At 35.0% G+C, this 144179-nt stretch overlaps 1 protein-coding gene across 1 annotated transcript; it reads right to left on the reverse strand.

The window, feature by feature from the left end:
• Positions 1-5298: 5298 nt before the first annotated feature.
• Positions 5299-60189, reverse strand: LOC149787802 (uncharacterized). The gene is made up of 3 exons (XM_089975670.1): positions 59769-60189; positions 29675-29841; positions 5299-7322 (listed from the first exon to the last, which is right to left on the reverse strand). The coding sequence occupies exons 1-3, from the start codon at positions 59921-59923 to the stop codon at positions 7246-7248; spliced, it is 399 nt and encodes a 132-aa protein (XP_089831796.1). The 5' UTR covers positions 59924-60189; the 3' UTR covers positions 5299-7245.
• Between the last annotated feature and the right edge of the window lie 83990 nt (positions 60190-144179).

A 144179-nucleotide genomic window follows, 5' to 3' on the forward strand; every position in this document is an offset into this window, starting at 1 on the left:
GTTTTGGTAATTGATCACGCATAAAAACACTTCAGAATTTTTTATATTAATTTTATTTAGCAGCATGAAGTAAATCAAAATTTGACATTGGAAGAATTAACAAACTGTGTCTGGAGGTCTCAGCTTTTCCGTATCGATGAGGAATTCCTGGAAATCTTATATTCCTTCCTGTTTTAAAAAAAATCCTTGTTCTGTTGCTTTCGTTAATGCCATCTCAGCAGCAGTTCCAACAGCACCAAGTGCGGCTGCTTTTGCAACAGCGGGGGCTGAAGCAGCTATTAACGTCGGTGTAGCTGCAAGAAGTGGAATTTTACCGGCTATTTTAATTGAATCTTTAACCGCACCAGCAGAACGATTGAGTTTAACGCCTGTTTTTGATTGTTTGGCGCTGTTGAAATGCCTGAATTAACGTTCTAACAATGATAGTCTATTTAGATCACCTTTGACCTGATCTTTTTTTACTTATATTTTTATTCTACAGTTCTTCATTGAATTTAAGCTTTTTAACCTGACCAGGAGTCAGAATGACACTAACATGATGATATGACATTATAAATATTGAGAGCGATTTAATTACATGTTTTCAACTGGAACATCAATAAGTCTCATTCATCCACCAACACCTTCAAGTAACATTGCTTTGTCTGAGAGTATAACAGCGATTGCTCTGTAACTATCAGCAGGCAGTCGAGATACACGGGCTCGAGAATGCATATCAACGACAGACTGACTGAATAAATCTAAATGTTCCAACGAAAAGTAATAGGTTGGATATAATGTTGTGAAATCCCGCTGAGATATATGTTAACCAGTGTCAGCATTTTGTTCATGCCCCATAAATGTCATCAACTGATGATAAGCACGTGCAACATTATTTTGTTCAAAATTTAACAAAACTTCTTCAGAATGTTCTTCATGTCCATTTATCATCAAAGCAACTTCAGAAACTCTAAGTGTCTCAAATACCATTGGATTTTGTCCCTGTAACTCTTTTCTAGCATTTTCCTAAAGTCTGTTGAATATATGTCGTGGTACAGAAACTCCTTGCTGTGATGCTATCTGCCATGTGAATAAGCGAACCGAATTACTTCGAACGCTATCTATAGTCATTTTCAACCACGATAACAATGATTTACTACCTGAATTCATAAAAGCAAGTAGTTTTTCTTCTTCAGCAAGCGATGTAGTCATCACCGGCATCCACAGGGACAGTTTTGTTAGTATCAATTTACCAACATCAACTGCGTTGGGTCGCCATACTGCATCATTATCGGTGGCTTTTCTGACAAGTACCACTCTGTGTTTAGCTCGAAATATAACTTTTCCAACATTTCTAAAAATATCCAAAGATATGTGATAAGGGAATCTCCCATGAAAAATTTCCATCTCCATTTAAAATTGATCTGTGTGCTGTGAATCCCAAGTTGAAATTTTCATGCATCGATGCAACTTCAGTTTGAGCTGCATATAGTCTAACGTTGCTACTCTCGGGTTGATCAGTGGTATCCTTTGTAAACATCATTGATGGACCATCTGACCTCGAGTGATCATCGCTGTATCTTGCCAGATCCAATATCGTCGTAGCAATATCAATATTTTTGAGACATGATTCAATATTTTTTCGTTCAATCATATATATATATATCACTGTTAAATAATGCGATGATACCATTATTAACAAAACCAACTTGATCACCAATTCTGATATGCTACACGTGCGTCATAAGAATAATAATAATAATTGCGTATAAATTCATCTTTAAGAACCGGTGCGTCTATATCAAACGCTTAATCCGATACGCCTTTGAATATTTTATTGTAATTATTATCGTCTAACACAAAGACCACTTCCTGCTATTAAACTTGCTGTTATATTTTTTTGTTTTTTGTTTTTCTGACTGGGGTATATTAGCCGACTTTGTTAGTTTTTGATTTGCAGCCTGATTTATTATTTTACTAACATTCTCAGGCATTATTTTAGGTACTGGTTAATTTTACTTGCTGAGGATTTCTTCGTACTTATCGAGCTAATCTTTCTATGATTGATGAAAATACTTTACCCACAACATTACCAACAGCACCAATAACGTTATCAGGAATAGCGCAAATAGATTTAATTCCTAATTGTTTTGCAATAGGAATTGCTTTCTTTTGGAGCTATTCTCTTAAATAAAACTTGAACAGCATCACCAAGTCCATCTACATAAATCGCTTTGTACGTTGGCAATCGTGAGTTTACTACCCTAACTTTTCACCGTTACGGATCACTGCCATCTCACCTCTGTCTGCGTGGGTTCGAGTCTCGGATTCGGCCAATGTGGATATGTGAGAAAGCTTGCCAGTAGCTTCTCGAGGGTCGGTGGTTCTTTCCGGGGATTTCCCGGTTTCTTCCTCCACCATTAATACTGGCCGCCATGTATAGCCTATCGCGTGCTGAAAAATGGCGTTAAACCCTACAACAACAACAACAACCCTAACTTTTAAAGGCCCACGTTGAACATTGTGTATACTCATTTTTTCAATGACATACTGATTAATTAATTGTTTTCAGTCCCTGTAATAATCATCAATTTCATTCATGAGATAGTTATAAATATTACGATCCATAACGCCGCCTTTAAATAATCTTCGGCAAATATCAGATATTTCATTAAAAATTTATGGAGATTTATTTCCTACACGTTTTCCTCCGATCAGAACTTCTAAGCGATCAACACTGGCAAGAGCACTGCTGTCAGAACAAGTTCCTTGAGTAACAAAACCACTTCCAGTTGCTTCTTCTACATCTTTCTTACCTGGCGAAGAACGTAATTCACACACTTGTCTAATTCTCTTAAATTCCGGGTCGTTTTCATTGTCCTTTTCTTGTTCTCTCTCCCGCTTAGCTTCTTTGTTTGTTCTCTTTTTTGTTCAGCTTCTTCATCCTTTATTGTTGGAGATGGTTGCTCTTGTACTGCTAATAGTTGTTGTGATTCTTGTCATTGTAACTTTCTAATATAGTTATTTACTCCATCAATAAAATGATTATATTTTGCATCTTTTTCTATCGAACCTTATCAATTTTACGGTGTACGTTATATACCCAATCCTGCTAGGTTTCGCTTTTTTACATATTTATTAAAATACTCAGGTTTTAGAAATTATTTTCTATCATTATAACTATCTAGGCAAATATAGGTAAATCGACCTCTTTAATAATCCTTATGTCGAGAATACTATCATCGCTAAATTTACCATTTGCATCAACTATTTCTTGTTTTGATACATCACCCTTCATTTCATCCTTTCTAATACGAGCTTGTTCAATATCTTCAAGTACTTCTCTATCTATGCCAATAATCTGGGCATCATCTACGTTAATAGGCTGAGCGGCATCTACTTCATCTGAAATATATTTTAAATCTTTTTTGTTTGTTTAGTTTTTCTTGCTATATTTTCAGTTTGACCTGCAGTTTGTTTTAACGTTTGAAGAAGGCCTCCAGTAGCTTCTGTAACTCTTTCAGAAACCTTTGTAACAGGTTTAAATAATTTTTCTGTGTATATCTTGTCATTCCTGTAGGTTTTCTTTAAGAGCATCATGAAAAGGAACATATCTTCTAATTGCTTCTAATCTTTCTCTAGCTAATCTACTAGTGTAAGATTCCATTATTGATATAATAATGATTTACTTACTCAATCATTTATAGCAACAGAGGAGGTGACTCCTCAATGAAACGTCCGGTGGGTAAACGAGCGCACTTACAAAGTTTGAAAACACAAACGACAAAAAAATAAAGTAACAAAGAAAACAAACTAACTCAATTAGACAAACTCTCGGTAAGTTAGAGGCTTCGTTTGGTGTCATTGACCTGAATTTTTCATTTTTCTTAGGAATCGTTATTTCTTCAAAAATGACGTTCCAGCAAAAAGTCTGTCCACCTCCTCTGCTGCTATTCTGCCTCATATATTGTGCATTATTTTGTACTATTTCATCATTTAAACATTTCCTCAGCATGTTTTAGTCAATATTGTGTTAAAAGTTACTCTAATGCCACCAACAAACAAAAATATTTTCTCAAACCCATTACATATTTAATTAAAACAATACTCAATATACCTCTCTTTTGAAACACTTCTAATACGAATTACATAGGGTAAAAAACCATTGGCCTTGAAAAACCCAAACAAACCTGTTAATTACAATTGCAATTTGTATGAAAGCCATATAATTTCGTGAACCACAAATTAAACCTTCGTATTTACATTTAACTGTAAAAAATCCGTAATGACTTTCCTTATAAGCAAAGCATTATGATATCATGCTCTCTTATTTTGTTGCAAAGCAAAACATAGTTCATGACTTAGCATCTCCATGTTCTTCGCATGGATGTATGCCATGGTTCCACACTATCGACCTGGCCAGTACACCGCGTACTTTCTTATAGCATGGATTTAATTATAGATTCAATACTATTATTTAAATTGTGTTTAAGTTTTACTATTTAAATTATTTCACGTAATTAGAACCAATTGAAATATAATTTCATCTGAATAAATACCATATTTGAGAGTTTATATCTGCTGTTGTGACGCAACCGTTTTGTAACATTACTTATCGTAGGAATCTCTCACGTATATTGCGGCTCACTTGTATGGAGACCGTGTTAAAGATGACTTCTATACACGCATCTCATTCCTAATCTACGTTTCCTTTTCTGAATACAGTGTGGCAAAACAGATTGGTCAACTAAGTTCAGAGTCCATATCGGAAACACTTGAATGAACACGTCATTTTCAATGGCAAACAATTATGTTAGGCATGTGCCTGATAAATGTTTTTAAGAAGGCACGCATATTTTCAGATTATCATAAACGAAACATGTATATGCTGATTGTTGACAGTATTAAACACCCTAGCAAAATCTAAATTTGTTTTTGATCTAGAAGGAATGTTTAATAAAGTTGCACATATCATCATGTGTAAAATCTCGTTCGAGCGAAGTTAAAATCCTGCAATGACTGTTAGGTAGCTATTAGTGTACTATTAATAGTGTTTGTTGTCATTAGTCCCTTTATCTTAGACCCTCTGTCAATCTAACCTATTCTTGGTAGGTAGATTGAAGAAGGAAAAGAGGCAAACACACACACACACACACACACACACACACACACACATGCAGAAAACAGCTGTACATTGAAGATGAAGCTATAGATTATAGTTAGGCCGATATTCTAGAGAGAGAGAGAGAGAGAGAGAGAGGGAAGGAGAGAGAGAATACCAAAATTTCTGGTCATGTGTAATGATAACAAATAAGTATACATATTTCCATTTTATTGCTCAACTTTGTAGTTAATGATACATCAAACCTGGACTAATGAAAAATACATATATAATTGTTACTCATTCAGTGTGTATCAAAGGTAATTTAAATAACAAACGGAAGCAGAACGTTCATGTAGATTTCAGACTAATAAACCATATAATGAGAAGACAGGATGTAGGACTAACTAAAAGTAGAACCTACATTTAATGATAAATGTTTAATGAGCTGTTGGTGGAACCACGCTGGTAAAAAAGATTAAAAACATTGCTGGAACCACTATGGCCAGAAAGATTAAGATTTGACGGAACCACTCTGGCAAGAAAGATTAAACGTCGATGGAACCACTCTGGCAACAGAGATTAAATATTGATTCAACAACTCTTTCAAGAAAGATTTAATGTTGATTCAACCACTCTGGCAAGAAAGAATAAATGTTGATGGAACCACTATATCTTCGCTAGCCAAGGTTCCGATATGATAACCCCTATCTACACCTTGTCGTATCGAGCAGATATTTCTGTGCTTCGGATATGTGAATTTCATTCGATGCGGCGGTAGTTTGTACAATAATTTATAATTGGTTTTGAACAGTTTTCATTGTGACAACTTTGAATTGTAAGTGATCAAGAGTTAGACAATTCAGACATATCATGACTAGTTTCTATAACAACATCGACAGAAGGAATCAGCAGGAACGTAGAATGCGACATTTCCTAGAAGTTTTGTATACCGGTTTAAGTCGGTATTTGTTTTCGGTATTTTCTCATTGTACCGGTTCTTGGGTTAACAACATACTATTTGTGTACAAACCAACAGTACTCTTACAAATACATTTATACTTATGATCCTTTAATCACACATTTGACGCTTGTTACGTATGACACAAGTGGACAATTGGGATGGTGCGAATGGTACGAACGATATTCTAGACAAATCCTAATTTGGACAAATTTTGCATTAAAATATATTTATTTAGTTATTTACTAACGAATGGTAACGTGTTAAGACTGCGAATGATATTAAGATTTTCAAGAGAGCTGTTGTATTTTGTTTGACCTTTACGTCTTTCTGAAGTCCACTAAATATTTTCTCGTTTTTCTTAGTAAGTCTGTTTTGTGTTTACTGACCCTATCTGATAAATATCTTGCTCGAATGTTATCACCCCTTTCCAAGTTTTTTTTTTTTTTTTTTTTTTTTTTGCGTATTATATCAATAGTGTAGTTAGTTAATTGCAGGCTTCATATTTCAATCGACAAACACCGTAATGTCAGCAAGATGCCTTTCACAGGGTGGTGTCAGCTGATAGTGAAAGCATAATCTTATTTTAGATTACAACTTATACAACAATTAACATATACTTAGCAAATGTATCAACCATAAGGTACAAAGGGAGATGGAGTGATGCAGTTTTATTTTGAGCTTAGCTATTTTCTTTTCTTTTATCTGAAGTTTAATTATTTATTCTTTCAAATAATATAATGGATATAATATGGTGTTTTATTTTGCTGTAACTCAGAACAAAACGTTATTTGCAACTATTGATAGACAGACTTTTGGAGAAAAAAATGGCAGACCTATGCCCCAGAGGAATACATTGTCGGTCCCTACGGTGGTACGTATAGCTGTATGCTCTGATATATCTCATTATACACGGTACGAAATTTTTCGTGGTTTTCATATTGATTTTAGTGGAACAATATATCCGCTTGAATTACAATTGATACACTTTCTCTCCAAGTAAATTTTAAGATTCTGAACTTCAGATTTGTATCTCGAAAAGGGCTAGTGCAAGCGAGAATTTAAAAGAACTATTTCAGGAAAATTAAGATGCAATACAAATGACATTTCGAATGCACTATTCTAGTCCAGGATCAACAAACAAACAGTGTTGCATTATGGTCCAGTTAATGCCTTCTCTCTTGGTATTGAGTGGGACATCACACTAAGCCTGTACAATGTTCATCTGGGGTAATACACGAAGGAAAGTTACTTGGCTCAGGCTTCTTTTTCTCCTTTTTCCTGAAATTAAAACATAAAAATGACGTCTTTTTCTTAAATTAATATTTGCTACTATAACATGCACCACTTTATTCGTTTGTACATAGGCATATATTTACACAGGGATCAGTGTACATGTTTCACTGACTTGCTCCTGAAACAGAATAGTAAACACGGGGCACGAAAGAATGTATCGATCGAGAAGTGGTTAAAAATATCAGCGTGATACAATGCATTAAAAAGTATTGGTGTGATACAGTGTAGTAAAAAATGACGGTGTGATGCAGTGTAGTAAACGATATTAGTGTGATACAGTGTAGTACAAATATATCGGTGTGATGCATTGTAGTAAATGATAGCTATCGGTGTTTTACAATGTAGTAAAGGATACCGGTGTGAGACAGTGTAGTAATATATATAAGTGTGATGCATTGTGGTAATGAGGAATTATAAACAATTTTTACAGGTGAAAATACAGAAACAAACGATGCTACTGAAATTGGATTCATAAACAAGAAAAAGTGTTGTTACACGGTGATAAGTCTGAGACTACACCTCTGAAATGATCTAACATTTGTAGACGTAACTATGCTTCATCATATATTATGTGAACACAACTAATACACACAATACAAACACTCAGGATTATATACAATACTCGTATTTCAACTAGTTGATAATTGTCCATTATGTCTAGATTTTTCCATTGGCTTAGGATTTAATAACCAACTCGTTGCTTATTTATTTTGACTTCAAAAAAGACCCTAACATGATATGCATGTTAAGAAAAACGAGTATGTGCAAGAGAAACCATGCATTTGATAATTGAATAGAAATACAAGGAATGACCTCTTCAATCTATATGTAATATAAATACTTGGTAGCAGCATGAAAAAGTTTTACCATGGAGTATTGGTAATGATTGGAAGAGAAGTATCAAACGGTCTATCATTTGAATGAGGTATTTATTCGGACTACGTATTCCTGATGATGATAAAGAAGCGAACATTGAACGGGATGAATCAATTATGTTTTCAAAAGTGCATTGGAAACTGCAGAGGTTAATGACAACAGAGCAGACACTCTAGACAAACTGAACTAAAGCTGAGAGAACACAAATTGGTTCCTCAGTACTTAAGAAACTTGGTGACTCTTGTATAACCAACCTTGCGATAAGCAGGTAAATTATTTATTGTAGTTGTTGTAGGTATTAGACTTTTTCCTGCTCGCAAGGTTCTTAAATGCTTTACTTGTATTTATAGAAATTCAGAGCAAATATGAAAACATATAAATGTTGGTTTGACTTCGCTTGCTTATATTTAGGAAAGGGGATGTCCACTTCTATTCCGCGCGCGCTGGTGGCTGAAGAGCCAAATACTTGACAGGCACGTCCGTCTACAGAGGCTGCAGGGAAATGTCTGGCTTGTGGTGGATGCTGTCAATGGTTCCCGGTATTTTCTTCGCCGTCATGTTTCCTCCAAGCTTGACCTTCTGTTTTGTTCAAATGTGGCAGTGGCCCGGTGAACTGTATGTCTCCAGCTTTCACGGTCAGTAGCTTGTGATGCCCATTGATGGTGATCGATGCCACAGGAGGTGAGAGTCTTTTTCAAGGAGTCTTTATATCACTAGCCAGGTGCCCCTCTATCACGGTGGCCACTGGACAGCTCACCATACAGTGCAGTCTTTGTTAGGCGATGATCCTCCATCCTGGACACGTGCCCTGCCCAGCGTAGCTGTATCTTCATGAGCGTGGCCTCAACGCTGGTGATCACCGCACGTTTGAGGACTTCAATGTTGGCGATGAAGTCACTCCAAAAAATGGATGTTGAGGATGGTGCGGAGGCAGCGCTGATTGAAGCGTTCATGGAGGCGGAGGTGGCGGCTGTAGGTGACCCAAGATTGGCCTCCTTACAGGAGGGTGGTCATTACGACAGCTCTGTAGACGCTGATCTTTGTATCTCTCTTGAGACTTGCGTTGTACCAAACTCGTTTATAGAGGTTGTCGAAGGAGAAGTTTGCCTTGGCCAGTCTGTTGTCTATTTCTTTGTCTATCTTGGCATCAGAGGATATCCCACAACCCAGGTAGCTGAGCTGACGGACTATATTCAGCTCTGTCTGGTCAATGAAGATACTTGGTGGCCGGTACTCTTCCTTGGGAGCAGGCTGGTGAAGTACCTCAGTTTTCTTTAGGATGACCTCAAGTCCAAAAAGCTGGCAAGTTTCTTCAAAGCAGGATGTTAGGCGCTGTAAGGCGGCTTCCGAGTGGGCAACAAGGACGGCATCATCTGCAAAGAGAAGTTCTCTAATCAATTTTTCCAAGGTCTTGGTGTGGGTCATGAAGGCGCTTTAAGTTGAAGAGGTTTCCATCAGTGCGAAATCTGATACAGATGCCATCTTCGTCATGAAAGTCTTATGTTGTATTTTGGAGCATCATGTTGAAGAATATTGAGAACAGTGTGGGGGCTAAAACACAGCCCTCAGTCACGCCGTTTACAATGGGGAAGGTCTGTGACAGGTCGTTATTGTTTCTAACCTGACCAAGCTGGTCTTCATATATCTGTATGACCATGGTAAGGAACAGCCAAGCTTTTCAAGGATTTTCCACAGTCCAGTTCTGCTCACCGTGTCAAATGCCTTCGTCAGGTCCACACATGTTTTTGACATTTCTACTGGATCTGTCTCATATCATAAATAAATAAGTGGAAAAGAGCAAGATAAAAATGTGACACAGGACATTAAACATCTGAATCAAGCACAACATTCTCTTACATATATTCCATTAGTAATATGACTGACCAGACACTGCAAGTTGTAATGTCCTGGTTTGGGACTAATGTCAGGACTTTATGTGGTAATTGTTTTGCATGAAATTATGCATAAGTGAAAAATTGCTAACAACTCAATTGCTAATAATTTAGGTGGAAGTCAGGTTAAGTGCATAATCATTTGTTTTGGCAACGATGCTGTTTCAAACGATTTGACTACACATTTTGAAGACGAATGAAGAACGTAAGTTAATTATGTCTATTATAATAACATAAACATTGAGAACCTTGAGAGAGATCGAGGTTGGAGTTGGTACAAGGCACTGGTATGCAAGCTGTACATGTTACACCTAGAAAAGAATTTTAGAGTACCACATTACATCCGGACACCGACGGCTTATTGTCATTAATACCCATTTTGCTCTTCGGTAAGATTTTATGTTAATTATTACATTAGAAAAGGAGTCTGAAGATGTGAAAGGTAGTAACCCTGACCATAATGGACTATTGTGTATGACTGTATTTGACTATTGTATATAACTGTAATAGACTATTGTGTATGACTGTATTGGACTATTGTTTATGTCTGTATTTGACTATTGTATATGACTCTAATGGACTCTTGTATATGACTGTAATGGACTATTTATGAATGTATTTGATTATTGTATTTGACTGTATTTTACTATTGTGTATGATAGTAAAGTTCCTCTCCCTATTCTTCAAAAATGTTCTTGATACCCTAAACGAACTTACTGCTACTAAAAATGAAATTAAATATACTAATAATTGTATTTCTGGTAACATGGACACTGGGCTTGATGGCGTAAGTCATAGAATGAATAAAGTCGTCATTGAAACAATGCCAGCACCACTAGCAATGCTTTTTAATCAATCAATGAAGGACAAGATAAATATCCAGATATATGGAAACTTGCACACGTTCTTCCCATTCATAAACAAGATGATCCATACGAGGTAGCTATTTATCGACTAATCTCTCTACTTGGCCTTGTCGCAAAAATCTTTGAAAGATCAATGTTTAAACAAGTATTTAATTACTTTTATAAAAACCTCTCTTTTATATGTATAAATCAGGATTCCTTCATGGTCACTCCACTTTTTTCTCCACCTTATGTTAATGTATCATAATATTGTGTTTTGTGATCTATAAAACGTTTGATCGGGTCTGGCACAGAGGCTTATTATTTAAATTGTTTCATGTAATTGGTATTATTAATTCTAGTACAGAAAGGTAATAACATTAATGTTGCAAATGTGTTGGAACCTTTAAAGCTCTTGTAAAATACCACCCATTAATTCATAATCATTCCAAGACATTACTTTGCCTTTCATTAGATTGTTTTGTTGATTGGTTGCCCACGAAAAGAAAACACTTCGTGAATAAGATTTTGTCGTTTTATCGATCATCTGAAAACAAATCTTCATAAAAATTATGAATGTTCGCTTTTTTTTGCAGCAATTTTTATTAACAAGTTATCATCAGCCAGGCATTGCATAATTGTATTTCTTGTTAAAATCTTCTATTGTACAAATTGCTGATCTGACCCGTACTATGATGCGTAATTTGAACTAGCATATGTTCATATCTATTATGAATTAACAGAACTCTTCACAGATTAAAGCTGACTTGCATAGCAATTTCATGTAAGCTTTGAGTAGGCCATATATCTATATTCTGTTGACAACATTGAAGTAATTTCTTTCTAATATACCAAAGAGAAAACTGATTATATATACCTATGCGAGCGTGGATTTAAGGGTAAAATAAAGGAAACATGACTTACTTTAATACAGAAAATAAACCCTTTAAATCACTCGTTGGGAATAATGGTAAAATCCAGACAATGATTCCCCAATATTAGACAATCAATCAAGTTTCCGCCCACGGAAGATTGTAAAACTTTCGTTAGTTTGCAGCCTTCCAATTTGTAGTGAAGCCATTTGTTGTTAATGTCAGTACTTGAGGACTTTTGTAAGTACTGATTCGATTGATTAAAACGCTAATTCATGCTAAGCTTTCATGTTTTGTCATTGGTCCTGGAGTGATGACGGATATACAGACCCAAGTAGTTAAAAGCAAGAAATTTCTAGCCTGTTTATCCTATTTATTATGTGGGGTAACATAATTCTAGGAGAAGTAATTGTTTGCACCAACAATTCGTTTACAGATATGACAACACTAAACAAAAATAATTTAATGTGTTTTATGACTCAGGCATATCCGCTTCGATTGTAACACCATTTCGCATTTGTAACTCATTGGTTCCAAGTGTATAAAATATATCAATGTACTAGTCTTAGTGACGTATTCAACTTGCATAATCTGTATCAATGCGGAATTTTATCAGATAATTACAAAAGGAATATAGATGATTTTTGAAGTTCAACAAAATTAAATTATTTACTATTTGTATGTAAAGTGAATAAAACAACATTTGCTGTCAATTGTATAGAATTCAAGAGTTGAATTTCGTAATGCACCGAAAAGAAAACTGTTTCGTATGAAGAGATACTCCCAAGGTTGTAACACCTTTGAGGTTGACATATATTTCTACGGTGCATAGTTTTGATTAATGCAACAGCTTTTTATATTTGTGCATCGACTATTTTTAAGACAAAATCTAACTTAATAGCGACATCGCCAAAGAGAAACCGATTTACTTGAAAATCACTCGTGCATCGACATAACGCTCAAATGTGTGTGTGATTTGGATTTTTAACGTAGCATTAACAATTTTTCAGTCATATCGCTAATATGTCTGCACTGTGATGTCTTGCATCAGTTTCAAAAATAATTGTCGTGTTGGTCTACTTAAAACTGAAATTTAGAGTCATATTGTGAATGAATGTCCATTAAATCAACTTATCCATTTTGTCTGGAATGAATGGATTTTTGTATTGTTGTCGATTTTACTAAATTTCGTGATTATGGACTGGATTTATCTTTGCCAATTCCACATGAAGTACATCTGGTTTGAGCAGCGAGGAGGTGTCCTGACTAATCTGCACGTGTATTTGTGTACTGTCATTGAATGTTTGGAATCACAGTGTAGGAATAGTATGCCCTCTTTCAATTGTAATTATGAAAAAGACGCTATGGAATATAATGTTCATTTGATTTTGATTGCAGTAAGAAGGATGTTATTGCACTTGGAATGTAGTCGAAATTACAGTACAATTTCGAATTGTATAATCAAGCTTTAGAACCCATGACATAGTTCATGTAATTCGGACTTAGAGTACTAAGAAAGTACATTTTGAGGAAATTCAAGATGCAAAAATGAAATAATATTTTATTGCCGTTCTTATTACCAGCTAAAGAAGACATTTTTATGCCAGGTCGCTTGCATGCTTTCCTAGCTATTTATGACCTGTATCATGTATGGTGTTTATCGCCCGCCTAAATTCGAAATATTGTATCGACAAAAGTTAACGCGCGACTTTCAGTTGCATTTCTACCCTCGAATTTAATACTTTCACGTATAAAGTTGTACGAACATTTTTCCTAAATAACTGTTTAAATTATCAAATGGTATTTTTAATGTTACTTATCTCACGTTTGTTGTGGACAATGCGAATATCACGTTCATTAATTTACTTTTTTGGAAGTTTCATTGGTTAGAAAACTCGTCGACATCGTTTATTTTATCATCTATACTTTCAAACAGACGAAACAGCTGTTTTAGTTCATCCACAAACAAATCTAATAGAACTGAAAGTTAAAGACTCTGACATGAGTGTACATGGTTTGTTTACAAAGTAATTCCTAATACACTATACTATTATTATTTACACGTGTCGTGCACCTGCTTTCAATATCAATTTGTTCAGTATATAATAATAAACCATATTTGGTAGACCTTCTAAACACACTAAGATATCTTATACTGACTGAATCACGTTCTCCGTATTTTTGCACAATATAAAACACCATTTCAGCTAATTAATGGGAGAATCAAGCCTATTCAGCAGTTATATATATTTATATAATATTTTAACGCAATATTACTTACATCCATTTATGTGTTCGATTAAGTATTCAGTGTACGAAACTTTCATTTATTTTTTAAACTATTAACGCAACCTCTTAATGACTGAAATTTTGTTCTCGCACGGGTTTTCTTGTTTCTAATTCACCAATGCTACCCTAAATTGCACGGATGTTATTAACAACTTTTAGATGAACACGATCTTTTACATCTAATTTAGATTGTTCAGCTTCAGTAACGTGCATTTTATCGTTCTGCTCGAATCATTTAAATATGTGGTACATAAGGTGTCAGTTGTTGCATTGATTTTATCGCACTTTAATTAGCGTTTATATTGTCTTTGTAACTTTTACTGTATTTTGCTCTTTCGGTTAAATAAACCTTCTTCTGCAACGCTGACAGCGTATCTTAATGTTATTATTTTATTGTGTAAGTCAGTGGTTTTTGCTGTATGATAACCATCTTGCATACTCTCAAGAAATAATTGTTCTAGTTGACAAGTAATTCAGATTTTATTAAAGACTCCGTTCGATTTGATGTTAATATTCTTCCATATTCCCCTGCTGATTCTCTTACCGCTTGCAAGGTTTGAATGACATTTAACAAGCGTTAGAGAATGTGTGGAATAATTGTTTAACTGGTTAAAAGAGTTTGGAGCATAAAAGTTCATTTTATTCGTCAATCTGTTGGCCCAGATCTACATTTTATTAGCTCATTAATTACCACTCTCTTTTATTTAGATTTCAGTATTTTGTTTATTGTTCCATCCAGGTTTTGATTTCTTTGCAATTATTAGCTTCCAGAGTCTTTCAAATCTTGGTATCAACACAACATTGTGCGAACCAAACATTAGCTGCATGAGTTTATTTAATAGCATCAGGTAAATTTGTAATAGAGTTAACTGCTCTAGAGTGAGATTTTTCTCTACTTTTTTGATGAAACATTGGACTTTAAGCTAAGAGTTACAAGCATCTCCTAAAAATATCGACATTTCAGTTGTCATTTATTGTGCTCAGAATGTCATAATAGTTATTGTTCTTGCAAAACATCGTATCATTTATCACGTTTTCGTCATTTCTGTTGATATTCAGTCTGTCAGTACTTCCCTTCTGCAGTTGCTTGCAAAATTGTATGGCCACTAGAATGGATGAAGCAAAGACATACAACATATTTTGAAGACCTATAATAAAGTATAATGTGTAATCATGAACAACTTTTGTGCCGTTGATTGTAAGAAGATAAATGTATAAATTGTTAGGCTTCAAACATCTTAAGACTCAGATTCAGTTAATGTTTGTATCATCTTATAGTTATTGAATCCTAAAAAGTTAGCATTGTACTTGGTGATATGAACGAAATAAGATGAGTAACCTAGTTAGATTTAAAAAATTCCGTATCAGTTCTTTTTCGTTATCACCATGTACAGTAAATTCTTCTCTGACTTTATTCAAGAATATCTCAAGGTTGTAGAAACCACCAGGGCTTAAAGCAGTGATTCTTTCTATTTATATAGAAAAAGATATTATCTTTGAATTCGTCAGAACTAAATTGGCATTTTTTTCTGTTTTGTTTCGACTCTTTAAGTAACTTTCCTGTTTCTCGTGCATTTATTTCTCATTTAATTTCTTCCTGTCTTTAATCATGTTTTCCCTTTAATTTCTGTATGTCTTGAATCACTATTATATTTCTTTCTTTCCTTATTGTTATATTCGTTATGATTAAAATAAACTCGCCAAGACTAATTTCGTTTTCACAGATAACTTACGACATAATCGATAATGTGCATTGTCCTGAATGCAAATGTTACTATTTGATAATGTTTTTATACTTTGTATTAATACATTGTTATTGACTGCTTTTCCACAGCAATAACTACCATTTTTGTTGTACAAACACAAGCAAAAGCTCAAGGAAAATCCGTGCTGTAATTATTCCAACTAAACATAAACTTTCTGCAGAAACACACATTCCTTCTGGCACACATAACGTGTTTAATATTTCCGATTAATTCATTTTTCCTTTTTTTTAATAGATTTTATTAGTCTAATCCTGATTACACTGTCGATTGTCAGTCACGGACTGTACCATATATATACTTCTGGCGACAGAGCACTTAGTGTATTTTCATATGTGTCTTTTACATTTTTGTTAGGCTGGATTTTTATCATTTGATCCATATATACTCACTTATTGAGCCTAAAAAGATTTACTATTGCACACGTCTTTATTGAGTAACAGCTTTGTTAGGTAAAAGTATTGTTGCTACTAGGTAGGCAATTAAGAACTGACTAAAAGGAAGCCGAAGTTTTAGATTTACAAACGTACGATGCAGGCAACAGCAGGAGCAGAGTTTGAAAATGAGTGATAAATTGTGCTTGTATTTCAGTTAGCGGATTGCGTATTAAGTGAAAATGAAATAATTTGTTTTGGAATAGAGTTAATTGCAAGAAATGTTTCAGTGTGACTTTTAGCAGTGAAAAATACTCAGAAGTCTTTGTGCACAAATTAAATAAATCAATTTCATGACATGTCCTATATGTAGAAAAGAGAAATACGTAGCTGACTTAGGCGGTTATTATTGCAAACCATGCATAAGGACATATTTGAAGGTCAATAGCTAAATGGAAACAAATAGCACATGTAGAAAAGAAACAAAATAAAAAGCACAATGAACTATACCGGAAAAATGACAAAGAGCACGAAACAAAATATATCACAGTGATGCAAATGTTAAGTCAATTCAATCAAGGAAAGTTAGAATTTAATAGTAATTATATTATAGTTGTAGAACTTATATTTTGTAGAGCTCGGTCAATAAAACAAGTCAATAACGAACATGTAGCTGGACAGTTCTGATATAGATACAGATCATTTCGTCCCTGGTTAATGATATATATTTAGCAATAGTTGTTAAAGGCAACGATTAGACATTTTAAAATGATAACCATTACAGATGCTGAAAGCGATCAGTACACACATTTTTCAATCATGCCTTTTTGCCCAGTATTGTGATTTTGCAGCTTTATTTTCTGTATTTGTTTTAAAAATTGAACGCTTCGGGGAGAAAGCCCTTTCTTCGAAACAACAAGATGGGTGAATGTTGTCAAACTACCGCCCAATGCAGATACAAGTAATCTCAATGTAAACAATAAACCTCCAATTAAGTATCCTATACCATTTCAAAGTCATGTAGTTTATTGTTTTAATTCATTCTGCAGACAAAATTATTCATCTGTTAATCAATGACATCACTACCTAAATTACAACATCTGACGGCCATTTATAAAGGAAGCATAGGTGTTCTTGATTTCGTTTTCATTCATCCTTTCCAAATTGTGTTTAGGATTAAGATTTACCGGTTATCTCCCCTGTGTTGAAGTTGTAATAATTTTATCTCCTCTGTGTTGAAGTTGTAATAACTTTATCTCCTCTGTGTTGAAGTTGTAATAACTATGTTCAATTTCCGTTTTTTATTCAGTTTCTGAACAAATGGAGTTAGATATATCTTTGTTGTTGGTAAATCCCTTTCCTTATACATTTGAAACTCCATTGAATGAAAATGATGTAACCGCTGTACAAGCAGATATTGTGTCTTATGAGTGATTTTTCAAAGCATAGTATAGGACTTTGTGAAAATGTTACTCCCAGCGGATATATACTTTTTCACGCCATGTCCTCTACTTGTACAATTAGGATGTAAAAAAGGCATCTAAATTACAATATAATTCGGAAAAAATAACATTTTAAAAAATGAACCCCTTTAATGGTAAGACATTTAAACATCGATGAAAGGTAGCATCAAATCAAAGTCATCACACATCATTACAAACATTGATGAAAGGTAGTATCAAATCAAAGCCATCACACATCATTACAAACATCGATGAAAGGTAGCATCGAATCAAAACGATCACACATCATTACAGACATCCAGACCAAAAATGAGTTATTGATTACAATAGGTTGAACAAAAGAAGGCGATAAATGTTGGTAAAAGTCAAAAGATATTGCTCCCTCAGGATGGTGATATGCAAACAATATACATAAATATCCAATTTAATGATAATGTAAAATAATATGGTATTGTAATTGAGGAATAGCACTGAATCGTTATGAGGTAAGAGCAGTGACAAGATGATTAGGGACCTATGTAAATGCTGTTGAACTTGTAAGTTAAAAATAATGTATTTACAGCTTATTATGAAATTTATGAAAAAACAGTTTGAAGAATTCAAAAGACATTATCAAAAATAGACGGTAACATAAAAACTGTGTATCACGAACAGAAGGAAATATTTGAAAGCATAAAAGCGCAACTAACATCACGAGAGAGAGAGAGAGAGAGAGAGAGAGAGCTGCCAGTAAAACCATTAAAATCCTAGGGAATATTAAGTCTTATTCTATTGGAAATGTAGGGATTTACAGTTAACCTTTAAAAAGAAGTCAATTCAAGGTTTGGAGTTTTGTACTATGTGGATGATATGTAAACATATGACCCTAACTCATAAAGGTACGATGGAAATAATGTTTGTGAAAATTGAAACGTCCCCAAAATACCAGTCAAGTAATGTTGACATCAAAATACCAGTCAAGTAATGTTGACATCAAAATACCAGTCAAATAATCTCGATATCATCCTCAGCCATTGGCAACTCTTAATTAATTACTTTGGCTTACGCCAACTATTGGAGCGAAAACTGTAATAATTACAACAGGTGACACCGGAATCCAACAAGATACATCAAATCTAATTTCCTCACGTGACAAAAGTTTAATTTCTCATCAACCTTGGGAATTTATCATGTTTGCAAGTTGAATGAACTCCAGCATTAAAATATAACAATGCCAGACACTGTGTCCTTTACCGGCGACAAATGTTATATAAGAGCAATGCCAGGATGTTACTTGATCGTAATTGTGAATAAAAGTCGAAAATTCAATAGTTTTTCCACCATTAACAATCACTGAGAAAACAAACAGTGAGAGTTTGAAAGTTCTTCAGCCTAGCAAGGGAAGGTTGTTCTACGCTTCGGCCTTATAGCGATAACTTCAACTTATAATCAGTTAATGCATGGCAGATTATTGTCACGTGCGTTTATTTTTGTTAAATTTGCAAGTAGTAAGTCTTTCATTATATTTGCAATCAATAAGTATATCATTATACTCGCAGTCAATAGTCTTTCATATTACTCGTAGTCAATAGTTTTTCAGTATATTCGCAATCAAGAGTCTTTCATTATATTCACAGTCTTTCATTATATTTTCAATCAGTCTTTCATTATATTCGCAGTCAGGTCTTTCATTATATTAGCAATCAATCTTTTTTCATTATATTCGCAAACAATAGTCTTTCATTATATCCGCAATCAATAGGCCTTCATAAGTCCTTCTTTATACTCGCAAATAAATAAGTATTTTATTATATTCGCAATCAATAGTCTTTCATTATATTCGCAATCTATAGTCTTTCATTATATTCGCAGCCAATAGTCTTTAATTATACTCGCAATCAATAGTCTTTCATTATATTCGCAATCAATAGTCTTTCATTATATTCGCAGTCAGTAAGTCTTCCGCAATAATAAGACACCTTCGAAAATATTTACTGATTATCACTTAATTATAACTCTCCCACTGAAAGCTGCAAGAAATGAGGACAATGCAAGAAATGTCCTTAGATCGGAAGCACGAAAAGCACCCTCTGTACATTACAACTTGCCAAGAATCACGTGACTTAGGGCTCGCATTCACCACTGAGTACGGCATAATCAAAACGTGAAGGATCTGTTTTGTTGACTAATTGAAGTATTTAATTGACCCTAAATCCGCTCTCTGACAACTAATAAACGCTTCTAATGGTTTTATGATAGGACACAAAAGATCAAGATCTTTGGAGGAAATTTTAATTCATCTGACTCTCTTTTCTGATGAAAGTCTAGCACCACTTTGCCATCGGCAAATACCAATATCTGGGCTTTTTCCTAAAAGCAATTAGTTAATATTAGATATCAGTGTACTCTGGAAGTATTGTACTCTGGACGTGTACAGCAATTTATGCTTTCAGACGCATCATCCAACCTAAATCTCGATACGTACCCCGGTGCAACATGTGCCCCGATACAATGTGAACCCTAGTAAGATAATACCCCGATATTGTAATGAGCCTCTTTTCGTGAAATCAATGTGATATTTTTCATTCATCATCACAATTTAAAACAGCCATATTATTTCTTAAAATTGAAACATATGAATACATCTTTAGAGAATTTCATTATCAAAAGTACGACCTAATCTTACATCGTCACAAATATAAATGTTTTTCGATCACTGGTGCCGTATTGTTACATCTCAGATAACTATTGGTATTAAAGGTGTTTCCATACTCAGCAATGAAAAATCTAAGTTCCGAATGCAAAAGTGACAAATCTCTGAGATATCCACGCCTACTCTTTGAAATAACGTTATAAAAAATCAAGGAGTTTTGTAATTATAATACCTGACGCTGTATGAGTATAGTATCTAACAATCCAATTAGTCAAGTCAGGATGTACTTATCATTAGATATCTGATGCTGTGGGACAAAAACAATTAGGAAAATTACTGTTCGCAGTAAAAACAAATGTAACGGCATCTAAATCAATCGAACAGATTACCAAATAATATTAGAGAAAGCGTCCGAAAATGAGAGCAAAGCAGATTTATATGCATGGTTACATATATGGCGAATGCAGCTATAAATTTTATGAGTGTCCAGTAGTATCACTTGATTTCTAAACAAGAACAGTTCAGATTCACTTATGGGCATTCAAACGACATCTTCACAAGTACCACTGTGCTTATTTCTGACTTAATTGAATACGCTGCTTCTGGCGCCAAAGACTTCTAAATCAGGGCAAACTATGCAAATTCCACCAAAAATAACGTGATTTAGAGTCACTGGCAGGAAATTCTGTGAAATGGGCACATATGCAATGTGAATGATTCGATCATCTTTTGTATGGTCTGCTGGGTGCTCAATTTTTTAGATAGACGTAAATATGTCGGTTCTAATCTCCAACTGAACTAGATGGCATGAGTGGACTGTGAATTTATAGAATGGTTCTATGTTTCACAAAGGGAATTTTTAGTTGTTGAGATTACATCTGAAGGATGTTTACGGGGAAAAATTCTAAAATCATTACTGATGGAAGAAGTCAGATTGTTTTTATTATCCAAAAATATATAGTTCCTTCAAATATATATTTTCATTCTCAAAAACAGAGTTCTAATATGTTAGATGCCTCTATTTGTCTTAAAAAGTCAATCGCCTAAAATGTACATATAAGATATCAAATTCACAATTTCTTTTAAAATACTCCCTAATATCATAAAAACCTACTTTAGTACCATGTTCATTGTAAGTCTGAGTGTACGAAGAGTGTCAAATGTGTGCCTTGAAGAAAAATGTTTTTATTTCTTTTTTCAAATTATTTACTCTATTTCATTGCATGTTATATCTTTTATATCTTCTTAAATGATGAAGGCTGTTTGATTTTAAGGCCGTTTTCTCAGACTGCCTCTTTTTCTGATTTTTCTTCTTAAGTCTGAATTGTATCAAACTTGGTCCCCTGGTCTAATTGTAACGACTTGAGAGGGAATGCATTGTTGCTATAGCGTAAGTTCCAACAAGCCCTTGCCAAACCTCCGCTCACAACTACGGTGATTGGTCGGCTATGGCACAAATATGCTTACAGTTTATTTTCTAAGAACAAAATGTGCTACAGAAGACGGAATATTTTAGCCACTTTGAATGACTATATTAGTTTAAGTCTTTATTGGGGGACTTTGTGTAGAAAATATGGCACGAATGAACTTTTATAGAGAATAATCCAATTTTAATGAGTGGTAGCGATATATAGAGAAATGTTTCACAAATTGATTGAGATAATTCGTGTCTGGTCTAAATTTCTATACTCTTTGATATGCATGCTATACAATGATAGGGATACATAATACCGTTCTGACAAACGTCCTTCCTACACATCCCGTATACTACAGACGTCCTCCCAACCCTGCCCTAAGTTACTACTCTATTCCATTATAGCCCAAGTACTCGTTAACACAAATGGGATTTATTGCATACTTTCAAGAAAGTAGTTATTAAAACATGAAGTAAAACAAAAGAGGACTCAAAAGTCTATTAATCGATAACATGACAACATTTATGGAATATTCGCTGTCACGGAAAAGGTAACATTGAATATTTGCACCAGTAAGGTCACCATCATTATCATGATGATTTGTTTAAACACAAAATGTATAGCACTATTATAATGTGAAATAAATTGTAAAAATGTAAATTCCCATTTGCCCAACAAATGGTCCAAACTGCAAATTCCCATTATGCCAGAGAAAAGGTACAATGTGTAATTCTCCTTGATACTATATTGCACAAATTGCCATGATGTTGTTGTGGTGTCAACGTTTCGTCAGAAAGAACGTCACATTATACGATGACTTTGAATCTGTATTATTGATCTCACTTCTAAATTTTTTCTTTTTCTTTTGAGCTCATTTGTTATAATTTTTCGATTTAGAACTATCCAGCAAGTATTTCCTCTAGGAGATAAACAAGTAATATTCTTCCGTTTAATAGGTTCTTTTACAGTGTGATTCTCTTGAGAAATGCAAATAAGATTAAAATTAAAGTGGTTACATGATTTCAGGATATTCATGAAGGCAATAATTTACATTGGAACGTAAAAGAGCACATTTCACCGCTAATCGCCATGACACGATTCCCGCTATAACACTTTACCAGCAATTGTCTAATTTGTTCAGCAAGAGCACAGTTGAGCTTTGCTGTCTCTGTTTAAAACCATGCACAGACAATATGCAGAAAACAGCTGTACATTGAAGATGAAGTACAGATTATAGTTAGGCCGATATGAGAGAGAGAGAGAGAGAGAGAGGGAAGTAATTGTTGTTTTCCTGAGAAAATAAGGAATTAACTTTAGCTCTCTAATTTAAGTTTTGTGATGATATGACCGACTGTGGGTTGATTTTGGATCACAGATTAGTAGGAATGGCTAGATATTTGTATTCTATTTACACTGATGAGAGAATGGTACTATAAGGAATATACGAATCTGTCAGAACAAAGATCTAGTGCAGGAGTGAGACAATCTACGGCACGTGTGCCACAAGATGGCGCGTCAAGAAGTTTTGTAAGGCACGCGAAGGGCAGCCAAAAATCTCTATTTAACAGTATTACTTTCTTACTGGTTTCACGCGCTCGTTCGTTTTGTAAGTAATCCAGAAAAAAGTGGCACGCTATGTAAAATAGGTTGCCGACCCCGGATCTATTGTTAGGTATGTTTGTAGCGCGAAAAGAAACAATCCGTATTCTATTTTGTAATCAGATATAAATTGTAATATAAGAAATATAGTTTATCAAAGTTAGATGGACCTTTCTATCATAATCAACCAGTCTACAACATTTCGCAAAATTCAAAGAATACAAAAGTAATTTTCGGGATGTTGCTCATGTTTGTAACCAGTGAGATGTAACTATGAAAGATGGATTCCAGATTTAAAAACAATGAACATGGGGTTTGGCTGGGCATTTAGACATTGACCTTGTATTTCAAACAGAACATTATCCGGAAAATTGCTCTCCTCACCTCCCCCCCCCAATTATCCAATACTGAGAATATATTAAACTTCCTATAGCACACTGGACATTCATGGTCTGAAAGTACTTCGGAAAATGTACTTTATAAAAAATTGCCAAATTCTAAAGGTAATACTAAAATTCCAAAACTCATACCGACTTTAGGGGAAACTAAGAAAAAATTTCCAGAAAAATTTAGAATATGGTCGAGGATAAATAAATATTAAAATTTCTAAACTAATTCAGAAATTTGAGGAGATTGAAACGAAATTTCCTAAAACGTAAAACTTATAAAACGAAAATTTACAAATCGTCATTTTAAAGGTGAACAATTTAGAAATTTATATTTTTTTCTAAATTAAGGAATACATAATTATACTGATTTTAACGAAGACTGAACAATGTAAAAACCTCTTTTTTGCCATATCTTCGTGTGGTGTATTGTGACATTTGAGTTTGCAGCAAGGAGGTAAACAATTATGGACAATGTTACTCAGCTGTTGTTTATTTTTTTCTCCGTCCTTCATTAAAATATACATTCAGTAACAACAAGAACAGATTTTTCCAACGCCGGTAATAACAAAAACTCTTCCAATCACTATATCAGCGCTTGTCTGGAATCCATTTTGGAAAATTCGTTCACCTTTGACATCGAATGACTCCTCGGAAACCAGAAACATCAACCTGTGAATAAGCAATGTTACTTTATATGGCCGAGTAACAGTTATATGGATGTGTTTGTTTCAGAACAAGACATTATCTTGTTTCACAGCCAAGCTACATCAAGCCAAACAATTCAATCAGCAATCTCAGTGAGAAGTAGCTTTGGTAGAAATCATTATTCCAACTCAAGTAAAAAATGTGATTGGAGATCAAACCACTTCATTCGTGGAAAATGCTAAATAAAACTTGCCGAAGTGTCCTGATCGAGTACCATAAAATTGCTTATAGTCTTAAAAGTTCTTTTTCTGAACTATCAGATTTTCTGCTGATTTATTTGCTATTCTGGGTGAAAACACGATTTCAGTACCGCATTCTAAAGACATCTACAACAAAGACCAATTCTTCCAGTATTTTCGTTGGCATACCGAATAGAACAAAACACTAAATTTGATGTTTATGTATTCTGATGTCGTCGAGTATATGCTTGTAGGAAAACACAGCTGCTCCTTTGCTGAGAGTCATTCCTTTGAAAGTGGCTTCCTTTCACAGCTGCTTACGAAACACGTACCATGTTCACTAGGAATTTGTACATGTTCTTTATCTTCATGTTAGGAAAGTGTATTTTGACAGTGTCAATAAAAATAAAGATCTGGGACAATGTATAATATCTTCAAAAGAAAAGTTACTGTGAAAGAAAATTCTTTGAAACTATTTTACTAGTGTAGAAGCATGCATCATGTGTACCGAATAATCGTTCAACAACGAGGACATGGTTTATGAGATATGTTAAAATCAACGTTTGTTATGGTAGTATCCATTTGAAAACCTTTGGTCACTCAAGGATTGAATGTGTTCAAAATACATCTTTGACGCAAAAATGAAAGGAATTTCCAAAAACGTTTTCATTGACTATCGAAGAACTAAATAAAGATGGCTAGATAGTAAAATATGTTGATCCAATTAGAAAAGACCTCAAAGAACCAAGGCACCACCATACGGTCGAATGACGCTTTTGGCTAAGGTATTACGTCGTGTTTCACATCACAGCAATGACATGTCAGAAAGAAGTCAAAAACATGTTAAGACATCATAAACACGTTAAGAAAAAAAGAAAATAAGAACAATGGGCAGAGGTTTGTTTACTAACTGCAAAACAAACAGACAAAATGATGCACCGAGGTTCAGCGAATGTTCCAAGTCTGACCTCGATCTGTCTGCCATACCAGTAACGATTACGAAAATGCAGGAATATCAGTGGGTAGAATTTCATTGGTGTCGCCATTGACCAATTCAGCCCTATTGTATTTGAAATGCAAGAACAAACCAACAATTACATCTATCTGAATAACAGTCGTTTGCTCAAGAAAATCAATGTTCTCAAGGTGAACAACAGTAAAGAGGAACATGATAGGCCCCATCATATAGGTGAACTAGGCGCTCTCCTAGGTCGCCATGCATTAAGAGGCAAATATTGATACGGTTGTGAATTTGTTCTTGTCGGACGGGGGTGGGGGGTGGGGGCACCAACGTTCATTGTTCGGCAATGACGTCAAAACGTTTGGGCAGGCCTAGTAGGGGAAGATGCCCAGGATAGCTCCAGTCAAGAATTTTTTGCATTCGTTGTTCAGCGAAATGGATTTGTAATTGGATAAGAAACTAGCCTGCATCAGTTTGGATACTTACCCCTATCGAGTGAATATGGCAAACCTCGTGACATACGAAGACGAAACCAAGAACACATATGTGGACGCTTGTGTGGTATAGAAACCTGACACTTTATTAAGTTCAACAATACATATTTGACAGGAGCCGACGAAAGTCAAAATGTTGAATTTTATGTCCGACCTAAAGAAAATTAAACAAAGACTCATTTTAAAAATGATGGATCGTTTGCATTTGGGAAACAACATCAGTCGAACACTAAGCAGAGCGATATCTATGTATCCTTTGACCAGGTGGAAGTGAAAAACTTTACCATTGACTCTGAAGTCCAATTCAAGATAGAAGATACTGTTTTGCATAGGTAGCTACGAAAGCGTTTGCTCCTTGGCATAGTCAGCAAAGATTATTTCAGTTTCTTGCAGCTAATCAATTGAAATTTTGTCAAGTTCCTACACTTCAAAGTGTCCATGATAGCTATCACTCGAGATGGCAAGATGATGTGTATCAGACCTTTTGAACCTAAGTTTGCACAAATAAATTATTTGAGGTCTTGCTTGACACTATCAGTAACCACAGGACAGTTCTGTTCCAAAAGCAAGAAGAGTATTTTTTGACGACGATTATGTAGGATATACTTCTGGGGACTTGATTTCATTCAGGACCAAAGCAGCGACGAATGACATTTTCAGCATGTAAAACTTCGCGCAAAGCCTTCTAACACAAGCTCTGAATTGCACTAGCTCTGACTTTGTGTGCAGAATTTGATAAAACGATGAATATCAACAGTTGATAGAAGTGATCCCAGACTTTTAGAAAAGATGGAAATTGTAGGACCTATGAATGTGGCGATAATGATGCATTTTTTAAATCCAGAACAAGGAGGTAAAAATACAATTATTTAGTCTCCTGTTCTGCTACTGACATGAGTGAAATAATAACCAACCCGACCAGAAAACATTGATCTGGATGTCAGATTAATCATTCTAGTCAGAAACAACATGACAATTGTTTGTTGAAGAGTCAAGAAGAATATTGGAAGGGTATATGCAATAAACATGCCTTCTTATGTCAGAGGAGATGATTTTAAGAATTTGGTATAAAGACGTGTGTGGCCATTCCATACCTATATTGAGTTCTCTGGAGACTTATCGCATCAAAACTATCTTGCAACAGCGTACTGAAACTACCAGTTGTTTATCGACTTACTTGACATAACATTTCAAGGAAAAATATCAGGTATGAAATAGTGAATTATCTTTACCTGTAAAAGATAACAAAAATCAAATAAAAGTGAAATACCTGGGCTGACTCATAGTTAGTATAAAGCTTCTTGGAAATGTAAGATGTGTTATAAAGATTTACTCCCACATAAAAACGAAAAGGCTTTCAATTCTATGTCATAAACACGATCAGGAACCCACTGGGTAGACGACTACTTTCCCAACGACTGCAGTTATGGATTACATCTTCTGGAAGTTGACATCATTGACTTTAAGAGAAGAAATGTTGCATCTACTAATTTCGATAATGTGAGCTTGCTATGGTCATATTCCTCAGTGTGCAGAAAACACTGTCTTTTCTTCATTAACGAATTCTTGGATTTCCCTTGGAACATTTAGTGACTTGTTCTGATCGCGACTACTCAGAAATGATGATAAAATAGAAGGACTGCTTTGTGTACATTAAGGCCATCTCTTTTCTTTCTCTCAGAAACGAAGTGTGCATCAATGGCAAAATGACAGTGTATTAGATCATAAGAGGCCCTGTCTGAATCAACATTATCAGAGTTGTAAGTACGTTCATGTCTAATGCTTTTGGCAGTTGCAAATAATGAGGAAGAAACGAGACCTAGTCTTCCTCGTCATTGTTGACGTTTCGGTTACCGGGTTTATTAAAAGGTGTTGATTTATAAAAATGGCGCTGTCTTGTTTGTTAAACATACTCATTTTGAAACATCCACATTCACCTTATTTCTATCGATATTGGTAAACACACAGTAGCTTCTTTCACAGCCACGTACCAATTAAGATGTGTTTCCTTCACGACATAGTACTTGATTAAAGCTTTGATGTGGTGTGATACAGTAGTATGTTTGTGTAAATTCATACCCCGTCTTTTACATCGCACCCTTTTTGCTGGATGTTGGATTTTTTTTACACACTGCAGGAGGCATCTCAGATATTATGTACGGGATTCTTTATAGTACTAAAACGGTGAGCATTGGAAGGTAATCAAAATTTGGTTGTGTGATAGCAAGTTTGTCTGATTTCAACCCACTTCTTTAACTATCATTTTCGTCGGATATGTAGGAATATAGACACTACACAAACCCTTTTGTGTAGTATGTATGGGGTATTGGATAGCACTCAAAAGTGGGTGTTTGATTGCATTCAAAAAGCGGGTGATTAATATGAGTGCTGTGTGTTAGATTGTAATACAAAAGTAACTGTTAAATGATATATTTGTTTGATTTCAGGAGATTAGTTTATGTTGTTTGTTTTTCGTCCTTGAGTATATGAGTTTTTCTATACACTACATAAGGCGTTTTGGATAGTATTTATAGGGTATAGGTTGGTTAGTATTCAAAACGTGGGTGCTGGCCTTGCTCAAAAAGCGGGTGCTGGATAGTACATTTATGTGACTTTATTCTTCTTCTTCGACATTAGTCCCCTCTTGTGTGATAGTATGTTGTAAACGTGATAGGTTGCAGTGATATGGTATAGGGTTTTGTTTGTTTAATGTATTCGAATGCTAATAAAAATCGTATGTTGATTGTATATGTAGTGTGATGAATTGTCAAAAAATAGTGGCTGCTTGATAGCAAGGTTTTGTGTTTGGATGGTAATCAAAAACTGGTCTTTGGATTGCATATGTGGTTTGCTGGGTTGGAGATAAAAATGTAACATTATATTTTCATGTCCCTACAAGTATTCAGCTCCTTTCTCATTAACAGTTTTAATATTACATTTTCTCTTGTCCCTATTGACACTCTTGTCCCTATCAATACTGTTATCACTATAAGCTCTTCTGTCGACAGAATACCATCCCCAAGGATAATTTTAAAATAGGATTTCCCAAGTACCTCTCCATGTATCTTATGAGCTAATGTCTCATTCTCCCCCAAATGCAACACATAACTTACTAAGTACCTTTTCACAATCATAAATCAAGTCGATTGTAACACAGTAATCATCATATTGGAACTTATATCAATCACACGATTAAAACATGGCTGCAAGCAAAGTAGGACGCATATTGTTTAAAATTTGTTGGTGGGAAATGCCTGCGAATGCCTGCGATATTACAATAGTGCTATAATAGCTCTGTAAGTCAAGTTACCGAATACTTGCAAAATGTTAATAACAATACCAGCTTTTACATTCGATGGTTTAATTTCATCCAATTAAGATGCGTTAACTAAGACTGTATGTAAGATTTATTTAAAAGTATATCAGGTATCTCATAAAGTATGCAATATATATATTATAAACTATTATAATATATTTTTTAAAGTTATCTTAATAATATAAAAATAGTATGTGCAGGTTACAATATACACTGAATCTTTTATAAGACGTCCCACGAAGTTTATCAGATGGCAAATGGTTGATACTTTACCTGGATCACATGAAGAGCTCCTCATGCAGTCACTGATGAGACTGTACAAGGTTCTGTCGCGCTCCGCATGCCCTGCTTTGCTGGCTATGTGGTTGTACATGCATGGGAAACCGTCGCATCTCTTCTTTAGTGCATCACCATCTTCAGTTTCTATTTTCTGTAGGGGCCTGTACGAGAAATATGAGATAGAGACGTAACATTTTTGTTAGTAAGTAAAATCCTAGCATAAATGTATAGGTATTTGAAGTTTTGTTTGACTTCGTAATAAATGGGTATATTTATTTTTGGATAACTTTTAACCTAAATGTACAGCCTTTTGAGTCATTTCAATTTTGTTCAATCAATTTCCATGTTGATCTCTGTAGTTTGATAGGACAGACGTCGCAAAAACACTGAAAATGTTTTAAGTCTATTCAAAAATAGATATTTATTTTCTGAATATTTCGCCTATTTCATCAAACGGTGTACTTTCTATTTTATATAAGCACGGATAAATCTTTGTCCATGTATTTAAACACTTCGCCAGTTCAAATGCTGATGTTCCGTGAAATACTATGTAGTTTGCACGTTCTTCTACATCGCTTTTGAAACTCTGAACCATTTTGGGGAGTGGAATATGATACAAAACCTATCGATGACTGGTAGATAGTTTGAAATGTAGGTCTTGTAATTTGTTACCATTACCTGTAACACGCCAGTATTATTGGTTAGTTGTCGGTCAAGAGATTCATCCATATCTTTCTTTATTTCATTCCAGCAGTAAGCTCATCTATACGACTTTGATATGCCTGATCTTTAATAATATCGTGCTTTCATTAACATTTTCTTTGCTCTTTTGTCAATTTGTTTTCAAACTATAACAAAGTACCAGTATTAGCAGTGATATATCTATTCAAGTTAGTGCTAAAAATCAGTCACTTTTAAATATATTTGTCATTTTATTTTATTTGGTTGTATATGCCATCCTGTAATTCTTTTTAAATGAGATAGTAGAGGGCCTTAGTCGTAAAGATTTATTTTATTTCTCCATGTCGCTAATGCATCTATCTTTAATTACGTGTAATCGAGAGTATGTGGCATTTAACTCTCTTACATATTGCAATGTTTTGTACAGAGTAAGATCAAATATTAATCATTTTTCAAAAAACACACGTGCACCTAAGATCTTGTTTTCGTTTTGTCATCACAATGTTGCTTGCTCTTTCACTAGCCATTCTCTACGATATATCCTGCTGTATTGTCGGCATATTCTCTTCATGTTTATGTAATATTGGTTCATTATCCTCCAGAGTCTAACATATTATTGACTGGAAGCTGGATTAATTTGATTGTACTGAATCAACTACACTTTGAATACTGTAGGTATTTAAGTTGAAATCATTGTTTATGAGTTGACCCAACATTATACCTTTTATCTTTTATCAATGGAGTTAAAAGTAAAATAATTTTCCAATTTACTTTACGTAGAAACACTTTGGTGATGGCGTATTATATATATTATATTGATGCTTTCATCGTTAATGTATCTTTCTTATAGCTCTTTTCAGCTGCTTGTAATGACTATTAATATTGCAGGAAACAAAGTCACCATGAAAATCATAGCAAACAAAAGATATTAGAGTAATATTTGCTGCTATTGACTTGATTGAGGGAAACGTATGCATATTTAGGTTTCCAAACTCACAAACTATATTCGATTTAGCGAATGTCTGCATTAAGCTATGCCTATTCAGTTCGAACAATTTACGACTATAGTTGTTAGATACAATGTTTTTATTGTCCTAAGTAAAGACTATTTTAGAGTTGTGCTTTAAACATCAGATCCATTGCTTTATATGCTGTCATACTTTCTTATAGTTTGGTCGTGTACAAAGATATAGAAAGCATTTAGGATCAAAACATTCATGAGTCATTTGTGTCGTTGATATAATAGAACTGGCTCTTACACACACACACACACACACACACACACACACACACACACATATATATATGGGGGTGATGGTGGGGGTGAAATCTCAACATAATCATCTCATCTGAGAAAATGCCTATTCTCGCTTGGAATTATCTCTCCATTTGATGATATCTTGAAAACGTGAACTATACTGTGCAATTGATATTCTGTTTTGAACTTGAAAATCTAAAATACAGGTCACGTAAGACCTGATAATCTGATTTAATATTTCTATTCCACCTTCGTCGGTATGTTGTTATATTCCACAAAAAATAAGTTCAGCCTATGTTCAAATCCACAGTAATCATCTTATTGTAAACGTCATTCAACTTTTTAACCTGATATTTTTTATGAATTACATTTAATCTCTTGTACCCATTTCTCTCATCACTTGCTTATTGGAACCAGTAATCACTGTCATCATATCATTGAACCCATTTAGTTTTGTCTTCATATCATGGAGCCCAATTAGGTATTATTGTCATCATATCATGGAACCCAGTAATACTGTCATCATACCATGGACCCCAGTAAGTACTGTCATCATATCATGGAACCCAGTAAGCATTGTCATCGTATCATGGAACCCAGTAAGTATTGTCATCATATCATGGAACCCAGTAATACTGTCATCATACCATGGAACCCAGTAAGTACTGTCATTATATCATGGAACAAAGCAAGCATTGTCATCGTATCATGGAACCCAGTAAGTATTGTCATCGTATCATAGAACCCAGTAAGTATTGTCATTATATCCATCCTGGAACCCAGTAAGCATTGTCATCGTATCATGAAACCCAGTAAGTATTGTCATCGTATCGTGGAACCCAGTAATACTGTCATCATACCATGGAACCCAGTAAGTATTGTCATCATATCATGGAACCAAGCAAGCATTGTCATCGTATCATGGAACCCAGTAAGTATTGTCATCGTATCATAGAACCCAGTAAGTATTGTCATTATATCCATCCTGGAACCCATTAAGTATTGTCATCTTGTCCTGGAACCCAACATGTATTGTCATCGTGTCCTTTAACCCAGTAAGTATTGTTATCATATCACGAAGCCCAGTAAGTACTGCTATTATATTATGGAACCCAGTAAGTTTTGTCATCATATCATGGAACCCAGTGAGTATTGTCATCGAATCGTGGAACCCAGTAACTATTGTTATTATACAATACCAATCTATTTTTGCCGATTGTTTTTCGTTAATCAGAACTTTATGAAATATTAAAGTTATTACTTATTATATTAAATTGTTTTAGAATTATTTTATTATTATTCTATTTAATTGCCTTTTCAAATATATAATTGTTTAGCTCAACAATAAAACAATAAATGTCGTATTTGACAGTAGATATCAAACTTATATCTGGTGTAACTATCTCTTGAATACTTTTGATGCTTGAACCTGATGTAGTTCAGTTTCAAGCTGATGATCTCTCTTGCTTTCGTTCTTATTTTAACCACATTTATTTCACAAATTTAACTGGTTATCGTAATCATTTCTACTACTGGCTCAAACAATAGTCTTTATTCAGCTAATATATATCTATATCTATATATCTATATCTATATATCTATATATATATATATATATATATATATATATATATATATATATATATATATATATATCGTGCTTTTATATTTTTTGAGAATTGAGAGGTTTTTATTTTATAGGTGATATAATGTTTTAACTCTGTATGCTTCTAGACGTTTGAAAGATATTGCACTTTTTCTCTTGGTGGACAGTTAACTATAAACTTTGTCTCTGGCCAGTAAATAATGTTTCCACTAAATCTGCCAAATATATTTCTTAATGAAACTGATGAACTACCGGAAAGAAGTTCCATTATCCGCTTCAAGAATGAACGCAGACTGTTAATATGTCGAATTATAAGTAGACAAATGTAACTTATCAATGCTTTGAGAAGAAAATATTAGCGGAGTTAAATGAAAGAAAGTACAATAAATTTTTTTATATCCTACTCAATATGTAATATGCGATTACTTGCTTTTACCTTCTACTTTGGTAAGTCTAGGGAACCAAAATGCAATTCGACTGACGCGATTCTATGAACTTTAAAATGGCCCTTGACTAATTATTCCATTTCTGTTAGACAGCGCCATCCATCAAAGGTGTCTCATTTATCACACTAATGACCACTAGAAGACATTATGCAGAGGACAGTCTAATTTACACACGTATCAGGTCTTCATCATCCTTAGACTCACTCTTGTTTTCAATTCTGTTTCCAATAACATGGGAACTTGGCTTTTATTATAGGCACTACTGTTATTAGAAATTGATTACAGTCGACATATTATTCAACATCTTGTTTATTTTCTTCACGTTCTTCATGCTATCGTCAAGTCTATTATCATGAAATTCAATAATCGTAATAAAGATGGGAATGGGGATTCATTCCGTCTAAGCCTTTTGACTTTTAGAACTCAGGATCAAACTGCTTTTGTGTAAATTGACTCGTACAGGTGTCGCATGATTTCGAGCTCAGGTGAAAATAATGTTAAGTCAGTGTGAGAAACAAATCACCGAAGTTTTTAAAATAAAGGAAGCATATCTTCTTGCATATTTATAATATGCATTGTTAATTGCTTTCTTGTCCTTAAGGTTTAGTTACGGCTTTGATTATTTCTTCAGAACATTTAATAAGTCAAAACTAATACCAACTTGTACTCTTTGAGACTGAAGGGATTTTTCTTTCTTAAGTTATTTTATAAAAATTACATATGTTTTTCTAAATTGCAGATAAAGTTATATTTCCTGCTTTTTCCAAACCAATTGGTGCTGCGGGATTTCTTGTCACCATCATGCATTCGTAGTACAAACTGACGTTTAACCTATTACTCGTCATTCAGAAAAACGCACATTAAATCAGTGCCACCTATTGAAGATCTTTAGTATGTTTGCAAGAAATAGATTATTAGTCGATTGTATGTTTGCATTCTACTGCAGGTTCGAGGTTGTAGAAAAGGCCAGACGCATCATCACTGAATCTCGTACGAGACGACATTGTACAGGCAAGCTGTTTGCCGTTGGTTACATCTCTTGTTGTTGGTCTTACCACTGTCTTTGGAATATAAATAAAACGTAATGCAAACTGCAGGAGTTTAACAGTGCTGTTCTTACATTTAACATCTCAAGAATACCAAACATAGTAAAAGTTGGAATATTTCTAGTGTTAAAATAATGGTACACCACAAAGACAAATGTCAAAGAACCCTGTGTGTGGCCGCTCTGCTGCCATTTCTTATGACGACCCTGATTGTTCTGAAACACTGCATTGCATCAACTGTGGAACAAACCACCATGCAAACTCCAAAGATTTTGACGCACGGAAACAAGATAATGAAAATTCAAATATCTTCTTTTCTGAGACCAAACAGTTAGCAAAAACAAGAATGACATTGTCAAACGTGGTAGTAAAATGATTACGTCCAATGAAGATCAAAATAACGTTTTCCTGACTAAGCACAATCTTCTAAAATTGGTTCTTTAAACAGCCAGAGACGGCTATTTCAAGTTATCTGATTATATGTCACTCGCTTGTTTGGTATTTAATCTGGTACAAAAAGTACCTTTATCCAGTGGAATTGTCGGGGACTTAAGATCAAAATAATTATATTCTTCAGCCACTAAATGAGTATGAACCTGCAGTACTATAATATAGGAAACATTCCTAAGATGTATAGATAAGTTATAGTTAAGAATTATTCGGCTCTTAACAAGTTTGTTCAAAATATGGGCTCTTTTATCTTTAACAACAGAGCTCCACTCAACCGCATTGCTTTAAATACAAGTTTAAACGCTCTTTGCTGTGTCATTCATTATTCAGTGATTATGTTGTGTTCCATCTATATCCCACATAGCTACAAATGTTCTAGTCAACTTCAACGACAATCACCATCTCCTTTCACTATGCCAGGAAAGTTTAATTGTCATAATAATATAAGTGGTAAAAGCCATATAAATGATAAAGGCAAAAATATGGAAGATTTCAGTTCGACATGTAACTTGTGCATACTTAACAACAAGTCTCTCATATTTAGACGGGGACAACTTTTATACTTGCATTGGTCTAGTTTTTGTCTTTCCATTCTCTACTGTTAGATTATGATTGGAAAGTTGCTCATTACCTGTACGTTAATGGTCATTTTTCAAATTGTTTGGAAACATTGGTTCCACCATAGGCAAACCAATTTCATATAGAAAATTAAACAAAAGCAAGAGAGAAAAGTTCCAAATAATTTCAAATAGCAGAATTCACAGTGATATGGCCATGTTAAACTGTTTTCAAATATTTTACATAAAGTTGCAAAAGAATCAATTCCAAAGCTCTAACACAGTTAGAAACGGTTCAAAGAGCAGATGTTCACTGAAAGTTGCAACGTAGACATCACGTAATGCATTCAACACTGTGACATTTATATAACCGACCCACGCACGAAAATTTTGAACATTTTTATCAGGCTGAGTTAGACGCCGATTTACAGACTAAGAAGAAATCTTGGAGAAATAACGTCTCCATTTTAAATTTTCATTTCTCTATTACGAAAGTATGGGACACTGTAAACAAAGTTAATTGTTAGGGAAACCCGAAATCTTTTCGTCAGTAAAAAGTAAATAAGATTAATATTATCTATAACCAGTACACTGCTATTGAACACGCTGACACTTTTATAAACATTCTTCAGTTACTAACAGTTCATCGGAATTTCAAAATCGAATATGAAGAATAGAAGAAACTTGAAAATTCGCCTCTTATAGTTCTGAAGACTATGCACTACAGTTTTCACTTTCGGGATTTACTCATGCTTCATTATGCCCATAACACAGCTGAAGGGCCCCGATTCATACATTACCAACTTAAAAAAAATACCTAACAGAAATTTATCTAAATGATCTTTTATAAATTTGAAAGTACCATCTCGTGGCCTTGACGAGTTGTATTTGTTTAACATTGGACGAATTAATCAATACAAGAATTGTATGCGTCATGGAGTCTAGCAATCTCATGTACGCTTTTTAAAGTGGCTTCAGATACGGACGCAGTATGAGTTATCACCAGGTCAGAAGGATCGTTTTGTAGCAGTCTTCTTTGACCTGTATAAGGCCCAGGACATAATATGGAATAAAGGAATAATGAGATCTCAAAGGCCCTCTATCTATTTTTGATTCTTTCTTTCATATAGAGAATTTAAAGTACGAGTGAGTTTTACCTTTGCTCATATGCACGAACAGGAGATGGCTGTACCTCGGGGCCACATTTTGTCAGATATACATTTTAATATCAATATTCATAATACAACGAAACGCTTAAATCCAGCTGATGATCACTCTAAACATGTAAATGATTTTCTTCTATGTTATCGATCCAAACATAATCATACAATTGAACGACAGTTGCAACACTGCTGTATAAATATTGTCAATAATTGACAACTGAGAACGGCTTTAGATTTCATGATCCAAAACATCTTAAATGCCTGTGGGTTACATAACTAAATAACATCACGAACCTAGAATCATGTTTGATCAAACACCAGTTCCGATGATGGAGGAAACTGGGGTTTTATATATTCTTTTTAACAGACAACTCATCCTCATTCCTCACATTAAACAATTAAAGGCTAAATGATTAAAAGCCATTGACCTATAAAATGTGAGTAGCACATACTACCTGAGGTGCACATCGGAAAGGATGTTCTTCATCTTACATAATTCTTATTAGATACAAACTCGACTATGGGTGTATTATTTATGGCTCAACCAGAAGGTCCTACTAAAGCATACTTGATTCAGTTCACCACCAGGGAATATGGCAGCCATGGAAGCCTTTAATAGGTCACCAACTGAAAGTATTTACGATGATGAATCATCCATATAATCTCGCAAAGTAACGTTATCCCCGCAATAGGCCAGGCAATTCAGATCAAATCATTCCAATCATGCCTACATATCAGACATTATGAAACCAAATGAATGCTATCCCAAATTTTGAACTAAGACTATCACCATATCTTGACAATACAGAGATTTATTTTTCAAGATTTGAAGAAGTTTTTGTCTATAAAAGAACACCATGGCGTATAAAACAACACAGAGTGCTGATTTCTTTGCATCAATGGACAACATAAAAACAACTCGTTCCTATTTTAATGTTTCTTACAATGAACTCCTCTCAGAATATGAACTGTACAAAAAGACATTTTTTCTGATAGTTAGACAGCGGGTGAAATGCTGCTGCAGCCTTTTTTATTGGTAATTACACTATACAATATCGTTTACCATCTGGTGCATCGATTCTTTTCGACTGAGATCAAAACAGTCGATATTTGACTTGAACTATATCAAAAGCAAACCAATTCAAAACTTCAATTGTTTTTACCATTCTGCAAAAACACTTTATAAGAAACGTTCATATCAAATAGAAGAACTATCATCAAGATGGAATGATGGTTTATTTAACGAGCTTCACTCGGTAATGGCTCGTTTAGGCGTATGGTCTCATCTTATAGACTAGTCAGTAAGGATGAATAGGTTGCTACGCGTCTTATTACTGGATACAATCGGTTAACTCAGTTCTTCAGTTTAAAAGGTGATGTCCCACCTGAGTAAGTTTCTAGCAATGGCCCCTTTACCGCCAGTCATATTTTGATTAACTGTATCGACCTCCAACCATTACGCAATCGATTCTATCGTGTTAAAAATATCAAATAACTTTTTGAAACGACGAGCGTATCTCAGATTTTAGATTTCTTGAACTAAGAAAATATTTATAATAACAACAGCTTGTTGATTTGTCTGAGTACATCATGACTTATAGGTTTGAAATGTGACATTTGTACCGTCTAGAATGTTTCATCTGGTTACCTCGTCCGGTGACTGGGATTCTTGACACATGTTCTATTCCATTTCTTTAATAGGTACGTTTAAGCCATTTACTTTCATTATTACGGATTTACCTGCGCTATGTTGCCTTATTGTGCTAAGGCACCGTAAAGCTAATAACGTATCGTCATCACTATGAGTCTGCATATTCATATTGTCATCCCTAGCTTGTTTCATTTTACGATTTCCGCAAAACACGTTATTCGATAACTGGAACGTTTAAAAACCTAAGTAACACAATATTAAAGAAATTGGATCCTTTGAAACTCGAGACAAATCGACAATAACAGTTTGACATAATCTTTTCTTTGGAACTTGAATCAATAAAGTTGAATAATTAGCTCGAATGTTACGTTACTGTTATGTGATATTTTCTAATGCAAAAGCAGTTTTGCTCCATTGTTAAACAGCTGATTAGTTAACTACTGTTGAGGTATTTGATTTGTTTAACCAAGTAGAAATGAAGCCAAGTAGTATTTCATTTGTAAAATCTAATACACATCACGAAATTGGTACTGTCTATATTTTGGTGTTATGAAAAGTGTAGAAAAATAATGAAATGTACAACTCTTGAATTGATGAGACTTGACCTCTTCCAAAGTTTTATTAAACTCGCTTTACGCATACATATCAATAGCGGCAATCTGAAAAGTCTCGGTACTCGTAAAGCCCATACATAAATATGTATTTGAAAGGCCTCGGTACTCGCAATGCCCAAACATAAATATGTGTTTGAAAGACCTCGGTACTCGCAATACCCATACATAAATATATATTTGAAAGGCATTGATACCCGCAATGCCCATACATAATATGAATTTGACATGCCGCAATACCCGCAATGCAAATACATTAATATGTTTTTGAAAGGCCTCAATACCCGTAATGCCCAAACAGACATATGTATTTAAAAAGCCTTGATATTCGTAATAACGATGCATAAATATCTATTTTTTAAATACTTTCTTAACTATAAGAGATGCAGGGGAAATTGATACATACTTTCTTGGACAAAATTGGTATAAAAAAGGTACTAAAACATTTTTGTTCTAAATGTATAAACTGAACTTCCCCTTTTCTAGCTGTATGCTACATTTCAGAGAAAACAGTAATTTCTTCTATTGCAGATTCATCCAGTTACGAACTGCTTACAATAACTTGATCAGAATTGTCAAAATCAATCTCATGTGAAATACCTAATCATCTGTTATTGTTTTTGTCGAAAATGAATGAATCGTTTTTAATTAGGTCAAAAATCATCAGGCTTAAAAATCAATTTAATTAAACCTGTTTTCAACCGTATCTAATTTAGTATCCGTACATAAACGTTTTCTGCTGCGTTGAAATGATGCAGTTTGCAAACGGCGTTCATTCATTTTCAAAGTTTTCTCATAGAACAGAACATCCATCCGCCCACCAGCAAACCTACCCACCCACCCATCAATCCATCCATCTATCTATCTGCCTGTCTATTTCCATCCATCTATCTGCCCACCCTCCCACCCACACACCCATCTATCCATTAATCCAAACATCCATCCATCTATCCATCTATCTATCTATGGATATACTTACCTTAACATAAATAGATATGCATGTATGTATGTATGTATATTCGTACATACGTCTGTCTGTCTGTCTGTATGTATGTATGTACGAACGTACATATATTCATACCAACATATATAAGCAACGAAGCTGGATATATATATATATATATATATATATATATATATATATATATATATATATATATATATATCAGTCGATGTCCTCTATGATGGTCAAAGTTATTCTTTAAAATCATATTTGTATGGCTGTATCTGTAAAGGTTTCTGCCCAAATCAACGTGGAGTGTATACGCTATGTGTTTCTACTGTATTTTAGGCATTCAGTTTTTATGATTAAAGCGTGATGGGTATGGAGAAAGTAGATAGATTCTGAAAAAAAATAAAAGGATAAAGTTTAACTAACACAGTTTAATTTGCTCTCAATTACAGGTATTCATATTTTCTCTTCCATTTGCCGTCCCTGTCGAATTTTTTTTTTCAACAGTAGGTTCAACTCTGCGGAAGCGATTTGATATATTAAGAGGATTTCCAAGGACACTACCCGAACTGAGTGTTGAGATATGGGGCGCTTTGATTGAGCCGGAAATAGGGTTTCTTATACACAATAACTCAGTACCAATCATATATATTTTTCCGTGTTCACACACTGAAGAAGTCGGCATAATTTAGGAAATTAACCCTCGGCAAGGTTGATAAATAATATTTTATTGAAGCAATTCGTTGGAGAAAAATTGGCCATATTCATTTGAAATATCTCGAAGAAGAATAGACCTTTTTTGTTCAAATTAACAGCTTGTTTTCTCAGAAAACTCTTCTTTCAAATATCCATTACTATAGCTGTTTTAAGATAGCTACTGGAAGAGCCTCTTCCAAATATCTCGTGAAAGAGGAATGCTGAAGACAGAAATAGTACGGCGTCAACATACCGATTGACCCAGATGGAAGACTCTTTCTCCTACGTACTCACCCCCCCCCCCCTTAGATCAAAGGAAGAGGAAAGCAGCACTGTATTTGCAGAAGATACAAGAATTCATTGGTGTAAATTATTTGAAGGTCTTGAGCAAGATATTTTTAACATTTTAGTTGAAATGAGAATGTTTGACATTTTACAAAATTTAAAATTGATCTAAGGTATAATTCTTTTGTACACGACTTTACAATTTAGTATGTGTGATAAAAAGTAAATCTTAGAGCCTTTGACACGATGCATATTGAAAGAGGCATTACTGATATCTGTTTATCAGAAATGAAGTAAATTGCATATTTTTTTTATACAAACCAGAAACCAGCAGAAATTTTATTAAATTAAAATTTATTAAAATACAGCAATGAAATCAAAACTTTAAATCGTCCTTAATATTCATGTTGACTATTCACTCCATCCCCGTGAGGACCCAATCGAATTTTGGATATCTAATAAAATAACAATTACTAAGGTGAGCATTTGCTCACATTTAAAAAATATACAAAATTGTCTTCATATTTCGTTAACCAAATTAAATATTTATTATTGTTTATTCTAATTTTTTGGGGACAGGTAATTGAGATATCGAAATCAATAGTTGTTAGCCTGAGCAATTTACTTCTGTAACCGGCAATATTCTATTAGAATAAAAGGTTTTCACACAATAGTATGTACAATCCAAGCTGTCTCATTCCTCACAAAGGACACCAGCTTAGAAAGGACAATATCTATGAAGTCCCTATCTTAAAGATGTTTACTTTTTGGAAAATCAAAGTCTACTGCGTAGACCGAAACGACAAGGTCATTACATTATGACATCATTAATTTGACGACACTTGTAACCGCTGCATATAGCATGGCTGTTGACTTTGTGAATGGATGCATGTGCAATGACGAGCTTACGACTTCTCTCTGTCATTTAAATTGTTAATGCAATGACTAGTACCATGCTGATCCCGGTGGCTGGGACGGTCTTGCCATACAGTTTATTCAAGATTTACCTTTCCTAAGGCATTCTTGGCATGTAAATTATGAGATTTAACTGAAACTTCAATAGAGATAAATTTGCAACAGTGAAATATAAATAAGCAGATCATTATATGGAAAGAAGGATTTAACAAGGAATGATTTTTCACAAAGCGTTTTGTTAATTATCATTTCCTGGTCTTGAATACAGGTGCACATTTTCTTACATTTGTTTACATGGAGATATGACCATTTTGCCCCTTTGTTACATCAACTGGTTTCTACGTAATAAATATACCCATTATAAATTTATTACATGATTTAAGAGTTTTAAGCAATCTGATTCGTTAAATCGGCACCTGTTTTTTTCCCCAAAACATTGACTGACTAAAGGATGTTTAGGATGGTATGCAATTTCCTTTGGATATGGGATGCTATGCTTGACCTCAGGAATGATACATATTCTGCCAGGTTCTATCGTCAAGCGAAGATGTTAGTTTTCGTCACAGGACGTAATGTGATGTACTAAAATTATTACAACCTTCAATTTTCTCCCAACCAAACAAAACCATAAGATACCAGATAACCGATTCTCAGTGAAGAAGGCAATAATATAATAATAACACATTCACGTACATTTGTAAGGTGTTATAAGATTCCAACGGCTCACCTGACATCTAATCGTCAGTGCAGTCATTCAGAGTAAGCAATTCTGCTCAAGTGTATATCTTGCATTATTAATCATTGACGGTGGATATTTACCAACTATCTGTTAGCATGTTCTTCCTTCTGCCCTTCCCACCTTTCGTTTGTCCTGACTTGCACTCGAAAGGAAATTTTAAAAACTACAATTAAGCGGGAAAAAGTAAATATACTTTTTAAACGTTTACTGGTTCTTTCGTTTAATAATTATTGAAAAGTGATTTACGAAACTATTTTAGAAACCCATTTCTTGCTGCACTTTTGCTGTATTGTGTTTGTTTCTTAATTATTAAAAAAATATTAATTGCAATCCCGTTGTCATGAAAGCATAAGAATGTCAGAAAGGTCAAAGCGAGTTAAGAAAATAATTTATTGACTATGACTTCAGTTGCTATCAGACTTTATGTATCTCAAATAAATTATATGGACCTCTGAGAGACAGAATCGCATCCAGTGACCCCGATCTGGTTTGTATTTTTTATTCTCTTATAAGAGATTATGCATATACTGCCTTTTAATAACAGACATTTGTACAAAATAAGAAACAGTGGGTGGACACACAATGCGGACGACCGTATGAGACTAAATTAAAACAAAAAAGGAGATGACTTGCACGATGATGTTTGAGCGAAAACCCCGAAATATAACATTTTGAGGTTAAAACTGAGTTTTACAACAGAAGTATTAGGGCTTTTATTGGAAACGTAAAACTATTAATACATTTCAACTTTCTCTGATAAAAAGCTATCCTAAATTGAAGAATCTAACATAACCCTTAAGACTAGAATGTTGAAGTATTTGACACAAGTTGAAATTTAAAATTGGGTTGATGTTTTACCAGAACTTAGTTGGCGGATACATTGACTTTCATCCCTGTTGTTGCAAAAAGAAAAGATAAAAATACTGAGAAACCTATTTGTTTACTTGACAAATAATACATTCGGAACTCTGACATTTAAAATCACTGAGAAATGAAAATCAGAATACAAAACAATTTTACAAAAAAAGGTGTCTTCGTAGCTTTACTGAAGGTATATCTCAAATCAAGCAAGTGATTTTGTAGACATGGAGACTTAAGGGGGAGGGACACAGAGGGTATGTTATCAACACAGGAGTTATCTCTTTACACAAACAAGATGACACATATAATGTTAACACATTTTGACGACAGAAAGAATGAATGGCAACATTATATTGTTGTTGAACTGAACATATATTACAAAACGTTGCTGATGTTACAATCCAACAAGAAGAACTTTTAGAGCAAATTAAAAGTGTAATGCAAGTAGCCAGAAATGCAAGGAATGTGTATAATCAACGAGATTGAAATGGTATTACAGGGAAGGAAATGAAAGATTCCAAAGATAAATCAACAAAGTACTACGTGCAAATTTGCACAACCACTAAACGGAGACTGAATCGATACAAATGTGCAAAACCACTAAACGGAGACTGAATCGATACAAATGTGCAAAACCACTAAACGGAGACTGAATCGATACAAATGTGCAAAACCACTAAATGTAGACTAAATCGATACGAATGTTCAAAACCACTAAACGGAGACTGAATCGATACAAATGTGCAAAACCACTAAATGTAGGCCGAGTCTGCAAAATTGTGCAAAACCAGCGAATGGAGACCGAATATGCATAAATGTGCAAAATCATTAAATGGAGATTAAATCTAATTAGATGTGCAACACCAGTAAATAGAGACTGAATCTATTCAAATGTGAAAAACCATTAAATGGAGACTGAATAAACTCAAGAAGAAAAATCGCTTCTATATTAATCTCAAAACAGTTTTTTCAACATTAATTTTCAAAATTATCGATATATATATATATATATATATATATATATATATATATATATATATATATATATATATATATATATATATATATATATATATATGTGTGTGTGTGTGTGTGTGTGTGACTATTTCCATTTCTATATGTATTTACAGCATATATTGGTTATCAAAAACAAGCAGGATTTACAGTATAAAGTTACTTATTTGTTCAGTGTGTTATTGTAGTATCGTGTATGATTGTTAAATCCTTTCATTTCTAAATCTGCTCCACTTCATGCCATTTATTGTGTTTAAAAGTAAAAAAATATTTATTGAACAACCTGAATAGTAAAGATATCGATATTTTAGATTTCTAAAAAGAACTATGAAACTGGGGGAACAATTCATATAAAAATTATAAATGGGATAGCGTTAAGCAAAGCGGATACTTTTTCACTCGGTCAATAGATAAATATTTATAAATATTGTACTGACAACTGAATATATGTATAAACAGAAAAGAAGATCTCTCTCTCTACTGAATTACCTATGAGGCTTTTGAATGATCCTGAGCACTGAAAGAATGGTATCTTCATAATTAACAAAGGACGTTAAATTGAATTTCAGTCCAATTTACGAGATATGTAAATACCAACACTGGTGCGCATTTAAACTGTACAAGACATAAGATAAACTATCTCCAGTGAAGTTCATTAATGCAATGGTCGGCTACTGCAGCCTTCCTTCTTCCTAATTAACCCAAATATTATGATTCGTGTTAGAATTGCTACTACATTTTGACTGAACGAATTTAACCGTTCAAAGCAACAACAGCTTGTCTTGCATACACTACAGCGATCCGGTCATTTTAATGTCCGATCTCACCAATATGTATTTTACTTTTATTTTAGACCTCTGAGTTAATCGTAACTATTATGACAGGCTTAACTATTATTAAACATTATTTTTAAATGCTAAATTTACAATAAATTCCACGTTTAAGATTTCCTGGTCCAAAAGCTGCTTCTATAAAACATTCGTGCTGATTCGGAAAGCTATTGTTTTGATGGAACTACAATCTGGAACAAGTCTAATAGTCGTAGCCTCATATAATACGATTGCAGGAGACATCTTCTGTTTCCAATCTACTAGTAACTCTAATTTATTGATCTCTTTTGGGGCTCAGATGGCACCTATAATTATTTTATAATGGGCCAGATCTGTAAAAAGTCGCCCAGTCCATATCGGAGACGAAACAACCAATCCGTCACAGAGCTAGTATACTACTTCTAAATGTCCCAGTCAGTCGGAAATCCTTTGCATTAAAAGTGGAATTAAGATAAAAGAAAAGGAAAACCACTACGGGTGTACGAAAAGAAATGATTTCCCCAACCAGGCAGAAAAAGTAACACGAATCGCAAGATGTACATACGCACAGTGTATAGTTTTCTGACAGGTGTTTGTAAAAGGTTAAGTAGTTCCGACTAGGGCTGAGGTGTTAAGAGTGGTTACTATAATCACATTTAGAATACCACCTAACGTTTCGACCAAAATCAATTTTCGAAATGCTTCAATAGCGTAAAAATCGTAAAAAGGATAAAATTGACCGAAAATATCCGAGAACTCAGTCATACTCAGAGGCAGGAAAATGGGAATGCTTCGGCCAAGAATTCATTTCAGTCGAGTCGCTGTAATGAATGACACAATGACGTGTGATGTGCACGTGACTCCAAGTTGTTTTTCTGATTTTTGACTCAAGAGCTCGAGCGTATTATTTTTGCCATGATTAATATCTGTGGTCTCGATATGCGAAATATATCCGAGGTACTTTATAATCGTATGACGACTTATGAGTGTCTATAATGTGGTAATTAAGTGTTATTGTAGGACTATATTCATAACACTTTAACGACACGAACCCAAGGTATTGTGTGTGTGCGCGTGCGAGCGCGCGCGTTTGTGTAAAGCCTTCCAAAATACAACTCGCACAATAGATCTGTGATATCAATACAAAAAGAGTATGTACCCATATAAAATTGAAAGCTTCCACTTGGATTTATTTATTTTACTGTGGACAGATGAGGAATTATAAAAAAGCATAATTAAGGAAACCTAATGAAAGTGTTGTAAATGAAGCTGAGTTGTCTTGTTATTTGAAACTTTTGTTTTTGACGACAGGAAATTTTATAAGTGCAACACAAAATTATCGAAGAAGTTGCTCACGACCTTACAAAGAAAAAAAGTAAACATTACAAGACCAAGCTATGACTACTCCATATGATCGTTTAATGTAATAAATAGTTAGGGCCTGGACCTTCGCCAGTCAGTTCCGAATACATACACATATGATGATTAGACAAACCCAGATAATGGAGGTACTACAAAATTACGATGAATAAAATTCGTCAATAAGTCACGACTTTGTAACTGATATATAAATAATCAAAGTAGTCCGGTTTGCCAACCACCACTGTTTTGTATTTGTGTGATTGACTTATTAGCGAAATTTTATGTTTTGATGAAGATGATTTTAGGCTCAGATATTCGTTATGTACGTTGGTTTTGGTCTTAGACAAATCGCTGGTATGACTGAGAGAAACATATTTTCCCCATACGATGAAGTAAAAGACAAATATATATTTATCATTCTGGATGAAAAAATGTCTCTCATTTAAGTAAGAAAAGTAGACTGTGAGTGGCGAGTGCATTCGCATTATCTTCTGCTTTGGTCCTTAAGACGAGTGCTTTGCCTAATTAATGAAAGACATCAAGGTATTCCAAACGATATTAAAAATCACCTGTATGTGACAATCAAACATATATGACGATTAATATTTAAAAAGACATTTGTTACAACCAAGAACAGTTCTATTGTTTCACATGATTATGATTCAGGCTTTGGTACATTTTATAGAAAATTTATCAGCAAATTAAAAATGACCACTACCTGTCCTGAATAGCACGCCTGCTACCATATTCACCAAGGAAACATTGATTTTTATACCAATTCATAAGTTTTAGCAAACGAAAATCCAATATTTGTGATGTGATCATCGCTAATTGTGCACGTTCACTGGTTACTAACCGTACTCACCTGGTTTCTACCCTGTCTGCAGAAGCCAGTCCAACAAAATGAAGAACCACTCAGTTGACAATACAAAAAGAACAAATGTCGATATCTTGTACGTTCTGATGATTCCTCTCTTATATTATGAAATCAGGAAAAAAATCCCTGTGATTCTATTCTGATGATGACTTTTGCTATAATCATTTTATTTGCCAACAAAACTTTTTTCCAAGTTTGACAACAATATGTTAGCAATAAGATAATTACGGTTTTATGTTAGCCTATTCATGCTGAGAAGAGAGTCGAATGCATTGGCTTACTAATTTGAAAAACGTCAGCCAGATAGTCTAATTATATACAATAAGATACAAAACAAACCAACAGTGGGACACGTTGCTTAAAAATATTTCTATGTGGTTAATTAGCTAAACAGGTTGGTGAAGTTTATATAATTAGATACGTTTAACATGACAAAGACAATACCATAGCAAATTTTAAAGTCATACTGTAAAAATCAGAAACATTCGTTGGAAAGTTATTTTGTGGTTTGGAAGTAAGCGGGCGATTTCATTGCGATACAATGTTTATTGGATTTCACTGTTTACTGTTCTATAGTTTTCTAAGATACACCCCCGGTGGCTTGTATTTCACCATCGATATCTCACCAAATAAAAACATATAATTTGCATGAAAATAATTGATTTCTTATACATATTTATTATTTAACCTAAATTTTGTAATTACTTTCCACCCCCAATGAACGTCTTGGATAATGTTGATTCGGCGCCTTTCATTTGGAACACCAAATAACTCAGAATCTTGACTATTTTCATCAAAATTTATCTACGTTGAGCCAATGTTTACGAAGCGATAAAACCAATAGGAACGACCCATACTCCTAAACGCTTGTAAGGAAAGTATCTGAATCCGATGGGAAACTACGGAAGTCCAGGAAGTGAAAAAGATCAAACGGAGATAGGTGTCTTGTGTAAGGTGCACAACGATTATAAGACCAAGCTTTATACTCTATGACCCGAAATATACCCATAAATCATACACCAAACAAAAGTAAATTAAAATTTAGGTTACAATACATAATTTATATAAAGTCTTTTTAAATACCCAGAATAACCATTGAGGAAAAGCTCGGAAATCAGTTTTTATTAAAAACCATACCCTGTGTAAAGTAGGAATCTGCAGAGGGGAACAAATAGGGAAATGCAATCGTTAGTGTCAATATGGAGATGCCGAAGATTGGTTTAAAACATTAAATATGTGAAAGGAATTAATCACTTTACGCAAACTTTACCTATATAGTTCTCTTATTTAGTCGATTGTCTGAGGGTTACTGACCAACTTTACAATGGGAAAAAATATGAACTCAATATTTTCCAGTGTTAAGGAAGTCTCGATGTAACTTGTAATTTAAGTTACATATCTGAAATTTGACTTGTATGCTTATTTATCACGTCTACTCGTAAAAGAGCGAAAAAGACAGTTAGGTAGACACATTGATTAAGAAACACGTCGAATGTATGAATGAATGAGTGAATCAATGAATCAATGAATCAATCAGTCAACAGCATACTAATTGTCACCGCGAAGCTAATTGTAGGAGACGTATTACAATCTGATGTATTCAAAGACTGAACAATTACTATTGAAATGCAAATAATAATAATACTAATAACACTGTGCATCGCTTTTTATATTCTTGCAACAGTTTTATAAATTACTTTTATTAATGGTAGGTGACCCAAACTATCTATTAAGTTCATGAAATAGAATATTCTTAATGGAAAATCCACGTATATAGTAGAAACAGAGCGCAATTGGGATATACAAGGATAAATAAGAGTCCATAAATAAAACGGAACTTCATGTACTTGTTACCACAGCTGTTTTCCATACTTCGAAAATCACTTCTATTTTTCAGAAACTTTCTTTCAAATATAATGATCAATACATTAGCTTACCAAGTTTTAATATTGAAAACAATTGTAATAAGCATTCTCAATAAAACTGAAAAACATTCACTTCAAAGTATGTAATTTCCCGAGAGAAGTTTTATTTATTGTATTTTCACAGGGTTTTTGCTGGAATTTATCGATAATTCTTTTAGTGGTCTGATCTTTGGAGTGAACCACCTTCAGATGAACCCCAGTTTTACTTGCTCGTCAGTCAATTGCATTCAGTTAATTGAATTTTTACACTTTTAGAATCTGACGGCATATGTCGGCAATAATGGAGTCAAACCTGCCGGAAAGAAAACAACAACTGGTCTTTGTGAGTAGAGATCACGTATAAATTCAAGAAGTTTCTATTTTTTCATGAAAATATAAGGATGGTCTTTTCTTGCATGCATTTTGCCTAATTGTAACCCATTTGCGGAGAAAGAAGGATGGACATTGTTTGGCCAAAGTTATATTTCTGTGCATTTAAATAGAGATTACTCGTTTTACCTTGAATATATATTTAACGAGAAGCTAGAATTAAAATAGTTTAGGAGGTTGCTACTTTTGTATCACTTTCACAAGTGAATTTGAATTTTGTAGTTTTGACATTGAGTTCAATAAATATGTTCAGACATCTTAATAACAATAAAATTACATCGATCTCTCATCGCCAGCAGCAATTAATCGAAGCATCGAATGTGGTTTAGAAGTTACATTCCTCTCTTTGTTAGCAGACTGTCAGAAAACGCGTATCATTTCGTGTTAGATAGAGATATCGTTAGCATCAATGTGTTCTAAATGATGTGTATCAAAGTCAGACATTTGAAAGGTGTGGTTTGATTTGTAAACCACGATGTCAACAAAGAACATGCTATTTTTATCGGTATCCATCAGATGTCCGTGTAGGATTTTGGGGATCTGATTGTAATCATATTGATATTATAGAAACATCAGTGGTACATGTATCTTAAACTTTGTCACTAGCAATTATGTGTAAGAGCAGAACATCTTATTCTTGCTTTATTTGACCATTAGAAACATATAAATAGTTTGTGTCTTTAAAGTACACGATAAATGTGTAATGGGAACTGCTACCTTAGGAATGTATATTATTATCGTCTAAGCAGACATGTCCTATTGCGCTGATACAAAGAAAATATATTAGATCTAAAGTTATTTTCTGTCATGAATTTGTTAAAATATTATTATTAATTGTTTCTGTGTACGTATAAAAAGGACTGTATGAACCATGTTGCCTGTATTAGGTGCTGAGATGAAGGAGATGAAAAAACCCCAGTACATACACTGAAAACAGCCGGAGCAGACGAGAAAAGAGGTGCCATTGAGCATAATTTCACGACAGTTTGGAGTAATGTCACGTATCCAACCTAATCGTGGATGTATTTTTTACGTTTTTAAAAAAGGTAAGGCACTATTTACTTTCTAATCAAATTACTTTGAATTCATTCATTTCCATCCTGCCATAATAAACACTATCGATGGCTAGAGAAAACTGAATTTATGACTCTTTTTGTTGAAATGTCGCACCAAAATAGCCAAATAATAATATTTGAACAATAAGACAGAAATAGCGAGGCCTGATATTATTTTTTTATGGTCCTGCCTTGACTTGTAATAGACTATAGTCAGTAACGGATATCAGGCCCTGGTAAACATTCTTTGGCCAAGTATGTCAACTATATAATGGTTTATTTTTGCAGGTGGTATTTTTTGGCTATAATTGAGGTCAATGACTCGTTCGTACTAACCTTATACCCGTAACATTTAAAACGAAATTAAAAATAATCAGTTTCAACACGGAAACTAATGTTCAATGACATCAACGCGAATTAAAATAACACAAAACTCATTGAGAGCAGAAGCGCTGTGTTGGCACCGCAAAAATAACTCGCTAATCTGTACATAGTTTCTAAATTTAAAAGCCACTCAATGAAGCAAAGTCTCTTGAAAATGTCTAATAATCAATGATATACATCAAAATCATGCCAAATATGTAATAATCAATTATATACATCAAAATCATAAAACTGTGTGATGGTCATAATCTACATCAAAATATATACAAAATCTGTAATAATCAATAATCTACATCAAAATTCATACATAATCTGTAACAATCAATAATATACATCTAAATCATATCATATCAGTAATAATTAATAATATTCATAAAACTCATATCAAATCTGTAATAATCAATAATAGCCATCAAAATCATTCTAAATCTTTAATAATAAATGGTAATCATCAAAACCATACCAAATCTGTAATAATCAATATTATTTATCAAAATCGTACCAAATCTGTAATAATCAAAAGTATTCATCAAATTCATACCAAATCAGTGATAATTAATAGTATTTATTAAAATCATACAAACTATACTCAAAATTCAAATGAAAAATATATTTTACTGTAATAAGTATATTGAAAGATTAAGTCCCATGTTCTCCAGCGTTTTTTGAACAGGCAACTAAATCACATGCTCTAAATCTCAAAATTGTGACATCTGGTAACTATAATTTAAATAAATTTAGAATCTATAAACTTGCAGATTGCGTTTTCAAACATTTGTTCCTCTGCAAGACCGTTCAATTGTAAATTAACGTATCTGTTTTAAGTATCATCTGATGATGAGTGTTTTTACCTTGAGTTTGTGATAGGAAAACATTTTGAGAATATAGGGTCATACATACTCTGTAAAAGGAACAATACATTCATTTAGCTTTCAGTTCGGTTACATTTGTTTGTAAAAATTTGTGATTGGTTTATTTTATATTAAGAAAATGTGCTATTGGTAACTTTTGTTTGTGAGTTCTAGTTAGGATTTGTTTTGTTCATTATTACAGGCCATGTACTTAGTAAAAATACCTGATTTAAGGATGACATTTTACAAGATGCATGAGTACAATTTAAAAAAAACTCTTGAGATCTAGTTTATGCATCTGCAGTTCAATGAAGCACGGCCGTTCAATAGGGAAAATTTAAATGAGGACCTGTAGAAGGAATAACTCATCGAAATAAATTACTTTTCAATTATCTCCGTTTGGTCTTTGGTTGTAATATTATTCTAAAATAGTTGTCCCGTTTCGTTTATATTTTGAGGAAGAGCCATTGTTACAGTCTCTCAGATAACGTTGATTCTGATTCTTCGCGTAGACAGAATAGATCAGGAGTCACACATTGCAGAGACCTAGTTAATAATGAATATCGACTAATCTTACTCCATCGTCTGAAATTAGCCATTTGGGAGGCTTTCATTGTAAACGAGATTGTGTGCTGTCACTCCAGTACCAGACCAAGGAGTTATTCTTATTAAAAAGCTAGGAAAAACATCTGCATTGTCCAATGAATGTCAAGAGGTAAAACTCATTACGCCACTGGGCACAATGGCCGCACTAAAATTAATTAATCCATCATACAGTAAAAGATAATGCATTGCGGCCTGCTCATGACTTTCGAAGTTGTATTTTACTAATTTGTGAACACCTACGTGCGGTTAATGGCGCTTTAACCGTATTATCACCTAATTTGTTTTAAAATATTGATATCAGTACATATATTGGACAGGTTAGAGACGTATTAACGTATCGGACAAATCAACCACCAGTCTGTAACGTAAGAATTGTCTAACCAAATTTAAGAGATCAGGCTCATATACTAGGGAAATATTAATATTAATATGGATGACGTACTAGAATGTGTACATATTCGGTAAATATTGGTCTACTGACACCATTGTAGCAAGCATTTTATACGGAATATATAACTGTAGTAGGTTATTACAAAATGGGTTATTTTCATTGTGGTTTAAAATCCTGAGAAACTTTGGCAAATATTATCCACAGAACACATAACCCTACGAGTATATAGAAAAGCAATTAAACTATTCTCAACATCTCAAGTGTTTCCGACATCAGAAAGACATCGGATCTAATACAGTTATAAAGTGAATAACCAGGCTCTGGCCAATGCACACAGTTTTAAAGATATTGATTAATTACCGTACGATATTCAGTTTCCTCATCTTTGCGACTGAGAAATCTTGCTGTTTTGCTACCCTTACTTTTCTGATCACAATGTGATTGTCTCAGTCCGGTCGTTTCAGTCATGGTGTCCGCTGCGCCTGAAGGAGTTGTTGTAAAATTAAGCAACAACAACAACAACATATATATAAAACAGAGACATTCACTAATAAAGCAACTTATGGTCTCTCCAAATTTGATAACAAACCATTCAGAACCTTTTAAGAGAGACAGACACACATACAAGAGCACTTAGTTAACGTATTTGGTATCATGCTAGAAAATGCAAACAGCATGGTGAATTTTATCCTATCTGTAACTGTAAATTTTCAAGTCAGCGTCACTAAATGTTGCTAAAAGTATCCCGTTCGTTTTAGATACTTCGTGTGAAAATATTTAGGTACTTTTAGCTAGATTTAATGACGCTGACCTGAAAATTTACTGAGCTGCAGATATAATAATATCTGCAATGCTATGTTGAAAACATTATAACTGGAAATGCTGTTCAAGCCCCAATAGGCAATGCACATCATTAGCTTCAAAAATTTAAACTTTCTTAAGAGTGTATGCAAAGTCTGCAACAAGCAAAAATGTGTTATATCAGACCTGCGTTCTTTAAACTTTTTCAAACACCACACAAACAGCCATAGCTGAATCAAACAGTGTAAGAAATGAAATGAAAATTCCGGCTCTTACCAATCAGAGTGGTTCATTCATAAGTCCACACGCTATTCCACAAAGAGACTTCCATATAGCGTATCAGTGAACCAGTAATAGCAACACTTGCCATATTTCCAAGGCAGAAAGTATAAATTTCTAAACATATCATGAATTAGAAATCTCCTCACAATCATTACACATTACGTTAGGGCTGTGTACTTTATCGTACAGTTGACTACAATAGAACGTTTCCAAATTAGAGCTGACGAAAGTTAAAATTCTTCGTTATTAAATATACTGACTACTTATTGTTATTTTCATATGACACCCATCGAATGAATGTGATAATTCCGCAATAATATCAATTATTTTATGTTCCTATTTTCCCATGCGTAGAACTTGTTTACTTAATGTCGACTGGGTACTCCATTGCCCGCATTATCATATTCGTATTAATGCGCGTTTACAAAACTAAAGTAAGAGGTTCGAGACGCTCATGATGCAGTACTTGCAACACATAATAATTATAACATTTTCTTGAATATTTGTTTCTTTTCTAAGAGCATCTTATATAGCTATAGTCCACTTAAATAATTATTAAGATTTTCATAAAATAGTACACACCTGATGACCTTTATATTGAGTGAAAGACAATACTATATATATATATATATATATATATATATATATATATATATATATATATATATATATATATATATATATGATTGCAATATCGATCAAAGAACGGCCCCTTCTTCTCTTTATTGTATTCCTGTGGCACATTTGTTGTCTTATAAAGCTATTAACATTTTCCGCAAACTCGGTACAGAAGCAGTGTTACTGATACTGCAGGATCTTGTTAAAGAAGCCAGACATACAAACGTTTTGATATCTACGATTTTATAAGTATGTAAGCAGTACTCTCAGTCCATGCAAGAGTTTTATAAAAGTAAACAAAAGAAAAGAAAAATAAATAACCAAACGTTAAAAAGCATGTTTAAAGGAGATATAATTAATATGATTAGAATTGTAGTTTCAGATGTAGCAAGCCATGATATATGACAGCCATATAAATAACATACCTTGTCGGGGTGGAGGTAGTGTGTTGGATTTCGTCAGGAAAACGGTATTGTTAGGACAATTAATGTAAGTAAAGCATTGATAAATACGTTTTATCATCGAACATTTGCTCACTAACTAAATAACTGTCTAACTAAATGACCTAACTTACTGACTGACTAATGATCTTATTCACTAACAAACTAACCAATGAAAGAAATAACTAAACAATTAACGCCGTATGAGAGACTATACAGTAGCTAACTAAAGGGCAGAACTTTACTGACTTTGTATTCTCCTTCTCTGTCTCTGATTATCTGTCTGCCACTCTCAAAATGTGAATGATTCCTTCTGAAGTTATTTACATAAAACTATAAAAACTACATGAATTTATGTTGTGTTTTTCAACCACTACCTGGTCGACCATTCAATCATAGCTTCACAGAAAAATTTCATCACCACCAGACTGATAGAATTTCTTGGTCCATTATTGAAAAAAATGGAATGATTTTACACAACAGATACTCAAATGTCACTTTTCATGAGGCACAATCAGTGAATCAAAGAATGAACATTATTTGAGAAAGACTTACATCTTGGAAGAAAGATGTCTTTCATGCTTCATTATGTAACCAAAATTTTACATGAAGTAAGTTGCCATCTAAAATTGTGGTCAATATTTTCATTTTTCTGCTTTATGTAATTAAAAGAGCATATACAATATAGACTTGCAAATTATTGAAAAGCTTCTTCTCTCTCCAGGAATAAGAATCAAAAGCGTATAATAAATAGCTACGGCCACCACGATTATGTCGTAGGCAAGGTGTGTTGTGGGGCATATTTACATTTCAATCAGCTATAATAATTTGTTCGTATGAATCGTGCGCCTAACCGCAGTAAGGTATATCCAGACCTATCGTCCTATAAAGAGTCGGCAAATCAAGGTCTAGGGCTTTTGTTTTACAAATAGTTTTTTATTGAGCAATGTGTACTCAGATATACCAGCACATTATGAGCCGTCAAAACACAGCCCAAGTAGTTTGCATTTGGACGATAATGCTAGAATTATGACGGTTCACAGAAAGGGTGGGCGAGTTCGCTTTATTGTGCACATTTGTAATACTGCAAGACATATTTATGACGCCATCTGACAGTTACAATTAAATTGGTCTCTCTGTTATGGAAATGAGTCAAATATATAAGACGTAACCATGGTAACTAAATGTATATGACGTTCAAAATAACTAATTTAGGTGCTACTGTTAATACAATTGTATTCGGATCGATTCTATATAATGAAGTTTACTAAAACAAAAATATTCCGAATAAAGATTCAACCCTATGAAATGTGCAATAGTAAATGCCTTTTAAAGTCTGTTGAATAATTAATTTCCTTGAAAGAGACGGATTTATGACAGATTTTGATTCCTCGCATATGCTTGTAAGGAAGCATGCACTTTGTCATTCACGTTTAATCTAGGAGTAAATTTTAAAAAATTGTTTCGTACCAAGATAATAACCATTACATTTTGCATAATATCTCTGGTATGTTTTTGAACATGAAGTAAAGGCAGACAAAACTGATTTATTCTTGTCAGATGCTAAGCATTCTTTTGGATCTTATGATAACACTAATATATATTCAAAGTATCTCACACATATCTATGTAATCCTTGAGATATCTGTCTGGAATAATTGTTTTATTCGTAACATGTCAGTTGATGAATTAAAACACAGTCGTCATGTTTGAGTCAAGCAAAAAGAAAAAGAGACACATTTTTTTCCAATTGAGCCAGTATTTCTCATGTCTCCGATTGGATCGTAACTTTGTCTGGCTATTCAATAAATATAGAGTACTTAGGGAATAGTAAAAAACACGCCATAGCAACATCTGACTTTCTGCTCCTAAACGTCCTTTTCTTCTTCTCATTTTTGCGTATTTATTCAACAGTATCCATCTTCTGACATTGTCAGAGCTTTCTTGTGAAGTCCTTTATATTTACATTTGCAAACAGTTACATTGCACAAATAAAAATTGTAATGATCCCAGGCATATTCTGGAAATTGAAATTTCTATACCTCTCTAGATAAATGTTTATATAATAGTACTTAGTTTTTGTGTGTGGAAGGATTGCAAAAGAAGTTATAATCCCGTACCTGGATAGTATCAAATAGCCGGTGATTTGTTTTGCTTCAAATCCCATTTCAGTAATGTCTCAAGAGTGTGTGTGTGTGTGTGCATTTGAATTTCTTTTATAAAGCAAAGCTATTTAAAATATTTCAAAAGGGTAAAGGAGGGGCAATGTAATGAAAACAAAACCACATTATTTTGTTTTTAAGTGGGGGAAATAACTCGTTTGATACAGAGTATAAATACGTCTCGGCCGAACAACTTTGACGTATCCCTCTGCCATATCGGAATCGTTCTTTCGGCTGCCTCATTAACAAAACACGAATGCAGTTTTTTATTATTGGGAATGATCCATAATTTAAGCATTCCTTTCCCGACATATTTATCAAATAGTATTATGTGCAGGTTGAGGAAAAGTAATATTGGTAATAATTACATTATTTTAATTACGTACCCATTTAGACTTTCATGAATGATTTGACGTTTGATACAGATGTTTAATCCATACTTCCTTATCACGCATGCAGAGAGGAACTAGTTTGTGTTTCTGGTGTCCATATTTTTAATGCAGAAAATTAAACGTTTAGAAAATTTCAAGTCGTTTGAATTTTCATTCATACTGTAATGCAAAAAATATATTTAAAAGAGGGATGTTGTCTTTGTATTATGAAATAATTGTTTAGAGCATTGGTACAATTACTTGATCTGGGTGCTTGAATCGCGTGTTCTTTGATAGCGGAGGAACATTTGCTTCCTGACTCGACACAATTCTAGCAGCCTTATCAAATACTGTACTGAAAATCCGTCTGTGTACAGGAAAACTAGTATATGACAAATGTCTTTTCATATTCAGGAAAGGACTATGGCACAAGTGAGACATTTTTGATAAGGTGTTTATTCTACTGGTAATAACCATTGTGACTGTGTACGCGTCGTCGTAAATCACGAAATACTGAATGACTGCCGCTTGCATGTATCATAATATGTCGTACTACTCCTGTAATCGGAACCAAAAAACATTGGAAAAAGTAGGAAGAATTAATTGTCATGACGTGCTAACGTCTAAAAAGCGCAATACATCATTTACTAGAAGGATTGAAACTATTTAACAGGACAGAACTTCTTAATGTTTTAACGTATTCAACGTTGCACTGATTCTGAAAATGATCAGAATTAGAAGCGAACATTCAGATATTATACAAGAAAAAACAAATTAGCACACTCCTTTTATAAAGTAATCATCTGGAAATAAAAAAAACCTTCATCTTTGTTGCCTACGTATTATTTATAATGTTCTTCTCAGTATTTACTATACAAATTCTTGATTTTTGCATAACGTGCGGATCAAACAACAGTGTTAAGTTTATAAATTTATAAATAAGTAGCGTTTTCATAAATAGATAAAAACATATTCAGAGTTGCTATACGATAAGTCGACGAACAGGTGCAACGCAGTATTGAGACAGTATACATGTTACCATATTTTCACTAATATTAAAAAGTTAACACGATGAATCTTTTTATTTTCCTTATATAAAGTAAGAATGCCAAAATAGCCAGAGTACTCGGTAAGACCATGATATCATTCTTTAATATGATGACTTCTTATTTCATTCATAACTGAGGAACGCGCTGTTAAGGTTAGCAATATTTATGCAAGGATGACACCTTTGTGTTTATTTCAGTATAGGTCGTAGCTTTTTGCTTATGATTGAAAATATTGCTCTTCAGTATTATGATCATTAGTTCGTAAAAAAGAAAGACTTTATAATATTAAGTCGTGTAGAGAAAGTTGTAATTCTCCATTCTTTGAATATTTTAATATCACTTCATCCTAGAAACTTTCAGGTTAATATGTAGAATCGAATATAATTCCTGAAATGGTTTGACGAAGTTCTTTAAGTATTTCAAGGAAGTGTTGAAATTTGCCATCTATTTTAAACTAAAAATATTTCAAATATGAAATATAAAATGATCATCTAAAAACCCAGTAAGAATGACCTTTTTAGAAGCTATTTTTGTGGCAATGAGAAAACGTTACCGAGAGATGGAGATGCGAATTTTAAACAGGAATATTCACAGGAGAACAAATACCACTACTCTTATTACTACTCCCGCTTCTAGTACTATTATAATAAAAACTACTTCTAACAACTCCAATGATAGCAAAACAATATAAATAAACAAAATAAATAAACTATTATTAAACATGAAAAATGAAAATATTTTAAATGTTGCAAATATAAGTCGATATATAGATATATTACCAATATAAGTTTGATATTTCAACTTACCAGGATGACTCCATTGTGTCTTGCTGCTTTTCTTGTTGGAGAATTCTTGACAAAGATCCTAGACTCAAAGATAATGCGAGATCAAGACAAAGGAGAATTAAGAACAATTGCTTGGTCAGCATTCTAGCTTTGCTACTTCTATGCATTGTGTTCATTGTTCTTTACAAAATGTAGCAATTGCAAGAGAAAGAGTGTTGGGCCCTGTTGACGGAGTCGGTGTATATTATCGAATCTTTTCTATGAAATGTTGAGTTTTATGGTAAAGCAATAGATAATAAAGTTGCTTTCAGCAAGGTAGTATCTTTAGCTAAAATGTTTTAAAATTGCTCTATTTACTAAACTTTTCTGCTGAGTTGCCCAACCAGCCTTTCAAGCACATGAACTTTTAGTCCGTAAAAAACAATCAAAGAAGTAACCCTCACAAGTGCTTGTCCTTGCTTCTTTACGCTTTCAGTTTCCAATACAGGTTTTGTCTTGCAATAGGCTTTATAAAGGTCCCTAACTTTCTACTGTTGCTGTCAATCAATAACCGCTGAATAGTACACCAGGCAGGTCTGCATATACTGCACGCGGACCAATACCAACTATTGGCTATTATTAGCTGCTTATGTTTCAGCATTGACGCTGCATCCAACGAAAAAGATAATAAATGAAAATAGGAGTGGTCAAAGGTGAGCTCAATATCCTGGATAGCACGCGACTGTAAACCATTTTTCTTTGTAGAATTCAACCTTTATCATAATATTTGTACTCGGATAGTTACTATAATGATAACAGTTTCAGATCGTATTATTTTATAAACTACATGTTACTAAGTTGAAAACTTACTGTCAAATCAAGATTTTCGTAGATTTGTTGGTTGCGACAAACTTCGAAGTAAATAACCAGCGTCATAGATTTACCAGTAGTGTGTAAAGCAGAAGAAAAGCTATCCAGTTGCCTATACTTTAGAAATATGCACGAATTTCAGCATCGCCAAAAATGTAGTTTATTGCAAAACCTATAAAATAATACCCACGAAAACGAATGTATTTGCATAACATGCAAAGGTACATTCAAGCTTATGTCTTGTCTATAATTCAAGGCTCATTAGTATTTTAGGTAGTTATTATAATCTATTTCTGAGTGAAATTGACAACTGCTGGTTTATACGTCATACACAAATGTAGACTCTGTGTGTGTGTGTGTGTGTGTGTGTGTGATTATAATTTTTAACGTAGCTTTAACAATTTTTCAGTAATGTAGCTACGACGTATGCAGTGTGGCAGTTTATAGTGATGTCTAGCACTGGGGCATCATGACGCAGACACGTAGCATGATGTCCTACCCAGTCATATTATCCTGACACCAGGACGACCAGTCCTAACACTAACCTCTTAATGCTGAGCGCCAAGCAATGTAGCTCTTAGTACCATTTTTGTAAGTCTATGGAATGAATCGGCCGGGGATCGAATCCACAATTTCCAGCTTCCAAAGCGGACACTGTAACCACTAGGCTACCGGAGCGTATAAAATATAAATTTAACATCATCCCAAATGTCCTTGGGTTCATTTTCAATTCGGTCTTATACATAAAGGCAAATTACTGTTTACCTTACCATGCATATATACCAGTGTCTATCATATACAATAATATATTTCACTTTTATTGTTTTACGTAAATGAACTTGTATTTGTGGGGGCAGGGCGATATCAGGAGTAAATATGTGAAATATGTCAAAGAGAATCGCTTAAGAAAGAAGAAAAGAACTTCCAAAAATGATAGTTAATAAAGAAACACATATTAACTCGTAGCTGATAAGATTTTACTTTACTGGGGCATTTACTCAAAATGTAGGGCAAATACTCCAAACATAACATCAGTCCATTTAAATCAGTTGTATTGAATATTAAAAAACTGGGTCGCCAATATTTCTGTATAAGAATATGAGAACATTAATAATTAAAATAAAATAAATGCATAGTCAGTATGACTGAAATGATAGCTATAACATGTCGCCAGGTAGTATTTAGCTGTTGTTTAGTGCATTTGGGCCAAGTAGCGTTGACCTAAAGTAAAGAAATGTATAGCATAATGAATGTAATTCGAATATCTTTAAGGATAAAAATATTTGTTTACATATTGTAAAAATCAGCATAAAGGAAGGTTATATGGCGTAAAATAGCTTGCCTTTCAGCATTTTAGGTTATACTAATAAGTATAGAGAAAAGGCAAACAATAAACAGTGACGTATAAGTGCACAATAAACAGTGACGTATATGTACACGATAGCCAAAGACGTGGATGTTGTCCACATTAAGTGCTGACAATAAACGCTGATACATAAAAATCGATTGAAATACTTCTAGGCAAATTAGAATATATAAATTGTTGTTAGTTACATAAAATGCCCCCCTACTCGATATTCCAATACAGAAAGAAGTGAAACAAAATTAAAATGACTCACTGGAAAAATTAAAACATATAAGGAGATTTAATTAAAAAAAAACGCAGTAGAAAGGCTCAGAGGTTGATTTAATGGAAATGTCCATAAATACAGATTTTGTTGTATTCACATTCGTTCTACATAAATATTGTTTTATATAGTATACTCCGTCTATCATTCTACCTTCTGAAATGTTTGATATTGTAACCTTTCAGAGTCTTACGTATTTCAACACGTTGTTGTGGAAACTGATTGGTAGCTGTATCTAATAATATAACATAATGAAACAAATTTGTGATGTGGTTTTCTTAGGTTTAAATAAGTGCTTGGTTGCTAGACTTAATCTGGTATGTTTCTTCTCTTTTTTGTCTCATTTTTTAAAGGAAAGGCAACGGCGCCAATACCTGTTAAAGATATTGCATTTTCTGACTTTTATCTAGCTATGGTACATGAGTTTCCAACATTGTATTCTTTATTTGAAGTGAAAAATATATGTTCCGAGCATAAAGTGGAAGTCTATCTCTTTTATCATCTTCATTGTGTATGCCTAATTTCATTCTGTTAATAGTAACCATCGGTTATTTCTTATAGTGACCCATTCATAGTGAAAAGAATATTTGTAATGGGCAAAGTTAGTAACAAACTAGAATAGTTAGCATCGAAATAATTTATATGATTGATTTTAGTGTTTGTCTTGAATTCGAAATCATCGATACTGATGGAAAACATTACTATTGCATAATGTTTTCACACCTTATTGTAAAATACTGTTTTCTTATTGTTTCTATGCAACAGACGTAAGTCATTTACTAACACCAGGAAAAGACAAGTAACAAATATGCTTTTAACTATTTCAGTTTCAGTAACTCCTTTACCCACTTAAACTGTTGTATCCCAGCCTCCACTCAGTTAAACTGTTTATGTTATTTTCCATTCCTTTCTAACACTCATGTCGTGTTCCACATCTTCAGGCAAATTAATTTTCATTAATTCATTTTGCAGTTGATGTGGAATAAGGCTTAACTGCAAGTCATGATGCCAAGCAACGTGCAACCAAGATACAACATATAATTGTTCAATGTTATTTGAATAGCTAATAATAATTTGAAGTTTAATTGTTTAATGAAAGGTTATGGACGCAAGGGTGTGTCCAAAAGTGTGCAACGGAAAAATAATTGTGAGTTTTGCAAACCTTGTGATTACCTAAAAATGTATTGGAAAAAACAAACAAACAAAACCAAAATTACAAAGTTCAATAGAAAATATCAAGCGCGCAACGAAGGAATACAAGAAAAATATGAGAGATTAAAAGCAGAGAACACAATAAGAGTTACATTAAAACACGTGAGATCAGCGGGCCCCTAGTGTTCATGGATGCTATCTAGAACGAGTTTCTTTGTCGCAAAGTTGGATTTTGATTATGTGGATACTTTTGTACAATATCCTCCATGATAAGGATGATGATGACGACGAATTAGATTATGCTTTTCCTATATAATGCAAAAGGACTAAAGACTTTCGAGTCAAGGTTTCGTCTCTCGGCCAGGTCAATCGATTATACACACTTCCTCTGGACAGCTGGCCAATTAATCATCATCAAAATTTAAATACTTATGTAATTGAATCTGCGATGGATAGTTTTGTGGTGGCATAAGAGCTGAATAGGGCGCCCATGTACATTTGTTTTAAAAAATGCGAACAAATTGACGTAAACAATCTTTATATTTATCAATTCTCAGTCAAAGTGCAACATATACGCTGCTAACAACAATGTGGCCATTATTGTATACATTTAATTGTGTTGGAATAAAACATGTATTGAAAAGATATTATTATTTACATGAGTAGGTAGTACATCTCCAGCTCAAACAACAGGAAAAAATGATAATGGACTCGTTCTTTTAAGCTCAAATTCATCTCTCGATCGCCATGTCATTTCACCGTAAGGGTAAAAATGAGTGATATTTTTCGAGCAATAAGCAATAAATTTCATATATTTTTCGTTGAAGTTCTTTGACGTAAAAATAATAATAATCAACAATTTCATTTTAGAAAATGAACGTTGTCCTCCATATGTTTTACATTTTCAGTATGATTACATAGATCGTTGGGATTGGTTTTCATGTAGCTGTCTGCGTAAAACGTGACCCATATGGTCCTTGTAACAAAACCATTCACTTCGCTAGAGATGTCCTCAAAATGTACTCACAATTGATATATTATGCATATAATACTTATTACGGATCATGCAAATAGCTACGTATCTAAGATGTCTAGGAATGAATATTCAAATCAAACTGCGATGAACTGACACAGTGCATCACACATTCTGGTAAAATCATGTTAGCACTGCATTAACTTTTTAACACTAGAGAACATTTTCCAAACATTCCTTTAACTGTATTTCAGCACGTGCACAATATATCTATGCAAGACAGTAGACAATGTATACCTGCATTGTTTGCACACTCGGATAGCGACGTATCTTTCATAATGTCTTTCCAAATACAATGGACTTGATATATCTAAGATGTCGAGGAATGAATACTGAAATCAAGATGAGATGAATTAACACAGTACATCACACATTCTGGTAAAATGTTAGCACTGCTTTAACTGTGAAAGGATTAGCACGAGAGACATTGTTCCAAACTTTCCTTTAATTGTATTTCAGCATGTGCACAATACAGCTATGCAAGACACTGGACAACGTCAACCTGCATTCTTTGTATACTCTGATTATTGTCTATAGCTGGGATGAGTCCTTGGTTCTAATTACAATGGGCAAAGGCAGTAATGTGCCTTGCGATGGCCCAGATAGGAATCGAAACAGCAACCTTTGGATTTTGAATCTGACTCTCTATCACTTAGCCAACGCGGTAACTTATTATATAATTTATCAAAGATTATAAAGATATTAGTTTGTTCTCCAAGATGGAGAAATATCCGATCGAAATTTTGTTCCCCGAATAGCAGCAATTACAGGGGATTCAAATACAATGCTACCTCATATATAAACGTAGATCTTTTCCATAGCGACATCTTAATGATACAAGACTATTTAACAAGTGTTTTGATTCTACTATGGTCTTAAACTATGTAACAGAAATGAAGTGAAACATACAATTTGAGTAAGATTCAACAAAGAATTTACTTCTCAATAATACAAAGTGAAAATTAAAAGACACGTACAGAAATGTGAATTGAATCCAAAATAATCCTAAAAGTTCCATCACAACTCCAAAACTCTAAAATGTACCGAAACTTACTCATTTCGGTGTGGATTAAAGTAAAGAAACGGACTCATTTATGTGTGGACTTAAATAATAAACGTGCTCATTTCGGTGTGGATTTAACTCATAAACATACTCATTTCGGTGTGGACCTAACTCATAAACGTACTCATTTCGGTGTGGACCTAACTCATAAACATACTCATTTCGGTGTGGATTTAACTCATAAACGTACTCATTTCGGTGTGGATTTATCTCATAAACGTACTCATGTCGGCGTGGATCTAATTGATAAACGTACTCCTTTGAGATTTGTGATAATTTAAGTCTTTTTTTAAACAACAAATTAATGTTTAACTTAGAACCTTTTCCTGTTTTCTGTATATTGACGGAAAGGAGATATTATAAACGTATCACGTATCAACCTTATTGTACATCCTATTAAGAAATCATCAAAAGTCATTTGTGTGAACTAATACTCGATTGTCTAAAGCTCAGCATTGATATCAATGTATCAGATATAAGAGTATTTCATTAAGTACTCTTTTGTATTGGCCAACCAATCTGTCTAGAGTAGGTAGATACATATATGTATTTGTAGGTGTTATCTTATACCGTAATTTAGCCTAATATTTTACATATAATAACCAAAAACGCAAAGAAAAAATAAAAAATGAAAACATATGTCTGCGTATAAAGCTTTGTCTGATGATACAAATAATAAAGTATAACTAACTCAATGTTTTTTGTAAATCTGAATTTTGACTTTCTTATAGGGACCCCAGAGTCGGGAGCCAACGATGATACTTTCATTAAATTCCTTCCGCTGGTTTAGGAGATTTGGTCACGGATAGAAGAACGGAAATAAACTTGAAAATATCCTCGAAGACTTTTAAAGAATTATAGGAGTTAATGAACAACTGATATATGTTTACTGCACCATGGCAATAGATTGACAAATTCGTATTAACATAGATCGACCGCTAAAAGTATAGGTATAACATTGTAAATATTAAATCAACACATATCAGTGATTATTATCTTAATAAACACATTTTATCTGCAATTGCGCCAACTTTCACAACACTTGTGCATTCTTTCTAAAGAAGATAAATCAACAATATCCATGAATCTTATATTTTGTCTCAAATGTTTGGAGAACACTGTTCAGACTGATTGTTAACCCTATTACCTATTAAAAAATCAAGTGTCAAAGTTTTATATACATTAGAGACCGTTATGTTATTTTCTAATGAACCAACACATAAAAGAGAATTGGTCAGTCAGTTTGGCTAATGTAATGAAAACACAATGAAAATAGCTCATATTAAATGCATGGGCAGTCGTATTTACTTTTTATATTATCTCTGCCACGCAGAAAAACCCTAGATGTTTCCAACGAGAGCTTATCATTAACTACTCATGGCTCGGCCCTAAAGTTTCGTAAATTCCAAAGGGTTTTGAGATTTTTTTTTTAAAATAAAATTTTAGGAATTATTCATTGTCTAGCCTGGTTATTTACAAATAATTTGGGTTATAGAGTATACATGTAGGCCTTAATTCAGATCTGCCTCTCTAAAGATTGCCTGCAATGCTTAAAATTATCACTTCATGGACTTCTCTAAGGTAAATGTGAGAGAAAAAAGTAGCCGATAATTTTAAGTTTTTTTTTTTCATATTTAGAATTAATTTAGTTCACTTTTAGAAGTTAGTACAATCTGCTCTGGAAGAATAGATTTTCTCTATATGCCATAACATATTGTAAAATTCGCTGAGTGAAAATTCACAGCCAAAATCTCTGTACATTTGCCTATGAAATAATAATTACTTGCAGCGTTCTCTTTTCTTGCTTCTGGGAGAAACGTCTGAAAGATTGCTTGCCCCTATCCAAGTAAGTGGGTTTTTTTTGGCTATGACAAAATTTAGCAATTATCTTTATATCATGTCTCATTAATTATATCATGTCTCAGTATTTATGTTATGTCTCAATATTTATATCTTGTCTCAGTATTATACACACCAGAGTCTGGCTAGGGAGTTTATAAAGTAAAAGCTGTCAGAGATCCTCTTTTTGTGTATCTGAATGCAGACATGTCGCAAAATGTGAACGTTAATTTTGTTGCTGTCCAAATATAATGATATAAAACTTTACCTGTTTGGCTCTTTATTAATTCATGTGGGACATATCAGACATCTAAGCCCCACAAACTTTATTAATTCATGTGGGACATATCAGACATCTAAGCTCCACAAACTTCATTAAATCATATGGGACATATCAGACATCTAAGCCACACAAATTGTATTAATTCATGTGGGACATATCATACATCTAATCCAAACAAATTGTATTAATTCATGTGAGACATATCAGACATCTAAGCCCCACAAACTTTATTCATGGATTCACTAATATGTCTAAAGCGCTTACAATGATTTTGGAAAGAGTAAAGCGAAGGCACACTTTGACACCTTTACAAATAATCACTGTTTACTCTTCTGTTTTCTATTTGTTTGTTCTTGGTATTTCCATTTAGTATTACTGTATAAACAAACTTACATTTATTATTATTTTTTCTTCTTTCTTTCAGTTCTTAACGTATAGTAGCTCTATCTACTTTCGGTGGAATCATTTCAAAGTACCATGATGACCAATTTCTTGAAATAGGAGGTCAGCACATTTTCGAACAAAAGCTTTACACAATTGTACATATAAACATGGGTATTACTTTTTCTTTTGACAAAGGCTGATATTCTATGTCTCCTGGTCATCTAGCATCATGAGAGAGAGAGAGAGAGAGAGAGAGAGAGAGAGAGAGCTCGATCATACTTTTCCTGGTTCAAATTTAATAGAATTTAACAAATATAGTTTTGACATCTGGTCGGTGAAATTCTTTGGAGATTAATTCCTCTTACAACAAAGAAATAGCTAGTTATCAATTTGTATTTGTTTGGTTTAACTTTAAACATCATTTTCAGAACTGAATGATTATCGTTTTAATTCTTGCTTGTTTCATTTCAATTGTGTTTCTCTTGAAGGGACTGAAATTCTATCAATAAAATAATGTCTCTGTTTAATTCAGGTAAAAAGGATATGCTGTCGAAAAAATATTTTTTATATAAAATGTTGGTTTCACTATCAGCCATTCAAGGCCAGCCAAGATCATATAACTTCTGTTTTGTCTTCACCCATTTCTAGGCTGGTTCCTATTCTTCCATATCACTGTTATTGTTTTCTTCTTTACTGATGCCTCAGACGTTGAAATCATTCTAATTGCTCTCTCAGTATATACGCAAACATACTTATAAATTGTCACACAAGAGCGGTACTTGTAATGGAAAAAAATTGGTCTTTCTTGTTTGGTAATCATTCGAGTATTATCTCCTTTCCAAGAAATCTAAAAGGTTGTGCCTGACTATTTTCCTTAAAATCTCAACTTAAAACCATACGTAATCTAAATAGGTGTGGAAAGGCATGTGCATATCTATTTTCCGCAAAACTTTAACTTATACCATACTTATGTTGGTATGAATAGTGTGTGTAAGCACGATTCCCCTTCTCATTTTTAGATGTAGACAAAAAGTTACTTTCTTAACAAGAACAAAACACTCCATGTACGATGCCTAACTTCCTTCTGCCCATTCTGTCCAATGTCTACAGTAGACTATGACACCTGAATGTTACCGTTTTCAACATAGAACAGAAAATTGTAATTTCTCTGTTTCTCTCATACTCTTTCGTTTTTCACAACAAGCAATTCCTTCCAAACTAACCAAATATGTCAGATCATAATTTAAAACGAAAATGAAATTAAAATATTACAGCTGAAGATAATAAAATTGAAATTGAACATGAAAATGTAAACAACTAAAATAGAAAACGATAAATTGAAAATGAAAATAGGAAAACCAAATTGAAAATGAAAATGATAATTAAAAATGAAAATTGAAATACCAAATGTGAAACTAAAAAAAATGAAGGTGGAAATGAAATGTAAATTGAATTTCTGTAAATATTGTCGCTATCTAGTTGCTTTAACACCAAGGAATAGAATGTATGACGCAATTCATTCTATTAATAGTAACCCTCTGTTGTTGCGTATAGTAACCCATTCATAGTTAAAATAATAATTGTAATGGGCAAAGTTGTTAATAAACTAGAATAGTTAGCATCGAAATAATTTATATTAATGATTTTAATAATAGTTTTGAATTTAAAAGCATCGATACTGACGGAAAACGTTACTATTTCATAATGTTTCCAAACCTTATTGTAAAAATTATTCTTAATGTTATTTGCAATGGACACAAGTGTTATACTAACACAAGAAAGCCACCTATGCCTTCAACTAGGCTAGTACATTCTATGCCCACTAAAACTGTTTCTAACCCAGCTTCCCCTCCGTTAAAACTGTGTATGTCCTTTCCTATTGTTTCAACACTTATCGACTGTTTTGCAGTCGATCTGGAATAAGACAATTGTAAATCATGATGTTAAGCAATGAGCAACCACGGTGCAGCGTCTATTCGTTCAATGTTACTTGAAAGGCTAACAATGATGTGAAATTTAATAGTTTAAAGAAAAGTAATGGACGCAAAGGTGTGTCCAAAAATGTAAAAAAGAAAAATAGTAAGATAGTCTTATTTAGAAAGATGTTTGATTAATTTCAAGCCATAACCCAGGTAAAAGCAAAATTTGTAGCTGAAATTACAAAAATTATCTCTTTTGTACGTTCCATTGGCAATATATATATTCTATTCCTGTTTGTACCCTTTGTTGTATGCACAAGTAGACTTATTGTTATTGGTGTCTTAAATGAATCTTCATTCTTTTTCCAGCTGCGCTTTGTCCATTTATTTTATTTCATATTTAAATAACTTAAGAATGACTGTAGATAGTGATCATATTGATTATACATATGACAATCACTGTAGGGAAGACAATGATCAAACACAAGCTGATGATACTATAATCTTATAGGGTTTTCAGAGACAAACGTGAAAGTGTTTATGTTTAGCTCATAGTTCTAGACTTGTAAAAGGAGATAAAGGGACATAACGGACGTTTTTAATAGGCGAATTACAACACGAATCGGAAATAAAAAAACTTTTGAATTAAAACACTACACTCTGTTAAAGTCTGATCGCACATCAGATCAGAATTCGAGAAGAGGCAACTGACATTTGTGCTAACAACCAGCAATGTAGATGTTCATACCACAAAGGAGTAGTTGTTAATATTTGGTCTGAAGAAAGGCGAGAAATGGGTTTCATCTATCGACGTCTGAAAATCAAAGCATCTCATCTCATGCGAATGGTGTAACACGTATAATGAATAAATAGAACATAACTATTCGTTAGACTCTTGTGTGTTTCAAAGACAACCAAAGAAAAGCATGAGACGAATTGTGATGTAATCAACTTAACCCCTTTGATGCACAGGTAAGAGACGCTGACACAGTGCAACCAAATACCAAAATGTTCTATGACAACTCCGAAACTGTAGAATGTTACGAATAAATGCCAAAAGTCTTGAATGTGCTGATGTACCAATACTCTGAATGTATTTGAATAAGTTATCGATATTACCAAAGTAGTGTTTTAATCCAGAAAGTCCATTAGAACTTTGTAGTTCCAATTAATAATTTGCATCATTATTCCTCTCAAATTAAATTTGAACACAGCTGCAAGGTTTGATTATGGATCCCTAAAACTGGTATTAAACAGAAATGAAGACTTTGTTTTTAAAAACCCTCTCAATATACATCCCCACTTGACTTATGTTGTAGCAATAGTAATGTCTGAATAAAAACAAACCAAAAATGCCAAATTATTGGTCAACATGTTCTCTTCCAGAACATACCAAACTCGTAAACAATGTCAAGTGTTTAGTTATATCGTACAAAAAAAAAACAAGAATCAAGTAGTCCCAGACTCTATTCTCATTCATGGACAAAGATCAAGCAAACAATATGAACTAAACATACCAGGCAAATGTTTGATGATATCTTAACAACATCAACTTGCAAATCAGGACAAATGTACTAACTCTCAAGCTGTGAGAATCTAAATCAGCCAGATGCAAGATCACTCATAACATAACTCATTGGATATCTGAATGATATAAGCTTATTTGCTCATAAACGTACTCATTTCTATGTGGAACTAACTCATAAACGTACTTCACTGAGATCTATATTATTTAAATATATTTTCCAACGTGAATAAAAGTCATCAGGAATAGTCTCTAGAGTACTAAGAACCTCACCAGCCATAAAAAAGGATTACTTCTTCATGCCAGAAGTATACATTCCATCCCTGACGAAAATCTAGCGTCCCCCCAAGCATTATCAAGAAAGAAAAGTTAAACGACTAGAACGTTTTCAATACAGTTACATGTTTGAAAGTATGCCCTTAAAAAGTTTGAAATTCTTCGACCCCTGGACCTTAACCATTGTGATTCAAGATCCCTTGATTATCATGCGTGGATTTCGCTCATTATCAAAATTGTCTAAGTATTGATGATATAAACGTTTGTTTGCCAAGATCGAATTAAATTCGGATTAGAAGTATGCTTTCCAGAAAGTAACCAGACAAATTCAATCGATCAACTTATCAATAAGAACGGATTAAATTCATTGCCAAACTGTTGCGGGTCATTAATGTTGAGTTTATATTCCATGTCAGGTCTTTATCAGATCATAAATATGGTCCTTAGAGTGATAAAAAGCAATTTTTGTTATGGACATGCAGCGGACACATAGAAATACCATAATCCCACATTACAGCCACTTGTCCCCAAAACGAAATGATTTTGGAGGCGACAAAATTTATGTGACTTCAATTGTTGTACATGAAAGCATTATGAAGATGAAACAGCTCCCACAAGCAATACTTTACTGCACGCATTTTCAGGCTATAATCCAAGAGTTTGATGTAATTAGTTGAGCGGTTCTGGAGATTAAGCGGAACCTATTTTATGGCCTTTTTGCTATGGAACCCAACTAATTACCGGTGAGGTAATTTTTGATGCACTGGAACACATGTTTGGAGTCTTTCCTTACAAGTTTGAAATACGTCGCTGAACGTCTTAGAATAAATAGAAATTAGTTTTTGCACCGACTATAACATTTCAATCTAGAGAGCACCTTGGACAGGAGATTGGTTAAAGATACTTCAATAATTACATTTTTGCTGCGCCTTGAAATCCTTTACATGTTTTACAGATGGCAACCATGGAAACCAGACAGACGCCATATATTATACACTGGGTAAGTATTGAGTTGAACATATAAAGAAAAACGTTGATCAGGTCTGGTCAGAAATAATGAAAAAATTCTGAATAAGGTTATTTAAAATAAAAACTTGTGGCTGTTCCAAGAGGAGTTAGTAGTTAGCAGCAAAAAATATTCTTGCAGTTTCCATAAAAATGAATCCATCACTTCTGGAGACAAAATAGGTTTAGCATATTATTGTTAATTTGATCAGAAAGGGACCAGCCGTTTAGAGAGGCAATATTTATTTACACCCAGATTTGTGAGCCAGCAAAATGTCAGACACTTTATCCAAAGATTGCGAGTTTGATACACGCCCAGGTCAACCGAGGATTTTCCTCTGCATATCATCGTGAAAGACACTTAGATCCCATTTGGCGTGATGTAGCCAATAATACGTTAAAAGCGCTGTTAAAACCAATGAACCAACATCAAGTCACTTGAAAAGCGGAGTTTCGCTTAACGGGAAGCCTTCCAAATAAAAGACGAAATTTTGATAGAAGAGTCACGAAGAAGTAAATAGTATATATTTTATTAAGACATCTGTTTGGTTGATGATGAAATTAAGTTTGGTACTACCTCTCACTCTCCCTCTTGTTTAATTTTATTATTGATCTACATGGTTTACTCAAATGATGGTATCTTCTTAATAAAATGAGTAAGTATTCACGTAACAATTCCATGTAAAATATAAACCAACTGATCTGACATGCGCTTGCGATGTTTCTTCCAGCCGCTTTTAAAAATTAAAGTAGTTTAAAGTAGTTTAAATAGTCTGAGGAAAATGTAGTGTGATAAATACTTTCAGACATAAAACAATGAAATACGTATAAATAATATTGATAATATTAATATTGCTCTTACTTTTTTCTAATCTTAAAAAACACTTTTAGAGCTGTATTTTCGCCAACTTCCGCTGCACTTGTGTATTCGTCAGGAGGAAGATGTAACAACAAAATAATTTTCGGCTTAGAACGTTGGCTGTGTTTCATGTAGTATACAGGAAAGGAGACATTAGAAACGTATCCCGCATCAAGCTTATTTTACAGCATATTAAGAAATCATTAAACGCTACTTGTATGAACCAACGTTCTATTGTGTGAAGATCAGTATTGATGTCAGTTTATCAGATGTAAGAACATTTCATAAAGCACTTTGATGTATTTGCCAACCAATCAATATACAGCAGTTATATACATATATGTGTATGTTGGTGTTATCTAATACTGTAAAAATGCATAATATTTTAGATATAATAACCATTAACGCAGATAAATTTTTTTAAAGAAAACAATTTTGTTGTACGGAGCATAGTTAGATAATATAAATGATAAAGTATAACTGATTCAATTTTTTGTAAATCTGAAGTTTGATCATCTCCTAGGGAGACTAGAGGCCGGAGCCAACGATGACACTTTCACGAAATTCATTCGACCGTTTTAGGAGATGTGGTTACGGACAGACGAAGGGAAATAGAATTATAAAAATGTCATCGAAGCTTTCAAAGACTGCTTGGAGTTAATGTACAACTGTTATATGTTTAATGCACCATAACAATATATTGACAAACATGCGTTAAGAAACGACGCATTTTTTATTTTCTTGACAAGAGATGAACCGAAACAATTGTAGGTATAACATTGAAAATATTAAATCAACAAATGTCAGTGATTGTTATCGTAATAAAATAAACACTTTTGTATCTGTAATTTCGCAAACTTCCACTACACTCCTGCATTCATTATAATAAAGACAAGTAAACAATATCTGACATATCTATCAGTCTTCTTTTTTGCCGATATATTTGGAGAAAGCTGTCCAAATATGCAAAGGAAAATTTGTCAGTAAGTTTGCCTGATGCAATGAAAACTCAGATAGTTTGAGTTAAATGAATTTTTCATTGTTTAGCCTGATTTTTTACAAACACCTTTTATATCTTCGGCACTGTTAAAATAGCTTTTAATTCCCCATTTATGTTCATGATTGATTGGTGCAGTTTGGGTTATATAGTATGCAGATTAGCCTTAATTTAGATGTGCCACTCTTGCTGCAACGATATATTTTTTAATTCTTCGTTTTAAATTTTATAAATAATTTACTTCACATTCAGAAGTTAGTACTATCTACTTTGGAAAAATTCATTTAATCTATATGTCATACAAATTATAAAATACAACAAAAAATCAACACAAAGATGATGTCAACATATTTAGATGTATTTTGCGTGTTTTGCCCTTTAAGAATATATAGAAATTCAAGATGTTAATTTGCACCATGTGCACAAATTATCGGCCATAATTGCTGTAAATTTGTGAATGTCATGTTAACTACTTGCAGATTTTTGTTGTGTCCCTTCTGCGACAAAAATCCGAAAGATTGCTTGCACCTATTTGATTAAACTTTAATTTGTTGCCTATGATAAAATTTAATAATTATCTTGATATAATGTCCTAGTATTCATACTATGTCTCACTATTTATATAATTTCTCATTATTTATATCCTAAGTATTATACATACCAGACTATGTCAAGGTAGTTTACAAGTGAATTTGCATACAGTAAAAGTTGTCAGAGATTTTCGTTTTAGTGTGTGTGAAAGCGGACATGTCGAAAACTGTGAATATTAAATTTTTTGCTGTCCAAAAATAACGATATAAAAATTTACCTGCTTGGCTCTTTATTGATTTGATTTACATGGAAACTATCAGATATCTAAGCCCCATAAACTTAATTCAGGAATTTACTAATATGTCTACATCACTGAAAATGATTTTGGAAAGAGTAAAATGCAGAATTACTTAGACGCCATTACAAATAATCACGGTTTACTCTGTTATTTTTAACTGTGTTTTCTTGGTACTTTAGTGTATTGTTACTGTATAAACAAATTTACATTTTTCTTTCTTTCATCTTCATTTTTTCATTTCTTAACATATACTCTTTCTATATTTGGGCCTTTATGGAAAGCAACGTGACTATCAGTTTCTTGAAATTGCAGGTCAGTACATTTTTAAACAAAAGCTTTACTCAAATGTACTTATAAACATAAGCATCGTTGTTTTGGCCTTTTGACAATGGACTAATATTCTATCTCCTAGTCAGCTTGTAAAGAGAGAGAGAGAGAGAGAGAGAGAGAGAGAGAGAGAGAGAGAGAGAATAGCACTTAATAAATATAGTCTTGGTAGATATTCGGGAAAATTCGTCTGAGATCATTTCCTCATGAAAAAGCAATAGCTAGCGATCAATTTGAATTTTTGTTTGGTTCAACTTTGAACATCATTTTCAGAACTGAATGAACTATCGTTTAAATGCTAGCTTGTTTTTCATTTCAGATGTATTCCTCTTGAAAAAACCTTAAACTATGAACTCATTGGCGTTGAATTGTAGTTTCATTTGTAAGTAGCAAAAAACGATATGTGAGGAAGTTTATAGAATATAATGAATCATCCGACTGGTTCATTTTTTAAAAATTGCATAGCTATCAATTCTAAAGCTTGAAAATATGCACCTGGTCATTGGAAAATTATAAGAGGAACAAGATAGTGGAATAGGTCTAGAAAATAGAAAAGCATGCACACAAAATCCCTGTGTACCCCTTAGACGTATACCTACCCATACCGAACACTTTAGACGATCCTTTATCATCTTGTTCATGCATATATATATATATATATATATATATATATATATATATATATATATATATATATATCACAGCCATGACAAGACTTTATGTATAAAAAAACGTTTACCATTGACAATAAGAAATAAATATTCTAGTGACTCCTTGAAGCATGTTCGATGAAGAGCATCATATTTTGTGTTTAATTTTCAAAATCATAATCTATTTATGGCTTGCCCATTCTTTTTGCAGAAACAATAGCTATTAAAGGTATCATATTAGCCAGCCTCATTTTGGCCTTTAATGGAAAGCCACATAACCACCGTGAAACAGAAGTTGAAATCGCTTATAACCAATGATATTTTGCTATTGACCATTGAATTCTTTACTTGAACAACGATGAGGGGAATATTGCATCTTCCCTTGAAAAAGTAGTTGTCAATCTTTTGAGACAGAGAAACAAGCTGTTCTCATAAAATCCCCGTCACGTTTTCTCCATCAACTGTATAGAATTCTTACTGGATACCGAGCGGAACACACGAGAAAGACTTGCTGAAACAAGCTGAACTTTCCCATTAACTAACATCTTATACGTAATCTATTTTACCTCAATATGTAGAGATAGATCTTCCCATTCGCGGCCTACTGTTTGAAGAATATTTTAGCTTGATACGTTTGCTTTGACAACGTGTCAAAGCTAAAAAAAACCCTTTGTTAATTGTTTATTTCAAAATATTAGTTCTTGCAATTAATTTCGATGTTTACTTAACTACCTTTGTGCGCAGTAAGGATTCTTCCTGGTTATGTTTTTAACAAGTCTGAATCAAGTTAGATTCAGAACCTATAACTGTTCCAGTTCCTTATTTGCTATGCATTCTATCACAGTCTCTTTCTAATACTGTCCAGTGGAGATAATTATAGTTCACATGTATGAAAAATTGATACACTCTTCCAATCATAATAACTTTCATCATGATTTGTATTCTCTATTTTAAATTGTTGAGGAAATAGACGGTATTGCGCATGATCTTAAATTTTGCATCGATTGATCGTACAAAATAAACCTGCAGAGTTTTACAACAGTTATGCAAAAGATTTTGCGTTTCCTCACGTTGTGCTAGACAAATGAAATAGGCCTACTACTCAATCCAGTAAGATCTTGAAAATGATTTTTCAGAAAGTATATGCATATTTTTCTTGGATGCAATGAAACATTGGAGTGGTTAATTGGGAATTACATTTTCAGTAATTATACTTCTTGAAAACGCGAAGTTGTTCATCAAGACATTTTAATATAAAGCTAGAAATGAACAGGTCTCTTTCTAAATAATTTTAAATCAAACAGAAATACAACTTTTGAGAACTGCGTAGAAAGACCAGTTGCGAAAAAAATAGAATCGACGTTGTTGCGTCATCTAAATATATTGCCGTCATCAAGTCAAATGCATATTCATTGGAGACGTCATAAAACGAATAAATACATCATTAGCACGTCCTAAAATGATATTCATCGCGAGCCTTTGAAACGAAGGAAATTCCTAAAGGCTTATTTAGTGCGAGCATCTGAAAGAACATCGAACGCACATCTAAAAACAATATTCATTCCGTACTTCTGGATGCAGTATAAATATGCGTGTACACGTATTAAACGCATGTTAAATCCAGATGCAATATAATAATAAGAAGACCATGTTCTAAAGACAGCACAAAGTCAAAAGACCGTGCTTAATATTTTTCGAACTGACAAATACTAGCACAAAATTGACAAAAATTCCTCCATAACATCAATTGTCCCCCTAATCATGTTCCCTAGTCAAATGAGAGAGAGAGAGAGAGAGAGAGAGAGAGAGAGAGGGAGGGAGGGAGAGAGACTTGTGTCCACGGATCAGAATTTAATAACTTGTAACAAAATCGATTTGACATTATTCAAAGAGATCCTTCCGATATAATTTCTTCTGACTGCACAGTGATTGGTAGCCATCTATTTGCTGCTTCCTTTCAAAAGAAATATTGTTTCATAAAACTGAACGAATAACCGTTTGTTTTGTTGCAAATGTTTGAAAGGTGGGCGGTGTTACTATATTTCATGTCATTTCTTAATCACCATAAGAAACATTATGCACTATTTGACCTATCATTTGATTTCAGCGTGACAGAAAATAAATTGTTGGGAGCTTAAAAAGATGTTATTATAGAATCATTAAACTCATTTATTATTTTGGTTCATACCTGTTGATTCTAATGCTTGAAAAGGTTTTGCAATTAATTGTCAAAAATAAGAGAAAAGACATGTTTGAATAGAGTCAAGAAAAGAAAAAGTCTCTTCGAGCAGCAAATGGCAATGAAGGAGGGAAATCTATTTTAGTGGACACTTGTTCAAATTCATGAAATGAAAGATACTACATGTAAGATGCCAGTAAATGGCAGAGTATACTTTGTTTAAACAAGTTTTGCTCGTGTGTTCTGCTCAGTATTATATAGTAAGAATTAGACGTACTTGTATCAATACTTGATGGAGTAAAGAATAGTTTGTTTCTCGGTATCTAAAGGCGGGTCACCAAACTACTTCTGCTTCAATTGCATGTTTATTAACTTCCAAATTCATTATTTCGTACGGACAACCTTGAAATCAAATGAAGAGTCAGCGAGTACTTAACTTTTCAAACCGTATTCAGAGTCGTATAACTGTCAAAAAATTAGTATCAACTTCACCACCAATCCCCAACCATATGGGTATTCATTCAAGTTTCTGAAACAATATTTAAAGTTTATGGCTAGACATTTTTTCTTAGTGGAAATGATCTAGGAAGAATTCCATTGAATAAATGTCAAAACTAATTGTTACATTTTATTAAATTTCGAGCAGGGGAAGAAATAATTATCTCTCTTCTCCTCACCTGGTACGGGGATATGAGTAGGAAAAAATGGATAATATTGAGGATTTGTATTTGGAACTTTGGGGAATTACATGCTATGTATTGCTTGTGGAAGCCATAGTTAATCAGCGTTGTTCTTATTTTAAATCATGGCCTTCAGAACACCTGGCTTTAATTTTCTCGTAATACGTGTGCAAGCACATTTATACTGCTTCACACTGCATTCAGAGTACTAATTTAAATCCCATATTAAACCTATGCGAACATCGTGATATTTAAACTTCAAGAAAATCAAGATCAAACTTATATTTATCACTATATACATATCATCGATGAAAACGTCTGTGTGAGAAAATCATCGGAGAATTGGCATTTTCTGTATCTACATTTAACTGAAACTTTAACTTTTAAACAGTGAGGAGTGATTTCCCTAATGAGTCTTCCTAATTCAAGTTTGTAAAGAGACCAAAATAGTATTAATAAAACAATGTCTCTTTTTTCTTTCAGATACAACTAAGAGAAGCCCTCTGAAGATCATTTTTTTGAAAAGCTATTACTTTCATTATCAGCCAGTCATGGCAAGCCAAAATCATATATTCTGATTTTTCTTCACCCATTTCGAGGCTGACTACCATTATTCTATATCATTAGTGCTGTGAATCCTCCAAAGTATCCAGAAAGGATATTTTTTTAATTAACGTTTGATGGTATTATCGCAATTTTAGACGTTCGCCTTGAATATTTTTCCTCATTCCTGCTTGCGCGTTAGTTTTAATTTTAGTATTTTAGAGGATCATAGTAAATAAGCATGTTGGAATTGCGTTCCAAGGTATTTTAATGTTTTAAAGCCTTTGTATACGCACTCTCTTGCAATCCCACCTCAATAGTTTATGACAGGGATAAAAAGTCATGATTCAAGTTATTATGATTAGAATAGTGTATCATATTTTTTACAAGCGAGAACAGTGACTGCTGAGGGAATGAACAATCAAATATGAGCCGGAACAATTATAATTTCTGAAAAGAATTGGATACAAGTAAAATTAGAAACGTATCGAAACGAGCGAAAACAGACGAATCAGGAAGAAAACTAAAGCTTTACAAAAAGTGCTTGAGCAAAATATTCAAATTTCATTCTAGAACCAATATTTTGATTAAAGTGAACTCACATTTGACATTCTAACATGGTCATCAAAATAATCTAATAAGTATATTCAAGCAACTAATGGCGGGGAAGGGGGATTTATTTCAACCTGTTTCGTTTAAATGTTTTACGTGACAAATATTACCTATAAAATGCGGAATTCATTGAAGATTACAAAGCAATTTTCTCACAATGTAAAAACAATGCAAAACAAAGTTTTACAAATTTCAAAATGTTAGTTTTCAAAATGAAAAATGCACAGTTCTTTTTTACAATTAAGAGTATAGACAAATTAACCATAATTTTGCGAAAACTGAAATATGTCTGGACAAATTGACGAATTCCAGAATTATTGTTTTCAAACTGTAATTTGGATAGTTACATGAACAATCTTAAGACTTCAGTCTTTTTTAAGTGACCAACAATGACACATAAAACAAAGGAGTCTGTTTTTCCCCTTTTACAGTACGGCAAGAGATTTTTTCCAGTCGCGTTCCTCTAGGGTAAGTGTACATGCTGTTGTTGCTTAATAGGTTGTTACTCAAGTACAAATCCTCTTAGCTGAACAAGGAAAATATGAAATTGTTGACGGGAGCTACTCTAGCATCGGTGCCTGATTGTTGTTATCTTCATAGTGAACTGTGACTTTCAGGTTCAAGTCATTGTTTTTCAGACATATGTAATCTTCGGTTTAGATTTCAAATTCAGTCGGTGCTAAGGACGGCGCGGGATGTAATTCTACCCATCTGGATTCTTGCATTGTCATCTTAGTAGGTGGCATGGCATACAGAGCGAATTCTGACTTGGAACTCTTTACACCATTTGTCTCTCCTCAATTCGTAATCACAAATATTAGTATTTTAGAGGATCGTAGTAAATAAGCATGTTGGGGTCTGTTCTTGTACATGTTCTCTGACCTGTTCTCTTCATTCTATACACTCAGCTGCTCTCAAGTGTCATAGATCATCATATAGTGTCTCACCAACTGTACGCTGATGACACCCAAATATACAAATCTAGCCACTCAGCTGAAGTTGATGCTACCATCCAAGGTGTAGAGAGGTGCATTTCGGATGTGAAATCATGGATGACGTGTAACAAGCTGCAGATGAATGATGATAAAACTGAGGCCATTCTAATCACAACATAAAGACTTTCTCAGTTACATCCTTTACATCAAACAACAAATATCAATCACACCAACATTAAAATGACACAGTAAGTACGAAACATAGGTGTCACTCTGGAAAGTACTCTCACATTGCACCAACATGTCATGAACATATGCAAGACTACATATCTTGAGCTGAGACGCATCAGCTCAATTCGCAAATATCTTTCAGCTGATGCCACTAAAACACTTGTATGTTCATTGGTATTTTCAAGACTGGACTATTGTAACTCAATTCTGTCTGGTTCATCTCAATATCAACTCCAGAAACTTCAAAAAACAGCTGCTCGGATCATACTTAGAGTACCACGATCAGAGCACACCTCCCCGCTGCTCTGTACGTTAAACTGGCTATCCATTCGATCCAGAATCAAACAAAATGTGTTCTCTGTGCTACGTTTCACTGACGGACTCCAATCCAACATACCTATCCGACCTCACCCATGTTTACACACCAGCAAGATACTTACGCTCCTCTTCTGATAATCGTATGATCATTATTCCCACTATGAAAACGAAGTCATATGGACAACGTTCTTTTGCATACCATGGCCCAGCAACGTGGAATGAATTGCCCATTGAATTTAGACACAAAGCCACAGTGTTTCCATTAAATAAGTGCTCTTAAAACTCACTTATTTCGAATGCAAGAACAAACTTAAAGACCTAATAATGTTCCCTGCCTTCAATATTTTCAGCATATTTGTTTTTATATAAATTTTATGGTGTTTTTTGTTGTTGCAATAATATCATTATGTATGTGTTTTTTTTTAATGTTATAGGTTTTGTCTAGTGTAAAGCACTTAGAGCTTCTAAAGATTATGTAATATACAAAGTTCTCATTATTATTATTGTCATTGTTATTATTATTATTATTATTATTATTAGTATTATTATTAAATGTCCATTTGTCTACAACTTATTATGTTTTCTTATTCTTTTCCTGGCTGGCTGCGTGTCTATGAGGTATGAAGAGTTTTCGAAGTGTCTCTGCATTATCCTTGCTTTTGCACAGAAGAAGAACACATGCCTTCGTCATAAGCGTGATGCGAATTTTTACGGGTGTCTTGGAGCCTTAGGATGTATTTTCCTGTTTGAACCAACGCATTTGTACTGCTTTACCCCCGATTGCTGAAAAAAATACTGAAAACATTTCGAGATTCTGAGAATAAAAACAAAATCCTGGAGGAATTCTCATAAAATAGATACTAAATTTGGGATTCACTGGTGGTAGTGTTCCGAATTCGTAAATGTGAGGACCATCTCTGTCCAATTGTTCTTCAATTGGCTTGTTGAATATGTCGACAAGGAAAGTGGTTGATCTTTAACCGAATTCCTCACTGGAGTGGAATACATGATTTATATCAATCCTACTTCTTAAGAAGCCTTGTGACCAAATGGTATGGAGTTACGTTATTTGTCTGTGAAATAAAATAAAGTGCTGTGTGGAAACATATCCTTAGAAATTTCGCAAAGTAATGTTTAATACAATTTATTATTCTTAGTTGGATTGTTCCTGTCTCCTAAGAGTCACTCGTTGTCAAAGGAGAATAGCTGCTATTGTGATTTGAAACGACGTGGATTTGACTTCTAACGAAATTGTTGTTGTTGTGTTCGGTATATTTCAACATTGTTGTTGTGTTCGGTATATTTCAACAATGGAACGGGGAGAAAATAACCAATACAACAGCCGAGTAAAATAGTAAACAGCTGTTTATTTATTTGTTGCAAAGTAAACATTTCAACAGCTGGATTGATAAAACAATACATCACAAAGACAGCATAGAAATAATTATATGGCTATTAGGGACACGTTCTCCACACCTTTCCCACTGTGGTTTTGTAGTTCTCCACATCTTTTCCACGGTGGTTTTGTAGTTCTTTAAAACGTGAATTCTGAGAAGGAGATGTAGGTATGTTTTACAGCATCGCGGTCCTTTCTATAATCTATGACTTTTGAAACTGTAATCGATGCATCGTAAATAGTTGGACAGCCTTTCCGATAAACTTACATATCCTGCAATCGATGTTTGCCTACTTTACGTATTTTTCAATTGAGAATGCCTTTGATAATGTACACATAGTATGTCTTACCCACTGGTTGCAACTCGGGCAAGTGCAAAGTTCATTTTACCCTTCTCTGTTCATATATTACAGTTTTTAGTTTTGTTTCATCAATGCCAACCACTTTCATATATTTATTTTGTTTTTTCTTCAATGATGCCTTAAACATTGAAACCCCTATCATATAATGGACATAGTTGGGTCCTTTTTGTCTGGCAATCATTTGACTATTATATCTTATCCAAGAAATATAATCAGTTCTGGAAAGGGTTGTGGATGTCTACATCTTCCATTAAAACTTAAACATAATCCATACGTATATTTGTAGTCATGTGCATGTAAGTATCCTTCTCATTTTACAGATAGACAAATTATTTTCTCAACAAGAACACACACTCCATGTAGGATGTCTAACTTTCGCCTGTTCATTCTCTCTATTATATCTGAATGTTACTGTTTTCAATCTCTAACGGAACAATGAACTATCTCTCTCTTTGTCACTCTCTCGTTTTTCACAAGAAACAATTGTATCAAAAAAAACCCATTATCACCTAAAATTTAAAATCGTAATTAAAAACGATACGAAATTAAGAAATAAGAGTCGAATGAAATACAATTGAAATTGAACATGACAATTTAAACAACTACATTTGGAAATGAATATAGAAAACGGCTATATAGAAAATGAAAATTGGATAACGAAATTTGAAAATGAAATTTGGAAATGATAGTTAAAATGAAAATTGAAAAACTAAGTGTGAAAAAAAAAATGATGGTCAAAATAAAATGTAAATTGAAAGTTGAAAATTAAAATTGAAACTGTACAATCGAATCATTGTCAATTTTATCGTTATCTCTATTTTCTTTAGCTCCAAAGAGTAAAGTATTGATTGCAAAAGGCACTTTATTAAATCATTTGTAGTCTAGTCTGACTCCACCACGTTGTCAACATTATAAATACGTTCATGTTTAATATTTGTCTGTATTTGTAAATAAAGACGATAACGACGTGTTCCAATCATCACTCTTGAAAAATTGTATATGTTTAAGTTAGTGGGACTGATTCAAAAAGCTTAATATAGAGTAAAATTGTTTTGGCTCGTCTTTTACAACCAAATTTTTATTTTAGACATCCCATTTTGAATTCTTTCTGTTGATATTTGTTTTCTAAGAGGGTTATTTTCCTTCACATAGGCGTTTCTTCAGAATTCTCGTTAGTTATTAATGAGGGCTGTTGGTCATTCAAAACTGTTAGGTGCATACGTATCCTTTACAATATTTACAGTTTGTTAAATATTTGCTTTCGCAATTTGTAAATTTGTATGAACATTTTTTTAGTTCACCCAATATTTAGCATAATTCCTTTATTTCTTTAAATTTATTGACACCTGCATCATTATTTGAGTTAATGTTGTTTTTTTTGTGTATAAATATCGGCTGTATGCATTTACCCATTTAGCAGCAGGTCACAACTTACGGCATTTTGATGATATCGCGTAGGGCGCTAGATAGTAGATGACGGTTGTTGATCATGTTGATGGTATAGAGTGGGGTGTTGGATAGCAGTTGACGGAGAATTGGTCACTAAACACAGCGTGTTTTTGGTATAGTGTGTTGTGTCGGATACTAGATGACCTGGTATTGGTCACTTCAAAACAATGAGTATTGATGGTATACTCTTGGGTTTGGAGAGTAGAAAACTTGTAGTACAAGACGAGTGTTGGATAATATATGTCGTGCGTTGGATTGCACTATGATATTTAAACACAACATTGTTCCTTGTCCCCAGAATGATCTGACAAAGTCAGTAGGGGGACAAAAAGTGTTAAATTCCCCTTGTCCTTAGACTGAAATACATCACCATTAATATCTGAGACAGTAAGGGACAAACTCAATCCCATGAATATTCTAAGGCTGTAACAGATAAAGTAAATGCCATGTTAAACTTCCCTTCTCATCAGAGCGACACTCACCTGTAAACAGGTGAAGATTAATACTGGATTTCCCCCGTCCCCAGAATGACGCATGGCATAATGTTGATTCAAGTATGATCTAGACTCTCCCATAATACAACTGACAAACATATAGCATTACATAAATTATGTCATGGGTGTGAAACATATACAAAGGAATGATATGTCGACCACTTTATGCTCGAACGAGATGACAATAATCTCCAAAACTGATCGCTATAGATATACATCTGTTCGTCTGTGATAGAATGTACATGCTTTTCTCTTTTCTTCAGCTATTCAACAATACTGTTCTTCTCAGCATTATATGGATAACAAGTGCAAGTTTTGAAGCATTAGAAATGAACAAGTCCAGCGATTAATCATATTCTACAATTAACCTACCGACAAATTATTTTCTTGCTATCTAGAAATGAAGCGCAAGTTCATAGTTTTTCTTATGGCGTTTAAGGTGAGTAAAACTGACATAAGATGTAGTAAGATGTAGTAGCCACAAAAAACAACGCTAACATTTTTATTCAGCTCTGATATTAAAAGATCTTCGAAGTTGAATGTACTCACAAAATTGATGGCTAGAAATGTCTTTGTCGTAGGATGAAGGTATCTCGGGAGAATTTCCTTGAATAAATGTCAAAATTGTTTTTTTTATATATTATTTATTCTAGAGCAGAGGAAATGACTCTCTGTCTGTCTCTGTCTCTGTCTGTCTGTCTGTCTCTCTCTCTCTCAGAACCGCTCCGGTGGCCTAGTAGTTAGAGCGGCCGCCTTGGATGCTGGAGGTTGTGGGTTCGATCCCCGGCGGAGTCATACCAAAGACTTACAAAACTGGTACTAACAGCTGCCTCGTTTGGCGTTCAGCATTAAGATGTTAGTGTTAGGACTGGTCGGCCTGGTGTCAGGATAATGTGACTAGTTGTGACATCATGCTACATGTCTGCTGCATGATACACTTCTAACTATCACAGTGTAGACATCGTTGCGATATGACTGAAAAATTGTGAAAGCTACGTTAAGAATTCAAATCGCACACCCACACACACTCTCAGATGACCAAGGTACATTATTAAGAAGAAAATATAGATTATAGAGCATTTTTACACGCTTTATAGTATTTGTAGTGTCTTTAAAACACGGTCTTAATATCGCATTAGAGCATTCCGATTTAGTAAATTGTTGACCGTGTATTTTCTTTAAAATATGGCCTTGATGGATGTTAAAGCATCCGGATTTAGCATGGTTTTTTTTTTGGGATGTGCGTGTGGTGCCATTTGTAGTGTTTAAGATGATTGTAAGTTAAGATGTGAATTTAAAGCTATTTATAGATCTATAGTTCCATAGAAAATATACATTTTTAGTAAGGGCATTTTGAGAGCATTTGTTTCTTCTATAGGTCGCAGACGAATATGCTTTTAGCATGGAAAAAAATAATTTTCCACAATACAGTATGCACTAATTCCAGAATGTGTGTTTCGCCTTCATGGTTTCATTTTTCGCTTCATGCTGTCATTCAAAGGGTTACTAAGAATGAGTCACTGTTGGCATCTTAGTTTGATTTCATAGAAATAAATTGGAAATAAAAATGTCGATTATTTATTTTGTTTACTGTATATCGTTAAATGGTGCCCATTAATTAAATTATGGACCATAACTTTCAAATTTAACAAACGCTTGTGTCAATTATAATTGGGTCTCAACATGTTTTCCATTTTGAATATTGTCATTTTTTGTTTGTTATTGTGATTCTTGCTCATACTGGATTCGTTCATTATTTTAAGCGTGAAAACCTTTCATGTCATGCACAGCTGGGGTTGAATAGCTTATATTTGTTATTGAGAACAATTTTCACTCGGTGAATGGTGATTGTTTGAGTGAAATTCTTATGTTAAACACATTTAATTTGTATTGCTCGTTTGGCAATGATCATATGTTATTTATAATTGTATTTCGGAGTTGAACAAAGTCAAATTGACTGAATATCTGACTAGGGACATTGATATTTTTACTTTATAAACAAATACTACATAGTTAAGTTTTCTCACTGCGTGTGGGTGAACTGTTGCGATCATTTTCCGTAAAGGTAAACATATTTATTTTTGTCTGGGTCTAGCATATTGGAATTCCTTCATGAAGAATATTTTGTACCTAATGTTTCCCATGTTATTTATCATAATTGTTTAATATATTGTTTACAGCTTAAATATTATAGCAATGACGTTTGGACCTTCATCTTGGCTCTACATTTGCATTTAAACTTTTATATAATATGTTTTGTTCATTCTTGCGATGTCAAAAAGCAAAATCATTTGTATTATTGTGTTCATTTTTTTATTTGGGTGGAATTGCTTATTCAAAGTATTACTGACTCGAATTACAAAGTGCTCAATAATATTCATTGACAGAACTATCAATTTGGAATTATATTGATTGAAGACAAGAACATCTTGGATTATATTATTGTGATTCATCACAAGATTGTTGGCACACGCACTAGAGGCACATCAACAGATTCAGAGTTGAATTTAACACAGGTAAAATTTAATGAGATCTTTATTCGTTAGAACTGATGACAACTTTTTGGGCTGCATGGGATTTAAATCACATCACCGTAAGCTCTTTCCAAATTTTCACTTTTTATGGTAGGATAAATTTGAATTTGATGAATTTTGGAAAACTTGTTTGTTTTCTCTCTTTTCTTTTACTTAGTTTAAGACCAGAGTGGAGGCATAATATATATCTTTTCGCCTATTTTGTATTTTGGTTTTCTTCTTTTAAAAATAGAATAGTCATATAGTTTCATATAAACAAAGTGTCAATTTTATTATTTTGCTAGCATTTAAAATTTAAATGTGGGGGTTGTTCTTGATGAAAAAAGGTCACTTAGTTAACTGTTTTGTTAATACCTTGATCATGTGTCCATAGTATCGGCGATATTATGCTTATACAAAATTTACCCGGTAAAAGACTTACAGCAACACCAACAAGTATTCAACCAATAAACCCACACTGGCTAACATTCATATTGTCAGGATCAAAAACACGGTGTGAGGCTCGTAAAAGTCAACAAATAGAATACAAAGTGAAAATGTACAAACAAATAGTCCTAACACTTCACATGTCAAGAAGTATCGAGTATTTCGAAAAATAAATTTCATTGGTATTCCGAAAAAGATCCATTCTTGAAAGTGCTGATGTGCCAGTAATCTGGAATACTGTTGAATTGCTAACAGTCTTGATGCATCACAATGATATAATATAAATTGTCTCTTTAAATGAATTCACAATAATCCCAAATAGGTATTTAGTCCGAGAGTATTATTGTAATCCCACTGAATAAATTTATTAAAGAAATCCTCTCAAATTTTAATTGAATCGATCTCATATTGAGTTCTGTAAAGGCTGATGTTTTATTTGTTGTAATGATTCTGCAACTTTTCGATCTTCAATTTTACAAGGTAAAATCTGATTCTTGGTGGGTTAGGCTTTTTTAAAAATCATTTTCAGGTGGAGGCTAAACTTTGTTAGTAATAAATCATAGTAACTTCCAATATCTTCTCCTGGAAAACCTCGTGTTTAGTCATGTGCGGAATTGTTTTTCACCAAGATGTAGTCAATCTGGTTGTGATGTTGTCCATCTGGACTGTTTCAGTTCCCTCTTCATGTGCTTTGTGAGGGCCTAACGTATTGGCTAGTACAAGACTGTTGCATGTGGCAAACTTCAAGAGCGTGATTCCTCTTTCATTTGTTTCTGCATTGCAGAAGGGTCCACATCTACTTTGACAGTTTGTCTGTGAATCAACTCCTACCTTTGCTTTCTAATCTCCTTGTAAAAACAGATTGTCCTTCTTGGGTGTGATGTCAAAGACATCTTGATATTGGTTATAAAAATTCTCCAGTTCGTTGTCAGCATAGTTAAATATGGGTGCGTAGGTGTGTGTATGATTGTGATATCTGGATGGATCATTGCAGTAATCCTAGGAACTTTTGTTCATTTGTGTGTTTGTTTCCTTTACGCTGTTGATTTATGTCAACATTTAGGTTGCGTCATCCACCAACGCATTGAGCCCAAGTTGTGTACTGATGAAATTCATCGAATGAGAAAGAGAAGAATAATGATACTAAACATATTGTATTTTAAATGTATTCAAGTCTTATTTCAGTACTTCATTGCCTGTATGTGTTGATTCACACTGTTCTTTTATTTTATCATGATGTTTGTCTGAGTTCACGGTTGTGAATTCATATGGGATTCATATATATGATAGAAAGTGAATTAAAACCAAACAATGTTTTTTAAAATGATCAAAGTAAGTAATAGATACATGGTAAACATTATCCCATTATTATTCCTTAAAATCCAGCCTTCGTTAATAAAATAATTCCATAAGTTGATTCTTGTTGTTCTTTTTGGCCGATTTCCTTCGCCAGACTCTTCTATATTTAGCTACCATCATCACAATATTCACATTTACACAAAGACTGTCCCAAAAAGCGATCAGAAAAAATACAAAATGAATTCAATGTACAGCTGATGATTATTAATTGTATTTTGAGGAGACAAGGAGTGTGGTGGGCAAACGACTTTTGTAAAACTGTGTAATTTGTTTTTTGTTTTTGTGCCCATACGGCAGACATATTGATTAAGCAAAGAACACATATAGTCTTCATTTTCCTTTCCTTAACACGGAGCCCAAATTGGAACACGTATAAAATTTGTTTTTGTTTTTTTTAAAAACACTTTTCTCTCCAGAATTAAGCTTATTCTCCATTGCTCTGGCATTTTTAAGTTGTATGAAGATACTTCAAGTTATGACTAATTATCGGTCCTAATCCAACAATTTGCGTTATATTCTTATGACATAATCTTAAACAATACAACGGTTGTCCCTAAACATATCGAGGAAACATCTTCTCTGTAACAAGTTCCTCATTTATAACGCTGGTTATTTCCTATGAATGTCTTTGTTTTATGTAAAATCATTGCATGTGTTCATTTAAGCATGTTTAGATGTATATAATACTTGATATCGTTATAGAGATGCAACATATCACTGGACATTGACGGAGTAACATTTCCTCTTTGTGACAAAGTCCACACGCGACAACGAAAACGATATTCTAGTAACAGGTTCTTAATGCATACCATTATATTCTGCTAAAATAGGAAAGTTGTTGCATCTAGACCTAATCAATTTTAAAAAATTCGCTCAAATTTTAACACGAAATAGCCAAATATGACTTCATATCTCCATAAATTTTAAGGATCAACTGCATCTATACGTTCTTCTAATATTAATGAATATTTTGCCAAAATACTTTATCATGAGTACTTATAATCTATATAAATGTCATCAAGGGCAGGTCGTAAATCATGTTTATCCTCAGTCTTGTAAAACACAGTCAAAGACACCAAACGCACATCTGAAACTTATACTCCTGTATCCCGAAAACACCATATATAATGTCGAAAGGTTTTGAATCCATCACCCTCTATAATGCGCAAAAACAATCTCAAAACATAGTACATTAGCCGAGATTCAAAACGTGAAAATACCAGCAACGGGCCTCTCACAAACATATTCACCAACTCGAGCCTATTAAACGTGAATGTAATAGTCACCGGATTTTCTAGAAAGGGACAAAGACAGACAGACAGAGTTGTAAAATGTTAAAAATAAAAGTAAAAGGAAGAAAGAAACAACAATGCAAACTAATTTATAAAAGTGACTCTAAACTGACGTAACAAGAAAATGCAGATAAAGAAACAACAGAGTAATCGGTGACTGTTTAAAACGGCTTCTAAATGTTCTGGGATGCACTAAAGTAATTCAACCTCCAGAGTAAACTTATGAAAATATCATCGTATTAAAAGTTCAATAGTTTGAAATATTTAAATGGTTCTGATCAAGCCTGTATCTGTCAGTATAGAAACGTCATTGACGCATGCTTCTGTCTGAGACAAAATATAACCAATTTGTATTTCAATTCTATAATATGGTTCTAAATTCAATAAGGGTGTTCCAAAGTTAAATATGTAAAAGGACTGAATATAGCATAGAACCTCGACCTAAAACGTGTTAACGGTTCATACATTTCTGTAAGTCTCATAGTATACTTTATATAGCGTTGATGACAAATATGTACGTTTTTATATCGTTATATATGGACAATAAAGGAACTGATCTCTACAATCTTCGACATGCCCACATTCACAAGAAGACTGTCTCAGAAAACTTTCACTTTCCCACGTTAACCAAGGTATTCTTAACATATACAAATATAATTACTGCATTTGTCCTAACCAACATAATAAAGCCCTAGTTAATTAGAACTCTGCAAGAAAAGTTTCAGACTCTGTCCATTAAAAGATACAAAACGAAAGTTGCAATTAATTACAGTTACATGTGATAATCTACAGTAGCTGTCCCTTTCGACTGCTAATTTGCACACAAAGATAAAGAGAACTTGGCATCCTATATATTTCTATCGAGCAAACCCAAACCATGCACTTGAATCGTATGAGATCGGTATTGAGGGCACCCTCTTGATAATAGCACTCCCAAACCATGCACTTGAATCGTATGAGATCGGTATTGAGGGGGCCCTCTTTATAATAGCACTCCCAAACCATGCACTTGAATCGTATGAGATCGGTATTGAGGGGACCCTCTTTATAATAACACTCTGTTTCTTTTGTAATTATCAATGTTAGTTTAGTAAATACTATATGTTCACATGTCTACAAATTATTTTAAGATTTTTTGATAATATTTTATGTCCGGAATCAACTTTAAAATCTAGGAAGATTAGACTGATTGCAACAATGACAAAGTTGCTATTATAATAAATCAGTCCGTTATGATTTTACACACTAGACTCCCGTATATAAAAATGAAATTTAGTTTGCAGAGATATATGAAGGACCATCAGATGAAATAAGAATCAGTTATGAATGAAATTGTATAGATTATATATTATCTCTCTCCCTCTCATTTGCAAGCGAATATTTGTTTTGAGGATGCCAACATAGATATTTAACGTGAGAGTCAATGAGCTGAATTGAACAATTGCATCCTATTATTAAGAAAGAAAAATTGAAAATTGTTCATGTGTACCTCTTCCAGAGATTTGATTTATGATCCTACATCACGAATTCAAAGAAAGATTTGCAAAAACTGTCACTTTGTCACTATACATTAGAACTGAAGAAACAGATGAAAGAATATCATAGAGTGGATTTTATATGAAACGTCCGGAGAGATAATGGTTATGATGAACAAAATGATCGATTTACGATCAGAAGTGAAATGCAGTCCATCGATAATGGAAAATCATCTATTTGGTCGCATTTGTGTTTCCTTTGTGTTTTGTTTTGCTTTTAAAACGACTGATGAACAAATAATTGATTTCAAAGCACTGACCTACCCTTGATTTGCATTCATTGAAACTGAACAGACTTGTCTTACAACGATGAGTTTATCTTCTCGACCTTTTACTTGCCCTTAGCATCAGTTTCGCTATTTTCTTAAGGTGTTTTCCCAATACATTTAATCAGTTATCTAACCTTTTTGGTAGAAAGCGAATGCCAGAAGCATTTAACTAAAGCCATTGCCCTAATACAGTAAAAAAAATTTGTAAGAAAAATACACAACAATGGCAAAGATCGATATGTGTTTAACAAGTATCTTCAAAATGTTATCTGTTACACTTATTTCTGCATTTATGCTGCATGACGCAGTCGGAATGCGCTCTGCATTCTCTACTTTTGTTAGGAAAATATGCCAATGACTATTGAGAACTAGAGGTCTTCCTCTAGACATTGAATTCCATGTTCGCCATTTGCTTTAGAGTACTTTGCTCTGTCTTAAGAATACGAGTCTGACAGGTACCTTTGATTGGATAATTTAAATAACGTTCAGGAATACGAATTTGACATGTAGCTTTGTTTGGATAGCATAAATAACATTCAATAATATGAGTCTGACATGTAGCTCTGATTGGATAGTATAAATAACGTTAAAGAATACGAGTCTCACATGCAGCTTTGATTGGATGGCATAAATAACGCTCAAGAATATGAGTCTGACATATAGCGTTAGCTTGCTGGCATAAACAACGTGTTCCTGTATAATAAACTTTGCAAACTGCAAGCTAACGTTGATGCCTCAACTCTAGTTAACACTAGTCTTTTTTGTTTCACCGAAAAGTCATCATTACGGGCAAAGATACTTAAAACCTTATCAAATGCATGACTTATAGAAGCTTATGTGAATATTATAAAATCGAACGTGAAGAAACAAATGCCAGAATCACGTGTTAAATTAATGCATATAGGTCTCTACGGTAATTAAAAATGACCAATAACGTCATGACAAATTGACTATGAAGACACTCACGGACATCAGGTAAAATATAACAGTTAGTATGTTCCCATGTATTTATATGGTACACAACATAGAAAATACATTATTGTTTTACAGATATCCGCTAAATTACCAGACAAAGTGAGTTAGAGAGTAAATTTTAACAAAGAACTACACATTTATACTTTTTTTGTATTCCCTTTATCATGCAGACTTGAACTTGTACTATATATTTGTTATTGCATCCTTACTCATCCATTTCATCTAGGTTACTTTGACTGGGTTTAAACATAGAAAATTAAAATCATCATAATTTCCACTCCAACAGATGTGTCTACCTTTACATACGGTAATCATCATTGGCGGCTCAGTCTTGAAAGACCATGCGAGTAGCGCCCATGGAGTGTCTTCTGTCTCTGGGTTTTGTCTGCTGCGGCTCTGAAGGCCTATACGTAAGTGACAATCCCTATTTCAGTTTGTCCAGACGTACTGGGAAGTCTGAGTTGCTGTTTTTGCTGCCGCGTTCTTCTTTCTCGCACGTACCTGATCTGCCAGCTGTCCTTTCCTCACACCAGCGACTGTTATGCCCTCACGGACCGTCTGCGTCTAGGAGCCTTGGTCCTCGGCCTGCATTTCTCAGCCCTCAGGTGAAATGTCGCATGCCTTCACCTCCCTCTTCCACACATCCTTGAAAAGGAGTGGGGGCAGCCAACTCTTCTGGTGCCAGTGGCCAGCTGTCCATATCGGATGTCTTTTGGCAGCCTGCTATCCTCCAAGAGTCGGACGTGTCCCAGCCATCGAAGATGGAGTTCTCTCCGCAGGTAGTACTTGCACGCTAAAGGTTCTCTCTGTGTGGGACGCAGTCTTGCCAGCTGATTTTCAGGATGCGTTTTAGGCACCGTATATGGAAGGAGTTGAGCTGACGCTCTAGCTTCATATGTGTCCTCCAGATCTCACTTCCATATAGGACGGTACTGAGAACACAGGCCTGGCAGATTTGGATCTTGGTGTGCTCTGTCAGCGAGTTGTTTTCCAAAATCCTCATCGTTAGTCTTGCATAGATCATATTTGCCTTCCCAAGCCTTCTGTTTAGCTCCACATCGAGGGAGAGAGTGTTGCTGATTGTTGACCCCAGGTACGTAAAGTTGTTGACTGCTTCCAGGGTGAATCCTTCGCTTTTGTTGCAAGGGGCAGCTGTAGCATCCTGCACGCTGACGTTTGTCTTTATCAGACTGATGGTGAGCCTGAACTGCTCGCAGGCATAAGCGAAACGGTATCAAAGTCTCTGGAGGACATTATCGGTGTGGACATCCGCAAAAAGCACCTCCTGATGAGCACCGACCTCACTTTGGTCTTCGAGCGCAGTCGTGCCGGGTTGAACAGCCTCCCGTAGGACCTTGTATGCAGATATACATCATGAGTGGAGGAGTCGAAGGCGTAGAAAAGGAGGAGGAAGAAAAAGATCCTGAAAAGGTTGGTTCTAGCACGCAACCCTGCTTCATGCCGCTGTTGATGTGAAAGGAGTCTGAGGATGATTAATCGTACAAGATTGTTCCCTTCATATCGGTATGGAAAGAGATTTTCATGCTGTGGAGGTTGTGGGGGGGGGGAACTGATCTTATTAAGAATTTCAAATAGGCCGTTCCTGCTGACCAGGTCTAAGGCTTTAGTGAGGTCGATGTACATTATGTAGAGTGGCTGATCTTAATCTCTGCTCTTTGCTTGGAGTTGTCAGAGGGAGAAGATCATGTCTGTTGTCGACCTGCCTGCTCTGAAGCCCTACTGAGATTCCGGATACACACGGTCCGCCAGCAGCTGCAGCTTGTTGAGGATGATGTGGGCGTACACATTGCCAACGATGCTCAGGGGCGAGATTCCACTGTAATTATTACAGTCACTGCGTTCGCTCTTGTTTAGTAAAGGGTGACAATGTTGGCGTCGCGCTCGTCTTGGGGGACTGCTCCTTGCTCCCAGCAGAGGCAGAGTAGCTCATGTATCGGATGAAGCAATGTCGGTCTCCCACGTTTGATAGCTTTATGCGGGATGCTGTTGCAACCAGGTGCTTTGTCGTTTGGGAGGGCGTCGATGGCTTTAAGGTGGGTACATTGTTTAGCTCCACCATGGTGGGCAGTTTATGTATGCTGCCAAGGACCGTAACGGTGACAGAAGTTTCTCGGGAGCGTAGCTCTGAGTATCGCTCCACCCATCTGGCCAACCGTTGCTCACGGTCTATGATTTTCTCTCCAGTCAGAGTTTTTTGGGGTACGGCTACACTTTTCATTGCAGGGCCTACAGCCTTCTTGGTGTCACTCTACATACCTTGGATGTTTCCATACTCAGCAGTGCGCTGAATTCATTCACACAGTTGTTGCCAATATTTGTTCGCGCACTGTCTAGCGAAGAGTTGTGTGATGCTTCGGGCACTGCTGAGGCCAGCAAGCGTTCATTTATTGGGACATTTTGTTTATAAGCTATTAAGGCTTTTTGTTTGTCTTCAAATATTGGTTCCATCATTAAAAGGTGAAATGCAGTCTATCAATAATGGAAAATCATCTAAGCGTTGAATCAATCATGACTGGGCCATTCCTGCTTGCCCATCGTGGACATGGCTTTGCTGCACATGGCAACCATCATGCCGTTGCTGTGGAATTGTGCTATGGCATGTCCTGGAGAGCCTTGTCAAGAGCAGACACATACTCCTCTACCTTGGAGGGGACCGACATCGGCGCAGTGTTGATGCGAGGGCAACCTTTTGGTTTTGAACGGTGTAGTGCGTGTGGCTGTAGGCGCACCCTGCTGGTCACGAGGGCGTGCTCGAAGTCGAAGTCTGCACTGTGATAGCTTCTGGTGGAGAGGGCACTGTTCACGGCAAAGCGCCTGTTGATGACCAAGTCGAGCTGGTGGCAGCGATGAGACCTGGTGTGTTTCCATAACACTTTATGTTGTAGCTTACACTTGAAGAAGGTGTTCGGAACGCACAGATCATGGTAGGTGCACCGTTTTCGTTGTTCTTTCCAGTACCATGACGTCCGAGGAAGGTAGGCACTGACTCGTGGTCCACATCTGCTCTGTCATTAAAGTCGCCGATGAGGAATAGTGGCTCATCTTTAGGCCATCCTTTGATCTGTTCGTCTAGCTGCCCATATAACTGATCCTATTTGTCTTCTGAAGACGTGTGGATTGGGGTGTAAACACTGTGAGGATGTTCACAGGACCTGCAGCAGTGGAAAGTCGGATGGACAAGAAACGCTCAGTGTCCTCTGAGGGAGGATCAATGGAGGCTAGAATGGTGTTTGTGATGGCGAAGCGCACTCCGTGCTAGCGGCGCTCCTCAGGGTCTTGACCCTTCCAGAAGAAGATGTAGTTTTATTCTTTGAGGGAGCCGCTATAGGCGAGCCTGGTTTACTGGAAGGCAGCTATGCTGACATATAGTCTGGTGAGCTCTCTGTCGATGATGGCCGCCTTCCTGTTTTCATCCACCTCCCCGAGATCGTCATAGATGCATGTGCACATTGTGCACACGTTCCAGCTTGATAATCGAAGAGACGGAGTCTTCTTTGCTTGTTTATTGCTTCTTCTTCTTTGAAGAATCAGTAGAAGTTAATTATCAGCTTCATAAAAAGATATTACAACCAAACGATTACAACATATATCCCTTTCAATCTACTTAAATGTTTTTCTTACTCGTACTACAGTGATCGAAACTTATTACTTTAGCCTTAATACATATGTTGTTGTTGTTGTGGGGTTTAACGCCATTTTTCAGCGCGATAGGGCTATACATGGCGGCCAGTATTAATGGTGGAGGAAGAACCCGGAAAACCCCGGAAAGAACCACCGACCCACGAGAAGCTACTGGCAAGCTTTCTCACATGCCCACATTGGCTGAATCTTAGACTCGAACCGCCGCAGACATAGGTGAGATGGCAGTGATCCGTAACGAAGAGCGCTTTAGACCACTCGGCCACTCGGGGCCCCCTAATACATATGTATATATATATATATATATATATATATATATATATATATATATATATATATATATATATATATATATATATATATATATATATATATATATATATATATAACCATTTCAAAAGATCTCGATTCTTGAGTTGATGCTATATTACCACACGTAGGAGTCAAGGTTATAATTGTTAATTAATTATGCTTATATTAAAGAGTGTGTGTGTGTGTGTGTGTGTGTGTGTGTGTGTGCGAATCATCATACGATGCCAGCTCAAGAATGCATGCATGCATGTATGTATGTATGTATGTATGTATGTATGTATGTATGTATATATGTGTGTGTGTGTGTGAATGCCACGTTTGTATGTGTGTGTTTGTGAATGCCACTTATGTATGTGTGTGTGAATGCCACGTATGTAAGTGTATGTGTGTGAATGCCACGTATGTATGTGTGTGAATGCCACGTATGTATGTGTGTGTGTGATTGTCACGTATATATGTTTGTGTGTGTGTGTGTGAATGCCACTTATGTATGTATGTGTGTGAATGCCACGTATGTATGTATGTGTGTGTGAATGCCACGTATGCATGTGTGTGTAAATGCCACGTATGTATGTATGTGTGTGTGAATGCCACGTATGTATGTATGTATGTATGTATGTATGTATGTATGTATGTGTGTATGTGTGTGTGAATGCCACGTATGTATGTATGTATGTATGTGTGTATGTGTCTGTGTATGTATGTATGTATGTATGTATGTATGTCTGTCTGTCTGTCTGTATGTATGTATGTATGTATGTATGTATGTATGTATGCATGCATGAATAGATGGGTCTTGTTTTTTATTTAACCCAAATTATGCTTCTAAGCTCTGGATAAAATTTGAATTTAGTGGTAATTAATACATGATTTCGCAAACGCAATGTAGTCCAAGAGTATTTATTGACAGAGTCTTACACAGTATTACGCCAGCACAGTTTGTACTTTGTAAAAGCAGATCTGTGTCCATTAACAGCTGGATGCGCGTTATATACAAGTAATACAGCACTATTGTTTTTAGGATAGTTAAAGGCCATTCGAGAGGACCATTGCATCTTGAAGATATGATACTCCTATCATATGGTTGCTTATTTCAATTGTAGATATTTTACAACTGTCAATGTATCTAGAAATAGGGTGGGATGTTATATAGTACAGAGTGGTCATTATTGAATTCTCGTGACATCTATTATATTATGTATTAATGCATGGGTAGAAATTTCTCTATAATGCGAATCCTAATTAATCCACCCCCGCGCAAACACAGATACAAGTAATAGCTGCTCTCAAATTCAGCTGCATGATATAGGTCAAGAAAATAGGGAAAATGAATGCCCTCTGGGCAAGCATGTTTATTTCTATGCTAACCGAGGACAAATAATGTTTACTTCTCAGCCAGCAATTACATAGTAATGTCAGAGCCGAAATATTGGAGTTGCTTAGCAACATATTAAATTCTTTTAGATTAAACAATACTTTGTAAATAAAAGCTCCAATAAGGGATTTTCTAAATAGACACATTGAAAATTAGCAACGCAGTTAGAAGTTTTAAAACCAGCAGCAAAGAAAGAAAGAAAGAAAAAACTAATGTCAACATTTAGGAATATTTCCACTAAAATATAGCATTTAGTAGGTGAATGGTAGCATTATTTTTTCTGACAACGTAAAACAGTAGCTGCTATTTGTCATCCTCTTCCTACAACAACTACTGCTGCAGAGAATTAGAGGTGGTCCTTGTGTTGTGGGAAAGTAAAGAGATAATTAGAGCAGTAAATAAAGCAAACATGCAAGATGGATTGAATATTTAGTAGAGAGAGAGAGAGCTTGTATACACGTAATAAATAACGGAACTATTATATGTTGTGGAATCTGTGCTAAACTCAAGTGATTTTGTATATAGATAATTAAAATACAATATAACAGATTGAGTAACAGGTTTACAAGATGCCAGTTAAAACAGGAAACTATAAAATAAAAACTACATTTGAATGTAGATGTTCATTAAATAGTTTAAGCACGTTACTAAACCCTTGTTGAAATAAAACGGTAATAGAAGGATTAGGCAGGAACATATCAGATGCTTACAAATTGATTTTGTTTTACAGACAAATTCATTTCAGTGGAAATAGCTTAAAATTCTCTTTCAACAAGGTGCATCAAAGACTTTGTAACAACGCATATAATTCTAAAGATATAATAACTGAGGAGGACTCCAAACAACAAAAAAATACCCCAAACAAACACAAAAAATAATGATCCACCAAAATATAAAGATAAAAATATATTAAAACAAAGAAACTTACTGTCTCAATAGAATGAAAGTTTTCTATGTAATGTATTGCCATTTTCATGGCGTCTTTAAACATCGGACGAAAACTTAAAGTCAACAGTCTGACTTATTATGGACAATCAAAAGAGCCAGAGACTTTCCATCAGAATTCTGTTTGTATGCTCAGTCAGTATATAAAGAATACGAGCCAATGCTTAGCAAACAAAAAATCTACGATTCATTCAGTAAGGTGACAAAGTTGGCAGATGAAGAATTAAGAAAAAATCAGAGCTGAATTTTTATTTCAAAATATCACAGCTTCCTCCCTCCATTTCCTGCATCCATCGAAATATAAACTAAGTAACAGACAAAAGGCGAAAACCAAGTTTTAAAACTTCAACAAATAATTTATTTCACTGGAATACAAAATGAAACTTAATCTAAATATTCCTAAACGTTGTATCTCAAGTCCAAAAGTATGGAGTATTCCAAATGAGTTCCAGTCGAGTTCCGAATTAATTACCAAACTTGAATGTTTTGATCTTCCGTAACTTTCAATAGTATTGATATGCTAATAGTATCACAGTCGTATCATCCATACATACATACATGGTCTCTACTATCATTTACTCACCCAGTACAAATTCCAAGCTCATCCAGTACAGATTCAATGGCATTGGCAATTAAAGTATACCAAACATTGTGTATATGCTAATGAAAATCAATGACCTTAATTGCAGAGGATATATTTTCTGTAGCCAGGAATGTGTTTTGTTGTGTCTGTACAGCATAGTTAAAAATAATATTATAGGCCTGATTGAAGACTTTATCATGATCATTAATCATAATAAACCAAGATCATTAATCATAATAAACAATCTCAAAGACGTGTCTCTTGTTATAGGTTGTTGTACCGGTTTTACCGGTTACTACTCTGCATCACTGCGTCTATCTTGTATGACTCTAGCCATGAATTGTGCGACCACTTCTTTTTCGTGGATTATTAGTAATCCACGGTTGCACATATTATGTCTCTTGCTTGCCAACATATGTAAAGTCATGGGGGATAGTGACCATAGACTGTACCAGGAACAAAAAGGCAAAACAGACAATGATACTATTCAATGATTGCATGTTCCATCCCCAAATAATCAGCAGCTCTCTCTAAAACTTGAGCTTTACACTTGATATGCTTGTTTCTGACCACACATTGCCTGTATTTTGTATTGGCATGCCTTCGACCTTTTTAACTAAGATAAACTATTAGCATTGTCTCTACCAAAACATCTATAGGCTTTAATGTCTTCATGTATTCACAGTGCCAGTATGTATTTAAGGCATTTTTGCGCTTAACATTTTATGAAAAGCCACTGCTTTCGACCGACTATCTTTCTGATGATTGAGCGACAATTTCGTAAGTTACTACGTCATCAACATCGTCCAAATTGAAGGTCATATGGAAAGTTTGCATCGAAGTAAGAGTCTTCATCCAAATATTTCGTGTTTCCTCTAAGTTTCAAACATGAAGAGTCATGTAAATGTAATATAAACGACGATAGCAGCCCTAGGCCCAAACTTAAGCAAATCTTTTTTTCTTCTAAAACAGTTCTGCCCTGCTTTGTTTTGTAATAATATTGATTCTGCCGTCGTATTAACCCATATTCCGATTTGAGCACGAGTTGGTTTGCCGCCGTACGATTCATAAATATTTGTAAAACTTGCAAATGTGTCCACTGACAAACCACACAGCTCTCCCGAATTCTTGGGTTGGCTCTCACTTGTATTGGCTAACAAAACCCTTCATGGATCCACCATGCACACAATTATTATTAATTTTGGATTTCTATCTTTTTTACTACCTCCTGGCTGAAGCTTTAAGCTGGAAATAAAGAGACGCATTTGTATCACACAACACTATATACACCAACCGGACAACATACAAAAACATACGATTTGTTTAGCTAGCTATTCTTTTGTAATTTTTCGATTACACAACTGCGTTTTTATTCAGAACTTAAATTTAACTGAAAATGCAGCAACTATTTATAAATATGTATGTATGTATGTATGTATGTATGTATGTATGTGTTAAAATGTAAAAAGAACTTACTGTTTTACGAATTAGATCCCAAAGAATTCTCGATCTTTTAACATGTGTCCTAATTATTAAAATTCTGAATAAACTTTAGTGGTATTCCAAAGAAAACCCAACGCTGGAAGTGTTGATGTGCGATGGCCTGTGTGATGCGCCAACATTCTTTTGTTGAATCACAATAATACAATCCAAGAATATATCCTTATTTGTATTTCACTACAATCGGAATGTGATTTTTGAGCACTTTATATTTCCAGAAAAGGATAACTTGAATTAAATCATTTGGATACGTAAATTCCAGCCCAAATAAAATACTGGACTCAACAACAACACAACTGATTCTGATCACATTTTACAGCACTAATGATTAATTGCTAGGTAAACAAAATTATATAGTCCTTTAATTGACCTCAGGTCACAATTAGCATTTTCTAAATAAAATATCACTTATGGAAACTTTCATTTTGGATGGTTCCAGGTGTTTACAAGACAAAATCTTAGTTATAATTAGAAGGTCTGTTACAATGATTATAATACCAAATGTGATAAACAAAATATAAACCTGGCATTATGAATTTACAATATTCTGGATACAAACTGAGACAAACATGTTGATTACCAAAACACATATATATATATATATATGTATGTATGTGGCGGAACATGTAGTATTTTGACAAATGCTTTCCAATGGGTTGTAGTTCTAGTTGCCAGATATTTGTGACCTTTTGCAATTCTCTTCAATGGATAACGAACACAAAGTTTTCTATAACACACATGACATATTTTGGACGAATTTTTATACCAGATGCAACTCGTGTCCAATGACAGCATAAGCTCGATCGCTTCCTGACTGTATGTGCCGACATCGGCGTTCCTATGGCTGCGGATAAAACATTTGTCCCGTCAATAACCATGACGTTCCTCGGATACGAATTGGATTCCGTGAGAATGGAGGTTCGCCTTCCCACAGACAAACTAGAAAACTGTAATAAACTCATACATTTTTATCTGGATTGAAGTAAAATTACTTACTTTCTAGGAGTTGCAATCCATCATAGGTACTCTTAACTTTGCTTGATCATTAGTTTTGCCGGGACGAGCTTTAGTTTAGGCGACTTATCAATTTGACAAATTGTATCTCAAAACCGCATCACCACGTTAGCCTAACAATAGAGTTATAAAAAGTTGTATTTAAGGGCCTGGCAAAGCTTTTTAATCGGTTTTAACAGCAAAAATGTTACCTGACATTTGAATGACTTCCGACAGGGTGGACTTGTACACAGATGATTCTGCTTTAGTCGGATACGGTGCGATACTAGGTACACACTATTTATATGGCATTAGGGATCAGACATGGGCATATCAAAATATAACGCTTCCAGAATTCTACCCTATCGTTCTGGCAGTTGAGGTCTGGAGGCAATACTTATCCAATATATGTATCTATTTCCACACTGATAATCAAGCCTTAGTTGAAATCATAAACAAGCAATCATCTAAGGACACAACAATCATGCAATTCATTCGCATATTTGTACTTTTATGCCTTAACTTATATATCTTGTTCAGGGCAAAACATATACCTGGTATACGTAACATACTTTCCCATTTCCGTTTCACGCCAACAGGTTTCGAGTTTCCACTCCACGGATCCCTATGCGGACTCTCACGCTCACCACATTCCACTTCTGCCAACCATGCCCAGCTAGAGAGTACGCTTGACCATTTGCTTGAAATCCTCCTACATCAGCAACACTAACCATATATAAGAGGGCTTGGAAGCTATATAAAGAGTTCACATCAGACACTTTGACCGAGTTCTCTATCCCAGTTTCAGTAACTAATAATTTGGCCCTTTCCATAGCGCAATTAATCAACAAGAAATATGCAGCATCTTCGATATTAACTTTAGATTCTGCAGTTTGATATGTGCGCAAACTTAACGGCTTCTTCACCTTTCCTTATTCAAACTCAATCAAATCATCCACAAAAGTAAATCTCTTGATGTTCGTTTGCCAATTGACAAAGTTGCGCTGGATAAGCTTACAGTTTCTATGATGCATACCATCTCAGACCATTTGAGGCGTACCGTGTATTCGGCCATGCTTACATTGGCTTTCCATGTCTTTCTCAGAGTATGATAGATTACAATGCAAACAACTGCACATCAGAATAATAATTTGATACAATTATCTCAAGTCACTTTTTCCGACAAGCGTCTTACAATCAATTTTCGACACTTCAAACACAGCTCGGTACAACCGTATATATTGCATATTGCTGCGCAACAAAATCCTGCGACATGTCTGATAACTAGTTTGCAAGCATACCTAAGCCTCAGGGGTAATATACTCCAGAACCGCTTTTTATGAACCAAAATGGACAAAAAGAGTAGAATTTAGCACAGAACATAGCAGAGCGCTTTGCTTTGGTGGCTTTAACTATAACCATTTTAAGTCCCATAGTAAGAAAATTGAAGCCATCACTGAGGCGGCCAGACAAGATTTCAGTGACAACCAAACAGGCCGCTGGAGATCAGATGCATTTAAAAAATACATAAGATTAGGCAAAAGAGTATCATCTTTGTAACTCTTGAATCACTTTTCTAAGGTTGCCATCCTACCGTGTGTGCTACTTTCTCTTTTAGGTCTCGTGTGTTGCATAGACCTAGACCCCTGGGAATCGACCGTACATTGTTGAGATATTCACCGGACCCGGACTAACCTGTGTCGACCTGCCATTTCCACCGCCAGGAGAATATGAGGGTAATCTAACTGCTCCAGAAGACCAACAGCGCCTTCAGGAAGTACGCGCATTAGTTTTAAAGTTTCTTCCCAATCCCTCCATAAATGCTGAAAATATCCTAACTACCGGGGAGTATTCGAGTGCTCTACTGCCCCGGCACTATAAATTCGTCTGTTTAATATTGATCAAAATTGATATTTTCGTTCTTTGATGCTGGACATTTTTGTTCTTTGTCTCACCCACCTATTTGTGGCTGCCAGAAGAGCAGCAAGCTCTATTTGCTGTATTTATAATTATAGCGGCTGCAGCCTCAACACATTTCCGCATTATACGCTATGTTTCATTGTTCAGTTTCTTAGCACGTTTACTCAAAATACTTTGTCCAAATAGCTGTGTTATGCTGCAAATACATAGCAAATTTTTGGCTCACTAATATCATTTATGTTCAATACAAAGTCACGAAAAGTGGCCAGTATCAAACACAACGTTTGTCAATGTTTTAATTATGTACCCATATACCTTGACACCGTAATATTTGCACGAATGACCTAGACAATTCTGTCATGTCACTCTCTATCTATCTATAAGAAATGCATGAGACTTGACTATATATTTTGGTGCTGAATAACTTCAACTTGCGGGTGCGAGATGACTGATTTCGTTCCTTAACAGGTAATAGTCGGACCATGTTTGACGCAATATATCACATGCATATTTCTTAAATTATTAAAAGTAAATATTTTACTACAAAATCAATAAAATATGAATACCTTAAAGCGAAAAATGGTTTCAAAATTATAAGAATTCCGATTAAAAATGAACAATTAATGTTAATTATATCAACCCTTCATTGGCTGTATCACGCACCGAGTTCACAACGACAAGTGTCATGGCTGCTTGCAGAAGTATATATGATTGATACAAGTTGATTTTAGAGTTTGGTTAACTGTTAAACTGACTTATAATGTAAAGTTTGCAATAAGTTTGGCATCCAAATATAACTTTTTTTATTTATCCAATAGATTAAAAACGTCTTGCATTGCATTTAGCAAAGGTCGCCCATTTCGTATGATGCCCGAGAGGCTAGTCCTACAACGGCAGACGAAACATCCGATATTTTTCTTTTGGAGGGTGATGCCAGTGCACGGTGCGAAGCTATTCAACGTTGGCTGGAAAACTGCGGAAAGCACAAAAGCGCCACCATGTGTTACCTGTGACCGTATTTAGATTATCAAAGAGAAAGTAAAAGTTATCTCCATGTAATTACTTAGTTGATTTTTGGGTGCGGTCGACCCCATAAAAGATACCCCTTTTATCTGATTTGATAAAAAATACATAATTAATATGATAATTCAAAGCAGGTCTGCTGTTTATTAGCGTAACGATACAACAAATACTTCCGTAAGTCGGAAATCAAAACTCAACACTTGCGGACATGATTGTAATGGTATATGGACATTTTTTACATTTGAATCCAAGATGACGTATTGCCTTTATGATGATTTTACTAAAACTGAATTAAAAATTTGAAATAAAACAAGAATTTCACCTGAGAAAACTTATTTAATTGGAATTTTCATTTATCAAAATTTCATCACATATTGTTATAGTGTACTGAGAACATTGATTGGAAAGGAAATATAACCAAATATATGACTTCCTATTGGGGCCACTTTTTCTTGCATTTGTTTGTGAAAAAATGATATCATTGCTTAACTACGCATTACAACCGGGTCATCCAGTTGCAAATGGTCTCGAGAATGGTGCTTATTGGCTTGCATGGTGATGAATAAACTTCCTGCCTAGAAAGTTTACATGTACCTTACAGTTGATAAACAGAAATAACAGTATCTGATTAACAATAATGTGAACTTTAAAATAACTATGTCAAGGGTGTACAACTGCTACAAAGATAATGGTCAACAACTCACCAAATCTGGTTGGGATAACAACAAGATGGCCGCTATCGCATAACCGGCTTGAAGCAGCTGTTCCGTTTTTTATTGCCGTTTTCGTGATATTTGTGCTTGTAACCTGTTTTCATCTACGTTATTGTGTTCAATATGTATTGGCTGTTAAATTCCTATGTGTTTCTTCGTCTCCTTGTTTTGGAAATGAGACCAAATGAACTTTTTCTCAGCTGTCTTGCTCCACTGTTTTTGAACAAACCGCCATCACGTGATACTCGCCAGTCAACCCGATTATGCTACGATGGACCCTCAATAATTGCTTTAAATGATCACTCTTTGGCTCTCCACACTACATTGTGCTCTAGACTAAACGAACTGGGGCTACATTCATCATTACCTAAATATAAAGAGAAGCGAAAAAAGAAACGTTGTTTCAAAGCTGGCCGGCATAGAACAGGAAGAAGAATTCGAGTTATCTCCCTTATTTCGGCTCAACAATTTAAAAACAAATCGACCGTTAATTTAGATAACCTAATTCAATCCCCTATTAATTCTTTAACCTTTGTGTCAACTATCCAGGAGAAAAGCGCACAGAAATAGTAAATTTTATCAACGACCAGAATATTGACCTATTTTTCCTGACAGAGACATGGGTAAAAACATCAGGCGATGAGCCCAAGTGTGCGGATCTAACACCCACTGGTTACTCCATCAAGTCGTTCCCCCGTATTTCTTCACAAAGAACACCATGATAAAACGTCTTAACCACACCACAACATTCAATTTCGACCACACATCGTTTGAACTAGTCCAAACCACACTCACACTGGAGCAAAGGTCAGTCCATTTTTTCTGCCTATACCGCCCTCCTCCTAGTAGAAATAAAAAGGCTGGCTGACTCTCTCTTTTTAGAGCAGTTTCCGAATCTCTATGGAAGTTCGATAGGTGGCAACCTGGTTATTCTTGGAGATTTCAACTTTCACTTTAACTGTCCAGGAAACACAAATACATCAAAACTCATAGATTCCAATAATGTTTTCAACCTGAAACAGTCAGCTAACCAATCCACCCATAAACACGGACATGTTTGCAAATTTCTTCCGTGACAAAGTACAAACCATCAGAGATAAGGTTGACACCTCAATTTCAATTGACTCATCGTCACCATACAGTTGAGATACAGAATTTGAGCGGCAACCATTAGCAGCATTTGAACCTGTCTCTGTGGATTTCATACGTACAATCGTGATGAAGAGTGCACCAAAGTCATGTGAACCTGATCCAATTCCAACATCACTCCTGCTTGAGTGCTTAGATCCAGTATTGCCTTCACTAACTGATGTTATTAATACCTCTCTCTCATCCGGGGAATTCCCATCATTTTTCAAAACTGCCATTGTAAAGCCTCTGCTGAAGAAACCAACAATTGACCATTACGATTTAAAGAACTACCTCCCCATTCATATAAAATATCTTAGAAAAGGTTGTTCTATTCCAGCTTGTATCTCATCTAAATTCAAACAGTCTTTTTTTAGCAATGTACAATCTGCATATCGCCCTTGCCACATAACTGAAACTACTCTTCTAAAAGTAGTTAATGACATTCTCTCTGCGTTGGATAGCGGACAGATTTCAGTCTTCACCCTCCTTGATTTTTTCTGCAGCATTCGACACAATAGACCATGATATATTACTTCACCGTCTTCAGCATCTATTTGGCATTCATGATACAGCCTTACTGTGGTTCAAGTCCTACTTGGTCAACAGGACACAAATTGTATCTGCAAATGGAATACGCTCCAGCCCAGCTGATCTATGTTGTGGTGTTGCACAGGGGTCTGTTCTTGGACCTGTTCTCTTCATTCTGTACACTCAGTCGTTTTCAAGTGTCATAGATCATCATCCAGTGTCTCACCAATTGTACGCTGATGACACCCAAATATACAAATCTAGCCACTGAAGTTGATGCTACCATCCAAGGTGTAGAGAGGTGCATTTCTGATGCGAAATCCTGGATGACATGTAACAAGCTGCAGATGAATAACGATAAAACTGACGGCATTCTGATCACAAAATAAAAACTTTCTCATTCACATCCTTTAGATAAAAACAATAAATATCAGCAACACCAACATTAAATTCACACAATAAGTAAGAAACCTAGGTGTTACTTTGGACAGTACTCTCACGTTGCACCAACATATCATGAACATATGCAAGGTTGCATATCTTGAGCTGAAACGCATCAGCTCAATTCGCAAATATCTTTCAGTTGATGCCACTAAAACACTTGTGTGTTCATTAGTACTTTCAAGACTCGACTATTGCAACTCAATTCTGTCTGGGTCATCTCAATATCTGCTCCAGAAACTTCATAAAGTTCAAAACACAGCTGCTCGGATCATACTTAGAGTATCACGATCAGAGCACACCTCCCTGCTGCTCTGTACCCTATATTGGCTCTCCATTCGATCCAGAATCAAACACAAAATTTGTTCTCTATGCTACGTTTCACTGTCGGACTCTAGTCCAACTTACCTATTTGACCTCACCCATGTGTACACACCAGCTAGATACTTACGCTCATCTTCTGACAATCGTATACTCATTATTCCCACTATGAAAACAAAGTCATATGGACAGCGTTCTTTTGCATACCAGGGACCAGCAACGTGGAATGAATTGCCCACTGAACTTAGACACAAAGACACAGTGGTCACATTAAAGAGGGCTCTCAAAACGCACTTATTTCGACTGCAAGAACAAACTTAAAGACCTAATAATGTTTCCTACCTTAAATATTCTCAGCATGTTTTTAATTGTTTTCTAATTTCATGATGTTTGTTTTTGTAATCATATCATTATATGTTTTTTATCTGATAGGTGTTGTCTAATGTTGTAAAGCACTTAGAGCTTCTAAAAGATTAGGCGCTAAACAAAGTCCTCATTATTATTATTATTACACATCAGTGACTTTAAGGTGTGTGGGTGGGATGATTAATTTGACTACAAAACATCATCTATAAAGAAAAGTTTTGGATTGTCATTAATTTGCTAAATTTAAACATGTGTCTCAATGTGAATGAAATCTCCTATTAGCAGGACTGATGGTGAGTTGCAAGTATTTCATGATATTTATATAGATGACAATAATTTGGATTACATTATTGGATACTATTTATATGTATGACAATGATTTGGATTACAGGAATCGGGGAGTTGAAATCCAGGGATGTCTCTGTCATCAATAAAGTTGTCGTCCAAAAATCGCCAACCTTAATATGTTCTCGCGATTTTTTTTTGTTTGTTGCCATTTTCATAATACAGTACTACCCGATTATCTCGATATTCCTGTTACCAAGGTAACATTGTCGACTTAAGTGGATGTAAAGGTGAATGGGGCAGAGCAACGACAATGAAATTTCGCATACAAGTGAAATCTGTAAGAATCGAGCTGATATCAGTGAGTATGATTTAAAATGAGAGAACTGAACAATTAAACGTTTGATTAATTGAAGACAAAACTAATCGGAATTACACGTGTGTATTGACAACTTACATTTATGTAGCTGAATTGATAAAGCATAAAGTACTGTACATGTATTTGAAACATCTATACATTCGAGTATATTAGACAATTGATAGATCTTTCAATCACGTTAGAAAGCTCAAATAACTCGTGTGTAAATATAGATAGTGTTCGTTTGATCTATCACGCTGTCAACATACACGTGTCGCTCAACACTTGAACGAAGTATTCAGGGTTCTAGTAGCATGTGGCTTTATAATTGTTTAAATGCGACATGTACATGACCTAGATTTTGATCTGCTGGAGACAGCTAACATGTTGCTAAGGCTACCAATAAGATAATGCTGTTAATATGGAAATGAAAACACGAGAACAAACATCTTTGAGACCATAAATGTATGCTTTCAGAAGATTTTAATATTAATTTGCGTTTTATGCCGCCTGTGGTAGAGATCTTGAGTCTAAAATGTTTTCTTGCAAAGCAGAAACTTTCACAGCAGAATAAAAGTCTTCAAATCACTGGAAAAGGCAACAAATTATCAGATTCAATTGCTTTTATTTAAGTTTGATGCTGGCTTCCTTTGATGAAAGGTGCTTTGTTTTTATAGGAAATGATAGTCGACTTGCTTTGATGAAGGGTGCGTGTGTTATTGAAGTCACCACTAAATGCAAACTTTCGATGACCAAATAAATACCGGTTTGTTATTACTGCGGTAACATCAACTAATATTGAAGAGCATTGATTTTTTTGTTTCATTTGCTTAGTATTTATGCAGAACAATCATTTCAAAGGTGATCATTTTTATTTTAAGCTTCAGCAAAACAATTTTTTGGGTACATAACAAAAGGTCGCTTAGTTTATTGCCGCCGTTCCCGTTCCTGTCTTCGGAGGTTAATCGATTGTAGCATGACTATCTTAGTGTATCAGAGCTTATAGTACCCAGGCCAGGTGCCTGCATAATCGGATTATGTGAAAAAATCGCTTATCAACAACTGATTTATGTAACAATAGATAGTTTAAAGTTTGCTGCTTCATTTCATGGTGCCTTTGGATTTCTCCACCCAAACCCAAGATTTATATACAAGTTTAAACAGCAAAGAAAAAAACGTCGCCCCTAAAAATAGCCAGATGGTATATTTCGTCACGCCTTCATCATAAAATATTACTGCTGAGAAATTCATATGAAGCTGCAACAAGTTAAGTTGAAACGATATAACATACCTACAGTTATTTACAAAAATAACTACAACATAGGAAGCATTACACCAAGGCGGTTGGTGTGGTGGTGGTGGAAAATGTAAAATTTATGCTCGCCAAATATACTACCCGTTACTCCAAGAATTCTTTTGCAAGTGACGCTAAGGATGCTGACCCATATATATTCGTACACCTTAAAACTATATTCCTTTGGCTGAACGAGTCACGTGACCCCATTCCTGGGTTTGGATGTCCCCAGATGGTAGATATTGCTGTTTCCAGTGCCCAACAAGACCCATTCACCCCTCATCACAAATATCCTTGCTCTAGCGCAAATAGTTTTTAGATGGATGATATGATCTGACCTCCAATTTCCCATCTTCGCTAGCCAAATTTATGATATGTTAACCTAGCAATGCCTTGATGGATTGATTTGATATTTCAGTTCTTCTGGTCTGAATTTCATACTGCAGCCAATCAAAATCGCTCTTACATTTGTCATTGTCACTCTCAATAACATGGCGATCTGTTGGTTTTGCAGTGAGATGCTGCCAGCTAGCTGCTTTCACAAGCTATTCAGTTTGCTAGTTGGAATTATATGCTAAGAGAGGCAACTCATGTCATCGATATATAAGTATAATTTAAGACAGATCTTCATGAATAAGATATTGGGAGTGAGATGGATGAGGGTAAAAAGAACTTACTTCCAAAAAATCAGCTTATAGACTTCAGAAACAATTCTTCATCCTTCTGATATACTGTAGCAATAAACGAATGCATTGTTTTACCCATTAAACGTGGGCAAGACCTGTATATGTATTTCACAAGTCATATTGAGTAAAGGTCATAACGTACAATAGTTTCTTGCTTGTGTTTGTTGTATGAAAGAATGCTGTAAAATATCTATACAGTAAAGGCAATTTTTATTGTGTGCTCACAAAATGTATGGCTATTAATTATCATTCCTGAAAATGCCATATTTAAATTAGGTGCAATTTCATTTTCCTTCTTGTACTAACAGTGATTAAGAAAAGCAGATAAATGTAAATATTGGTGAGGTAATCTTGAGCTTCATAAAATGAATATTGTCTTGATTGCATGCAGAGGGCAGTTGTGGTTCTCAGTGATTCCATAATCAATAAGTAATAATCAGATTACAGCATCCTTGAGAACCACAACATCCTTTTGCTTGGAATGAATTCTAAAATAGGATATTCCCATGGGGGTGAGAAAATCATTTATTTTGGTTAAGAATTGAATGAAACGTGAATGTAGTCTGGTAATTTGTTTCTTTTAGTGCGCAAGTATTTGGCTGCTAAACAACACATTCTGTTGATTAAAATAGAATGAAGCTAATTGAAATCAATATATCGGTAGAATGAAACTTAAATATGTTATTTGATTCCTCTTTCTGTTCACAATATTAGAGCAGGGCAATGTAAAGCCATTGAGAATCATTATAGTTGTGTCATCACAACTCTCCATGGCTGTACTTTTGGAGAAGTGGGACTCCAACTGTTCTCAATGAAGGAGTCTGCTGTCAAAATTATACTAACAGTGTTCCAGCTATACAACAAATAGAGGAGCGCCATTGCCTGCACGGTGTACACCTCTTTTATTCTACTGTTCCCGTACTAACATTGTGAACTGCACGTTACGACCCTTTTCTTTTTATCGAGCAGCAAGTTTAATATTTGCTCATGGCCAAGTAACAGGGGGTAATTATCTCAACTCCCTGTAATCTTGTTGCTCGTTGACTCGTGTTCAGTCACAATCTTTAATAGATTTCACAGATGATATGATAGAAGTGTTCCTAACAGAGCGCAATCTCAGTCTCTACGTAGGTACACGCATCTGACAGTGAAGCCATGAAAATGGAGTCAGACGATATTTATGATGAGTAGACCACAACGATATAGTGACTAGATGACGACGGAGGATTTCAGAACTTCATCAATGAGCATGAATTCTTGGCCTTTATTCCATATATTATATGGTGACATTTATAGAATACTGTACATTACAAAAATACGTAATTTCATTGTTTATTTGTAAGACGAGTGGAATTAACATATTATAGGATATTGTGAACTGGATCATTCTGAATTATTTTTATACCTGTATGCAACCTATAATCGAACTCATGGATTTATCATATAACTAAATTTAAAATGTCAAGTATTATGGATTTCAATGGATATTATTCGGACAAATTACATGTATTAATTTAACTGCGAAGTGTTCCACTCAGCTGCTATAGTTACATTTGACATTGATTCTGTCATTATCTATCTAGCTACCTACTGCAGCTAGCTAGCTATCTATCTAGTTGGGTTTGTTTATTTTATTTACGTCAGACCTGCAAAATACACCCTTATAGGAGGGTCAAAGAGAAAATGGCTTCTTGTAGCCCTAAACTGGGAGGAGAGGGGGACTTACAGTCCAATCTACTGTAAGCGAATATATACAGTGTTTAAGAAGAGCATGTCTGTGTTGTCTGCTTCAGATAAATTGGACTTTCCACCTGGTAACAAAAAGTCAGAAGCGTAAAATTATAAACTTGAATTGTATACAGTATATTTTAAAAGAAAAAGACTATCTACATATCATTTATCTTTCTCGTTATTCTTTTAATGATATGATTTTTTGAAAAGATGGTGAAAATGTATCATGTTTGGTTTTTCATTGTAGTTTTTAGTGAGAACAGAACATAAAAGTTCGATTTTTCTTATTCACTAGTAGAAGCTCTGTGTTATAATGAAGGTGTCATGTGCATTTAAAAGATTTTGATTTTAGGTTATAAAGAGGGGTGTAAAAATATGTTTTGTGTGATTTACAAGATCCAATCCATAGTTATATATATATATGGAACTAGCAAAATGCATTTTCATATCCTTGAATTTAGCGTTTTCACTTGCCTGCATAAATAGTTCAAAGTGATGGGGATGATAGGGTGATTGTAAGTTTGCATCCATATTTTGTATCAGAAAATAAATTCTTCAACAACTGGTAGTAAAATGTTTTCAAAAAATTCACCATATTTAATGAAAATGTAAAATATTAGTTTTACAATAGATCTAAAACACTGCCACATGACAGTTAGAATAACATTTTATACTTATCACGAAAATAAGCAGCTTTCTAAAAATGGTTAATACTTACTGACATCAAATCATCTCATCCCATTATGTTTTCAGATTAAATTTTTTATAATCTTGGAACAGTAATTTTTTGAGCTCGAAACTTGAATCATATAGTATTTGGTTTTGAGGTTGAAAACGCTTGTTATTTCACACAATTTTAAAAAAATGTTGATGGCCTACAAACTTCTCAATACAGATGGAGAGACAGACATACAGAATGATATGACACGATCACGATAACCCTTCGAGGCAACTGGGGGATAGGCACAATTCATCGCAAGTAGAAGTCAACTTTCGTAAAATGTTGAAATTAAATTTTGTAGATGATAGTATTAATTTTGCTCACATCAGCTACTGGTGTGGCTACATAGCTTTAGATGGGCATGCTATCACAAGAGCCATTTAAGTTCATATGTTTGACTTGTTCTGAAACATATTTGTAGCTGATGAAAATCTCCTCATAGCAGTTACCTCTGTTACATATATCCGATTTAATTCATATATATTTTAATTTAATTGTTTGTCAGTTTTAATTGTTTTATTCTATTATATGCTATTATAATGTAACTTTATTCACTGGAGATTATATTTTTCCAGACAATTGGTTGACCTGAATCATTCGTTTGGTAGACACCGGGTGGTGATCTAAATCCTGACCTTGTTTCAGAATTTGTAGCACCTTCGTAAACAAGTTTTTTTTATATTTTAAAATGATTGGTTTTCGTCAGGGTCATTTTTAGTGTACGTGACATAAACACGATGACGTGACCCCCTCTTTCGATTTCGCAATTCCGGTTTTTCCATTATTGTGCATTTGTTAGTGTTAATAGAGATGCGTAGAGAGAGATATCTCAGTTTTGGGCTTTTTACACTGATGTCAAGTTATTTTGTTGTAGCCAGATTCTGAGTTATCATTTTCTTCAGATCAGTTGGATCTCAAAATGATTAATTCATTTTTCTCTGGAAATATTTTGAGGAGTGCTCAGACAGAAATTTTGGAAAGACATTGCTTACAAATTTAATTTCGATTTCCAACACTGGAGTGTCATTATTTATATTTCTGCAAGGAACTGTAAAAGACAATACAGTATAGATTACAGCATACGCCATCGTCATCCGTCTTGGATTTTTCATCAGGATTCGAACTTGAAATTACTAGAACATTTACTACTAGGAACTTTGCAATTTAATTCGTGGATTATTCTTTGATTAATTTTGGATTTGAATTTTGAAGCCGTAAGTTCTTCTACTTTTTCATTTTTACAGATTTTTTCCAGGGAAATAAATTATTTGTTAAATTTTAAAAAGCTTGTTGTTTTCACTCTTTCTGTGTTACTGCTAAACACGTAACACCTAATGTCGCGATTATTTTCAAGATCATCTATACCTAAAGTTAATACAAAGTACATCTGTAAGACTTGTATACAAAGGGTCAGAGTACCGCAATGATTGTACTCTCATTTGAACTCTTTAATATCAGATAAAGTACTAGACAATGATTGGGCATTATTTACAGTGAAACCTGTGGTATAAAGGACAGTCAAGGGACTTAACAACATTTTCCTTTATATACAGGCATCCTTTATATACAGGGCATGTCTGCATTACAGCTCATATTTTGATGGCTCTGATTGTTGAATAAAATGCAAAAAGTGGCGATTCTTTGGGATATTATTACTCATTGTGAAAAAAATGTACTGCACATGTATTACGTTTTGAAAAAATGAACATCTATCAGCAGTAAAACTTGACAATGGAATGCACAATACGTTAAAAATGAAACAAGGATTGTTGGTAGTGTTGAAAATGTTATTTTATTAATATGCCTTGGACTTTCAATCTTGTTCATAGGTTGATATGCTGAGCATTGAAATTAATAAAGAATTATTGAAGCACAGTAACCCTGCAGAATCATCTAAAGGTTAAAGGTGCGAATGACATTATTTGATTCCTACACATGTTAGTGTCATGAAAACTGAGTTTGTGCAAACTCTGATACAATGTTTTGTGTTACATTTATATTATACGCTCTTATCCGTAACCTACAATGTTCTTGATAATGCAGACATCACAACAATATAAAAAATATGGGCCATATAATGTTAATTGACATGATCCATTTTAAGGTACAGGCATAGGGGCACTGTCCAGGGTCCACTGCATTGATGAAGATACATTTTTCAGATATGAAGCTGATACAAAATGAGTTATACACTTGTGTGCTGCTGCAATTGCTGCCTTCAAAACAAGAAAGTAATGTTTACAAATGCAAACATAGAAAACAATTAGTTAAGGTATTGTACATTACAATTTTATTCCAATACAGTTATTTCTTCTTCAAGAATAAGTATTCATTTCACAATGTGATCAAAAATCGACAAGCCAATATAGATTTCTGACCTTAAGCTGAAGTTATATATTTTGTATTTTTATATGTAATGATATTAACTGAGAACATTATACTAACTCCATCTATCCAGATCTAATCACCCATACTTAATCATGAAATCATTAATTTACAAGACATTCAGAACTAGCATCGTATTTATAATCACTGTTACTGTACAATCTTTGATCTGATTGAAGCAAGATCGTATCAGTCATTACCTTGTAGCTAAGTGAACTTAAGCTGTAATGAAACCTAGTGGAAAATGATCATGGTCCAGATAACTGTTAAAACAAAATGGGAATTGCAAATCTGTGTACATTTGACAGTGCCTCTGATGAGCTGCAGGGGAGACAAATCTGTGTATGTTACTTCATGAAGTATATCAGATGCATCTATATTGACCAAAAATGTTGTTCATTTATAGTAGGATTTATACAGGTGATCTCCAAAATGATTATTCATTAACAGATGTATACTATATAGGGGTGTCTGTGAAGGCAGGTTATACTGTAATTTCATATAAAGTGGAATCTCTATAACAAAAACAAAAGGTTAGCCAAAATATATTTAATCAAAATGAAATCTAATTAAGGGCCGGAAAATTAAAAAATCATTTACTTACCTGGAATCATAAAACTGTACGAAAGTCTGTATTATTTTCTCATATTTGATTTAAATTTTGGGCAGGTGATCAAAAGTTTACTTGCCCTCAAAATTTGGAAACTTTCTGACTGCTAAATGATTGACTTTTCCACTTCAGGTTATTAATTAAAGTCAGGTATTTTGTATTGTAATTTACACATGTCATGTGGTGTCCTAAAGCTTGTTTTTCAGGCAAGAAGTTCATACAAACCTGATTTATTATTGTGAAGGAGTATGACACAGTTAAGAGAAATAGTTTGTTTGTAATTTTCTTCACAGAGCTTTCACACATTATAAGGGGTTCTTTTGGGCCAGAAAATGGACGTGTTCAACAAACTTAATAGCTAAGTTACCAATCTCCTTCTAGGAAATCCTCTTTGAAGGGATTTCCATATTGACAACCATATTGCTAGTGCTGGTCCTTGGCTGATGTGGAAGATTTACTCAGCAGTGAAGAAGACAACTAAAGAGGTTATGTTTCACTTGGAGGGAGTTAAAACCTCGAAGTCTATGGCATGCAATTTACTTAGAATAGTTTTCATGGTCAGAATGATTACCTTCCTTGATAGAGTTGATAGCTTCTGTGTAGTACTTTATACACTGCAGCCTTGTTTCAATAGAAAATACTCATGAAGCTAATTAATTATTTTTTCCAAAATGTTGAATAATTTGTTTTAATCAATTATCTGATCAGAGATAAAGAAAAGAATAGACTAAAACAGTTATGATTAAGATTACATGTGTTTTGAGAGATAATGTATAGGTCAAACTGCAAATTGCCAAGACCAAGATCTACTATCGCATAATGTGCTGGCAGGTGTGGGATCTATGCAGTTTGTTTGGAGTAACCAGTAGAAGAAACAAACAAAGACCATTATTTTCAGGCACATTATACTATGGCAGATAAGATGTGTGTTGTTTGCAGTTTGACTTGACCTATAATCAGGTATATATGATATTAATATATCACAAGGTAAATTTATCGATATGATCCTGCTTAGTGTAGTATTTCTGGAACCCTCTAAATCACCAGAATTCTCATTTTGTTCATTACATTGGTTTTGCTGACCTTTGTCATCATTAGGGGTCATTGTTAAGGTTTCTTATGTCTCTTGTGCATTAATATATACAATAAACCTATTGTGGATTTCATAAAATATATATACCACTCCCGCAGACATTCATTTGGTCTATGCTGTGTCTATCACAGACTTAGTATAGCCAATGCAAAATGTTCCTTTTAGACTCTTTCATATTGATTTCAGTAATAAATGTTTTCAAGCAATGAATCCTACTAACGAATTCAGTTACTGTGGCTGTGTGGAAATCTGAGAGAAGTTCAGATTTTGACAAGATCTTTTGTTTTTTGTGTTTTAATTATGAGAAGAGATCAGATACAGGCACAAATCAAGTCTCGTAAAAAAAACCATATGCCCATACTTAAGGTATATTTGACTGACAAGGCCATATTTGTTTACTCTTATTTGACAAACACATCACACACCCATCCCATAAAATCAACTGACTGACCAGTCCCTTATACTTGGGATATTGGTCACTTAATCTTCATTCAGATACTGTTGAAGCGGGGCTTACAGCTAATGAGGTTTCCAAATAGTTTCACCGTTTGTGGATGGCCAGGTGTTACATTCAAAATAATTTGGGATACAACACTGCTCTTATGATTTCTGACTGCCTTCAGCAGCTGTAGAGAGGGTGAACAAATAGTTTTGGAGGTAGTCTTCTTTGAAAATAAAGCTTCATACGAAACAAAAACGAAAATACAAGGTCAACAACGTCCAACAAAGCCTCTAACCGACATAGATTTTCTCTAATTGGGTTAGCTCATTTTGTTACTTTATCTATGTTGTTCGTGTTTTCAAATTTGTATGTATGTTTGTTTACCCACCTGGACACTCATTGTTGGTTGTCACCCTCCCTGCTGCTGTAGTGTGTGTGAGTAATTAAATCATTATTGTATAAATAATGGAATCTTACACAGGTAGATTAGCTCGAGAGATACTGCAGGCAATTAAAAAATATATTCCAGTCGGTGATTCTGTCAAGCAAAAATTACAAGAGCGTCAGGAGTCTTTGCAGGAGGTACAGAACAAGTATTAAAACCGGTTACTAAGGATACGGAAGGAGTTATAAAGGCTACTTAAGGTCTTCTTCCCACGTTAGAGCAAACCGCTAAAACACCTGGAAAAATAGCAGAAAGAATCTGACAAAACTGAAAAAGATTCGAAGAGATCTTCCAGAAGAAATAGCCGCTGTTCAACTACAGTTACAGGACGAAATCCAACAAGTACTTGAAAGTATTGATACGGTTCATGAGTAGGTCGGATATGTGAAGGATATTGTTGGATCAAAATCAAAACCAACAGCCCAATTCACCGAAGAAGGTCGTAGGATAATTTGAGAAAAACCTGAAGTGGTTGCTGCAACCGGATAATCAGATCGTGAAAAAAATATTCGATCCAATCAACATGGATATTTCCAAAAAAATGGATTCCTTTTTGCATTTCGAAAATACCATAGTATATTTAGAATCACTGGTAAATATAAAGATAAATTTAACGATTTTGAGAAGCACGTTGAAGAAGCTAAAAAAGTTCCATTACTCGGAGACATATCGTCCCCAAAAGTCGCCATTCACACCACATAATATTAAGGAAGAGGATGATTTTCAATTTTAAGAAATCAGACAAAAGAGGAAATTACGTTCACCAAGTAAGAAAAAAGCCACAAAAACAGAAGCCCCCCCCCCCAAAAAAAACAACAAACAAAACAACTGTAATTGGTCAGAGTAATTGGTTCATTCGAGGAAGTGGTCTTATTGTTCCATGTCCCAGCAACATCATTGCCGATGTTGAACGACTAAAGATTCTGATTGGCGGAAAAATGAGCCGGTAATAAAACCCCTGAAATCACTAATTAAGCACCTGATGTTTATCACAGATTATTCACAGGCGGTATCATGTTCATTAATGTTTATCGGTTTCTCATTCATGAAATTTACCACAGTGATTGAGGTATGCAATTAAATACAATGATAAATTCGCGATCTACGGTGATGGACTCGATGATGTTGTTCAACGTCTATTCAGAAGGATAGCCCCAACAGCAATACCGATTGCAAAACAATTATCAATGAAAGCTATTAACATTGTTCGTGAAAGGTATTGGTGCAGTTGGCGATTTTGCTATTAAAGCATCCTCAGTAATCAAGGACAGACTAGCACGATTAATACGACGAAACCCTCAGCCAGTAAAATTACCCAGCACTGAAGTGATGCCTTCAAATGTCAGTAAAATAATGAATCAAAATGCAAACAAAAATTAGCAGAGTTGGCTGGTATATCCCTGACAGAAAATAAAAAAATATAACTGCTAGTCTGATAGCAGGAAGCGGTCTTCGTGTTAGACAATAACAATTATAATAAAATGTTCAAACGTGTATCTGATGCGCCAGTTTTCCAAGACCAATATATGCGCGATTATCAATAGTATTCTTATGACCAACGAGAGCCAAATCAGCGTGGATGAATCGAAATTCAAGTTCAGGATACCAGAGATGTTTCATACCCGCTGATTTTCATGTGCAATTCCAATGTCACATATCTTTGAATTTTTCAGAAATGTCAGAATGGTCATTTTCGGAGCCAAGAGTACAGTTGTGCTTGTAAAAAAGCTACTGACAAATGATGCTATCTGGCGCCCTTACGGTAATGGTGACAAAACTTTCGTTGTGGATGCAAACTATGATACCATCACTCGCTGAAGAACAACGGTTGCTGTCTTTATGAACTCAGCTGTTAAATCAACATTATGATGGTTGACGATGACCATAGATAGTGTTCAAAGTAACATTAATGGTGTATTCACATGGCAGATAGCATCACAGCAAGGCGTTTCTGAGCCGCGACACATACTTGTTGCTTTCCAAGATGCTGCACGAGTAAACTCACAAACACACAGTATAATGATATTTGACAAACTTGGTATTACTGACGTTTCACTGAGAATAAATGGACAACAAGAACCATCCGAAGATATATTATTGAATTTTGAGAATAATCATGTAGCACGTGCATATTATCGTTTGATGACATTTATTGGACGGGATGAAAATATTGATTCTGGTCTATAAATATCACAACTAGAGTTTACAACGTTGGATCCGATCTATTACTTTTCGCTGAAACACCTTGATTTATTTAGACAATCTGCCGTTGATATACACTTTCGAGCTCGTGTAGCAAGAGGACCTATAGCTAATTAAAGAGGAATCGTTTTTTTCTCTCAGACAAAACACTGTGAATTGAAGGTGTTTGTGGACGAATGAGAGTCATTGATGCCCCAGTAGAAAACATGTAATTAAATCGCTCATGATATTATCATTTCATATCATCTTGTTAGTGTCCGTCTGTCTCCTGGTCAGATACAAAAGCTACAATCACTATCAAAAGAGAACTGTAAAATAAAAATATCACTAAAAAAGAACAAATCGCATGCGGTACAAATAAAGAATCACTGACAGAACGTCAACTCAAACACTTCAATTAAACCAAATAATCAAAAGGACGCAATCATGATGGGTGGTTTATTTTCACTTCTTGCAGCTATACCATCATTTTATAGGCGTTGCAGCCCCAGCTGTTGAAAAAGCAGCTGCACTTTGTGCTGTTGGAACTGCTGCTGGATGGTCCTAAAGAAAGCAACAGGTCACGGAATAAAGACTTCAAAAAATGGCAAAGGGTCTAAGACAAGCAGGAACTCCCCACTCATGGTATGGAAAAGGTTTGAGGCTTCCCGGGACACTTCGTTAGACGCAAGCTATCTCCTTCCTATGTCCAATTTTTGATTTACTCAAAGCTGCTAAAATTAAATATCTTAAATGTCGGAGCTGTTTTATGTATGATCCATTACCTAAAGAACCTAACCGTGTTGAAACCGGTATCATTAATCTCGATGGAGGTTCTGGTCCAGGTACTCCTTGGGTTGCATACGCGATTGATCCACGTGGAGTTGTTTATTTTGATTCGTATGGATTGGCGCCAGCAAAACCATTTTTAAAATATGTCCGCAGAATGCAAAGCACTCATCTTCAAAACACTCCTGTCTGGTATTCAATATTACCAACACAGACAATGACTGATCCGCCAATATGTGGCCATGAAGTAACTACTATTATTGATGCTGTGTCATCATCAACAATACCGTCTCATAAAGTCGTGCACGATTATACCACCAAACAGCATTGTCGTCCACCGTCGTTTTAAACAGATCTTAAAGTATGACGGTAGATATTTACGGAAGATATTCTCGCCTGCGTAAAGCTCAGCAAGGCGACTTATCTAAATATGCAACCCTTGACGCGGTCAAGGATGAACTCTCTAATCTTTTAAGTCTTGCAAATGTGGACCAAAATGAAGTCGTTGTTTTTCAAGATAAACAATGACGATTAAAGACGAGTAGTATCCTCTTGACATATATTATTCTGCGAGTTCCAGATGCACAGAAGATAACTTAGTGGTGTTTGCTAAAAACGGTAAAATTAAAAATCAGAGGAATCAGTCTTAACAACCACGGTAGAGATTACTGGACGTATCAGAAGAATTAGGGATATTATGTATGGCGATCTCAATATGAGTACAAATACAATTATCCATATCAGAGAAGAAAAATCTAACGATGATGTGGTAACAAAAATATATGTAGACAGCAACAACAACACGATCAGAGCTGAGATCAATGATAGTTTATTAACCACAGGCGATACAATGACTGGTTCTATCAATATGATTAAAAATATAATTACTGGTCTTACAGAACCAGAATCAAGCGATGACTCTGCAACGAAGAAATACGTCGATGATATCAGCATTCCGACGATGAACTCGTGAATGACAATCAATGATGAAATGACCACATTTAGATCTGAATATTCTAATCATGATTCAGGGACGTATAATCCTAATTGTATTTGTAACGAAACCATGTGGATCCAATAAGGGTGTGTGCGGCCGATACAAGTGTGGGCAAACCCAATAATTCTGGAGAACTGTGTGGTTTGTCAGTGGACACATTTGCAAGTTTTTACAAATATTTATGAATATACGGCTGTACAAATAATCGAGTCATATGTTTGTTTCAATTGATTGTTGTTTCAGTTGAGTACATTTGAGTTATGTTCATTACATGAGATTATTTGAATCTTATATTCATTCCATAGATTATTTGAATCTCACTTTCGTTACATGAGAGTACATGAGATCATTTGAATGGTACTTTATTTACGTGAGATTATATCAATCTTACCGTCATACTTTTGAATATCTGAATATTTTTTTTTTCTTTTCTTATTTGTGAATGTTTGGATAAAGTATTTGAATATGACGTATGTTTAGAGCGTGAATAAATCACTGTATTTGTAGAATATATTCATTTGTATTAATTCATTTTTGAATTTCAATCTTTCATCACATTGTGTTATCTTGTCATTTGATCCAAGCATCCATTCAGGTATATCCTGTTATAGTATTTGTAGGATAAAAATTAAACATGTTAGAACACAGCCCTCCCGATCTTATCATGGAAGAAATACAGCACCTATTACAAAGAAGGCAGACATTTGGCCTTAACATGGAGGAAATACTATACCTGTTACAAGGAATGATCCGTGGTAATATCATAGGACAAATATAGCCACTGTTACATGGCAGGCTCCCTGTGCTTATCATAGGAAAAATAATGTACCGTTATTAAGCTGATCTCCTGGTCTTATCATGGGAGAAATGTTATATATGTTAGTAGGTGCAACCTCTGGACTCATCGTGGGAGAAATTCTGTCCCTGTTGCAAGGGAAACGACCGGGTGAGAAATATTGTACCTGTTACACGGCAAGTCACTCAGTTTAACATGGGGATACATTTTGTAAGATGATATTTGGTTATATGGCTAATAAAATGTGATGAAATAAAATCAATACAAAATGTAATGAAATTAATATATGAAATTTTATCTACTATCAAGGACAAAATAGGTCATTTACATACTTTCTATTCTTGTTGTTAAAAAACGCTCCTGCAAAAGGTACTTGCAACACATGCAATTTCAACTCAGTTTAATGAGGGTTGTGATAATCAATGTACTCTAGATGTGACTTCAGTCCTAACTCAGTTTGTTTTTACAAGAGGTGTATTATTTAAGGTACTCTAGAGGTGACTTCTGTTCCATTTCTAGTGTGTACAAGACGGGGTATTATTCCTGGTACTCTAGAGGTAACTTCAGTTCTACTCCTGAGGCAGCAGGTTCCATCTCTATACTTATGGAGAGTTTTGTTGATCTAAAGGATTCTAGAACCGACTTCATTTCCAGCTCTGGTATCGACTGCTTCAGTGGCATAGTTGTTAGAGCATCCACCTTGAATGTTCGAGGTAGCACGTTCAACACCTGGCCCACTCATAACAAATATTTATAAAATGGTACTAACAGATACTTCACTAGACTCTCAGTATTAAGAGGTTAATGTTAGGACTGGTCGGCCTGGTGTCAGGATAATGTGGCTGGGTGGGACATGATGCTACATGTCCATAGCATGATGTCCCAGTGTTAGACGTAACTATAAACTGCCACAATGCAGATATCGCAACGATATAACTGAAAAATTGTTAAAGCTACGTTAAAGTTAAAATCCAAATCACACACACACACTTTCCACCTCTGGTTTTGCTAAGACAGCTGTTAAATTCACGTAAACTTTCTTCCCGCAAAATCAGAACATAAAAGATAAGTCGTCCAGCCAATGAATGGCCACTGGGTCAATCTGAAACATTTAGCCATCCAAGTTTCACTTTACGATCATAATCGGTTAAAAGGATGAACTCTTCAGCTTAAAGGCTTCTTCATCAATTGCAAATGACAAAGTACATATCACATTCCACTAATCTCTGCTGAAACCGGACGTTCAATGTTAATATTTCACTAATCTCTGCTGGAAGCGGACCTTCAAAGTTCACATTTCACTAATCTGCGCCTGAAGCAGACTATCAATGTTCAAAACACATTCCACAAAACCATGCTTGAAGTGGACGTTTATAGTACATATTTCACGAGTCTCTGCTATAAGCGGACCTTCACAGTTAATATCACATTTTATTAAAGTTTGCTGAAGGCGGACATTCTAAGTACACATATAAAGTTCACATAACTAAACTCTACAAGAATCAGAACTTGAAAGTTCAAATTCCACTAATATCTGCTAAAAGCAGACCTTCAAAGGTCACATTTCACTAATCTCTGCTGAAACGTACCGTCAAATTTCATTTCATTTTCCACTAATCTCTGTTGGAAGCGGACCTTCCAAGTTCTCTAATCTCTTCTGGAAGAGGACCTTCATAGTTCACATCTCACTAATCTCTGCTGGAAGGCGGACCTTCAAAGCTCAGATGACATTAACTATTCCCCACTGAAAGCAGACATTAAATGTTCACATGTCATTAATCTATGCTGGAAGTGGACGTTCCGAATTCACATTTCACTAATCTCTGCTGCAAGCGGACCTTCAAAGTTCTTATCACATTATACTAATATCTGCTGAAAGCGGACCTTCAAAGTTATTATAATATTATTCAAATATCTGCTGGAAGCGAAACTTCAAATTTTAAATTTCACTAATCTCTGCTCTAAGCGGACCGTCAACTTTCACGTTTAACTAATTTTGGTTCAACGTGAACCTTCAAAGTTCATATCACATTCAATCAATCTCTGCGAAAGGCGGACATTCAATGTTCATATTTGTCACATTTCTCTGGAAGCGGATCTTTATAGTTCACATTTCACTAGTCTCTGGTGGAAGCGGACCTTCAAAGTTCATATCACTTTCAACTAATCTAACCTAAAATAGGACCTTCAATGTTCATATTTCACTAATCTCTGCTGGAAGGGGACCTTCATAGTTCACATTCCACTAACCTCTTCTTGAAGCGGACCTTTAAAGCTCATATCACATTTCACTAAGCTCTGCTGGAAGGAGACCTTCAAAGTTCATAATACATTACACTAAATTCTACTGGAATCGGACCTTCAAACTTCACTTTCCACTAATGTCTACATTTCACTATCATTTACCAGAAGCGGACCTTCAACGTTTACATTCCACATATCTCTGCTGTAATCTCAATAATCTCTGCTGGTAGCGGACCTTCAAAGCACTTATCACATTCTATTAATCTCTTTTGGAATGTGGCTTTCAAAGTTCGTGTCAATTCCACTAATCGCTGCTGGAAGTGGACTTGAAAGTTGACATTCCACTAATTTCCGCTGGAAGCGGATCTTCAAAGATCATATCATATTCCACTAATCTTTGCTGACAGCGGCCCTTCATAGTACACATTTCAATAATCTCGGATGGAACCGGACCTTCAAAGTTCATATCAAATTTCACTAATCTGCGCTGGTAGAGGACCTTTTATGTTTATTTCACATTTCACTAATGTCAGCTTGTAGCGGACCTTCAACGTTCATATCATATTACATTAAGCTCTGCTGAAATCGGATCTTCAAAGTTCACATACCAATAATCTGTCATTGAAGCTGACATTCAAAGTTTTTACATATAACTTGTCTCTGCTGTCAGACTACCTTCAAAGTTCATATTTATCCAAGCTCTGCTAGAATCGGACCTTCAAAGATTATATTCTGCTAATTTCTGCTGAAATCGGACCTTCAAAGATTACATTCTACTAATCTCTGCTAAAATCGAACCTTCAAAGTTCACATTTCACTAATCTCTGCTGAAATCAGACCTTCAAAGATTACATTTCCCTAATCTCTACTGGAAGCGGACCCTCAAATTCAATATCACATTCCACTAATCTCTGCTGGAAGCGGACCTTCAACGATTACATTTCACAAATCTCTGCTGGATGTGGACCTTGAAAGGCCATATCACATTCCTCTAATGTCTGCAAGAAGCGGACTTCCAAAGTTCACGTTTCACTAATTTATGCTGACAGAGGACCTTCAAAGCTATATTACATTCCACTTATCTCTGCTGGAAGCGGACCTTCCAAGTTCACATTTCGCTAATCTCATTCGGAAGCGGACCTTCAATGTTAATATCACATTTCACTAATGTCTGCTGAAAGCGGAACTTCAAAGATCATAGCGTAATTAACAAACATCTGCTGAAAGCGAACCTTGAAAGTTTATATCTGCTGAAATTTAGCCTTCAACTTTCATATCACATTCAACTAATTTCTGCTAAAAGCGGACCTTCTGTGTTCATATTTCACTAAACTTTGCCGGAAGTCGATCTGCAAAGTTCATATCACATTTCACTAATCTCCTCTGGAAACGGAACCTCACAGTTTATATCAAATTTCACTGAAAGCGGAGATTCAAAGCTCGTATGACATTACATTAAGATGTGATAGAATCGGACCTTCAAACTTCACATTCTACTAATCTCTTGATGAAGCGGACCTTCAAAGGTCATATCACATTTCACTAATCCCTGCTGGAAGCACTAACCCCTGCTGGAAGTAGACCTTCCAAATTCATATCCTATTTCATTAATCTCAAATGGAAGCAGATCTTCAAAGTTCACATTCCACGAATCTCTGCTGAAAGTAGACCTTCAAAATTCATATCAAATTACAATAAGTTCTGCTGTGATCGGACCTTAAAATTTCTCATACCATTAACCTCTTTTGGAAGCGGACCTTCATAGTTCATATCACATTTCATATATCTCTGTTGAAAGTGGACCTTCAAAGTTCACATTTCACTAATCTCTGCTGCAAGCGGACCTTCAATGTTCACATTTCACTATTCTCTTCAAAGTTCATATTACATTTCACTAATCTCCGCTGGAAACGGACAATCAAGGTTTTATCACATTCCAGTACTTTCTGCTGGAAGCGGACCTTCCATTTTCACATTTACCTAATATCTTCTAGTTCAAACATTCAAAGTCCACATGCCACTAATCTCTGCTGGAAGCGGACCTTCAAAGTTCATATCACATTTCTATACCTCTTCTGGAAGGAGACCTACAAAGTTCATGTTAAACTAATCTCTGATGAAAGTGTACCTTAAAATTCACATTTAACTAATCTTTGCTTGAAACGGACCTTCAAATATTACATTCCACTAATCTCTGCGGGAATTGCACTTTGAAAGTTCATATTCCACTTCACTAATCTCTGCTAGAAACCGATCTTCAAATTGTATATCGCATTCCACTAATCTCTGCTGGAAGTGGACTTTCAAAAGTCACATGTCTCTGCTGTAAGCGTATCCTCAATGTTCACGTTCCACTAATCTGTGCTGTAGTCTGACCTTCAAAGTTCACATTTCTGTAATCTCTGCCGGAGGCGGACCCTCAAATTACAGATCACAGTCCACTAAACTCTGCTGCATGCGTACCTTCAAGGTTTACATTTCATCAATTTCTGCTGAAAGCAGACCTTCAAAGTTCATATCACTCTTTACTAATCTTTGCTGGAAGTGGACCTTCAAAGTCTACATTTCACTAATCTCTGCTGTATGTGCAAAGTTCATATCACATTATGTTGAGTTCTGCCAGAAGCGGAGACTCAAAGTTCACATTTCACTAATTTCTGCTAGAAGCTGAGCTTTAAAGTTCATATAACATTTCACTAATCTCTCTGTACGCGGACCTTCAAAGTTCAGATCACATTATACAAATATCTGCTGCAAGCAAACTTTCAAAGTTCACATTTCACTAGTCGCTGGTGGAGGCGGTACTTCAAAGTTCATATCACATTTCACTAATCTTCCCTGGAGTCGGTTCTTCAAAGTTTATATTCCATTTCTCTAATGTCTGCTGGAAGCGAATCTTCAACGATGATTTCACATTACACTAAGCTCTGCTGGAATCGGACATTCAAAGTTTACATTCCACTAATCTCTGCTTGAAGCGTACCCTCAAATCTTATACCACATTTCACTAATCTCTGCTGAAAGCAGACCTTCAGAGATCCTATCAAATTACTCTAAGCTCTGCTACAATCGGATCATCAAAGTTCACATTCAACAAATTACTGCTGGAGTCATACCTTCAAAGTTCATATCAGATTACACTCAGCTCTGCTGGAATCTGACCGTCAAAGTTCACTTTCCACTAATCTCTGCTGGACGTGGACGTTTAAAGTTCATATCACATTTTACATATATCTGGTGGAAGCGGACCTTCAAAGTTTACATTTGGCTAATCTCTGCTGGAAGCGGACCTTCAAACTTCACATCACATTCAACTAATCTCTGCCGGAAATGGAGATGTAAATTTCACATTTCACTAATGTCTGCTGGAAGCGGACCTTCAAAATTCATATCATATTTCACTAATCTCTACTGGAGGCGGACTTTCTATGCTCATATTTCACTAATCTCTGCTGGAAGCGGGCTTTCCATGCTCATATTTCACTAATCTCTACTGGAGGCGGACTTTGCATGCTCACATTTCACTAATCTCTACTGGAAGTGGACTTTCCATGCTCATATTTCACTAATCTCTACTGGAGGCGGACTTTCCATGCTCACATTTCACTAATCTCTGCTGGAAGTGGACTTTCCATGCTCATATTTCACTAATCTCTGCTGCAAGTGGACTTTCCATGCTCATATTTCACTAATCTCTACTGGAGGTGGACCTTCAAACTTCACATTACACTAATATTATGGATATTTACTTATATTTGTTTAATTACATGCTATTATAATGTAGTATTGCATGTTGAATTTGCCCTTGTCCAAAATTGTGTTTATTTCTGCTTGACACAAGTTGACTTTTTTCTTTTATTCCTTGTGAACAACTAACGAATAACTAAATCATTCTCTACGTGTATTAGCATAAACCAGTATTATTAATAATAGAAGATGTGAATATGCTTATTGGGTCATAGTTTCGGAATTTCATAAGTGAATTATACGTAATCCAGGTTATTGTTTTGTAAATTCTAAAATCATTCTAGAGGTCAAGTAGGGAACTGCATAATCTTGCAACTGTGAGGACTTGGTAATGTGTGCTTTTTAATATCTAGCATTTATAGATTGAATTATGTTATGTCCAGTTGGGAATTGCATTTTATTTTTTCAAATTATTGAGTTCAAGTGATTATTTTCTCTGGAAATACAAAGTGTCCTGATACAAATCTTGGATAGATACGTTCATTGGAATTTGAAGCGTATTCAAACCTGGAATTATATTTCTGTGATTTAAAAAATGACTATTGGCACTTGAACACACTAAGAGCTATAACAGATTCATCATCGCCGTCGGTTTTCGATATATTCTGAACTTGTACTGAGTTTTATTCGTGATTTTAGTTACTAAGACTTGTTTGTGTAGTTCTTGTATTATTTGAGGAGTTAATTAAAATACTGTAAGTCCTTTTTTCTCACTTTCACTTTGTATTATAGTAAAAAAATATTTGTTAAATTTTAGAAAGATTGTTGTCACTCGTTTCTCACACTTATTTTAAGAGCATAGTGTCGAAACACTAATTTCTGCTGGAAGCTGCCCTTCACAGTTCGTATTACATTTAGTTAATCTCTGCTAGGAGCTGACGTTCACAGCTGACATCACATTATACTAATCTCTACTGGGGGCTGACGTTCACAGCTGACATCACATTATACTAATCTCTACTGGGGGCTGACGTTCACCGCTGACATCATATTATACTAATCTCTACTGGGGGCTGTCGTTCACCGCTGACATCATATTATACTAATCTCTACTGGGGGCTGACGTTCACAGCTGACATCACATTATACTAATCTCTACTGGGGACTGCCGTTGTTCACAATCCATATTACATTCTACTAATCTCTGTTGCAAATAAGCTTACTTACTCAGTTGATCTAGGTCAGGTCTGACTGCTGGTTCTGTGTTACGAAGAACCTTGACAACCTCTTTTAACTCTTCTGGGAGTTTTCCCAACAGATTACCTCCTTTTGCTCAGCTGGAATGCAAACATGGTAATAGTACATATAATATTTAAGCAAGAAAACCAAGTATTCTGTTTACTTATTCATTCAGTACAAATAACTTTAAGTGTGCTAAATTGATGTTCAATAGCTGATTTAAAATATCAACTAACGGACCGAAGATGATTTGTCACCTAAAAATATGCTGTTTCGAAAACAAACGAAAACTGAACTATGGAAATTACTGAGAAATTCTCACCTTTATGGAGAGAGACGGAAGGAACCAAACCATAGTTAGGTACAACAATAATTGTTATTTACAAAAAGTTAGCTTGAAGCTTACTAGCAAGCTTATTAACCAGCTAGATCAAAGAAATGCAAAAAAACATATCCCTGCTTTGATGGGAATAGGAAAAAAACATTCTATCAATTAGATACAGACCATGCCATTCGTTAAATTACCAAAATTCCATTTTTGCGCTTCATTTGCATTTCATTTATATTCTGTTTACATTCCATGTGCATTAAAATATTTATGTTTACATTCCATTCATTTCTGCATTTACCTCTCATGTGATAATATTATGTATATAGTCTTGCAACTTCATTTGGTTTAGAATTGATTTGTTTCATTCTTTGTTTCGTTACATTTTCACTTGTTTGTAAGAAAACAGAAATACATTTGCCAAAATTGAGTTTTACATTTCCAAAAGTGTTAGAGGATGAGAACTACAATTTTCATTTTCTGTCTTTATAAAAACTGTGCTGTGATGAAATAACAAGAGTACAAAATGCACTCAGTTTACGATAAAGCACAACATAACAACAGCTGCAATATTTATACAAACATGGTTGTCGAATACTCAATGCTTTTTCTTATTCGCTTTAATCATGATTATACCATGAGATAAATGGCAGTTAATTTTTATTTCTGCCTTGATAAAAACATTATTACAGCTTGTAATGGATGAAACACTGTCTCTCAAAACAAAAAACAAAAAAATTATGATCTGAAAGGGCTTTCAACTTTGTACATTTAACTGCAGCTTGAAAATAATTGATTTTCAAATCCATTTATTAGATGTTTTCGGATATTGTTCCATTTCATTTATCATTTATTTGTGTGCTGCATTTGTTCTTCCCATTTTCTTCAAAATGTAATAATCATTGTGTTTGTCTTTCTTCTGCATTTTATTTGTAGTCAGTTTTAATTCTATTTTTCCTTCATTGCTAAAATTGCCTGTTACATCATCTCCAGATGTTATTTCTTTGCTATGGCACTATAGTCCATCAACTTTGGCCAAAGTTCTGTTTATAAAAGGAACTACTACCAATCGTCAACCAAACCATATCAATCAAAGAGTCATTTTTAATTTGGTTATGAATTAACTGACACACATGTGCTTAGTAATGATTACTAGAACTAGGAATAAAAGATTATAAAAAGCTATAACCTATTATACTGAGATATGTATGATCCATTTTATCTACATTTTTCTTACCTCTTCTGCATTTTTCCTGAATGTAGACAACTGGTTATTGCATTCATACATTGGCTTTCCTTTGTTGAATATAACGTGTACATGACAACTCCAAGAATAAATAAGTCAATGGGCATGTCGCATCTCTCTGTGAGAGCATACTCAGGTGCCAAATAGTCCAAATTGGGTTGGGCAACTGTACTCAAGTCAGGATCCCATGATTTGTACTCAAAACAAGGCTGAGGAAAAATTATCAAAATATATTATTTCTGCAATATAATATTTAGTATATTAAATTAAATTAGTTCCTTTGTAATAACAAAGACTGTCAAGTTCATTGTAATAATCTTTTATTATACAACTATTTTAACACTAACAAAGTCTTCCAGACTTTCCCAATTTTTTTGAAAGTCTACTTGTGCTGGGCAACTGAATTTCAGATTTGTACTGAATAAAAAATAAATTTAAATGTTCATATTTCCTGTCACTGGTTGCTTAAGATTCATGTTTGTCCATGTAAATATTAATTTCCCTCAGAAACAGGAAATGCTAATTTCAAATGCCTGGTCTTCTATCATGTCCTTGTGTTTTTTTCAAAGGTCCAACGATAACCATCATTGTAACGAAAAATTAATTTTATAATTATTCATTATGTTACATACATACTATACAACCCAAAAACAATTCACAAAAGAAATATTTTAAGTTATGTCTGGAAATTTTAGATTTTTTTGTTTTGAGTTATTTGATAGCAATTTTTTTTCATAATCTTAAAATCAGTTTTTGAAAGTTGCTAAGTTGCTAAGTTTTATTAAAAAATCGGTATTTTTATTTTGCTATTGTAAGTAAAATCTAGATCCTGTATAAATAACTAGTGAAGATGTCTAAACTTGTATATGGTGAAAAGCAGATATTCTATCCCATAATAGGGGCTCCATGATGGATTTTCAACCACAGATAGCAGTGCAAAACTTACTCACAAAACCTATTCCAAATATTTTACAGATTCATGAATGAATGTATGATTAAAAACTTGTTTATTTCCATCCAAATGCAGCTAAGCAGTCAATGTAAAGTCACTTGTATCAGTGTGTACTTTGATCTTGTGTGCTAAATAAAGAAATCAAATAATTGTGCCAGATATTCCATTGTGTTGTTCTACTTTCAACAGCATGGTTGAAAATTGAATAAAAACAATCGATGTGAATATGACAGAACATGACATGATGTGACATGCTGTATGAACAGGGTAACACTATATGCTGGCTCCACTGATATGAATGGGATATAGAAAAAGAGGGTAGGACAAAATGAAGACATTGCTGCAAAATGTGTGATCATGTTCCCAATAAAAAACATAAGGTTGAGTGAGCATGTCACAGAAGGAATAGCAGCAGAGGGGGCGAATCCGACATTTTGTCCAATCGTCATTTTGCTTAATTATTACTTCTGCACTCAGCGGATCCGGTGTAGTCAGCGCTGGTAAAAAAAAAAACGACGACGTCGTTGGGGGATCGTCGCGTCGTCATTTGGTTTAATTAACACCTTCTGCGCGTCGATCCCCAGCGTCGTCAGCGTCCGGTAAGCACATCGACGACCGCGTCGATGTCATCGCCCCCCTCTGCTGCTAAGAAGTTATTTACAATGAAAATTATTTACAACTAACCGAATATTTGGTCGAGTCCGATACGATATCGTGTGCGAGGATCATGTAAATTTATCGTTACGAATCCATGTGGGGTCGACTGGGCATGACTAAAAAAGTTTCGAAAAACATTAAAGTCCATGTCACCGCCGCACCATGTCTGCCAAATATTTCGTAGCGTGTGTGTATCAACGCCGTTGAACACAGCAAGAATATTACAGTTGTCTCTAATTACTTTTGGAATCTGAGTGTATCGTTGAGTGACATATATCACGTCAGTGTTTTTATGCCTGCCTCTGGAAAATATCCTAGCTGGGTTTTTTTGATTATCTAACATAACATCATCGTACACGACTAGATTGTTAACGTCGCCATCAATATCATCAATACCCGGTGCATCATTGATATCCGTAATAAACTCAATAACATTTTTTTTAGCGATCGCTGATGCATTCTCGTTGAAATCTTTCAACACCTCGTAGCATCGTTGATCATCCACGCTAGGAGCAACCAAATACAACTTATCCCACTTCATCCATCTCATTATTAAATTGAGTAACAATTGCGTCTTGCCGGATCCAGATGGTCCGATGATAATCATCCGGATCGAGTTTGGTAACGCTGCAACATGCTTAACTGGTTCTCTTGTTTTAGTCGCCGAAAAATCAATTATATTCATATCTCTATACATAAATTATGGATCTATATTGTGTGAAGTGTAGAGTACGTACTGGCACAAATGATATGACAACCGCTACAACAAGAAATAACAGATCGGCGCTTACTGGCAAGTGTGTACAATGCGGTACAAAGAAATTTAGATTTATTTCTATTAGACCCGGAGATGTTTTAAAAAAAAGCGAGGAGGTGACATCGCAGCCAAATTGGCAAAACTCCCCGGAACACCGTGGGCAAAGTATCCAGGAGAAAAACACCTCCCAGGATATAACTACTGTGGCCCCGGAACACGATTAGATATTAGACTCGATGATCAAAATCAGCCCAAACCCGGTGAGTATCCAATAAACGCTATCGATAAGGCGTGTCATGCTCATGATGTTGCTTACAAAAGTAGCGATCTGCAACAGCGTCATATCGCGGATGTAAAATTAATTCACGCATTAAATGCTATTCCTGATAAATCCGTCAAAGAAAAATTGGCCTCATGGTTGGTAAAATCGGCTATGAAAGGTAAATTAATGATGGGCGCTGGTAATTAATAACAACATGAAATCCATCTATTATTCTCCGAGAGGATACTGGAAGGGGAAGGCCGCAATTGGTAAGCTTGCAAGCGCTGCAAAGGTAACAAAGACCACTGCGGCTAATTGGTTATCCAAACAGGCTATATGGCAAATCTATCTACCACCGCCTAAACAAATCAACTTCTCGCGCTTTGATGTCAGCGTACCTAATGAAGTTCATCAGGCTGATATACTATTTTTGCCGCATGACAACGGTTACAAATACGCGCTAACCGTAGTTGATGTTGCGAGTCGATACAAACAAGCGGAGCCGTTAAAAACAAAGTCGGCAACTGAAGTAGCCGCTGCGTTTGAAAGAATTTATCGAAGAGGCCCTCTGCGCTGGCCAAATCTATTACAAGTTGATCCCGGTAGTGAATTTCGCGGCGCTGTTTTATCAACGCTGAAACATCATAGCGTCACGATACGACGAGGTCATACTGCGCTACATCGTGATCAGGCAATTGTTGAACGATTCAATCGGACTCTCGCTGAACGGTTATTTGGATATCAATACGCGAAGGAATTCATCCAAGAAAAACGATCTCGTGAATGGGTTAAAAGGTTGCCAGGTGTAATTGCAGCGTTAAATAACGAGATTACCCGAGCAATCAACATGAAGCCCAGCGACGCGATTAAATACGAGTATATACCCGGAAGATCAAAAATAGATAGCGTTTCCAAGCCGATTCTCGGCGATGTCACTGTCAGATATCTGTATGAACCAGGAGAGCTTGAAGGCGGTAAAAAAAGAGCTACTGATCCTATTTGGAGTGTTACCACACATAACATATCAACGATAACACGATCAACTGGTAGACCACCGATCTATAGACTGGATTCAACTGCTCCTCAGCGCGGATTTACACGCGAGCAACTACAAGTGATACCTAACGATACTCAATTGCCCCCACGTGGTCTTAACTAGCGCCGTTGCGTCTATTGCACTCAAGACAGGTCAACCTCACATTGTTTTTGACATGACCGAGACTGTTATCGATCCTATCCACGGTAAATTGGCGAGTGTCTTTATCCGAATAACGCCAACTCATTATACAATTGCAACTCGCGCAGTGATTATTCTGTTGTTGTCGTAGCGAGATTATTAATTCGGCATCAATATCAAAACGCCGCTGTTTTTTTTTATCCTGTTGGCGGTAACCCGAGAGTTTTCTATCAATGACGCTTTCATCGATGGTGACTTTGTCGCCGGCTTCGTCGGTGGCTTCGTCAATAACAATTCTTCGAAGCTGATTTATCCTTCGTACTCTGGACACTGCAAGATAGACTAGATTCGACCATTCGATGCGATTATCAACTATCCAAACAATTGTGTCCGTGATGGTTAGTCCCTGCGAGGAATGTATTGTTGTTGCGTATCCTAGCGTCCACGGGGATTTATCAGCACGTAGCGCGTCCTCGACGACGCTGATATCAACGAGCACAATATCATTCAGCACGAGAATTTGTTTTTTTGTCCCCGACGCTGTCGGGGCTGGAATTTCAACTTCAATGTTCTGCCGCCGTGTGTCCGCGGGTCTATAACATAACGGCACTGGACGCGTTGGAAACTTTTCCTTATGCAACGTAAACAACTTCCGCTGAAGTGTGTCTCTGACTATCTTTCTACTCGCTACAATCAAATCGTTTGGTCTCCATGTTTCCCAGAATTCATTCAACGGCGTTTCCGGAATCACCTCGCGGATTATTTCACACTGAACTCTATCCGGCTGTAATCTGATTAGTTTTTTAACCTCGCGCAGTTGTTCATCAAGTGCTCGGTAATCAGTATCGGTTTCTTCATAATAGTCTACGAACCCGCTCAACCACTCATGTGGACCCTCGCCGACAAATGGTGGTGGTTGGCCATGGTCGCCACACATGATCACCGCTGTATTCGCGCGCAGCAGCCACTCAAGAAACATTTGTAAAGTATCTAACGAAACAGTACATATTTCGTCCCAGATGATAACCTCAGGAATAAATTTTTCACCCATTCGATCAGGAGTCCACTCACCGCCGCTGTATCGAAAAAAGCTGTGATAAGTAACGGCGTCAACATTTCGTTGTTTTATCTCTCGCGCTAGTCTATGGGTCGGTGTAAGCACGATTATACTTGCCCGCGTTCGAAATAATTCAATTGCCCGAGTCGTCTTTCCTGACCCGCCACAGCCGCTTAAATAAACCGTCTTGTGTCTACAAATTGGATCAGAACACGATGGTGCATTAGACCATTCTGACAATTTATCACCGCGTAAGTAGTTGTTCTCAACGGTGACATCTGCTGACGGGGAATAATCGCGTCGTATTTCATTTTTAATTCTCCATGTACCCCAACTCTCGTCCGGACTAGTAAACTCGGCTACGTTTTCCTTATACGCTACGTCAACATAAAACGAATCAACGGCTACTCTAACCGCGGTATCGGGGAATCTATTTATCATCGAGAATAAATTGATAGCGGCATAACCCAGCATAGACGCCCTCAAATGTGGATACGCCGGGCTGTCTCCGTCGCTGTAGGTAACAACTGTACCCAACCTTGTTCCATTGGACAAGAAAGCTGTTTTGCAGTTCACGTATCTATTTTTTGCCACTGCGTCCTTGATTACGAAATCATATTCTGCGTCATCTATAATCAGCCGTGAGCAATATCGTTTGTAGTCGTGGTTTTTTCCACCTTGTGTAAACTTACCAATTATTCTTCTACCGAGATCTTTTGCCTCTCTGTTTCGTTGGTTAAATATCCTCCTGGACCATTCGATGATATATTCCTCGTCGGCATCAATGTTTTTTCTGGACTCGTCAATTATGCTATCTAGACGCTCCGGTTCTGGTAACCAGACTTCAGTCTGCGCCCGGTATGATATAATCGCGTCACTGACAATCAACGAAACTAGCATGCTACAATCAATCATATACCGTAGCAGCGCTATTGGCAACCACTTCTTTTCAGCCATGTGTCTACCGATCCAAATATAGCAACAGCGATGAAGTCCTGCCGCGAACTCAAATGATACTATGCGAGCGAATCCGGTTAAATCAAAATCAGGCAGTGGTCCATTAATAGCAACACGAGTCATTTCATGTCTGGGGTGTCCAAATCGTTTGAAATACTCAGCGGCGGATCCATACCCGAGAAAACTCGCTGGATAACAGGCAACCATATCAACCGAAATCATAGCGTCGCGGTTGTATTCAGTGTTCCATAGTCCACCGTGATAGTATTCCAAACAACTGGATTGTACATCCGGTAGAAATTCCTTGCGCGTTGGTCTCCACGCATTTTTCCTTGCTGCAACATGAGCTACAACCGATGGAATCGTAAAACAATTTGTTAGCAGTTGTTCATCATGCTCTTCAAATTCCATGGCGGTTTTTTTCATCCTGTTGTGAAATGCTTCAGTGCGATATAATTCGCCGTTTGGTCTTACAAACTGATCAAAGGTATCCATGTCGTTTTCAGCGCTGCGAAGTAACCACACTGATACAGGGTCATTTTTACACAAGCAAGCAATAGCATCAAATAGTTTCCTCTCCGCGAGAAAACCGTCCTCTCCTAAAAATTCCCCCGGGATATACTTTACTGTTCTATCCCGTGGAAATATTGTGATCGCGGGCGTCCATGCGTGTTCGTTATGATCAATAATTTTGATTGGGGCCCCATTTGATTTGTACTTTGATTCGTATAATACTTCACCGGTTATCGTTGTAACGGTTATTGGAAATCTCAACGACGTTTCTAATCTCGCTATGTCGCTGATGGTCGCTCCACGCTCTTTTACGGTTAGTTCCCACTGGTTGATTTTGCTACGTCGTAAATCAGTCAATTTGTTTCCTCGACATGCATTTGTAAAATGTTCTATTATTCGTTCTGCTACACAATTTATCCCCGTTGACTGTTTCATCGGTTTCAGTTTTCCGATATCAGGTTTCTTATTTAACGGGTATATTCCATAAACAACTGATGTTTCAGGATACGCTCGTTCATAGTATGGTCTGTCAATTCCGGTTAACAACCCCGGCTTGGAGTCGCGGCTGACAATGACTGTTTTCTTGTCGCTGAGAACTGGTTCAAATTTATCACGTATGATCCAATCGCCTGATTTCACCCGGACAATGAATTTTACTCTGAAGAAATATCTTTTACCGTCAAGTTGTGATATTATCGTTGCTGCGCGGTTGTCGTTCATGGTAGCATCAACAACGCCATCAATTCGAAATGTTGACCAACTATGAGATGCACCATCACGTTTGAATTCATTGATACAATCGCGTATTTTATTTAACAGGGTTCTATCGTTTATTAACGCTTTTGGTGTGTCCTTGAGGACTCTATCGAGATTGAACTTAATATTTTTCCGGGGCTTAATTGCCGCTAATCTCTCGAACTCATCCATATAATTAAAACAAGTATTTAAATGAAAGAATATAGTATAATGAATCACTGCAAATGGTTGATGATTGGGTCGACAACCCCGTGCAATAAATCATGTAGAGGTGAATTCTGCGGATATCATTTACAAAGCGTTCGTAATGGTTCTCTTGGCCCCCTACCGTGCTTGGTTTGCCACGTCGGTGTAAGAGGAAAATCCCAGTTGTGTATTAATTGTGGCGGAAAGCGATACAGGGAACTAAAACGCTATTATGACAAACGAATTAAAAACGCCGTCATTGACCCCACCGCTGACTCCGTCATCAAAACCCCCCAAGACTACGTTGAAAGATTCATAATTAAACCAAATAATAAATTAGACAAGTAGTATTATTATACAAATGGACCAAGAATTTCAGCCGCACCCCCTGCTCGTCAATTACGAGGCATCTCGCGACGGTATTGTTAGAAACCGCAGACTGAAGAAGCCGGTTGGATGGAAAAACAATCACGGGTATTTAATGTTTACTGCTGGAGGGAAAAAATATCTCTGTCACAGAATCATCTATGAATGTTTCCACGGATTGATCAAAGATAGTCTCGTTATTGATCACATTGATTCTAATTATCAAAATAACAGACTGTGTAATCTGCAAGCCATCTCTCAGAGTGAAAATAGTAAAAAAGGCCAAACTGGTAAATACTCAAAGAAAGCAAAACCCGTAAAGTCATTTGATACAACAACTTACGAGGAAAAAATATTTCACTCCATGAATGAGGCAGGAAAATATTTTGACATTTGTATCGCCTCAATACAATTTGTTGCAGAACGAATATATCAAACAGCGATCTCAAAAAAGACGGGTCATAGAATTCGATTTTCATATATAACATCAAAGGGAGATAACTCGTTTTGTGATAGCGTCGCATGACAAGAGTTATGTCCCTTGAAGTCCAATTAATGTTGCGATTAATTAATCATTTTACGATGAAAACTAATGAAATACACGCTATTATCTAACAGCTGTATTCTTTTTTTTAATGTTTTATTCAAATATTTGGTTTCATTTAAATGCCGTGAAACACCATTAATAAGTATTTAAGGGTTTAACGATTCAAGGGAATTCAAATTAACACACGCCTTGTGACTGACGCCGCTGTATTAGTCACTTTATATACAAGATGACTCGTTATAAGCCTGGGGCTTTCGAAAGCCAATTCAACTAATCAAAACTAACCCACGCTCTTGACCCGGGCGTGTGGTTGTCTTTTGTTCACAATCATGCAACCGGGTTAATTTAATTGGGTTGCTTTTGATTGGTTGAATTGGCCGTAGAGTTCCGCCCCGCCGTTTTATGTTTGTGCTGTCTTGTGCCGTCCCATCATCCATCAATCATTTCATCCTTAATTAAGTACATGTAGTGATGTCCCCCAAGCATATCTTCTGGGCGGTCTACGATGACGTTTGTCACCCTAGGCCTCCCTCCCGGAGATGTATGCTTTGGGGTTCCAAGATGTGAATGTCCTTAATTAAGTATATGTATATGCCTGTAATCTGCCACAACACTCGAGTGGAGATTTACGGCATTGTACTGTCCATGTATGCCTGTAATCTGCCACAACACTCGAGTGGAGATTTACGGCATTGTACTGTCCATGTATGCCTGTAATCTGCCACAACACTCGAGTGGAGATTTACGGCATTGTACTGTCCATACAAAAAACGGGGTCAAAAATGACCCCCAATAATTTTATTAAATTTTATTAAAATTTTTGATATTAGAAATAAGATGTTTTATAAGAATAATGAATATCGAAGACATCAATAATATATTAACTGAGATTTCAAAATTAAAAAATCAAGGAATTGAATTATCTGATGGTCTCGACAGTGAAAAAATATTATCCGATTATGAGATTATTAACGAACAGTCGAAACGGGGGCGTTTTACCCTGGCCCGCGAGTATTTTTTTATAAAACGATTACAACATACGATTAATGAGAACCTGTACCACAATGACGCAAATGCATTCATTGGACTATTCACTGCCGTTGAAATAATACAAAAAAAACTCGGACGTGTTTATGAACGACGCCGGGAGATTTCTAGTAAGATCAAAAACATTAGAAGGATTATAGACGAAAACTCCGTGGAGCCCCCGATGGTACACTCGGCGGAAAATTAGAAAATTGCGGATCAATTTACAATAATGGTAGGTGAATCACTTACTACTCGGCTAGCCAGAGAGCGACTAGCAGCGCTTAGAAAGTTTATACCGTTACGAGACAGAGTGAGAGAGAAACTTCAAACGCGACAACAAATGCAAACTGATTTTGCTGTTGGAAGTGAACAGTTATTTGCCCCGGTAACTAAAGCGACTAAGGATGTTACAGCTGCAACAGAACGAGCAATATACGGGGATATTCCTAAGGAGGGCGAACGGAAAGAGGCGCCTCTTCTTCCTGTACTTGAAAAGATAGCAGCAGAGACAGAACAAACACAGCAACGGATAAAACAACTTTCCAGTGATATAAAAACCCAACGAGAGTATGAACGATTAGCTGATATTGATGATTCTGAACAGGGTGATGTTGGTGAACTTCAAAAAATTTCCACTCAAAAAGGAGTCCCCTTTATAGATAAACTCACTGAAGGGGCTATAGCACAAATAAAACGACCTCAATTACTGAAATCCGACGAGTATAGGGTTTTTGGTAATTTTGCCGCTCAAAGCTATCATTCAAGAAAAAACTTTTTAAAAGACGAGTATAAAAACAATAATATAAAACGAGATGACTGGGTTAATTGGTTGTATAAAACGAATAAAGAGATTGATCGCTTGGATACAAAAGAATTGGGATATAAAGAATTTAAAAAAGGAATTGATGATTATGATATACGACAACAACAAGAAATACTACAACAGCAAAAAGAAGAAGTCCGAGAAAAACGTCATAAAAAAGCTGGTTCTAAAAAAACAAGCGGAGAGGGGTATCCAAGTGGTAGTGGTCTAGTTGAAAACGCTAGTGTTACCTGCCCTAATAGTGTTCTCAGTGATATATCACGGCTAGAGGTATTAATTGGAGGAAAACGAGCCGGAAATAACTCTACGGAAATAATCAATGAGGCTGCTGATATTTGCAAGCGGTTATTTGCAGGCGGTATCATAGACATTAATATATATCGAACGCTCATAGACGAACTCGTGGATGATTAATTGGAAAACTGGTGTTTTTAATAAGGATGATCATACACTACAACCATGATAAACCAGTACTCGTCTACGTGGTAAACTCGCGATTGCCTATTTACCGCGCGTACTATGGAGATGGTCTCGGTAGCACCATTGCGGGGTTATTTACAAGAATGGCTCCAAAAGTAGCGCCGTTAGCCAAACAATTAGGAATGAAGGCTATTGATGTTATTCGTGATAAGGGTATTAGTGCCATTGGAGATGTTGCCGGAAGGGCGTTTTCTGCCGCACGAGACAAACTAATGTCGTTGGTAAAATCCAGGAGAAAAAAACAGAAACCACCGGTAATGCCATCAACGACAGTGATGCCTGCAAATGTCAGTAAAGTAATAAATAACGCCGTGGAAGAAAAATTAGAGTCGTTGGCG

The sequence above is a fragment of the Sinohyriopsis cumingii genome, chromosome 11 (assembly GCF_028554795.1).
Source record: "Sinohyriopsis cumingii isolate HCF-2022 chromosome 11, ASM2855479v2, whole genome shotgun sequence".
Taxonomy (NCBI): domain Eukaryota; kingdom Metazoa; phylum Mollusca; class Bivalvia; order Unionida; family Unionidae; genus Sinohyriopsis; species Sinohyriopsis cumingii.

Bases quoted from the DNA above. Each gene is read 5' to 3' on its own strand.
- LOC149787802 (XM_089975670.1), bottom strand. From the start codon at position 59,923: ATGAACACAATGCATAGAAGTAGCAAAGCTAGAATGCTGACCAAGCAA. The intron at 29,842-59,768 runs GTAAGTTGAAAT...TTTCTCGTACAG, and splicing joins GACACAATGGAGTCATCCTG to GCCCCTACAGAAAATAGAAA. The intron at 7,323-29,674 runs GTAAAGTATCAA...TTTTAATTTCAG, and splicing joins GAGCTCTTCATGTGATCCAG to GAAAAAGGAGAAAAAGAAGC.